This window comes from Carya illinoinensis, chromosome 7, assembly GCF_018687715.1.
Source record: "Carya illinoinensis cultivar Pawnee chromosome 7, C.illinoinensisPawnee_v1, whole genome shotgun sequence".
In the NCBI taxonomy this organism is placed as follows: domain Eukaryota; kingdom Viridiplantae; phylum Streptophyta; class Magnoliopsida; order Fagales; family Juglandaceae; genus Carya; species Carya illinoinensis.
The window spans coordinates 33,000,390-33,143,041 of NC_056758.1; the positions used below are offsets into that span (position 1 = coordinate 33,000,390).

General features: G+C 35.7%; 13 protein-coding genes across 51 annotated transcripts; 8 read left to right on the forward strand and 5 right to left on the reverse strand.

Annotated features, from left to right (window-relative positions):
- Positions 1–4,901: 4,901 nt before the first annotated feature.
- Positions 4,902–8,382, forward strand: LOC122315037 (mitotic spindle checkpoint protein BUBR1). The gene is made up of 11 exons (XM_043130729.1): positions 4,902–5,232; positions 5,319–5,378; positions 5,807–5,951; positions 6,064–6,221; positions 6,462–6,543; positions 6,628–6,694; positions 6,762–6,810; positions 7,282–7,453; positions 7,587–7,669; positions 7,885–7,962; positions 8,068–8,382. The coding sequence occupies exons 1-11, from the start codon at positions 5,027–5,029 to the stop codon at positions 8,129–8,131; spliced, it is 1,164 nt and encodes a 387-aa protein (XP_042986663.1). The 5' UTR covers positions 4,902–5,026; the 3' UTR covers positions 8,132–8,382.
- An 831-nt stretch (positions 8,383–9,213) lies between these two features.
- On the forward strand, positions 9,214–13,755 carry LOC122315852 (splicing factor U2af small subunit B-like). Of its 23 annotated transcripts, none has more exons than XR_006244164.1 (6): positions 9,214–10,215; positions 12,426–12,480; positions 12,614–12,706; positions 12,983–13,027; positions 13,114–13,192; positions 13,331–13,721. XR_006244164.1 is itself a non-coding variant. In XM_043132105.1 (2 exons), exon 1 carries the CDS (start codon positions 9,360–9,362, stop codon positions 10,191–10,193), a length of 834 nt encoding a protein of 277 aa, XP_042988039.1. In that variant the 5' UTR covers positions 9,214–9,359; the 3' UTR covers positions 10,194–10,220; positions 12,983–13,028. The 23 variants fall into 23 exon arrangements, 2 of the variants coding, with proteins under 2 accessions (XP_042988039.1, XP_042988038.1); XR_006244167.1 differs by having other exon boundaries at positions 13,337–13,721; XR_006244158.1 differs by having other exon boundaries at positions 12,426–12,486; positions 13,114–13,721.
- A 4,444-nt stretch (positions 13,756–18,199) lies between these two features.
- LOC122316635 (bZIP transcription factor 60-like) lies at positions 18,200–20,821 on the forward strand. The gene is made up of 3 exons (XM_043133316.1): positions 18,200–18,949; positions 19,065–19,288; positions 20,413–20,821. The coding sequence occupies exons 1-3, from the start codon at positions 18,510–18,512 to the stop codon at positions 20,655–20,657; spliced, it is 909 nt and encodes a 302-aa protein (XP_042989250.1). The 5' UTR covers positions 18,200–18,509; the 3' UTR covers positions 20,658–20,821.
- Positions 20,822–33,071: 12,250 nt separating this feature from the next.
- On the forward strand, positions 33,072–34,296 carry LOC122316741 (non-functional pseudokinase ZED1-like). Its single transcript, XM_043133490.1, has one exon. It carries the CDS (start codon positions 33,098–33,100, stop codon positions 34,178–34,180), a length of 1,083 nt encoding a protein of 360 aa, XP_042989424.1. The 5' UTR covers positions 33,072–33,097; the 3' UTR covers positions 34,181–34,296.
- Positions 34,297–34,847: 551 nt separating this feature from the next.
- LOC122316740 (pyrophosphate--fructose 6-phosphate 1-phosphotransferase subunit alpha) lies at positions 34,848–42,463 on the reverse strand. Its single transcript, XM_043133489.1, has 19 exons — positions 42,274–42,463; positions 41,381–41,553; positions 41,193–41,305; positions 40,295–40,369; positions 40,090–40,203; positions 39,939–40,006; positions 39,657–39,740; positions 38,899–38,952; positions 38,619–38,699; positions 38,406–38,499; positions 38,249–38,322; positions 37,904–38,014; positions 37,762–37,806; positions 37,622–37,678; positions 36,886–36,990; positions 36,677–36,793; positions 36,392–36,495; positions 36,086–36,251; positions 34,848–35,214 (listed from the first exon to the last, which is right to left on the reverse strand). Exons 1-19 carry the CDS (start codon positions 42,361–42,363, stop codon positions 35,092–35,094), a joined length of 1,848 nt encoding a protein of 615 aa, XP_042989423.1. The 5' UTR covers positions 42,364–42,463; the 3' UTR covers positions 34,848–35,091.
- Positions 42,464–52,418: 9,955 nt separating this feature from the next.
- Positions 52,419–56,851, forward strand: LOC122316742 (protein FAR1-RELATED SEQUENCE 5-like). Of its 2 annotated transcripts, none has more exons than XM_043133491.1 (3): positions 52,419–52,662; positions 52,790–54,946; positions 56,382–56,851. In XM_043133491.1, the coding sequence occupies exons 2-3, from the start codon at positions 52,811–52,813 to the stop codon at positions 56,544–56,546; spliced, it is 2,301 nt and encodes a 766-aa protein (XP_042989425.1). In that variant the 5' UTR covers positions 52,419–52,662; positions 52,790–52,810; the 3' UTR covers positions 56,547–56,851. The 2 variants fall into 2 exon arrangements, with proteins under 2 accessions (XP_042989425.1, XP_042989426.1); XM_043133492.1 differs by having other exon boundaries at positions 52,809–54,946.
- A 725-nt stretch (positions 56,852–57,576) lies between these two features.
- Positions 57,577–59,914, forward strand: LOC122316744 (cyclin-dependent kinase B2-1). The gene is made up of 8 exons (XM_043133502.1): positions 57,577–57,882; positions 58,403–58,544; positions 58,630–58,691; positions 58,807–58,918; positions 59,015–59,108; positions 59,218–59,287; positions 59,373–59,511; positions 59,626–59,914. The coding sequence occupies exons 1-8, from the start codon at positions 57,647–57,649 to the stop codon at positions 59,716–59,718; spliced, it is 948 nt and encodes a 315-aa protein (XP_042989436.1). The 5' UTR covers positions 57,577–57,646; the 3' UTR covers positions 59,719–59,914.
- Positions 59,915–59,973: 59 nt separating this feature from the next.
- Positions 59,974–66,644, reverse strand: LOC122316743 (protein PIN-LIKES 3-like). Of its 8 annotated transcripts, none has more exons than XM_043133497.1 (12): positions 66,448–66,644; positions 66,056–66,221; positions 65,135–65,300; positions 64,925–65,004; positions 64,684–64,808; positions 63,565–63,686; positions 62,860–63,120; positions 62,168–62,260; positions 61,663–61,763; positions 61,213–61,265; positions 60,923–61,108; positions 59,974–60,318 (listed from the first exon to the last, which is right to left on the reverse strand). In XM_043133497.1, the coding sequence occupies exons 3-12, from the start codon at positions 65,267–65,269 to the stop codon at positions 60,191–60,193; spliced, it is 1,284 nt and encodes a 427-aa protein (XP_042989431.1). In that variant the 5' UTR covers positions 65,270–65,300; positions 66,056–66,221; positions 66,448–66,644; the 3' UTR covers positions 59,974–60,190. The 8 variants fall into 8 exon arrangements, with proteins under 8 accessions (XP_042989431.1, XP_042989427.1, XP_042989429.1 ...); XM_043133493.1 differs by having other exon boundaries at positions 66,445–66,644; XM_043133495.1 differs by having other exon boundaries at positions 66,084–66,221; positions 66,445–66,643.
- A 1,095-nt stretch (positions 66,645–67,739) lies between these two features.
- Positions 67,740–73,423, reverse strand: LOC122314832 (DEAD-box ATP-dependent RNA helicase 42-like). 6 transcript variants are annotated; one of them, XR_006243879.1, is made up of 2 exons: positions 68,894–73,423; positions 67,740–68,229 (listed from the first exon to the last, which is right to left on the reverse strand). XR_006243879.1 is itself a non-coding variant. In XM_043130448.1 (2 exons), the coding sequence occupies exon 1, from the start codon at positions 73,049–73,051 to the stop codon at positions 69,665–69,667; it is 3,387 nt and encodes a 1,128-aa protein (XP_042986382.1). In that variant the 5' UTR covers positions 73,052–73,423; the 3' UTR covers positions 67,740–68,128; positions 69,663–69,664. The 6 variants fall into 6 exon arrangements, 3 of the variants coding, with proteins under 3 accessions (XP_042986382.1, XP_042986381.1, XP_042986380.1); XR_006243878.1 differs by having other exon boundaries at positions 67,740–68,748; XR_006243877.1 differs by having other exon boundaries at positions 67,740–68,748; positions 68,864–73,423.
- Positions 73,424–82,659: 9,236 nt separating this feature from the next.
- LOC122316340 (zinc finger BED domain-containing protein RICESLEEPER 1-like) lies at positions 82,660–84,696 on the reverse strand. Its single transcript, XM_043132869.1, has 4 exons — positions 84,120–84,696; positions 83,752–84,002; positions 83,281–83,604; positions 82,660–82,929 (listed from the first exon to the last, which is right to left on the reverse strand). Exons 1-4 carry the CDS (start codon positions 84,694–84,696, stop codon positions 82,660–82,662), a joined length of 1,422 nt encoding a protein of 473 aa, XP_042988803.1.
- A 5,620-nt stretch (positions 84,697–90,316) lies between these two features.
- Positions 90,317–91,572, forward strand: LOC122316341. Its single transcript, XM_043132870.1, has 2 exons — positions 90,317–90,326; positions 90,971–91,572. Exons 1-2 carry the CDS (start codon positions 90,317–90,319, stop codon positions 91,570–91,572), a joined length of 612 nt encoding a protein of 203 aa, XP_042988804.1.
- Positions 91,573–110,310: 18,738 nt separating this feature from the next.
- On the forward strand, positions 110,311–127,326 carry LOC122315957 (AT-rich interactive domain-containing protein 6-like). Of its 3 annotated transcripts, none has more exons than XM_043132327.1 (14): positions 110,311–110,493; positions 110,973–111,420; positions 111,536–111,669; positions 112,123–112,162; positions 121,142–121,194; positions 121,344–121,389; positions 121,630–121,719; positions 122,541–122,663; positions 122,777–122,828; positions 122,917–122,989; positions 125,170–125,236; positions 125,369–125,419; positions 126,299–126,391; positions 126,899–127,326. In XM_043132327.1, exons 2-14 carry the CDS (start codon positions 111,016–111,018, stop codon positions 126,995–126,997), a joined length of 1,326 nt encoding a protein of 441 aa, XP_042988261.1. In that variant the 5' UTR covers positions 110,311–110,493; positions 110,973–111,015; the 3' UTR covers positions 126,998–127,326. The 3 variants fall into 3 exon arrangements, with proteins under 3 accessions (XP_042988261.1, XP_042988259.1, XP_042988262.1); XM_043132325.1 differs by having other exon boundaries at positions 110,993–111,420; XM_043132328.1 differs by lacking the exon at positions 110,311–110,493 and adding an exon at positions 110,873–110,897 and having other exon boundaries at positions 110,993–111,420.
- A 6,118-nt stretch (positions 127,327–133,444) lies between these two features.
- Positions 133,445–137,509, reverse strand: LOC122315170 (AT-hook motif nuclear-localized protein 27-like). Of its 2 annotated transcripts, none has more exons than XM_043130961.1 (2): positions 136,871–137,509; positions 133,445–136,680 (listed from the first exon to the last, which is right to left on the reverse strand). In XM_043130961.1, the coding sequence occupies exon 2, from the start codon at positions 136,607–136,609 to the stop codon at positions 135,695–135,697; it is 915 nt and encodes a 304-aa protein (XP_042986895.1). In that variant the 5' UTR covers positions 136,610–136,680; positions 136,871–137,509; the 3' UTR covers positions 133,445–135,694. The 2 variants fall into 2 exon arrangements, with proteins under 2 accessions (XP_042986895.1, XP_042986894.1); XM_043130960.1 differs by having other exon boundaries at positions 136,867–137,509.
- Between the last annotated feature and the right edge of the window lie 5,143 nt (positions 137,510–142,652).

A 142,652-nucleotide genomic window follows, 5' to 3' on the forward strand; every position in this document is an offset into this window, starting at 1 on the left:
ATCACATGGTTAGAAATTAACCAAAACATAAATTTAGCCAAGAATATCCACACTTTGGCTTATCTGAATATTTCTCTGCATAAAATTTCATATCTTTGAAACTAACATCAAATATCTTCAAAATAATAATATAACATGTATATAAGATGCTTAGGATCCTCCAATAAAATTATTAAAGTCATTAGAATAGGTTTAGACCACCAAAGAGTTAAACTTTCTCAAAACAGAAACTGTTTTTCTTCTTCCAGTTTCTAAGTTTCTAAATCTAAGAAAATATTTCATCAAAACCTTTAATCATGCAAAAATCCTCAACCAATAGTCACATATACATGTTAACAATACTCCATAAAAATTTCGGACCAATATCTATCCATTAGCTTGGTCAAAAACTCCAAATTATAACATATTCTCCAGTTTATCTCCCAGAATGACCTTTCTATAGTTTATATAATATTGGATTGACCAAATGATCTTCAAATATATCAAATAATATATCCATGTAAACTACACTAAAAAAGGAACAACTTATGTGAATGATACTTTATGATAAAACACTTACAAAAGCTTCGAAATGGGCGTGCAAAAGAACTCCTAAAATCTGTCCGAGAGAAAGTATTTGATATTCTTTTAAAGGAATGTGTAAATGAAGATAAGTTTGTAGGTGATGGCTGGAGCTACTTATGGACGAGATAAGGAAGATGATAAGGCTGGAGTTGAGAGTTGAGTGTAGTTTTCTCCTAACCAAAATATCTATAAAAGATTATCTCATAATATTCTATCCAATAATATCTACAAAAAATCAACTTAAGATATTTTTATCTAATAATATCTATAAAAATCAACTCAAAATATTTTTACCCAATAATATTCACGAAAATTACCTCAAGATATTTCTTTTTATCCAATAATATCTACAGTTTTGAACAGACGTTTTGTCCGAAAATATGAAAAAATGTTATTGCACCATAAGACTTTAAATAACCCTTCGAGTCTAATGGCACAAACCATAATACATTTTGACACTTATAACTATCTCTAATAATCAAAAACACATTTCTGATACCATAGTAAATAATAATACTAACTATGTAGTTAGATAAAAACCTATACGATTAATGGATTCGTGAAAACTTATGGGGTTTTCACGAGATTCCTAAAGTTAATAGAAATTTTACAATTGAATTTCTAACGGGCTGTTACAATATATAAGCAAGAAGAGAAATCTACACATGTAAACTAAAGATTATAGACATGAATTACTCGGGTAAATATGGTAAAGCAATTCTTGACTTGGGAAAGGTAATGAAAATGAAAAATAGACCACAAATTCATGAGCTTTTCAAATAAGCTTATTTTTTGTCTATGGTTCATGACTAGGAAGCACTAATACAAATACGGAATACACAAGTATCAATTCTCTAAAATTTAAGATATGATACAATACGGGTTCTCTAATGTATTGAGATATAAGTAAATATTTTATAAATATAATATTATTAGCCTTACTTCAACAGAAAAATCAAAAGGCTAGAAGGCATAAAATGTGTCAAAATAATAAAATTAACTAAGAAGCTATTAATGAGAGAGAGAGAGAGAGAGAGAGAGAGAGAGAGAGAGAGCAAACAAGTATCCGAGAGAGAGAGAGAGAGAGAGAGAGAGAGAGAGAGAGAGAGAGAGAGCAAACAAGTATCCTGCTGTATCCAAGATTATCCTATCAGATACATGCTAGATGTGGATCCAGCAACTATTGAAGTATAAATACTTCCTATGGCGGGGAAAATTTTTCCAAGAACACAACAGAAATAGTAGCAACATCATCACCAATAGAAAAATTAGTGGTTGCAATGTCGATTACCATAAAAGCTGAACTAACAACTCTCTTTCTTTCCCCTTTCACTTTCTCTCTTGCTGTCATTTTGGGTTAACATAAAAGCTTCCTATTGGGTTTACCAAATGCTCTCTCTTTTTCTTAAATTGCAACCACAGAATGATAGGTCAGGGTTTACTTGTACATGTGATAACACTATCTTACCAAGCTATTTCATCTTGAATTCTGTTAATCCTAAGCACGTCAACTAATGTATCGTATTTTAACTAGTTTTTCAATTGAAGTAATTGATTTAAGTAGTTTTATCTATTAGAACAGTTCATAGTTGTATTAAAAACAAAAAGAAACACTGAAAACTGCTGGAAATAAAGAAGCACATATGTTAATAAGTACACTCAACAGAAAAAAATGAAAATAAAAGAAAAAGATTCTTGTATAGCCTGTTCTCTTTATCAGCATTTTGAGACAATTAGCAAGATTTCATTTTGATAACAGCATAAAAGCCAATATCTAGACTATCAAGTGTTAATCATGATAGGTACTAATTCAGTGAGTAATATGGAGGAAAGGAAACAGTGGGAATAAGAAAAATAGTCACTTCTTTTTTTTTTCAAAATAAATTGCTTTTTTTTTTTTTTCAAAACAAATTGGATTAGGAGGCGAAGGCCATCTTTTGAAATTCTTTAATTCTTATTTCAACGAACCTCTTCATTTCATCTCCTTTCACTTTGGCATTTTAATAAAAACATTCACAATATCTTGTCCTGCAAATGCTTTTTATCATTCTTTCCTCTTCTTTTTAAAAAAATAGTTTTTTTCTTTAGTTATTGTCCTGCGAATGCTTTAGAAGCAATTTTAGATGTTTTCTCTATTTCCTTTTTGGGTGTTCCATTTAGCCAATCTCACGTAATTCTTTTTGTGTGCAGTTGGATCATAAAATGTGGGAACCCAGGCCTAGCTATAAGAATTTTGTATCTCTTCAAGTTCTTTTTATTTTTTTATTTTTTTTATTTATCAAATTTTAATTATTGAAGTGAGATAATAGTGCAGATTTCAAGCTCTGATTTTTACCGACAAGAACAACAGAAAATCAGTCCAAAAGAAGAGAAAAAAAATTACTCAAACCGTCGCAATGGAAGTGAGTGAACCTTAGGGGTGTAAAAAAAAAACCAATAAACTGGTAAATCGGATTGGATCGGACCAGACTGGACCAAACCGATGGGCTCGGTCCGGTCCTGAGATTGGTTCAGTCCGTTACCGATTTTATTTTTTTTAAAACCGATAAAAATCGGTCCGATTTCGATTTTTCTTTTTCTAAAATTGGACTGGACCGATTTATTATAATATAATATAATATATCATTATATTATATATTATAATATATTATAATATATTATCACTATAGTATTATATACTATAATATATTATATTATATAATATATAATATAGTACATTATAACTAATAAAACCTTATCAAACTGGACCGGAAACCGGTAAAATCGGAATATCGGTTTAAGAGGGTAATTAGTGCATAATCAGTTTTGAAAAATATAAAACCGGTACATATCGGTTCGATATTAAATTTTGTCTAAAATCAGACCAAATTGGATCGGTTACACCCCTAATAAACCTTGGAGATCTGAAAATTTGCTTCCAACCCACATCGACGACAGAGGCTCAACTCTAGAACAGCTTTGCTACATACAGTCGCCACATGCAGTCGGCGTGTAGTCGGCTATACGGAATGAATAAAAAAAAACTATAAAAATTTTTTTTTATATTCAAGGAGACCTACATGAATTATAAAAAGTTATAAAAATAATTTTTTTTTTTCATGTAGGTCCCGTATTAATTTTTTTTTTACAGCCGACTGCACGCCGACTGCATCTCCCGACTGCAAAAAATATTTCTCACTCTAGAATGCATGATGAACGACGAGCGCAACAACCCATGGCTACTACCACAAACGGGAGAGAATCAAGCTTGCAAAAATGAATGTCAGGTAACAATGCAGCGTCGAAGCTCTTATTTCATTTCCCTCCACTTCTACATTTTATTTCAATTGGTTTTGTTTATAATAATAAAATCTTTCATGTCGGTTTCGCACCGGTTTCAAAACTACGGTTGTGCATAGAAGTGTTGATGTGAATATATAGGCCTAAGAGCATTGGCAATGATCTATGTATCTTCATATTTAAATAATGAGAAATACTTTTTACAGTCGGCGTGCAGTCGTGGAGAAAAAAGTGAATTAATACGGGACCTACATGAAAAAAAAATTATTTTTATAACTTTTTTTTATTCATATAAGTCCCCCTGAATATAAAATAATTTTTTTATAATTTTTTTTATTCATTCCGTACAGCCGACTGCATTTGTCGACTGTATCTAGCAAAGCCCTTAAATAATATCCTTTTAAATTGGTCTACATTGAATTATGTATCTTCAAAATTTTACATAATTATGAATGGTATTTATTCAAGTTTGAAGAACCACAATTCACTCTTCAAACATTATTTTACTATTTTTTCTCTCCTACCCATTAAAATCAATTTTGTGAAATTTGTATTAGTATGATTTTGATATATTAAGTTTATATTAAGTTGATGATACAAAGTATTTTTTTTAATATATATTAATATTTATTGATAAAAATAGTCATTTTGATATATAAAATTGGTAATATTTAGATATATGAAATTTGTATTTTTAAACACATCGTGTTAATTGTAAAATATATAAAAAAATAATTTTTTTAAAAAAAAATAATAATAATATTTTATTGTTATTTGGTTAAAAAATACAAAATTTAATGTGATAATTTTTCTTTATATGTAAAATCAATCTTTAAAAATTATAATTTTAAAAATGTATATAAAAAAATCAATACCAGGACTCTTAAGGGAGGGTTAAAAAATCTTGCCCCACCTTTTTGAAAAAAATTGAAGAATATTTTTTTGTTAGAATCCCATTTTTAAATAGGCTGAATGTTAGAGTCCAGTACTCTGGGCCCAGCCCAAATTGGGATTGTGGAAATTCAAACTTTGTTGATGGTGGGGGGACAGCAGAGCGCACAAACTCTCAATTTCTATATAAAATTCAAAGAGAACTCCAACGGTTAGCGGAGAGAGCCCTAATCGTTTTTCAAAAATATTCTGTGTCCGTCCAGATCAGGAAGAAGAACCACTGTAGCAGTCGATGGAGGAGGAGACCCACACGGAGATCGAGAGGTTGGATCCAGAGACGGAGTTTCTTCTCTCGAAGAGACAGACTGGGAATGAGTGGGAGCTTTTCAAGGAGAACGTGAGGCCCTTGAAGAGAGGCCGTAAAGTTGGCATCCTAAATGACGCCCTCAAATCCCACAACGACAATCATCTCAAGAAATCTCTTCTTGAAAACCGAAGGTTCGTTTTTCGTTCTTTGGTGAAGTTCTTTTATCAAGCTATGCTGACGATTAAGTTTTGGGTTAATTTCTTTATCCTGGGTTTAGGAGGTTGATCGAGGCGATCGATAAGTATAATGGAGATGATCCACTTCAGCCATGGCTCGAGTGAGCACTCTCAACTTTGGTTTGGCTGGATTTTGTTATTTCATTTCTAGAGAAATTATTCTTATATTCAGATCTTTATGTCGTTGTTTGGTAAGACTGAAATTCCAGCTGCTTAACTTTGTGGTGTTAGATAGCTCAGTAGAACCACTTAGTTTACTTCAAATTCATGTGCTATGTGAAAACAAATACCATCTTTCCTCTTGAATCTCACCATCCCAAGAGGGATAGCCCCCCCGGCGAAATCAGAACAAGCTCTTATATAAAATGGGATTTATTGCTTCTTGCATGATATTGGGTTTTTCATATATTCCAATACCCAAGTCTTTCTTCTCCTAAACTTCTGAAATTCTTTACTGCTACAAATGTCATCTTCTAAGAGGGATTTGTTATAGAGATTAACGGCATCTTCTCTATTTTCGTATTGGAAGGTGTATTAAGTGGGTTCAGGAAGCATTTCCACCGGGTGGAGACTACTCGGGGTTAGTTGTGATATATGAACAATGCGTGCGTACTTTTTGGCATTCGGACCGCTATAAGGATGATCTACGATACCTTAAAGTGTGGTTGGAATATGTGGGTCCTTTTTACCTTGTTTGCTTGTCCTCTTTTAAAATAAAGAATATACATGTCATTGCTCCTGGAGCCTATCTTGGATTGTTGTTTGACATATAAAATGCTATTGCAGGCTGAAAATTGTGTTGATGCAGAAATCATATACAATTTTCTAGATGCAAACGAAATTGGGAAGTCACATGCTGTGTTCTATATATCATATGCTTGGCACATGGAATTGAAGAATAAGTTGAAACTTGCCAACGAAATTTATGATCTTGGGATATCCAGGTAAGACTCGCTTTATTGTATCATTCTACTATCGTCGTATTTGTGCTTTATTTCATCTATTAATGTAACTTCAAAGTATTGGTCATCAGTTATTAGTTATTGACATATGCTCTGAACTGTGTTTTATGCTGATTCTATTTTCAGAATCTGTTTATGACATTTGATTCGGCTTTATTTATATTTTTTTTGATGCATTGCATATATATATATATATCTCTGATTAAATTTACCACTAAATAGGAATGCTCAACCAGTTGAAAAATTGAAGGATGCCTATAAGAAATTTTTTGCCCGCTCAATGAGAAGACCAAAAGCAACAGATGTAAGCATGCAACTTTTTGCTGAGGACTTAATTTAATATAACTTTTGTACAAACCTTTTTTGTTCCTTTTATTTCAAATTTTAGGAGGATTCAATGGACAAACGCTTACCAGCACGGAGTTTTGGAACTGTACTCACTGGGGGAGAAAATCGTGAGTTTGATTGCTCTTATCTGCCTTCTTGAATTTCTGCATTCTAAAACTCTCACTAATGTTGCAGGAATGCATACCACTGAGAACTCTGATATTGTCAGGAAAAATCCAAATAGGTGAGCTTGCGGAGTTATTTAATTACCAATACCACTGAAAAGTCTGATATTGTCAGGAAAAATCCAAATAAACATGCTGAAATTTGTGGATGAAAGTTGCTTTAGAAATGGCAGACCATTACAGGATGGCCTTTTAGACAAAGTTGATGAGATATTCTCATTAAAAAATGCAAAACGCCAACCCCTCTTTACTCAGGTTGAAGCCTACCTTGAGCTTTGATAGGGGGAGATTCAACTAGAGGTGTGTGTCAAACATATGTTCTATTGGCTATCGATCTATCTGGTTTTTTCCTTCAGTCTGATACCCTCATATACAGTGTTTTTTTTTTTTAGTTTTAGTTGGGTCGAGTGATGTCATTGATTCATTCAACATGTAATTTGTTATTCTGCAGTACTAGATATATTGATGCATCATCAAGTCCAGTGTATATATATTTGTTCAAAAGTTTTTGCTCTGATTTCCTTTTTTAGGGCTCGTGCAACTCCACTAGCTATTTACAAAGATTCAAATGCTGTTGATATCCCATTGCTTCATCAGCCAGATAAATCAAAGACAGACTTGAATTCTTGGCAGTTTCTTGGAGCTCGAGCAGAGAGAAGCAAAGAAAACAATCCAGTCACTACCAAGTGGACGTCATTCAAGGTTTACAGTTCAGCTCCTCCCCACTGTTCCCCTCCAAATCATACAGAGTCTAGCTGATGATGCCACATTAGATTTCATTTCCTTGCGTTGTTCCTCGTCAATATCTATTTGATTTAAGTCTTGTCTTTTGCAGGTGCCCCAGAAACCTGTATCTAGAACCGGAGGAGCAACTGCAAGTGCCTGCATTGAGGTGTTTGTTGATGAAGAATGTGAAGAGTGAGTATTATTATTAACTAGTGTTTCAACAAGTGACACTGTTATTGGAGTTAAAAAAAAATTGGCTTCCAAATTATATCCTGCATTGCACTTCCCAGCATACTCGCAGTCGAGCAGACTGAATGTGCTTATTAAAGCATAGAGGATCTTATTTTCAGCCATAATAATCCTATCCGATTCTTTGTAAATTGTTATTAAATATTTCTCCTTACCAGAATGCATAAGATGGATCCTGAGGGTGGCAAGTCTTCGACTTTGCAACTTAGGCGTGGGGATGGCCAAGAACTTAAAAAGTAAGCGTGCTGTACTTGGGAAAATTTGCGGTCCTGCATTCCGGTATGCTTTCTGTGTATAAAGTGATGCTTATCAGCCCCTGTACTACCCATTAATTTGTGTAGGGAAACAGAGCTACTGAGGGAGAATCCATTGCGTAATTTTCCAGCAAACAGCCTTCCAAGATGATCAAATCGAGCGTAGCGTGTACGCACGTGCTACTTGCGGCGTTGCATGAGTTCATCCGTGGTTCAGCTTTTGTCTCTAAAGCCTGGATCCATATTCATCTTTTGTCTTCCCCTTCAAGTTGTACTAGGATTTGTTTTGATTAATATTTTTGTTTTTGTTTTTTTTTTTTCCTTGATACACTTACGTATTGTTGAGCAAGGATCCTATGGTTTTGTCTTTGGTTGTTATGTGGCATGTTATTGATTCTTTCATTTTTCGTTTCTCATTTAATTCCAAAAATTCATTTCCGAGGTTCTTTCTGTTGCAGTGAAAATTTTGTGACAAAAATAAACACAAATTGAAGTCTTCATATGTTTAGTTTACTTTTAAGATATAACTAAAATAAAAAAGAGTTTGTCTCTCGAATTTTTATATGTAAAAGTTGAGTTCTCTCTTTTTATAAAGGATATTGAATCTTTGTTTAGGCTGAGAATTTTTTTTCTGGCTTTTATCTGTAAAGAATATCAACAATTATGAAAATTAGTTTAAAAAATATTATTTTGATTTATGATATTATGTTTGAAATGAGGACATTTCAAAATATATTTGATCATATTTGTAAGTTTATTAATAAATAATTTATGACAATTTTCTTGAAAAGAATATATATAATCAAATAAAAAAATATTACATACAATCGTGAAATATATAAATATTGTGTAGTTATTTTGAAAAAGATGAAATTCATGAATAAAAAAATTAATTTTTTTTTCATGAGATTTTATATTTATTATTATTTTTAAATGATTGAGAAATTCTTGTATATATTATAAATATTATTTCTTAATTAAATACTAATAAATATTATAAAAATAATCCTTATAATGTTACTCGAAGCCAAAGATTCCTCGGTGATAAGCCGAAGGTCGAACTTCCACCTTCGGGGGCGGGCTCCAAAGCTGAATTTTGTAAAGGAAAATTTAATTATAAGTATAATTATGTATTAATTTATTATAATTAATTAAAAAATAAATTTTATTAAAAAATATTAATTTAAATTTTAAATATAAAAAATCAATATTGATGCGTAAACTTTATTATACACCAAAACTCTTTTATAAAATTAAGGGCTATTTTTCCTTCAAGGAGAACGTGAATTAGGGTTTCTCCACATCTCCACTCTTATCTTTCTCCTTCGTTTCCAAGTCTATCAGGTCTCTCCAAGAACCACTAGTCAGCCTATTCTTCTATGGCGGAGCACTTGGCTTCGATCTTCGGCACCGAAAAGGACCGGGTCAACTGCCCCTTCTACTTCAAGATCGGTGCTTGTCGCCACGGCGATCGCTGTTCTCGCCTCCACAATCGCCCCACGATCTCTCCGACACTACTCCTGTCGAACATGTACCTGCGCCCGGACATGATCACCCCGGGCGTGGACGAGCAGGGCCAGCCCATCGACCCCCGCAAGATCCAGGAGCACTTCGAAGACTTTTACGAGGACATCTTCGAGGAGCTCAGCAAGTTCGGCGAGATCGAGAGCCTCAACGTCTGCGACAACCTCGCCGACCACATGATCGGCAATGTCTACGTTCAATTCAAGGAGGAGGACCAGGCCGCAGCCGCCTTGCAGGCCCTTCAGGGCCGTTTCTACTCAGGCCGCCCCATCATCGCCGATTTTTCGCCGGTCACCGATTTCCGCGAGGCCACGTGTCGGCAGTTCGAGGAGAACAGTTGCAACCGAGGCGGGTACTGCAACTTCATGCATGTGAAGCTGATTGGAAGAGAGCTAAGGAGGAAGCTTTTTGGAAGGTTCCGTGGGTATAGGATTAGCCGGAGTCGTAGCCGGAGTTCGAGCCCCCGTCATAGGCGAGAGCATAGGGACTATAGGGACCGGGATCGTGATTATGGAGGGAATGTGAAGCGATTGAGCAAGGACAGGTATGACAGGGACGGTGGTGGTGCTGGAAGGAGAAGGCATGCTACCCCGAGGCGGAGCAGGAGCCCCGTAACCGGGAGGGAAGGTAGTGAGGAGCGGCGAGCTAGAATTGAACAGTGGAATCGAGAAAGGGAGGAGAAGCAGTAATGTGTGGAATCCTTTGCATTTGGTACGGTATGGTGCTTAAAATTTGGTTCATTATCTAGACTCTGTTGGTTTTTTCGTTCCCACTTGAGAGACCTTGAAAATTAGTCTTCCTTTGAACCATAGATCCTGATTGTCGCGTCAGTTAAGATTATAGTTTAGCTGTGGTATGGTCAAGTGATCTAGACAAAAACTTATTCCTACTCTATACTGCTCTTATCTTCTTGTAGTTTTTTAAATCTTTTGATCATCGTGCTGGTATTGGGTTGTTGTTATGAGTAATACTCATCATTTCAATTCTTATTATACTACTCATCATCTCATATTATGGCATTAGATGATTAGAGACTTTATTATATTTCACTTGTAAACCTATCATATAATGTCACGTCATGAAATGTTGAGAAGATGATGAATAGATATTTTCTATTGTTAGTCATCTCTTTAAATCTCTGTGCTTCTAAGTTTTCCTTATGTCGACCTCGCGCTGTTCAAATAGCGCATTGTCTGTATGGAGAGTTTACGTTTAATTAAGAATTCATTGGTACATAAAGGAGGTTGGGCTTGTAAAGGGTGAGACTGACCGAATATCATATAATACATTATTAGTTTATATGAATTCTGCTGCTGCATTTATTATAAGTCCACTGATTCAGTTTGAGTTTCCAATACATACCACCGGGTCAGTTTGGTGAAAGTTGGTAGGTTTCATTAGCATTTGATACTTAATGCCTGATCTAATATATTATGGCATGTATTTGGAAGGTGGTGCCATGGTGAGGTACCCATGATTTGCCTGACCTTTTGATTTGCTACCCAGGAAGGTTATTTGATAATTATGTTTAATGGATACGTCTAGATACTATTTGAACCAACCTGGCTCAGTCTGGAGAATAATTCCTGGCCACCCTAGTATGTCTGAGTTGACTGCAAATTTTGATCCTTATTTCATTTTCAGCTCTCTGTGAGAATCATGGAAGTACCCTGCCATGCTCGTCTTATAACAGCTTAGCAAGTAGATATATAAATTACATAGGAGCTCCCAATTTTATGGTGAAATAGCATTTCTAAGAGTATCTGTGGACATATGAACACATTTCACTTAACAGTAATGATGCTTTAACTTTAAATTTAAATATAATTAATAGTTATTTAAGGTATGAAAAAATGCTTAGGCGGATTGATTACTTGTACAAAAAATAGTCTTTTGTTACTTGAATAGCAAGAAGCTGTACAATTGGCTTGTAGGTGTCTGGCATTCATTTCTTTAGTTTCTCACATTTGAGTTTTTTTTGTCTAATAAATTGACAATCCAAGGGACAAGCATAAGCCCCATGTTCCTTTCATGCTCTAGCTGACTTGATGAGTTTTGGATGCCAGCAAAAAACATAAACAATGAAATGTTCATATGGTGGGGGTGTATTGAGTTAATGCTCATGTGAATTTCCAGGATGGTTTATGATATCAAAACCTGCATGCCTATGGGTTCATAAGATTTCTTGCCAATGCCCTCTAGTTCAATTAACGTATCCTCTTACCATAAGGCACCGCCCGCCCCCCGCCGGGGGGGGGGGGGGGGGGGGGGTGTGTGTGTGTGTAAGGTCATGGATCCCAAAACCCTAGGTGTTTGTGTAACGTACCTTTTAAAAAGAAAAAGAAACTCAGGTTCATGAACATATTTCAGGCAAGACCTACAGTGTATTTGATATTGATATAGCTGTTTTGGGCTAATAAAGTATATGTCATGTAGAAATTGTTTCTGATGAATGCCATAGCTTATGCAGTGTGAAAGTAACACTGCTAGATGGGTACTCGGTTGGATGTATTTTTTCCTGGGTTGATTCCGTTTTTGATCATTCCAGAGTATTTGCTAAAACCTTTCAATTTGCAGCGCAAAATCTTGGATGACATAGTTATATTTTCATCCGTGATTATACAGACTTTGGGTCAATGATTACTTTGTGGTGAATGGGATTGTCTTGCGTCAGATTTTGACCGGGCCTGTGATTAAAAGTCCTCATCCGTAATAGGTTGCTTACTAGTTGTGATTGCTACTGCAATCATAGATGTCAATACAATTCGTAGGTGCTTTTCAAGGGTCTGGATATCTGTGATCAACTGTTAGAAAGTTTTTTTCCCTATATTTGTGTTCCTGGTTTTATTTTCTAGCAGAAAAACTTGATCCCCTTTCTCTATTTTTCGCTCTCTCTAATGAGTTTTCCATTTATGATTTAGGGCCAGATCTGATACCCTGAAAATCTTGCCGAGCTCAAAGTTGATCAGAAAACGGGTCCTGGTTTAATCTTCTTTCTCAAACTCCCCCCCCCCCCCCCCCCCCCCCCCCCCCCCCCTCCCCTCCTCTCCTCTTCCCCTTTACCTCTCTCACGCTCTCTCTCTAATGATTTTCCCATTAATGCTTTTAGGCCCAGATTTGGCAGGCAGCCTTGAAATTTTGGGTCGTCGAACTCAAAGTTGGGCAGAAAACGGGTTCCTGGTTTTATTTTCTGATAAGAGACGTAGGGTTTGTTTGGATTCAAAGATAAGATAAGATAATTTTAAATGAAAGTTGAAAGTTGAATAAAATATTATTAAAATATTATTTTTTAATGTCATTATTGTTTCGGGATCTGAAAATGTTGAATTGGAATTTTAAAAAATTGAATTATTTATTATATTATGTGTGGAAATTTAGAAAAGTTGTAATGATGATATGAGATGAAACACTCTAAATACACACAAGCTCTTAACCTGTTTTTTTCTCTCTCTAATGTTTTTTCCATTTATTCTTTTAGGGCCATTGAAGTCAAAGTTGTTCAGAAAACAGGGCAAGTTGTCTGGTTAGTGTATTGTTTCTCAGTTTTGATTTTTTTCTAACCAAAAGAAACGTATTTTAAGAGATAATATTACGCTTTTCTGCCTCTAGGAAAAGCAAAAAACAGGTTGCGACTACCTTCTTGATGACTCATTGGCTACATGACAGTATGGGCCAGAAACTAGTTGAGGTGTGCCTCTTAATGAACTATTTTGTGTGTTATAGGAAAACTAGTTGACAACTTGACCCCTTCTATTAGAAACACCATTTTGTCCTGTTATTCTCTCGAATTCAAAATTCACTTCCCTCCTTTGCCCTTGCGCATAAGATATAGGGTTCTTTCCATGATGATACAGCCAAGGGAAGTTTTTTCGAGATGAAAATGTACAACTTCTTGAAATGTTCTTTCATTGGTTCTGAGACGAAGCCAAGGATCAAAAGGGCCATAATTTCAGAAACCCCGATCTTAACGGGTGCTCAAGTCTTCACAAGGTTCGTCCGAGTGATTACCTGTGAGGAGTTCTGGGCTGATGTTTCAGGAAATGGTGAAGTTTGTAGGGTGTATTCTCGACGCATGGCATTAGTGACAGCCACTGTTCGTCACAAATAGCACACAGTTAGATTCGTAAAGCTGGCTTCCCATTTGCACCACAAACTCTCCCATATCTTTTTTGGATATTTCTTTAAGGAAGATACTACTGCCTGGTTTTGCTTCCTCATTTTACCGCTCATATATTTTTAATTTTTTTAATTTTTTTGAACTTAATCAGAACTAATTTTTAATGTATTGGTATATTTAAAAAAAAATTAAAAATGTTAAAAAATGTAAACAAGAAAAGAACAAAAAAATAAAAAGAGAAGTTCGTGCACGACTCTTTCCTTAATGCCTGAAGTCGCAAGAAGTTCAGCTAGTCTACGCCTATTGCGGAAAAAATCCCCGAGTGAGAATTGCACCTTGTGAATGGGGCCTGTCGCTCCAATGCTTGAACGTTTCTCTCTTCTGATCAAGTTGTATCTTTTGTTTGATTCTGTGTTTCATGGATTTATCGTAGTCTGAAAAAAATGCTATACGATTGTAAGAGGCAATTTACTTCTGTAAGTCAATAACAAAAAGAAATGGGTAATTTTGTCTGGTGAGTTCAAGGTTATCCCACTGCAGTCCCACCTGCCTTTACGTTTTTGCTGAAAGCCTATCGTTGAAATATCCTGTTAAAATTCTTAACATTGGACTATTTTAGAGATCCATGAGAAAGAAACTGAAAATAAATAAATTAATAAAACCAGCGCAGATGCATTTGATATTTCAGACTCAAAGCAAAAGCAATTCAAGCAAACGATGATCTAAATAACAGTCTAGTTATTGCTTTTGAGTCTTGACACCTGTTCAAGCCTTAAAAAAAACTTTTGATTTTGAAATGATAAATCTCTGAAATTTCAAGTCAAATTTCATTAAGAAAGTGCTTAGACGTTAAAATCCATTAAAATTAGGGTTGTAACTATCGTTCGATCGACCGGATTGACTGAATGTATATATATATATATTTTTAAATATTTTATATATAATAATGATATTATTATATATAATAGTTATTTATTTAAGTTAATTATATAATTTTTTTTCGAAAGATCACCGTGGTTTATATGTACAATAAACTTATTTAATATTTATTAATTATATATAACATGTTCAAGAGATTATTTAATTTTAATTTTATTAATTTTTTCTATTAATTTTTCTATTAAAAAAGGAAAAAAAAATGTTCATAGACTGAATTAACCATTCGTAAAAATGATGAACTGAAATCTTTGATCCATGGTCTCTTGACTAAAACATTACACCTCTAATTAAAATCAAGGCTTTTGAACTGTCCTCTCTCTTTGTCTCTGATCTCCTGTAAAATCAGAAAGCCAACAAAATTATGGAGTAGGAGGTTCAGTAGGAAATTTTCATATGCATTTTTTTAAGTCATGAAAAGTGTATATTTGAGAGCATAAACATGTGGGAATGGTTCATTATCAATGGTAGCTTGTGCTGTGCCTTTTTATATTAATGATCATCTTCAAATCTTATGATGTTCCAGGTTTTACCAAAACAAACAGACTAATTGGGGGCACTGGTCAGCCTTATCTGACTTATGTTTATCTTAGATGTGAAGTTTTTGGTCTTAATTTAAGTTTAACAAGCCACAAATTTCATTGTTTGTTTTTACAATTCATCTCATTTAATTATTATAATTTTTTTAAATTTTTATATAAAATAAAATAAATAATTTAATTTTTCTAATTCTAAAATAAAATATTATTACAATATATAATAAAAATAATATTAAAAATATATTTTTTAATAATATTTTATTCAATATTTATTGTGAAAACAAACTAGATTTAAATCATAACTCATCCCTTATGTAAGTAGAAAGAAATAACAATAAATAAATAAAAGGGAAAGTTATTGAAATGTGGTACAACCACCGAAGTAATCAAATAGAGTCTAATTAAAGTGCAATGAAATAGAGTAATGATATATATCACATCATTATTTTATTTACATTTCATTATATATAATGTGATATATTTATCATTATTTGATAATAAAAAAGTATGTAATAAATAATTATTTAATGGTGATAAATGTGTCAAATCTTATTTAGTGTAATGCAAATAGGATGGTAGTATTATATATAGAATTTTCCTTATAAAAAAAATATTATGTATGTATCTTTTTCTTTCTCAAATTATGTCTCGGACCATAATTCGAAAAATCTTTTATTTAAAAAAAGTGATAATTAATGAATAATATAAATATATAATTTTTTAAGAGCTTTTCTAGTTAGTTGTTTGTATAGTACATCATACTTGATTTTTTATTTATTATTATTTTTGTTAAACTAAAAATATTATTCTATTTATCATCTCTATGATACATATTTGCTAAGGAAAAAAAATAAAATGATAAAAAATAAATATATGTGTGATGTAGAGATGACAGTAAAATTTTTATTTTTTTAAACTTGTTTAGAGCAGTGACATTAACTTAGCCAAATGATAGTTCATCTTCAAAATTTGAAGAAATAGAGATGGAATCATTTGCTATGAAGTAGTCAGATATTAGTGGTTTCAAAAAATATAAAAATTCTATGTGCAGTCATTTTTGTGCACTCTTTTGTACACTCCAGTGATATGATTGGTTGGATATTAAAAAAAAATAATCCAGCCAATCATATCAGTGGAGTACGCAGGAAATACGCAAAAGTGACTGTATGTAGTATTGCTCTTTCAAATATGAGCTAAAATATTTCTAAGTGTTTCTTCATATTTGAAGATGTATTATTCATTTTCAAAAGTAATATTTTAGAATAAAATATCAGACCCAACTGTTCATAATTGTTTCGACATATAAGGATATACTTTTATATTATACTTAGTCTTGTATAATATACTAAAAATATTATACAGAATTTAATAATAATTTAAGTATGAAAAAAATTAATGAAAAACATATGATTAGTATAGTTATAAAATATGAAAAAATAATATTTTTAAACCGGTGCTTCTTATAAACTCTATTTATCGGAGTCACACGTAAGGGCTACAATTTAACATCCAAGAGCCAAGCTGCTGCAGGGAATCGACGAGTAGGTGGTCTCCTTTCAGAACAAACACACACACACACTCTCTCTCTCCCCCCTCCCTCTCTCATTCCCTCTATGAAAATCGTCCATAACCCATGAATGGTTCTCTACTCCTTCCGTCTCTCTCCTTCATGAAAACCTCTCTCTCTCTCTCTCTCTCTCTCTCTCTCTCTCATCTTCACGATCACCATCAAATGAGGGGTGAGTTAAACCTTTCTCCATGCTTTGTATGCCCACGGATATGCTCTGGAACACGTTTTTGTCTGGTAATACTCCACCAAACCCTCCTTTTCGTCTTATTTTTCACAAAGCAATACAAATTCACCCAAAATTTTTTGAAAATCCTTGCAAACAGTGCCCTCTGAAACTCCTTCCACCACCAGTTCCTCCCTCCAACCCTTTACTTTGGCTTTTATTTTCAGTCATCATGAGCTCAATATATTGAAACTTAAGGTAAACCACTACTATCAAAGCTAAAGCTCAATCAATTAAGCTGAATTCGATTATGTAAAACGTTTTGGTTCTTCTGAAATCACTTCAGATAAGCATTTGTTTCTGTTTTCTCGATTTTTACAAATTTCGCTTCCATTAGGGAGGTCTGATCGTAGTCTAGAGGGGACATTATTGAGGTAGTTTGAACAAATTTATCAAGTGAAAATTTTTGTTGTTGTTACGTGCTTGTGTGGATATTTACAATTTTGTTCTAGTCAAGTTGGACTTCGAAATTTTCGTTTACAACTTTTTAATGAGCCAAGTAAAATTATGTTGAATTGCGTTTTGAATCTGAAGGTGAAGCTTTGTGTCAATGGAAAGGGTGACCAGAGCTGTATTGGCTTCCTTTACATGTCTGAAGAGCAGGGACCCAAGCTTAGGTTTCATGAGAAGTATGGATTTTGTGAGAATTTCTGATATGAAAAGGGTTAAGACTGGTAGAAGAAAGGTCTTGGTGATACACAATTCAATTTAGGGTTTTTAGTTTCTTGGATGAGAGAGAGAGAAAGAGAGAAGAGAGAGATCTAGTTCGAGAGGGAGGGAGAGTTTGATCCCATGCTATGCATCCAAACCCAGCTCTTGAAGAATCAGTTACGAGGCAGCTCTCTAGTCGTCTTCAATAAAAGCAACTTATAGGAGACATCGGTCATGGAAAAAAATATGAAAATATTAAAAAAAAAAGTAAAAATTAAATTATTAATTAAATTAGTATAATAGTAAAATATGAAAACAAAATTATAAATATTATTATTAAAAAAATTATATTATATTATTATTAAAAAAATTATATTAATATATTATGGCTTAAATGGTTTGAATTTATATTATAGTTACTTTTATGTACTTTTTACCTACTCTATTAATATAATTAATTATATCAATTTTATTAATACATATTATTAAAATACATAAATATATATATATATATATATAAAAGTAACTCTAGGTAAAATTTTTGTTTTAAATTTTAGAGATGATTTGAATTAGCTAATTCTCTTACAGGTATTTAAGGCTTTCAGCTCAAAAGGATGGATGCCATCGGCAAACAAATGGATGGATCCTATTGGCCGAGTGACGGAATGGCTCCTACCTGGAATAAACAAGCCTCCAGCTTCTTCCACGCACTTTCCTATTTGCAAACCATAAATACTCGACCTCTGTTTCATCGAACATACGAAGCAGCTCTTTCTTCTTCTTCTTCTTCTTCTTCTTCTTTTTTGTTTTTTTATTTTTTTATTTTTTTGACAAGTCAACAAACGAAGCAGCCGTCTCCTTCCATGAATTCCTCTCCTTGTTCTTTATAAGGTTATTATTGCTGCAAAGTATTTCCTTTTTTCTGTTTTGGTTTTCCATCCCTTTCTATCTTGATCTTATCGGTCGGTCATGGAAGATCCGGAATTTCTTGTGGAAGACGACATAATCGGAAGAATCAATTTTGATGGTCTCTTCGATGAGTTTCCGGATGGGACGAATCTTTTCTCGGTCGAACTCCCGGTTTTCACCGAATCTTCATCGGCTGAGGCCTATTTGAACCCATCCCCAGATTCGGGTTCTTCGTGGATTGACGAAATCGAGACCTTGTTGATGAAAGAAGATGACGATAGAATTGTCGAGGTGGAGCCGACTAAGGAGTTCTGCGATAGCTTTTTGGCAGAAATAATTGTGGACAATTCGCCTGGGGAGGGATCCAGTGGGCCCGACAAGGATTCGTCGGATAGTTCCGATGACGGGAATGGTAATTGCGACAAGGCGAAGTTCAGCAACGATAACCACGGAGACGGTCAAGATGATGCTGATGATCCCCTCTCTAAGAAGCGGAAAAGGTACCAGTAGTAATTTTATTGCACCTTAATTGATTAGTCATACATGTAAGTGTTAGGGCCAGGGTTGGGGTTAGGGCTTTATGTAATTAATGGGTGCATCTGAATTTTTCCCCAGGCAGTTGAGGAATAGGGATGCGGCGGTGAAATCAAGGGAGAGGAAAAAGATGTACGTGAGGGATCTTGAGATGAAGAGTAGGTATCTTGAAGGGGAATGCTTGAGACTGGGGCGTTTGCTTCAGTGCTGTTATGCTGAGAATCAAACTTTGCGCCTTAGTTTGCAGTCGGGCAGCGCATTTGGTGCTTCCGTGACCAAGCAGGAGTCTGCTGTGCTCTTGTTGGGTATGAATCATATACCATCTTGCTGTGTTTTTTCCTCCCAATCTTTAATTTCGGTCCAATTAATGTTAGATAAGCTTCGATTGATATTTAAAAAAATTATCTTTTTGAAAATACAATTTTGTGCATCTCTTGAGAGAATTTTAATTCTTATCTGTGGCTGAGAACGGTCTTCTAACTTCAGTCTAGTTTGTAATTTTCTCCTGGGAAAAACTCAGAGTGGGCTAAATTTATTGGGCTAGCTCACAGAACTCGTTGAATTGACTGGGAACTCCACACCCTCCTCAGCTTGTTGGGGGAGAATCCCGGTTTAAATTTATGATGGTTAGGTTTGTGTCTGCAGAGACGTTGTTCCAGGACACCCGGTACCAATAAAAAAAAAAAAAATGATGGTTAGGTTTGTGAACGAAGTTGAGCAAGTTAAGTACCTGGAAAATGCTTGGGTGCACACCAAATGTGCACCTCAAATATGACCCCTCTTATATTTTAATTTATTTTTTATTTAATGGTAAGGAAGTGATTATCAGTGAATTTGTATTTTTTTTTTCCTTACTGGTTAAGGATTTTTAAAAGAAGAAAAAAAAATTACTAGTGCACTAGTGGGCATATTTGGGGTGCACATTTGGTAGTCACTCTAGTATTGTTCAAATTAGCAGTACCGAGGCGTGTTTGAGGGGGTGAGTCCATCTGACTATCTGGTTATCTGTACTAGTCTTTTTGGGAGCTTCGAATGTGTTATTTTTGCTGTCTCTGGGTATGCATCACAACTGCCATACTCGAATTTGTGTCGTGAAATTTTCCCAATTGTGGATTATCTATGTAGTAGGATTGACATCGCATGGGCGTGTCCTACTTATCATGCAATTTGTGTATGTATATTGGATTAATTAATTAGGTTCTATGTATACTTTTAAGAATTCCAACTTAAATTATTGTGACCTTTCCTTGTAAGAAATGCTGCTGTGCCTATATTTGCTAAGCTTGGTTGAATAATCTTTATGCAGGCTGGTAATTATGACAGTGGTTTATAATTTTTTATTTTTATTTTTGCTAAACCACTATTACATTCGAGTCTCTCTCTTGTTCTCTCTTTTACTTGGATAACGTTGATCATGGTTACCTTGCAGAATCCCTGCTGTTGGGTTCCCTGCTTTGGTTCCTGGGCATCACTTGCCTATTCACTCTGCCCACAATGGCCCAGTCAATTCTGAAAAGAGCTCCACTGGAAGACGTAGGAAAGAAAAATCCAGGAGTGGCTCTAAGAGGGGCAAGAAGTAAGATGTTTGGATACTGGATGGTCCAATCTTTTGTGAAGAGTAGGAGATGCAAAGCTTCCAGGATGAAGATGAAACCGAATTACCTTATTATTTGAGTTTATGTGAGAGACTTTCATCTCCCCCTTATATCTTGAAAATTTACTGTGTTTTAATGTTTAGGTACTGCTAGTACTAGTAAGTGAAGTGGTATTGAATAAAATCAACTGTGATGTTAGTGGAGAATTTAACGATGAATTTTAATTTGGGTATTGAGTCATGATTTCCACCCTTTTCTGTGATGGATTGGCTCGAGTGAAGCAATCAACCACCCTTTTCTGTGGCCCTTTGTAGGCTACATGTTGGTATTAATACGTGATAGGGATTCTGGAGACATGTTGCCATGTTCTTTGTAGTGGAGTGGCGAAACACTATTATTCTATTTCCCTGAGCAATCTCAGCAGATTCTTTAAATTTTCCAATGGCCTGAGACGTTTCACAATGATTTCATTAAGGACAAAAGAGCTCAAAGTCAAAAAAGGCTGCCATTCCCCTTTCAGAAGACTTCAGAGTTTTTTTTGCTTTTACACGCCACAGTATTTAACAAGAGATACGAAATTTATTTATTAAATTAATATATTTTAATGGTCACAAATTTTAGACATAAATATTTTAATATATTTAAATAAACATTTTAAGGACAGCGTAAATAAATTTCCAATTTTATTAACTTAATATATTTTAATAAAGATATTATCGTCTTATAATATTATTATAAAATATATTATAAAAAAGTATATTTAATAATAAATAAAATAAAATAAAATTATTACAAATACTACAAAATAATTTGTGAAATCCACATCTATCAAATATCTAAAAAATTAAAACTATCTTATCTCACTTCTTAATTCTAACAAATAAAATTTTTAAAATCATCTCATTTCATTTTAACTCAATAATTTTACTATTATTTACAAATTATCTCAACTTATCCCATCTCATTTTTTAATACAATCTCACTAATATTTTAACTTGTTATAAACTATCTTGAATTGTATGACCACATTTAGTTAGCCGTCAAACGCATAGTACTAGTCGTCAAAAGCATAGTCTCTTTTGTAACCCTATATATATGGGTAAATTGATGTTATATGATATACAGATCAATAAGAGAATCTCCTTTTTCGCTCTCTCTCAATCTCTTGAAACTCTCTTCTTTTCATTAAGTTTCATAACACGTTATCAGCACGAATTGCTCCATGGCTGCATCTTCCTTTCTCTCAGGCGGCAGATGCATCTGGGAAAACGAGAGCAAAGAGAAGAGATATCTCCGGCTTCTCCGTTGCCGAAACTGGTTGTTGAATTTACTACTGATTCCGACGAGTCCCAACCAGAACAACAACGCCGTGCTCTGGGCGATGCGGCTAAGCGCCAACCTAAGCTCGGTTGGCGTGACCTTGCCCTCCGTTGAGCTTGCCCAATACTCGTCTCCCATATTTGCTTTGCCAATCACGTGCGAGTGTGAACCAGATCTGTCTCGTTCATGACTCTGAATCTCTTCGTTTATCTGACACTTGTCCTCGTTATCACAGATTAATCTGTTCATTAGATCCAGCTGGGTGGTTCTATGGCTTAACGGCGGACCAGGTTGTTCCAGTTTCAACGGTCGGAGCAGGAACTGTAATCGGTTCCAGCCGGAGAGGATTCAGAGCTCACAGCAGTTCTGTTGGGAACGGTATCGGAGGCCCAACGGCGTTGAGAGAGCAAGACGAGTCCTTGGCGAGTTTGGATCCAAGGACTTTTTGGAAACCGACGCGAAAATCGGCGACGTTGGTGAAGCCTTGGCAAACCAAGACATGAGCTCCGATTTTCTAGATGATAATACGATTGTGCTTCGGAGCGTTGAACCCACCACTGTTATTAATATTGATGATGGAGTTCGAACTCCTGCGGGTGCAGCGGTGTCGGCTTCCGCTCCGGCCTCGAGGTCTGTCTCGATCAGAAGGAGATCTTCGAGGAAGCTACGGCAGTTCTCTCAGGAGCTGCGAGCCGAGCTGGTGAGGCGACGGAATAAGTGTGATGACCCGCTTTCACGTGTTTTTTTTTTCACTGAAGGGTTGTTTTTATTTTAATTAATATATTAGTTTATTTATTTTAAGTTACTGCGTTTTAAATTTAGTTTTATTTGTTGGATGTTGTATTTTATTTATTTATTTATTTGTTTGTTTCACGGTTTTTAATCTCTTTCTCAGCGGTTTTGTTTTGTTGTCCGGAGTGAGGATTGGACCTCATTTCTCCCTACATCTCTTTTTTTTCCTTTTTCCCTTTTTCTTTTTTCTTTTTCTTCTTTCCTTTTCTTTTGCTTTTTTTCTTTCTTTTCTTTTTCTTCTTCTTCCTTTCTTTCCTTCCCGCGTCGACTCTCTCTCTCTTCTCCCACGCCGGAAGCCAGCCCAGCTCGACCCATCACCGTCCGGCCGCCGTGCGGCACACCGCCCTCACCGGTCGAAGCCTCTCCCTCCGGCGCACCTCCCCACCGAATCCCAGCCCCATCCGGCCAGCCGTTTGGCCGAAAAAAGCCCTTGAAGCCCCACGGATTTTGCCCCGATCCGCCGCCGTCGCTCCACCTCCGGCCACCACCTCTTCATCACTTCATCACCGGTCCCTTGCCGTCCTAACCCACCCATTTTCGGCCCCTAATAGTCACCGGAACAGCTCCCACGAGCTAGCTTTCCATTTTGGAAAATCCGGCCATCAACCACCATTTCCGCCACCACCCACGGCCAACCACCACTTCCAATAGCTTCATAATCATCCTTAGACCATTCCCTATCAATCCCAAGCCCTGGTTTGTCCCCGTTCAAAAGTGAGTATTTTACAACCCATGGCCACAGTGAATTTTCACTGCTACGTTGCTTTTTCTCTGCCATTTGCAACGCCGCAAGCTTTCTAAAAATACCATATAGCGCTATAAGTATTTTCCAAACCCTATTTTCAGATTTAATTACATATTGCTCTTTCAATAATTTATCTGTTAGTTGGTTGATTCCGGACTGAGTCCGAGGAGTTCGGAGGTCGGATGGATGGAGGATGGAGTTGCTTGTTTTATTGATTTATGTTGGTTGGTTATTTTTGTGCATTGATATAGCATTTACATGGTGCATGCACATGTATTTTTATTTAATTGAGAAAAGCCTATTTTATTGGCGTAAGTGGACTTACGGGTGCGTGTGTATCACGACCCCAAGCCGGGATGAGGTATTATCTCGGTGGAGCTCCTCTGGTCACTCGGGAGCGGAATAGACTGAGTGATGTCCCCTGAGTTGTCGCTGGGCGACGACGGGAGCGGGGGCTAGGGGATGCTTGGTTACGAACGCGCCGGGCGCAGAACTGGGCATCGCTCTACGCACCGACTCCGTGGCCCTTCGCTGGCGAGGGCTAGAGGATGCTTGGCTACGAACGCGCGGGGCGCGGAACTGGGCATCACTCGTTAGGTGTCACATGCGTGGTGGTACTCTGCGGTGTGGCACTGGAGCCAGGGTGTGCGAATGACCCCTATGGAAGGTCATGGTGCGTACAGATAAACTGGATAATGGTTTGAGATGGATATGGGCCAAATGTGACTTTTGGCGTGATATTTGGAAAGGATGTGTTTTTGGGCCAAATGGAATTTTTGGCGTGTGTAGAAAAATATGTTTTTATGGGTTTGCGCATTGGCATCACTTCATACATATTGTTTGAGTTCTATATACTTTTATCTGGTGGTGTTTGGATTTTACTTACCTGCGGTACCATTTTTGATTCCGTAGATTTTGGTGCAGGATTCGAGAATGAGGAGGAGGCTGAGCCCGAGGATGCGGCTCCGCCGGGGTTTTGAGTCGAAGTTATGCTTTATAGTTTGGTTTAAAACTATATTTGTGTTTTTTGTAATATTTTATTTATGTATGTTTTAAACAGCTTGTATTATGCTAAGAAAAATTCTGGTACTTAGTTGTGACTTTCGTTATCCGCTGCGTGTTTCTTCGTGCACATATGTTGCTTTTGCACACACTTGGCACTCATCGATAGGGTGGTGACCCGGGTTGTCACCATCCGGACGTCTCGATTTCTCCGTGTCCGTGCGTGGGGATTTGGGGGCGTCACAGGTGGTATCAGAGCGGTTTGGCTCTGGGTAAAACCACATGTCCCGAGGTAGTACCAGAATGTTTTTAAAGTTGTGTTTTAAAAATTATGTTAAGTACAGTTATTTAATTTGTTTTATTTGTTTTACTTGTTTGAACTTGTTTGGTTGTTTTTATTTATTTAGTTATGTTTTTGCAAGTTGGTTTCTTTTGTTTTGTGTGATGCGGTGTTAGTCTTTGGTTTTGTTTTTGTTTGTTGTTGGTTTTATTTGTTTTTATTTTCTGAAAGGGGGTCAAAGGTTGTGGTGGCAGGAAAAAAAATGGGGAGACCAAGGAAATCTACTCAAGAGCCACGGGACAATACCTCAAGAGATGACTCCATAGCCGAAGCAATACGGCAAATGACGGAGTTTATACAGCAGAATATTAGACCACAACAGACAGGGCCTTGGCCACAACAAGAAGGACCTTGGCCACAACAAGGGGGTCCCTGGCCACAACAAGGAGGGCCTTGTCCACAGCAAGGAGGGTTTTGGCCACAACCAGGAGGTCCTTGACCACATCAGGGAGGGCCTTGGATGTACCCAGGAGGGTCCAGTAGCATGGTACAAGCCGGATGCACCTATGAGCGCTTCCTGGCGCATAGAACTCCACACTTCACTGGAGAAGAGGATCCACTTCAAGCTGGAAAATAGATCAAAGACCTGGAAAGAACATTCGAGGTGTGTGGATGCACCGAGGCGCAACAGGTACTCTACGCTAGCTATCTATTGCAAGGTACCGTGTCTGATTGGTGGGATACCAAGAGGGTGATGCTGGAATCAGAATTGGGATCTTTCGCTGCTGTGACCTGGCAGCGCTTCAAGAAAGAATTTAACGACCGCTTCTTTCCCGCATCGGTAAGGAAGCAGAAGGCAAGAGAGTTCTCAAATTTGGTCCAAGGGGGCGCGACAGTGGAACAGTACGCCCGGAGATTCATAGAACTTGGGCGATTTGCTCCCCACCTTATCGCCATAGAGGAGATGCGAGCTGATCGTTTTCAGGAGGGACTACGCCCTGATATACGCCGTATGGTGGTCAGCCATCGGATATCCACTTTTCAGGAATTAGTGGATGTGGCCACCCTTGTGGAGCGAGAAAATAATCTGAGTATGGGCTCCCCTCCAGGACATAAGAGACGGAGTTTTTCTGGTGAAGGAAGCAGCTCGGGTTCGCCTCAGAAATTTGTTCAGCGGACCGGAACTCGACCTCAAACGTCCTCAAGTGTTCGTATGGGAGGACGGGTGCCAATTTGTGGAGCATGTAATAGAGCTCATGAGGGCGAGTGTCGGCTGAGTAGTGGACTCCAGTGTTACCGGTGCGGCCAAGTGGGACATATTGCTCGGGAGTGCCCCGTCAGAGTTCAAGGAAGCCGTGGAGGTAGACACGGTGGAAGAACCAATCCGAGACAAGCTGTGCAAGCCCGGGTTTATGCTGTCACACTCGGAGAGGTGGATGATGAGGCGCCAGCGACCCATGATGCTGGAGTAATTACAGGTATGGATTAATTTAATTTTAAGTTGGATTTAATTTTTGGTATTTTTGGTTTCTCCTTTGCTTTTTTGGATTTCATGGGTTAATGTGTTTGGTTCAGGATGAGTCCGTTTGTATGAGTTTTATGCTTGCACTTTGTTTGATTCCGGTGCGTCACAGTCGTTTGTATCTTCCATTTTTGCTCGGGTGTGTAATTTGGTCACGAAACCGTTGCCGAAGTCTATGGTAGTGGCTCTACCTGATGGTGAAATGGTGTGGTGTTCCAAGGTTGCTTTGGGATGCCCGTTAAATTTTGATGGAAGGTTCTTGGATGCTGATTTGGTGGTGTTTAAGTTTTTGGGTTTTGATATCATCCTCGGGATGGATTGGCTATACCGATATTCTGCGAGTATTAATTGCAGGAGTCGGATAATTAGCTTTCAGCTTCCAGATGGTGATTGTCTGGAATTTGCGGGGAGTAAATTGAAAGAAAAGCCGGTAATTATATCGGCAATTCAAGCAAGAAGGGAGATTGCATGGGGAGCGGATGCATTCTTGGTTCAGATGGTGTCCACACCGTCTGAGAAGAAGTCTTTGGCAGACATTCCAGTTGTGGAAGAATTCCCCGATGTGTTTGTGGATGACTTGCCCAGACTACCCCCTGTGCGGGAAATGGAATTTGTTATAGACTTGGAACCTGGAGCGGCTCCTGTGCATAAAGCTCCTTATCGCATGGCACCGGCTGAATTAAAAGAGTTGAAAACTCAGTTGCAAAAGCTGGTAGAGAAGGGATTTATTCAGCCTAGTACGTCGCCGTGGGGTGCACCAGTTTTTTTTGTTAAGAAGAAAGATGGAACCCTCCGTATGTGCATTGATTATCGGGAATTGAATAAGGTGACCATCAAAAATAAATACCCTCTCCCGCGGATAGATGATTTATTTGATCAGCTTCAAGGAACAGCCGTGTTCTCTAAAATTGATCTGAGGTCGGGATACTACCAGCTGAGGATCAGAGACAAGGATGTGCCTAAAACTGCCTTCAGGTCGAGGTATGGGCATTATGAATTTAAGGTGATGCCGTTTGGGTTAGCTAATGCCTCTGCTGCTTTCATGGATTTAATGAATCGAGTATTTCGACCTTATCTAGATTCCTTTGTGGTAGTATTCATCGATAATATTCTGATTTATTCCCGAGATGTTGAAGAGCATGTGTATCATCTTCGTCTGGTACTTGGGAAATTGAGAGAACACCAATTGTACGCCAAGCTCAGCAAGTGTGAATTCTGGTTGGAAGAAGTTAAATTTCTTGGGCATGTAATTTCTCGAGACGGAGTGGATGTTGATCCTAGTAAGGTAGAAGCCATTTTGTCATGACAGCGCCCGACTACAGTGCGCGAGATCCGGAGTTTCTTGGGACTCGTCGGATACTACCGAAGATTTGTGGAGGGTTTTGCTCGCCTATCCGGACCTCTCACAGCTTTGACTAGGAAGAATACAGAATTTGTTTGGTCAGATAAGTGTGAGAGAAGTTTTCAAGAATTAAAGAACAGGTTGACGACGGCACCAGTGTTAGCGCTCCCGGAACTGCTTAAGCCATTCGTAGTCTTCAGTGATGCGTCTAAGTTTGGTTTGGGTTGTATCCTTATGCAGGAAGGATGGGTTGTTGCCTATGCATCTCGTCAGCTAAAGGTCCATGAGAAAAATTATCCGACGCACGATTTAGAATTGGCTGCGATTGTTTTTGCACTCAAGATCTGGCGGCACTTTTTGTATGGGGAAGCATGCGAGGTGTTTACTGATCACAAGAGCTTGAAGCATTTGTTTTCCCAGAAAAATCTGAACATGAGGCAGAGGGGATGGCTAGAGCTAATCAGTGACTATCAGTGTGAGATCAAGTACCATCCGAGGAAGGCTAATATAGTTTCTGAGCCCGAGGATGCGGCTCCGCCGGAGTTTTGAGTCGAAGTTATGCTTTATAGTTTGGTTTAAAACTATATTTGTGTTTTTTGTAATATTTTATTTATGTATGTTTTAAACAGTTTGTATTATGCTAAGAAAAATTATGGTACTTAGTTGTGACTTTCGTTATCCGCTGCGTGTTTTTTCGTGCACATATATTGCTTTTGCACACACTTGGCACTCGTCGATAGGGTGGTGACCCAGGTTGTCACCATTCGGACGTCTCGATTTTCCCGTATCCGTGCGTGGGGATTTGGGGGCATCACAATAAGAAACTGGGTCCACACCGTCCGTTCGATTTGTGCAGCGCTGATCTCCACAGTTCTGACCTTCCATGTCGTTTCACCCACTCCGGGTCATGGACTAGATCATCAACCACGGCTTAGATTTGCAAACTAAGTGTTGCAGACCATGCAGATCGTGAAACGCCGACACCGGGGATCTTCTCATCTTCGGTGGATGAGACGGTGCAGAGAACGGGTAGTGGACAGCCGGTCTTCCTAGAGAATAAAATTGAGTGCTCCCTAGTGGTCAGCTTTAATGGGCTGCAAGTGGGGTGACGGCTAGTTTTGTGGGCCCAACTATGCAAGTTGGAGTAGTAGTCACGATTGGAAGTCTCAGTGATTATTATGTCCTGACAACAAAGTCTCAGTAATTGACAAAATTCACAACATGACCACATATGTCAAGAAAATACGGGTTGAAACAAAAGTGGGGCAGCAGGTTTTTGGTTTCTTTTCAAAATGAAATGGAGACACATTCACGTGACTCTTGGGAAAAACGTTCGGAGCTTTTTCCAAATCAAAAAGCAAAGTTTTCTTCCCCTTTTTCATTTTGGACGGATTTACTTTTAGAAACACATGGGACCCTTACTATTTTTGTTTTTTGTTTTTATTCAAACAACTTGCGAGGAATAGAAAGCAGGTGAGAGGATTAAAGTCAACAGCTATGCGGGAAGAGATTTGAAGACCGAGATCACAGGTATCACGATAAGATTAAATGATCTTCTACTTCAAATTTCTGATGATTTTAAAAGTTAGTACTATTCAATTTCAATTTAGATACAAGTCTTATTTATACTTGTTATAAATTATTGATGATATGATTTATCTGAGAATGGAAATGGAGCATCCCTGAACGATCGCCCTAAATCAATAATAGTTTTTGAGTATCTCATAGTTTAAATGATTGATACTTGTACCAAAAGCTCATTATGATTTATGCACCTGAAGTTGCATAATTGAAATTGTGGAAAGAATATATATTTGAATGAACGTCTCGAATGTGCTCCTGAAATAGCAATATCGAGTATGCTCCTGAAGTAGCAATATGAAATACAAATGTTCACAATATATTCTAAATTTATATCTGGTTTCTCAGTGACTGAGCAAAATAATGAGTTTTTGATGAGAATCATTAGTCACGTCTTACTAGATCTACATCATTCCCTGAAGTGAATGATAATGAATTTATATCATTCTATTCCCTGAAGTGAAAAGAATGATGCGTTTCATTCAAAGAAACTAAGAGATTGGACGTGATAATGAATATCTTTTCGGGCCAGAAGCTTGTATTGGAAAAACTGTAAGCTTTCTCTTTGAGATGATATTATACAAATTATTGAATCAAATATTATGATGCATCAAAAGGTGATATGATTCAAAATATTTGTATCTTTTAATGGTTATCTTGATCATCCAAAATCAATTATGATAAGTCGAATGATTTTCATATGGACGTCCATAAAAGAACCAGAAGATTCTTTTACTATAAAGTCTTACCACCAGAAGTGGAAAGAAAAATTTGCCAGAAGCAAATAAGATGAAATAATTCGACGTTATCTTGATTATCATATGTGAACCAGAAGTTCAGATGATAATTAAATTTTGAATGCAATAAGATAAAAATGTCTCATATTCTAGATGCTAAAATCCCAGCGAGGATTAAAGTCCCTGTAAGACAATTAAGAAATTCAGCAGTCTAAAGACATGTCTAAAGGCATGTGAGACGTATTAATATAAAAGATAGAGCATTTCAAAAGAGAAATGCACAAATAATTTGGTGCTCCTGAAGAGACCATACCCACAAAATAAGCAATAAAGTCTATCCAAATTCTCTGTATAAAATTCTCCTATATAAACTCTTGAAGAGTGTCTCCTGAAGAGGTTTTTCATGAAAATGTCTTCCCTTGAAGAGGGATAAGTACCTGAAAATAACGAGATCTCGATACATTTGATGAATATTGGAGAAATTATGGATAGAAATAAAATTGTTGTCGACAACGTATTTCCATATGAGATGACAATTGACATTACTAGAAGTAATGATGAAAGTGAATCAAGAACCGTCAAAGAATACGACGTAAAATATTGGCCAAATTTGAAAGAAACAATTTCTGCAGAATTGATTCACTAGTAAAATATGATGCATCAGGACTTATAGTCCAAACACTTAAAGAGGTGATGCTTGTTGAATGTCAGTGGGTATTTATAGAAAGAAAATAAAAATGTGATATATAAATCACGAGTCAATTTATCAATTCCTGAAAAATTGATATCACTAGTTAAATGTGACAAATATGGACCTGAAGTCCAAACACCTAAAGATGTGATTTTTGTTAAATATCAGTGGATATTTATATACATGATATAAAAAGTCTAAAGCTTTTAATATGAAAATGTGATATAGAAATCACAAATTAGTTTCTTGAAGAAACAATATTGATACGCTTTTAAAGTAGTTGAAATCATATTGAGATTTTTATTAGCTTGAAAGTTACCGAGAGTTTGGATATGCATAATTAACTGCATATTTATATGGATCATTGGATCATGATATATATATATATATGAAAATCCTTGAAGGATAGAAAATGCTTGAAACTTCTAATCTGAATACATCTAGAAATATGTATTCTATCAAATTTCAAAGATCCTTATATGATCTAAAGCAATCCAAACGTAAATGGAAACAAGCTATTATTGCAGTTTATATATATGATTTAAATGTCATTGAGGCTCCAGAAGAACTCATGAAAACTGCACATATTTGAAATATAAATCTGAAACCCTTGTGGCTTCAAGGGGAAGATGGATGATGTTATTAGTCATGAAATACCATCTTTTAATAGAATTAGTATTTCAGATTCAAATTATGGGTTTGATATGAAGTGTGCATTATTAAAGAAGAAATAAAAAGAAACACATAAAACATTTACCAGAAGATAGAAACACAAATATGAATATTTGTGAAATATTATTTTATTATCTTGAAACAAGAATTACAGAAATTTGAGGCACTTTGCCTCATTCTTCAAGCGCTCTTGTTCTTCAAGAATTTGCATGGCATCCCTATCTAAAGGGGTGGGTAATCGAAAAGAAGATTTAATCAAGGATTTTAAATTCTTATTCTCTTGCTTTATTGCTCATATCTTCATGTTGGACTCCAGAAGAAGTCGTTGAAGGATAGCAATATTCTCGTGGAGTTTGTCAACTCCACAAGTTCTAGATTGCAGTTGCTGAGAAAATGCGACAATGGATGATGAGTATCGGGTACCGAGACTCATAAGCTCATAAATAGCTTCATTATCTGACTTATGAGTCAGATCATTATATTGCATGATAGCACCTGTGATAGAAGCAGGAACAGCTGATGAAAGAGGTGCAGAATACCTCATATATTGACCCTGAGAAGATTGATGAGCCATTGCAGAAAAATATTGCAGGATAAGAATGCAGAAAGAGATTGTAGAGTAAAAATGCAGTATGATTACAGAAAAGTGAAGAAAATGAGATACGAATGAAGATGAGCTGAATATCTCTTTTATAGAGAAAATTATGATACAGCATCTCTCGTGAAGCAAGAGAAAAGAAACGAAATATAACTTCATAGCTCTGCGGCGCCTGACAGCTGCAGCGCCTGACAGCTGCAGCGCCTGACAACACGCCTGACACCTACAGAAGAGTTGAAAATCAGCGGTGCTTGTCTGGTCTAAAAGCTGGCCACCGTTTTTATTGAAAAAGGAGATTAGCGGTTTAATGTTGATGAATTCTTCACTAACTGTGTTATTTACAAGAACTCCAGAAGAGCACAACTCCAGAAGAGTAGTGATGAGCAGAAAGATCCAGTTGTGATTATTTTATCAACATGGATCAAGTCCACATTTAGTTGGATGTACAGATGCAAGTTATCTTTCAGATCCACACAAGAAAATCATTGCAATTTATGAGAAGAAAAGTGAAATTGATGTTAAGAAGATACGGTCAAGTAATAATCTGGCAGATTTATTCATTAAAGCATTACCAACTGCAACATTTAAGAAAATTGTGCAGAACATTGGAATGCGGAGGTTTGAAGACCTGTTATCATACATTTTTCAGGAGAAGTAATGTCTTGAAGACTTGTGCTGATTGTACTATTTTTCCTTCGCTAAGGTTTTATCCCACTGGGTTTTCCTTTGCAAGGTTTTAATGAGGCAATCCTAAAGCACTTGGCGGTTCACATGAATACTGTACTCTTTTTCCTTCGCCATTGATTTTTTCCCACAGGGTTTTTCCTTGACAAGGTTTTAACGAGACATATTCTTTAAATATGGTCATCCAAAGGGGAAGTGTTATAAACTATCTTGAATTGTATGACCACATTTAGTTAGCCGTCAAACGCATAATACTAGTCGTTAAAAGCATAATCTCTTTTGTAACCCTATATATATGGGTAAATTGATGTTATATAATATACAAATTAATAAGAGAATCTCCTCTCTCGCACTCTCTCAATCTCTTGAAACTCTCTTCTTTTCATTAAGTTTCATAACATAACTTATATTTTATACATAAATAATGGCAAGACCCTTCTTGACTTTTTTTGTTGACTTTTTTGTAATCTTTTTATTTATCTATAAAATATGCTTGATTAAAAAAAAAAAGAAAAAAATGAGGAGGAGGTAGATTCATACCTCACCGTCAAATATGCTGCCATGTTTCAGGGTGCCGAGAGAGAGACAAAGCCGAGCTGTGGAATTTCGGTTCCCCAGAGCCGAAACGGAGGAGGGTTTCTACTTGGAAAATGGAGGTCTGGTTTTGGAGCATCTCATTACTTCTTTTGATGGCAAATACAGTCCCTTTCGGATCTTCTCCAAACGAGAGCTCTACAAGGCCACCAACGAGTATTGTGTGAATGGAATCTTACACGAGGATTTCAAGCATAGCCTCTACAGAGGAACCCTTGATGGTCGTGAAATATGTGTCAAGAAATTTCTGGCAACCTCATCTCGGATTCATAAAACATGGTGCATAAACGAGGTGGCGGTCGTGTCTCAGTTGAGCAAGCACAAGAATGTCCTGAAGCTCTTGGGTTGTTGCTTGGAGACTGAAATCCCAACGTTAGTGTACGAGTTTGCAAGAAATGGAAGCCTCTCCGATCATATACTGGACGGCCGTCGGCGGCTATCATGGAAGAGCAGGCTTAGTGTAGCGAGCGAAGCAGCACATGCAGTTGCGTATCTTCACAACGTCACGCCCGATCTGATCGTCCATCGAGATATAAACTCGAGAAATATCCTCTTAGACGGAAACTTTGTTCCTAAACTGTTCGAGTTCGGGTTCTCGGTGCCCATTCCCATGGGTGAAAAACATGTAGATGCCGAAGTTGTGGGGGACGTTGGGTTTATTGCTCCGGAATCGCTAAATTCCGGCAGGTATACAGAGAAGAGCGATGTTTATAGCTTCGGATCCGTCTTGCTTGAGATTTTAACTGGAAAGAGTGCGAGGAACATGGTGCCTGAATGGAATTGCAGAGGGGAAAGTTCAATCTCAAATGCCAAAAGTGGCAATTGGACAGAGAGAGAGAGAAATACTGAATCCTATTTGAAGGGTGATCTAGCGGGTGAAGGAGACAAGAAACAACAAATGGAATGTGCAGAGATCGCAGTTCGATGTCTTAAGATGAATGCCGATGAGAGGCCTACCATGATAGAAGTTTCCCGATCGCTGAGAGAGATCAGAAGGCTCGGCTCCAAAGCACCCCAACATAACGTGAAGCATCTCTCATGAATAAACAAAGAATGTGTGATAGGAAGGGTTGGAGATTTGTGAAATGTTTGGGCATAATCAATTTGACCAACTACAGTTCTTTACTATACATAAGCAACATCCTCGTTGTTTCATGACAATCACACTGAACAATATTGATTATCATCCTTTCATTATTTCTTCATGTAATATCAAATAATTGAAAAACTATATAACTTTTACTTATATATAATTTCATTTCATATCATGAAACGATGAAATGATGAAAATCATTTTTTATAGCATGCAGTACATGCTGCCTAACATGCTGGTGCTTGTCATCTCTAAGATCCTGATAAAATGCTGCGGACGGAACGATGCAGGAGTCTGCAAGTCTGACTTGCAATTCCAGTATGAGACAGGCACAGTTTCAATCACAAGTATGCCAAATTAATCACGCCAAAACTCTTATGAATACCATCGTTACATGCGCGAGAAAAATTGGGGGGGGGGAAGTGTTTAAATTTACATCATATATTTTATGAAACACTGATGCACCAACGAAATGCAGCATAACAAGATAGGCAGCTACTTCCATGGCAGGCACATAACACTGCTGTATCAGTCATCAAACTATGACATGCAGTCGTATGAAACTGTGACCATCAACCTGTGCAAAACGCCTTAACGCTATTGATGACATGGAAGCTTCAAACCACATAAAACTTAGTCACTATGATAAAAAACAAAATTTATCTCTTTCAAAACTTAAAATACAATCCTCGATTATTTTTCTCAAAAAGGAAAGAAAAAAAAAAAACTAAATCAAAGATCAAATTCAGTGCCCGGCCTACAATTTAAGGATGTAAGTATTTGAAAAAAGCGGGTGATATCACAATTATTTAGGTATTCAAGTTACGTGCACATCAGATTTAAATGAGAACAAACTATATTTAAAGAGATGGGTTGGATGAAGGGGAAGCCATCACTGAGAGAACGTCTGTCACAGAAGCCATGACACTCAAAGCTGCTTTCAGAACATCCTGTGAACACCCTGGCTTTACAATAGTTCGTACCTGGAGAGAAAAAAAGCAGTTCGATGAGAGAGAATTTACAAATGGAGGGACGTACAAGCCAAATGGGCAATGCATAGGTGATGCAGACTGAAGGAAGCACAAGGAAACAATCTCTAATTCCAAAATATCTTGCAAATTAGGTTCATATTTTTTTTTAAAAAAAGGTATATATCTCAAGTATGACAATTCCCACTCAAGGGTAATGCTGTAGGAGATGAGGCAGGCATGAGGCTTAAACTTGATTCTCCAAAGGCTACTCCAGTTGGCAATCAGGTATTGTATCGTTCCAATGTATTATAGTAGGAGCTAGGTTATATATATATATATATATATATATTTGATAAGTAAATACAAAGATAAAATAATTTTTTACAAAAAACCAGTTTTGTTTTATATATGTTTCCACAACTTCAACTTGTTAGGGGTGTCGATGTAATTTCATCATTTCTGTTGTGGCCCAAAGTTCAACTTGTGAAACTTCCGATTAACGGTTGGGGTTCTTGCAGTTCAATGGAGAGAACAAAGCCTTGAGAAAAATTTTTCAGCAATTACTATCTCCTAGGTTTGTGCGACGAAATTCTAATAGGTGTAACAAGTTTGTGTGATGGGACGATGGATTTATAAAATTAGTAAATGTGATATAGTTTAGATACCATAAAAAAATTTCATATCACATAAGGAAGTGTAAGCTTGCAATGAAATAAATAATAAAAAAAACAAAACAATAAGTATCATCTTTTAAAATCTCACAGAATTAAATCCATCAACAGAAAGCGATGGATTACAAAACCTTGCAAACTAAATGGTTGTAGCAATGTAAATATTGTGCATGAATAAAACTAAAAAATTGAGACCATAGTATCATAAGCACCTTATCAAGATATTCTTGCAATTTCTTGATGCGGCCCATGTAATCCTGGTCTTCTACACATAGAGTTACAGCCTTAGAATCAGAACCAGGACCATCAAACTGAAGAGGTCCTGGATTTCTGTATATGTCGTCCATCAAAAATTTTGCTGCATTTTGCCTCAACAGACTGCAACCAAAGTTATTCACCACATTAAAACCAGAGTAACAATCAAACCACATGAAGCAAAAATCAATGCTTAATCAAACAATTACCCCATCCAAAAATTTAAAAAAAAAAAAAAAAAATCAAATCACTAGGAGACTTACTCGTATCCTTTGCCTCTCAAGTCCACAGTTGCTGGATGAATGGCAGGTTTTCCTATTGACAAGGCCCCCGGTTTTTGAGACCAATGCTTCACAGTCATCATTGCCTAATGTTCATCAAGTACATCAATGAAGTCAACGGCCACGACAATTGCAAGAATTATCAAAGAACCAAAAAACACTGGACTGCACTTAACTTGGAAAATAATAAATTAAGAAAAATTTTAAAATTCGTATTTGTTATGAAGGAAAAGCTCTAAAAAAACATATTGAGAAAGAAAACCCTACTGTCATTGGAGCAGCACCACAACGCCAATTCTTCACTGGATTCTTCAGGTTAGTTATAGTTGCCAGGTAGCCATTCAAACCAGCAGCTAAAATATGATAGCAGATATGCCCAAGAACCTGCAAGAATATCATCTCAATGTTAACGTAAAAAGAGGATATTAATAGCTAAAAATGCTCAGGAGACAAAGAAATGCCTAACGTTTACATACAAAGGCATAGTCACAATCAAATTTTGATGGTAATGATCCCCGAGCCTGATAACCGAAGAAGTGGCAGATAGCATTAAATTTCTTCCCTTTGTATGTGCCTTCTTTCTGTTCAAAATGCAAAAGGCATCAGCAACCATGAGTCTTGTTGCGTTAAATATAACTCAGCATAAACAGTTCTGGAAACAATTCTAGTCTGTTATAATTTATTATCCCAAAAAGCAATCAAATGCTAATCTATAATCATGATTCAAATTAATTAAGCATCAGACAAAATAAAAGTACAGGATAGAATACAAGTCAAACAATAACTACAATTCTAAGGAATATTTAATGACTACACAACATAAACTTCAGTAAGGACTAACAGTCTTAGGAAAGGAAGCAAAATTCCATGCTAAAGCAAAAGAAGAGAGGCAAGATTAGCAGCAAAGAACTAATGCACTAGATGGATTTTGCATTCTGTGGGGGAGTAACAAGGCCCATTGGATGCCAAATCATTCCCCTAAGGAAATAAAAATAACTTTCTCAGGCACCATAACACAGAAAAATCCCCTTGTTAAAAATAGACATTCAAGTAACAAGAGGAAATAATATTTGAGATATCCCAACCAGAAAAAGATGTCACGAAAAGAGAGAAAAATCCCAGTGCAGTCAATATTAGAAGTTTAGAACAAAGCATGAAAAAGCTATACATGTATAAGAGCAAACAATAAAAAAAGAAACAAGAATTGTGTACCAGACGCTTGTTCATTTCAGTCTCCACAAGATGTGCAAAAAGTTTCTCTGTTTCGATCTGCACAATAAAGTAAAAAGGATATTAGAGATCTTAAAGTTTAATGTGTTCTTTCCATAATGAAAGTATCTGAAGCCCATTACCTGGGATAATTGTGCGGAATCATCTGATTCAGGGTAAAGGAGCAGCTGTAACATTCAAAATCTCAATCTTAGACGGGCATAACTCATTAAAATTAAATTAAGTGGAATGTCTTTCAATGGGAGAAGCACGGGAAATTGGAACCTGTTTCCTAATAAAAGGAGGCAAAAATTCAAACAAAGCAGATGCCCAGGGTGAAAGTTGGGAAAAAATGTTATCCGTAGAAACACCTTGCTTGAGGAAACCATGGATTTCCTGAGGCACAAAATATCAATGTTAAATCACAAACACATTATTTAGCTCATTAATGTCACATGAAAATACAAAAAGAAATATAAATTTGTAACCGCATAGTTTTGGATGGAAAAAGAAGCCGTTACTTAAAGAAGATACTTCAGGATTATTCATCTATGGGGGCAGAGATAGTGAGAGATGGAAAGAGAGACACGGGTGCTTCAAAAGGAATTATTATTTAACTACCAAAGTTACCTTCAAAAGAGCATAAACTTCAGGAATGCTTTCTATAAGCCCTTCTGGTAGTAAGATAACCCCATGGTTCTTGTCTGGTCCAAATAAAAAAGATCAGATAACGAAAATTGAAAGTAGCACCAACTGTAGCATTAAAAAACCACAAACTATTTGAAACCTTGTCCTGCCCTGGCTTGAACTGCATCACAAATTTGTTTTGTGATATCAAAAATAGTAAGTTTTGATGCAGCCACCTCCTCCCCAAGAATAACCTGCAAAGAGTGTATCAAGTTACAAGTAGAACAGTGATCAAGAAAAATGTATAATTTTAATTGATAAGTTCATAATGGTGACATCAAGTCCAATGGCATTAGAAAAAATTAATACTAACCATGTTCGGATGGGACTGGAGGGTGCACTCTAGAGCAACGTGTGATGCCTTCCGACCCATGAGTCGGATGAAATAATAATACTGGAATGGAAAACAAGTTAGGTAGATTTTTCAATTGAACAACATAAAAAAGGAAGAGAATGGATACCCAAGAATTGATAAACCATGAAAAAGATTGCACAGAAAGATCAATAATCATACACTAATCAACTACCACTGAAATTAGACTGAAAAGATCAGAGATTTCACAAGAACTGAATCAAGGACATTAATCCATTACCTTCTCTGCAGAGAGTGCATCAGTGCAAACATTACTGATGAGCTGGGAATTGACCTGAAAAATTAATTAACTAATTAATTCTCATGGCCAAGACTCATGGATTACAAATGGTCTCATCACATAATTTTGGAACTCTTCTAACAAAAAATGATGAGATTTATGCCTCGTTTGGAAAATGAGATGAGATGAGAAATCTGTAAATAGTAGTAAACTGATTTGAGTTAAAATGTTTTAATGGAATTTGGGAAATGAGAGAGAAAAAAGTTGAATAAAAATATTATAAAATTAAAATATCATTAGAATATTATTTTTATTTTAGAATTTGAAAAGGTTGAATTGTCTTTTGTGTTTTGTTTGGAGGTTAGGGAAAGTTATTATGATTAGATGAAAAAAAGTTGAAGATTTGAAACTGAAAAGTGTTTGTGTTTGACTGATGTTTGGGAAGAAAATTATGAGAAATTTTGAGACTATATGAGATTTGTTCGCAATTGAGGCCTTAGGAGACAAGCATACTACATATGTTTCCAGGATCCAAACAGCTATATGAATAATCTAATCTTATTAACATGCAAGTGCACCTCAACACAATAAGAAGCAGAAAACATATACATAAAGGGAGTAGGGTTTGTTACCTTCAGCGAGAATCAGATTTTCAAGCATGATACCCCTAGACTACTGATGCAATAGGATTTTCTTTGGGTGATTAGGAGTAATTTCTTAAACATGCAAGTACACCATCAACATAACTTAATTAATACCTTACATATCGTGTCAAAACCAACATTAGTTTCCACAAATTGGTTCCTGAGATCTCCATTCAGAGTGACAGGTACACCAACCACCTGAGAAATGCACAGAAGTTAAAATGATAAGACTATAGTAGGGCAAAATAATATTCAAATAAATTTATGCAAAATGCAAGGTACAGAACCGCAATAGAAAAACTAAAAAAATCCACTAAGGGAGAAAACCACCTATAATATGACTGTTCACTGGAGTATTTCATAAATTCCATCATATAAAATTCACATGCTAAATACCTTTGTGGCACACTTTGCCTCGGCAAATGTTTCAGCGAGCTGAGCAGCATCAGTGTTTGATGTCACCCCTTCAAAAACATCAAATTCATATTCAATAACTTCAAACTAAAAATATATATGCCAACGTTAAAAATAGCCACATCCATAGTACCTCCAATAATGACAAGGCCATCCAATTTCAAATCTTTACATGCAGTTAAGGCAGCATTAACTTGCTCGGTTGTTCTAATTTGATCTTGTGTCCGTCCCAGCAAATCATAACCACCTAGTGAAAGACAACCAAAATAAAGATCATACACTTCAATGCATGGTGATTTAATATTGCAACAAGAAGATTTCCTTATACAACCACCTACCTTGATTTTTGTAGGTTGAAAGAATGTCATCTGTTATCTCAAGAGTTTTCTTTGCAAATAAACCTTCTGAACCACCTGTTTGCAATTACAAGGGCATTGTATTAAGTAATTACTATAGCTTACTGCAAAAATGCACACACCATGCTGTCATATGCCAGCTTTTTCTCACCATCTTCTCATATGCCAACCAAATTGGCAATGAAATATGTTACAAAAATGCAACCTAACTGCAGCATTCTGAAACAATATTTTAATGTGAAGCATATTGCACAACGAAACATGTCAAAAAATTCATAGAGAGAGAATAAAAACAAAGTATATAGGACCTGACTATTAACGTGTAATGCCTCAATAAAAGGCCCAAACCACAAGGCTTATACTCCAAAAGGACTAGTCAATGATACAATTGGAGTCCCATTGGAACCTTATAAAGAGTAAGAACTTTTCCTTCCCAAGCAATGTGGGATCTTATACACCGTCTGCCCTTATCATATAAGGTATCACAATCTTTCCCTCTTAAATTCCCGACGTCCTCGTCGGGCCCATCTATCGTAGGTGGCACAACTCAAGTCCCACATTTCTGATTGGAATAGGCTTTGATACCATTTATAACGCCTCAATATAAAGCCCAAACCATATGGTCTATACTCCAAAAGAACTGATCAACAATACAATTGAAGCCCTATTGGAACCTTATAAATAGTAAGAACTTCTTATTCCTAAGCAATGTGGGATCCTGTACACCACCTACACTTATCCTTATCAAATGGGATATCACATAACCAGAGGGTTTGGTTAATATATACACACATAAAACACATGTACAGACAAAGGACAAATACACATACCAACTAGTATGAAATAAACAGATAGTAGAACAATAGAAAAGGCAGTTTACCTAGAAATCCAAGTAAAGTATTACTAGGGTTGTGGATTTTAAGAGCATCATGAAGACCCCATATAACATTATGTCCTCCAGGAGACTGTCTCCCACAAAAGACTATTCCCACCCTGTTAGAAGACAATCCATTGGATACATAAGATTGATTGTCAAATAAAAAACTGAAATGGTAATCAGATGGGTACCTAATTGCTGGATGCTCAGTTATAATCTGAGCATCTGGGACTTTTGCTGTTGCCCTGAGAAAGTGAGCCAAGGGCTGACCATAAGTATGGGGAAAATATCGGCATATGCTGTGGGCATCATTGGGGTCTATCACAGTAGTTGCATCACCCAATTCAACCCTGACAGCAGTTCCCTGTATCATGACCATGTATGATTACGTTAGAAATTATTCCAATCCCGTCAAACTTTTAACAACCAGGAAACACCCTTCTAAACTTTCATAAATGCTATTTACATTGGAAATATTTTTGAGTTCAAATACTTCCAACAACCCGTTATAAGTCATACTTAGTCTCTAGTGTGCGTGCTCAAATAATAAGATGTCTATTTTTCATTTATCAAAAAACCCTCTGTTTGAATCTCACAGCCAGATTGTAATCTGCAAAATAGGCATTTGATAAAAAAAAATCCAAATACATCCCAGCAACACTACGGTTGCTTACTGCGAGGCGATGGCAGTGAACAGTTACAAAAATAGTAGCAACCAAAGAATACTGAGCCAAACCGAGCGGCACTAAACAACAATAGATCTAATCGAGCAGTTCCATCAATTCTCTGAGATGATAACCGAACTAGACATCAATCAGATCACAAATTTTTTCGAACACATAGAGAGCGACCCATGGAACAAAACAACAATTTAAGTTCATTCACCATTATTTGCGGGAAAAAAAAAAAAAAAAAAAAACGATCTTAGACTACACACGAAACAAAAAAGTAAAAGAAAAAAGAATCGAAACGAAACAAGCGGAAGCTCCGATGATTTAGCGACTCTAAAAATAGGAGTCAAAATGGAGAGTGCAAAAATCAAACTTGTATCGAGAGTGAGGGAGAGAGAGACAGTAGTGGGGACCTGAAGACAAGGAGGGAGTACAGGTTTGTAGAGAGATCGGAGTTTTTGAAGATCGGAGAGTTCCCTGGGAATGCCGTAGTCTGAATCCATCGAGAAAATCTCCCTTTGCTCTCTGTGTTGTTGTTGCTGGTATTGTTGCCTTGTTGGTGCTGCGGGCTCGGAGGGGCTTCTAAAGACAGTTTATGAGGTAGAAAGCGACCGGGCGATACAACCAACTAACACGCAGGTTTGGTCGACTCGCCCGCGGTCTCTGTTTTTATAAAACTAACCTTCGTTTCTTATTTTATTACGAAAAATGCCACTGATACCCTTTTGGAACCCTCTCTGATATCTTATCCCACATTTTTCAAGCATATCCCGCATCCATCGTCATCGTTAGTATTTAATTCTTTGCCATCTCACCCGCATTATTTTACTTTATCCTACGTCTTTACCATACCCCAAAAGAAATAATTCCTTTTTATATTTCATTCTCTAACTTTTTGGAAAATGTCACTTTTATTTTTCTAATCAGGAAAATATCACTTAATTCAAGTGGTTTGGAACTGTTATTGTCCATACACTATTTTGTAGGCATATGTTTGTATGACCAAATATATAAATGAATTGTTATGCTTTGTGACTACGTGGGTCTTATATTTATTTTTAAATATTTATATTTTTATTACGTCACAAAACAAAGATCGTGAAGTTTGCAATCTGATTGGACCAAAATTAAGCGTCGTGATGGTGACAAAAGAAAGACTTATTTAGTACATGATTGAGATTATGGTGAAAAATATAATTTATAATTTTAAAATTTATAGTTTATAATTTAAATAATAAATTTTAATATTTAAAAATTATTTACTATTTAGTAACTATATATTTAAAACACTTTCAAATACGTTATGTTTGTTTATAAACAAATTAGAAAAGTGGTTTTTAATGTAGAAATGACAATTATTTGAAATTTTAAAAATTATTACCATATTTTTTAAAGTTTGAAAGTTATAATTATCTTGTATGGGTATTTTCTTTTATTAATAATTTCTTTAAAATTCAAATGTTCCGTATTATCTAGAAAATTATCTTTAAAGAAAAACATCAAAATGATTTTTTTTTCTCAAATGTACTTTTTGACTTATTTGAAATTAAAAATATTTTAATATTTAATACCCAAAAAGCTTAATTTTTATATTAAAGAGCTTTTAAAATTATTTAAATATTTTTTAAAATACTTATCGAAACACCAAACACAACCTAATATCACATCATTAATTATATTCTTCGTTGAAATCAAACAACGTCGCTACATGATTACAACGGTAAAATTCTAAATACATCGCAGTTATTTAAAATTTCTAGTATGAAATAAAATAAATTAATTTTTATTCGAATTATGATTAAATCTCTATGTATTAATTTTAACATATGATTGTTTGAAATCTAAGAACAATATTATTTGTGAAGAATTACACTCTGATCAATGACATGAAAATTTGTAATACGTATAAAGAAAATCTATCAATAGAGTGGAAAAAAATTATGATGATTTTAATTTATCTAAAAATTCGTTTTGTGTGAGATTTAAGGTGAAATTGAAAATTTGAGAGTGGTTGGAGGAAGATTTTGAAGGGAGCACATTATTCGGTAGGAATATACTGAAAAGGGCATTTTTGTAAGTTCAAACTGAGCCCACTGACTTACCAAACAACGACAATATTAACATTTGAAGAAGAAGATTGGAGAAAGAAAAGAAGGCGTCACCTAACAACGATCTACCCGTTTAGCTTCTGAACCTTTTGGGCAGCAAATCAAATGGGATAGCGGCGTATATGCATCCGTATTTTCTCCTTATTTAAGGCGCAGCCAAAATTTTTTATTTTAAATAAAATTCTATTCATTATATTATTATTTTATTTTTATTTTATTATATAAGATTAGATATATTTATTATCATTTGATAATATTTTATTGAATAATTTTTTATTATTTAATAATAATAAATATATGATATCTTATATAATGAAATGAAAATAAAATAAGAATACGAAATATAACATTATTTTTTAATTCGGGAGGGAAGGAAAACTGAAATACCAATGTCTATTAAGTCCTTTTTTTTTTTGTTTTTTTGGTGGAGAGGGGGTGGGGGTTGGAAAATTCAACAAGATTTCAATAAGACAAGGGAGTGGACCTCTTACCTAACCTGGAAGGAATGAAGGAAGGGAGTAGGCGTATTCCATTTCCGACCCACTCTGAAGAAAACGAAATTACAACCTGTCTCCCAAATTAATAAAGTGTTTAGATTAAAAACTTGTAAAAAAGAAAAAAAATCTAAATTTGTATACATTTGCCGCAGTAATCTCCATTCACTTCCCTAAGTTAGGGGAAATTAATTTAAAGTCACTCTCTAACAAATTCTACATTTCCTATAATTGGATATCATCATATTGCTAAGGTGGTTCATCACATTTTAAAAGGCAGCAATCTAGCACATCCAATGAATTTTATATTAAAAATTAGTTTTTTAAGAAAAATGTCATCATTTATTCATTTATTAAAAGAAACTTAAATCCATAACTGGATACATGCGGGTATATCATCTTATCAACTATTTGGAATTCCACCAGTACACTATTATACTGGTCTAGACTTCATCGATACTGATACTCTTTACAGACAAATGTTCAAGAGATAATACTCTACCTAAAGGAAGACTCAATCTCATAATTCATATAAAGAAATGACTCAACTTTTAAGGACAAACCATCTAAGAGACGAACTATTTTTTTTTTTTACTATACAATAAGGAAAAAAGAATGAAAAAATAATGAATTACAGTTTAGACCAACTATGATAAATTTTATTAGCATGTGAAAGCAACAAACTCATCTCTTTTCAACTACAAAAGTCAAATCTGAAAAGATCTGGTGGTGGCGATTCCAATTATCTAGCCAGTGTTGCGAGAAGAGCTATCAGAAGGGATGGCACGTGAAGACCACATGTAGTTGTGAGCAATGCATGAGGACCACACGCATAGATAAATAAAGTTGTTTAGATATACTTTTTTAAGATTAATTTTATTTTAAAGTTTATAAAAATTGTATTAATTTTTTAGTTTGAGTAATGTTTCAATGAAAAGTTGAAAATTATAAATATATATTTGTGTTTGACTAATTTTATAAGAAATGTTGAAATTTTTTAAAAGAATAGTATTATATGTATTTATATTTTTACTTACAAGACTTAATTGATTAGTTTTATTTTAAACTTCAAATTTTATAATTTTCAACATATCAATAATTTACATGAGAAGAAATAATTTTTTTGTAAATTTTTCTTAAATATATTTAGTATTTTTCTTTTAAAAACACCTTCGTTGCCAAACAAGCCCGAAACAGCTGTTTGGATTCGGAATTGTTTTACCGTATAAGCACATTTAAGGCCCCGCTTGCTTACACAGATAAAATGAGATGAGATGTTTTAAATAATAATAAATAAAATATTATTATAATATAATTTTTGAATATTAATTTTATATTAGAATTTGAAAAAGTTAGATTATTTATTATATTTTATATTAGGATTTGAAAAAAATACAATGATGAGTTGAGATGAGATGAGATGAAATTTTTAGTTTTGGTTAACCAAACAAGGCTCTAATCTCTTTTCCGAATCCAAACCACGTCTAAGAAGGGGTCTACGGTCGTAGACGGGTAGTGATAGAGTTACCACTCTATTACAACCCATTTATCACTCATATGCATTTTAAATTTTTTTATTTTTATTTCATTTTCTTTTAAGTATTTTTTTAACATCCTTAATCGTTAAGAAAAAATTTTAAAAAAATATAATTTTATTAATACTCACTTTCTTAATTATTAAATAAAATAAAAAATTAAAAAAAATCAAATATAAAAAGAGTTGTAAATAAGTTGTAGTTAAGTAGTAATAATATCATTTTCCACGGTCAAATATCAAGTTAGTCGCTACCTATTGGGCTACTAAATGTGTACATTGATTCTACTAACGATGGATTTTAATTACTTTTCAATCTTTGCTTGGTTGAAGGTTCTAACGAATATCTTCGATGATTGGAGTCAGTTTCTTGTGGGGTAGATTCATTAACGATAGTGTTTATAACCAGCTGCGCATCTCTCTCTAGAGTTGATGGGCATTGTTACAAACTTTTAGCCATCTGAGAAGTTAAAAAAGTTGTTGTTGCCTCTACTATAATAGGATTTATAGTTGGAATTTTTGAGGTCCAAATTTCCATACAAACACCTTCCAAATCCTGACAAATAATCAAGGAGGTGGAGAATGAGTCTCTTATAACTACATCAAAGGAGCTGTTGGGCTTTAGATTTCGTTTCCCAAGCTAACTTGTAGACTTGATAGACTTTCTCCTAACTGAGTGATTGCTTCTCTGATTGAAATCACAATGTGGTTATGAACCAGCTCATTTCGCTTCCTCCATATAAAGTCAATTACAATTACTGCAAACAGCTAAAAAGAGTTTTTCATGGAAGCATTTAGACCCAATGTTGCTAGGTTGATTATAAGTTGGATCCATTCTGAAATTGAATTTAACTACATGAGATCTAGATTCAAAGGCCAACAGCTTTGTTGCCATAGTATTTGAGTGAAGAGGCATTCAATAAAAATATGAAATTGAGTTTCTTCCTCTTTTTTGCACAGGGGGCATAGTTCAAGTAGAAGATTTTGGATAAATCATTTGTAGCCGATTCCATGGTGGTAGCAGCTTATGGTGATCATGAATTTGTAAGCTCCAGATTTTTTTGAACTTGGCGGTTGGAAAATTCAACAAAGGTGCAATCTCTTGATTTTTCACCTCTAAATGATAAGCTGTTTTCATTAAAATTTACTTGAGTCATTGGGAGTCTAGATTATTGAATCCTATCACTGCCTATGGAAGGGGATCAATATTTTTTGAATTTCTGTAATTGTTTCTAGCATGAACAGGGTTCTCAACTTCTCCATTTCCCATTGATGATTGATAATGTCAATGATATCAGAGACTTTCAGGTGAGGATGGACCTCATTCATCTGGTTGCCTGGTTTTGGTTTAAAATTATCCACTGTGGGTATCCAAGGTTCAAACCAAACATTAACTGATAGCCCATTGAAAATTTGATAGCACGTCCCTTTCGAAAGCAATTCCCTAGTCTTAAGGAGGTCCTTCCATATCCATGAGTTCGACGTTTTTGCTTTAACGTTAAGAAATTATTCGAATTAGAGATATTTTTTGGAGAGGATCCTATGCCATAATCCCATGCTTGGTTTGCTCATTTTCCATCTAATTTTTGCTAGCAGGGATAAGTTCATATCCTCCATTAATCTTAGTCCTAGGCCTCCCTCTTTTTTTGGTTGACAGATGGATTTTCATGACTTCAGAGTGAGGTTGTGAGATTGATTGTTAGAAAAACCCACTAGAAATTTTTGAAGCTTTTGTTCAAAGACTTGCATATCAATATTGGTAGCATGGAAAATTGCATCTGGTATGATGGGATTGTGCTTGCCACTGTTCTGATTAGCATAGTTATGCTTGCTTGTGAAAGTAATTTTGACTTCCAACCTTCTAATTTATTTTGAATTATGTCCATCAAATCTTTAAAAAAAATTTCTTGACTCGATTGAAGGATGTTGGTATTCCTAAGTATTTCATTCTCGAATGAAGATGATTTGTAGGGCAAAATCTGAGTGATTGCTTCTTTGACTAAGGAGTTGGTATTCCTAGTGATGAAGATGGATGTTTTGTTGAGATTAATTTTTTGCCCCAACCAAGCCTGATACTTTTCCAAATTTTGAGATATTTCTTGAGCACTCCTTTCCGTAGCCTTATCGAATATGATTAAATCGTCCGCAAACAGCATATGGGAGATTGAGGGGCAATCTTTGTTAAGTCAAATACCTTCAAAATTGCCTTGAGTCTCTGACCGAGCTATTAATCATGATAGCACCTCTATGCCTAATATGAAGAGAAAATGTGATAAGGGATCACCTATCTTAGCCCCCTTTGTGCCTTGAAAGAGCCTCCGAAGATCCATTGATAAGAATGGAGAAGGATGCTGTTGTCATGCATTCTTTTTTTGGGCTAATCTAATTGTTGTTATAACCCACCACTTTCAATACTGTAAACAAAAAATCCCACTCTCCCACTCTATATAGTCGAACATTGTTTCCATATAAATTTTTATGGCTATTTGTGCTTCTTTTTCTGTTTTTTCCTTCAGGTGATGAAATAGCTCGTGAGCTATTAATGTGTTTTCTTTGATGTTACGACTAGGTTCAAAGGCTGTTTGAAAATGAGATATAACTCGATAAAGAGTGGTTTTGAGTCTATTGGCCAGAATTTTAGTAATAATTTTGTATAGAACATTTGTCAAACTAATAGGTCGATAGTGGTGAGGAGAGATTGGGTTAGAAATTTTTGCAATAAGGGCAATAGTTGTGTGGTTCATTTGTTTCAACAGTTTCCCCTTTTGAATGAAAAAAAAAAAACTTTGGATTGCTATGATCACATCAATTTTTTTATAATGACCCAATAATGTCTATTGAAAAGGGCTTTCATTCCATCAGGGCAAGAGTGTTCTAGTTTGAAATTTGCTTTAGGGTCTCAAAAATTTCAATTTCATTTGGTATTGCACTAAGGAAAACATTGTCCTCATATGTAATCTATTTTTCAAAAAGATTCTCAAGCTGGCTTGGGACAATTGGATCTAAAGATACATATATGGATTGAAAAAGATTAATAAATGAAGATTCAATAATAGAAGGGGCCATCGACCAATTACCTGGGCACAAATCAATGGAATTAATTGCATTGAAGCGCATGTAGATACTTGTTGATAGATGGTAAAATTTTTGTTGAGGTCTGAAGATATTAACCATGAAATGCTGGATTTTTGATACCATAGACTTTCTTCATTCTTCAATTATTTTTGAAGGTAATGTTGAAGCTCTTTTTCTCTTTCTGATTCTAAAGGACGGGATCGCTGCATTGTATTTGAAGAAGCTTGTCTTCTATTTTTTGAATATTAGATCGGATCTTCCCGACATGGACTCTATTCTAGTGTTTGAGAGCTTCTTTTATGGTTTTAATTTTTCTGCAAAGCATGTATGCTGGAGTGCCCCTTAAAGATTTTTCTCGTGCTTCTTGTATAATAATCTGATTGAGTGGCTCATGGATCCAGAATCCTTCAAATTTGAAAGAGAAAGCACGACTTTGGTTTACTATAGTATTTAAAACCAAGGAGTGGTGGTCCAACGCCAAAGAGGATAGATGTTGCTAATTTGCGTAAGGGAATAATAACCTCTACTGTTGATTCGTTTCGCCCCTATCTAGTCTCTCCCTTATCAATGCTCTGCCTTGCCTGTTGTTGGTCCAAGTGAAAGATGGGCCAATGAGGCCTAGATAAATTAGGTCATTTTTTTCCATTAAATATTTTAGACCTCCCACAACTGAAGATGTAAATGGGTGACCCCCCACTTTTTCAAATTGATATAACAAGTCATTAAAATCACCTATATAACACCAGGGTCCCAGGAAAGCATTTTATATTGAGTCCAACGTGTTCTAGAAACTTGCCTTAAAATGCCATTGAGCAAGGGCTATACAAAGGTTACGAGCCAGGGTTGATATACAGGTTCATAGTAGATGAAAATAGATATTGCATTCATATTAATATTGACCAGTTCGATACCTACACCTGATCGCTATAATAACAAAATGTCTCATTTGTTTCATGAGGATGGAAAACTTATAAAATAGTGGAAACCCAAACTAGTTACAATATATAACGTACGCTCAATTAGTATTCTAGTTTCTTGCAAAAAGATAATATTGAGTTATATTTTTTAATATTAGCTCTTAGAGATCTAAGGCCCTTAGAGATCCAAGTGCTATGGGATGGTGTCTTGCAATTCCATATCATGGTCTTCATTCGGCCTTTGGAGACATGTTTAAGCTTACCTCTTCAGCTTCTTAGGCCTTGAGGTAAGGGAGGGACCTCTTGTGTTCCTTCTGTTTTTTGGTTTTACCCATGGTGCCTGCTTGCATTTCCAGCAACAAGATGGCCGCGGTTGAATCATCCGGAAAAGGCTGAATTTTGTCTATTGGAGGTATATCGGGCACTGTCCCAGGAGGAAAATCATGCATTGGTTTCTCCGAGGGCTGAGGCTTTTTAATTGAAGGGGGGAGCAAGGCCTTTTCGTGTGTTGATCCGCATTAGTGGAGGAAGAGGAAAATTCAGTGATTTTGGGCTGGGCGAGTTTAAAGGCTTGGGCCCTTTGTGGTTCAATCGGGCTTGCTAAGTCTTTGCCCCTTCAAAATTAGACCAGACTGAATAGAGAGAAGCTCACGCTGGGGGCCCGATATATGGGTTTATACATGTTGACTTATGGGCCCAGACTTTGCATTTTTGAAATTATAGTGGGTTGAAGTGGGCTCACATTGATGGGTCGTAACCGCTGCTTGCAGATTCCTCCATTGTGAATATCAGAGAGTCGTTGTGGTGTCAGATGAAGGGGAAATAGGTTCAATGCGAGGCGCCATTTGATTCAAATTGCCGAAACAGTGATGGATTTGCATTGACAGCTGATGGGAGTTGGTTCGTAGTTATGAGGGTTAAACCCTCTTTCCCTTGAAAAATTGTTGAGGTTGGTGGTGGCTGGTGGAGGGAGATTAGTGGAGTAAATATGGTGTAGACCACTGTTCTGTAAATATGGTATGGATATACTTGATTGTTCTTTATTAGAGAAGACTTCGGTGGTGGATCACCCCCATAAAATCTATGTGAAAAATTATATTTACAGTCGTGAAATATATAAATATCGTGTAATCACTTTTGAAAAAAAATAAATAAAGAAGATCCATATGATAAAAAATTAATTTTTTAATAATAAAATTCACTCTTTTTCAAAAATGATTATACAATACTTATATACTCTATAACTTTACGTATCATTACTAAAAAATATATTACCATTTTCATTATTTATTTAAAAGATAAACGTTTGGTTTACAAGGAGGTCTCGTGAAAATAAAGCTATATATTAATGTGTTTGTTGTTCTACATTATGCTGCAAAGTTATTTATTTATTTATTTTGATACCATAAACTAGAAATAACATGTTACATTTAACAAAATCAATGTTGTGAACTGAGATATTTTTGTGAATCCAACTCTTTTCAAATAGAAAAATAATATAAATTAGAAAATATGTTTAGTTCACATAAAGATCTTAAAAAAATCTCAAATATTATCATGACTCGTTGTGTAGTATTAGATTATAAGACTATATTTATTATAAAGTAAATATAATCTATCACATATAAATATATTAATTTATAAATTTATTTTTATGAAATTTATATCTGAATTTAGAGTAGAATCTTTTTCTAAACTGGATTAGACGGAGTTCATCCATCTATAAAAATTATAAGTACCCATTCAACATGAAATAGCACATGTTTGTTTAGGGCCTAACTTAAAAATTATTATATGTCTCTTAAATATATATATAAAAAAAAAATGGTGAGAAATTGATAGTCGGTGAAATCTAATTTTAAGAAATACTGTCCATTGGGATATCTCCGTCATTGGCTCAATTTAATCCACGTGGACTCGAAGTGTGGGGTGACCCAAATCTGGCCATCCATTTTTTCTTTTCAATTTTTTGAGTTTACTTTCTTTTTTTTCGAAGTTTTTAGTTAATTGTATGTTTTTTTTAGAAATTATCCATTTAATATATATATAATTATTAAAAAAATAAATAATGTTTATAATCATTAAATGTATAAATATTTTATATTTATTTAAAAAAATAAATATATATAACATTTATATAAAAATTAATTAATCTTTTAATAATATATCTCACTTATTTTTTGAAAAGAATACTAACGTTTATACAATTAAACGAGCATAATTAAACAATGGTTTTATTTTGATCTTACACACACACTCACTCTCTCTCTCAAACTTTTGTACCGGACGGAGAACCTCAAGGGTCGAGTTTAGACTCAAGACCCACCTCCCAAAAATTAATTAATCTTTTAATAATATATCTCACTTATTTTTTGAAAAGAATACTAACGTTTATACAATTAAACGAGCATAATTAAACAATGGTTTTATTTTGATCTTACACACACACTCACTCTCTCTCTCAAACTTTTGTACCGGACGGAGAACCTCAAGGGTCGAGTTTAGACTCAAGACCCACCTCCCAAAAATTCCCTTTCCCTCCTCCCCCAACTGAAAGCTGAGCCAGAGCCTCTCTCACAGTACTGACAATCTCTGTGCATGATCCTCTGCAACTCGTCTACTCAAAGATCCTTCATTTTCTCCTCTGAGCTTCCTCTACGCTCCTGATCTCCTGGTCAGTCAGCTCCTCTCTTTTTCACCATTAATTGCTGTAATTTCGATGCAAAATAAACCCTTAGCCACTCTTTTTTGCCAAAAAAAATTATCAATTCATAAATTCTGGAAGCTAATGGACAAATTAGGCATTTTATTGTCAGCCAGTCATGGATATTGAACCTCTGAGCATTGAAAATGAGGTTATGGAGTTCGACATGGGTGGTTCTGTGGAAGATGAAACGACCACCCTCGACTTAGAACACCCTGATGACGACTATGAAAGGGATTACAATGATGAATTAGTCGAAGGTTCTAATCCGTCTACTTCTCATGGGTTTCTAACCTCAGATGGAGACCCAAATCTTGAACCTTACGAGGGCATGGAATTCGATTCTGAACAGGCTGCGCGTATCTTCTATAATTCGTATGCCCGCCGCATTGGTTTTAGCACCCGGGTCAGTGTGTACCAGCGGTCCCGACGTGATGGGTCCATCATATGCCGTCAAATTGTGTGTTCTCGTGAAGGGTTTCGTCGTGAGGGGGCTGAAAATAGGTCTAAGAGACAGCGGACGATCACTAGAGTTGGGTGTAAGGCGCAGATGACTGTAAAGAAGCAGAGTTCTGGAAAATGGGCGGTGTCAAAACTCGTGAAGGAACATAATCATGAGCTTGTGCCGCCGGATAAGGTGCATTGCCTCCGGTCACATAGGCATGTATCAGGTCCTGCTCGAAGCCTGATTGATACCCTCCAAGCGGCTGGCATGGGTCCTAGTGGAGTAATGTCTGTGTTGATCAAGGAATCGGGTGGTATTAACAATGTTGGATTTACTAAAGTTGATTGCCAGAATTATATGAGTAGTAGTAGGCAGAGGACTTTAGGAAGTGGGGGCCAGATTGTTTTTGATTATTTGAAGCAAATGCAGGTTGAGGATCCTGATTTCTTTTATGCAGTCCAGGGTGATTTTGAGAATTCAACAGGAAACATTTTCTGGGCTGATGCAAATTCAAGAATGAATTATAACTACTTTGGAGAAACTGTTACATTTGATACGACATATAGAATGAATCGTTACCGTGTCCCCTTTGCTCCATTTACAGGGTGGAACCATCATGGACAACCAGTATTGTTTGGATGTGCGTTACTCCTCAACGAGTCAGAGTCCTCGTTTGTTTGGCTATTCCAGACTTGGCTAACAGCAATGTCTGGACGCCATCCTATCTCAATCACAACAGATCAGGATAGAATCATACGAGCAGCTGTTATACAAGTGCTTCCAGGAACCCGTCACCGATTTTGTAAATGGAATGTGTTCAGGGAAGCTCAAGAGAAGCTTTCTGATGTATATCGCTCAAACCCTACTTTCGAAGCGGAATTTCAGAAGTGCATCAATTTGACAGAGACAATGGATGAGTTCGAGTCATGTTGGGAGTCCCTTCTTCAAAGATATGATCTTGGGGATAATGAGTGGCTTCAGTCAATGTACAATGCTCGCCAACAATGGGTACCAGTTTATCTACGGGATGCATTCTTCGGGGAGATGTCCATAACCCAAGGAAGTGATAATGTTAATTCATACTTTGATGGCTATATAAACGCATCAACTAATATTCAGGTGCTGATTAAGCAGTATGAAAAAGCAATTGCTAGCCGATATGAAAAGGAAATAAAAGCAGATTATGATACAATTAATATTTCACCTGTTCTGAAAACACCATCTCCCATGGAAAAACAAGCAGCAAATCTCTATACAAGGAAAATATTTATGAAATTCCAAGAAGAATTGGTTGAGACTCTTGCTTATCCTGCAACTATAGTTGATGACACTGGATCAGAAACTATGTATCGGGTGGCAAAATTTGGGGAAGACCACAAAGTAAATTTTGTTAGGTTCAATGTTTTTGAAAAGAGAGCCAGTTGTAGCTGTCAATTATTTGAATTTTCAGGTATTATATGTAGACACATATTAGCAGTATTTAGAGTAATGAATGTACTTACACTTCCATCTCATTATATCTTGAAACGGTGGACAAGAAATGCCAAAAGTGGGGTCTTGTTGGATGAGCGCACTCTTGGACTGCCAAGTGATTCTCAAGAGTCATCTACTGCCCGGTATGACAGTCTGCAACGGGAGGCTATCAAATATGTTGAAGAAGGGGCCGAATCCATGCATATTTATAATGTTGCGATGAATGCTCTTCATGAGGCTGCAAAGAAGGTTGCTGCAGCCAAGAAGCAAGGTTCTGGGGTCACTACTCAAAGTATCCTGTCTAATACCCGTCAACAGCTTCAGTCTTGCTCCATGGTATGTTCTTTTCTCATAAAAGATATTCCCCCACTACGGCCTCTGCATCATATCTTTTTGAATTTATTTTCCCTGTAAATATTCTCTACTTGCCGATCCAAGTCTTTTCCTCATATTAACAATGCTGCTCTATCAGCTTGAAACCATGGGTATATCCTAATAATGACTTGTGTTATGAATTGTACAGGGCCTTTTTCCTCTGATTCCGCATTAATGTCTGTTTAAGGGTTATGTAGATGATTTCGTGCTGTTTGATTAAACCAAGAAGAGTACCGACTAAAACTGTGGGGGCATAGGATGGATCTTGGGGGGTTTAAAGATGAGACACACTAAAAGTCTAAAACTCTATTAAGAACACTAAGTTCACATATTCCACCGAATATTTGGATGCAATGGTCTGACTTACAATGTTGGATTTCAAGCATCAGCCAATCAAGATTTTTTTTGTTCATGGAAATCTAGATACTGCCTTTAGAAATAATCACCAGATAAAGAAATGGTTTGTTTTCTCCCTTTACGAGTGATACAAGAAACCTTATGCCCACAAATCCCACCTAGAATGGGTTGAACCCCTGGTGTCCACCTATACTACGAGGATATGTGCCATTAAGCTACAAGGCCATGGCCATTAGTACCATGAGAAACATACTCTGGCGATGCTTTGTAGGAAATATAATCTCTGAAAATACTACCTTCGCTGATTCTAATCATGTCTACAAGTCAAGTAGAAAAATCTTATACTTTGACATACAAGCATCTTCTATGCCGTTTCCATAATTTTTTTCTCCTTAGTCAAGAATACAGTTTAAGTTTTGTGGCTTGGAAGATTTCAAGAGCTTGAAATCAGGGATGAAGTCAGGATTTTTTTTTTTTTTTTTCTTGGAGGGACATGACCATACCCTATTGTAAGATAATAATAATGCCTTTTCTCATTCCAACTTTCAGATCCCTACAACCAATATTAAAAAACAAGGTGACAGAGTGAGAATAATAAAAAATGAATTCCCAAAATTCTGTCATTAAAAAAAAAAAAAAAATTTCCAAAATGATTTGATCATATATATAAATTAAATTCGTATACCTTAAAAACGTAACATAAAAAGCCTAGTGAATTTTTGGGGCCAAACTTTTAGGTTTAAAAAAAAAAAAACCTCTGATATTTTCTTTTTAACCTTTAGGCCACTTCTAATTTTTGGGGGGCTTGAGGTCTCTTTAGATTTTTTGGGTGCCATTTTTCAGGTCTTGGAGGGGGCTAGTAGTTTTTTTGGATTTTTTTGGGAGTGAGGCAAGGGAAGTAGATTTTTGGAGTGGTCAATTGTGATATATATATATTTAAAAGAGAAATGCTTTCTTAGATGTGTGAGTTGTGTTTCTTATATGTACACCTGCATGTTAATTTCAATTAATATGCAGTATTTTCTTTCCACTTTTGTAGGATCTGGATGAGAAAATTCTGGAATTAACTGCTGAATTGGAGAATGCAAGTCAGCGATGTGAAGCATACCGAGCAAAACTGTTCAGTGTCTTGAAGAATATGGAGGAACAGAAGTTGCAGATATCCGTTAAGGTTCAGAATGTGAGGCTGAATCTGAGAAGTTAAATTTCAAGGGGTTGGTGGTGGTGATGATGTTTTCATCGGCTTACTAGTTACAGCATCTACAAATGAGAGTTGAGTGCTTAAGAGTATCTCCACTGTACTTTCCATTGTAATATATGTGCTTTTAGTAGTTACTGGAAGAGGACAAAAACTTTCATAGTTTAGGACAGTTGTAGACCGTGTCCACTTCTAATTGGTTGTAATAGTAGAATAGATTCTCTTAAGTGGGTGCAGAGGTTGAGAGAAAAAAGCAAAAATAAACTACGGATGTGGTGTTATTTTTGTCTTTGCAGCTCCTTCCTTGTTCATATATGTTGTCTTTATATTTACAGTTTTAGAACGTCTAAATTTCATATATTCTCTTTGAAAAAAATATTTGAATTTGAGACTCACATAAAAGAATTGAATATGCAGAGCTTTGTACTCCTAGTATTGTATTTAACATTATTCTTATAAATAACTATAAAATAATTAGGCATTGTGGATATTGAGATGAGATGAAAGATTTGTCAATGGTAGTAAAATAATTTATAAATAATAATGAAATGATTTAAGTTAAAATGTTTGGATTTTGAGAAATGAGAGAAAAAAATTGAAGAAAAATATTACAAAATTCAAATATTATTATAATATAATTTTTGTTTTAGCATTTGAAAAAATTGAATTATTTTTTGTATTTTATATAAAAGTTTCGAAAAATTATAATGATTAAGTAATAATTAGATAAAAAAATTAAATATTTGAATTAAAATATGTGTATTTATAATTTTAAATATGGAGATGAGATAAAACTATTTTGCAATTCGGGGACTTAGGATACTATTATGCCCGGGAAAAAATGATATTGAATATAGATTAGGACCAGAGTGTAAAGATGCATGCCATCTCCTCAAATGTAAATGTTATATAAAAGGAAAGCAATAGAAGGATACGAGAGCGGACAAATTTAAATTTCAAAAATTGTAGCCGTTGCCTCAACGGATCAATAGAACAGAAGAGATCCCACGCGCCTCCCCAAGTCCCAACTGTTTATATTAGGTCCATACCTACGCACACAACAAGCCATTTGAAAAGAGGGAGTGCGCGAGAGAGAGGGAAGAAAAATGGAGAAAGCAGGAGGCGTTAGGGCTGTCGTGTCTGCAATGGATGCTTACGAGAAGCTGGAGAAGGTAGGAGAAGGGACGTACGGGAAGGTGTACAAGGCGAAAGAGAAGGCGACGGGGAAGATCGTGGCCCTCAAGAAGACTCGCCTCCACGAGGACGAGGAAGGCGTACCTCCCACCACTCTCCGCGAGGTCTCCATCCTCCGCATGCTCTCCCGCGATCCCCACGTCGTCAGGTATACTCCATTCTCCCTCCCTCCTCCGTGTGGATCCTTCTTCTTGTTTTTCGTTCCATTTCTTGAAACCCCACTTGATCCTTTTCAATCACTTCTTAAGAGATGTTTCATTATAGGACTTGGGAGTTTCTTTTTAAATCTTGGGTTTTATCCTATCGTTCTGAACATTGTTTCTTGTGATGGGGTTTAATTGATATTCGGATGTTCATTTCTATGGGGATTTGGGTTTTTTAAATTTTTATTTCTAGAGGGTTTGTTTTCCTATTTAATTCACCGGGTCACAATTTCGTTCTTGCTGTGATTTGATCTGCTCTTCATTTGGTTTCATGTGGTATTCTTGACCGGTTTCTCGGGGGGTTTTCAGAGTCGATCTTTTTTCATGCTTTTGATTCATCGACGTAGTCATATTTCAATATTTTTTTTTAATCCTGAGAACTTTTTTTTCTGGGTTAAATTCCCTTCCGTCTCTTTCTATTGCTATAGAGGTTTTAAGTTTGTCATTAAACAATACTCCCAACAGGTTGATCGATGTCAAACAAGGTCAGAATAAAGAAGGGAAGACAGTACTCTACTTGGTCTTTGAGTACATGGAAACTGATCTCAAAAAGTTCATACGGAGCTTCCGTCAAACAGGAGAGAACATTCCTGCCAGAATCGTTAAGGTATAGAGTCTATAGACGAATAAGCTTTTCGATCGTTTGTCCCCCCACATATAGTTACAAATGTGTTGGTGATTCTCTTTGGCAGAGTTTGATGTTCCAACTTTGCAAAGGTGTTGCTTTTTGCCACGGTCACGGAATCTTACACAGGTAAAGTTCCAAAATTTTTTCCTCACAAATGACTCGTTCTTGTAGGTGTAGATTTTGAAGTATTATGTTTTACGATCAATTGTTTATCGTCTTCTTTTTCGCTCTTTATGCTCAGGGATCTAAAACCTCACAATCTCTTGATGGACCCAAAGACATTGGTGCTTAAAATAGCAGATCTGGGACTTGCTCGATCATTTACCGTACCAATTAAGAAGTACACTCATGAGGTAAAATCATGTTTTCTCATGTATGTTCTTCAAGCTTGATAACAAGTTCTCTTAACAGTACGAACAGTATAAGACTCGCTGTTATTGCTATTTCAGATATTGACTCTGTGGTATAGAGCTCCTGAAGTCCTTCTAGGATCTACCCATTACTCAACTGCCGTAGATATGTGGTCTGTTGGCTGTATATTTGGTAAATGTTCTCCCTACTCCATGGCATTGGTTTGACCACTGTTTGATTTTTTTCGTTACCGTATTCGATATTTGCTTCGAGGGTTTAATGTATTTCATCTGAATTGTAGCCGAGCTCGTCACAAAGCAAGCACTCTTCCAAGGGGATTCTGAACTGCAGCAACTCCTCCACATATTCAAGTTTAGTGTCGCCGAATTCATTTTTAATGTATCTGGTTTCTGTTGTCATGGACCCTTACAATTTCTTTTCTGGATTTTTGAGCAGGTTATTAGGTACTCCAAATGAAGAAATGTGGCCTGGTGTAAGCAGCCTGATGCATTGGCATGAGTACCCCCAATGGAGGCCAAAACCCGTGTCAACCGCTGTTCCTAATTTGGATAAAGATGGGCTGGATCTGCTATCTGTAAGCTGGACCCCTACTCGCCACTTCAATTGGCTATTGGTTGCTTTAGAGAGAAGGCATTTCAAATTCTTATTTTATATGATGATTGACACTTCAAAAATGTTTGTGTTGTAGCAAATGTTGCAGTATGAGCCCTCAAAGCGTATTTCAGCTAAGAAAGCTATGGAACATCCCTACTTCGATGATCTGAACAAGGACTCTCTCTGAACAGAAAAGCCATCCGGATGGGAAATTTTCTGCTGTAGGAAATTTTATCTGCTTGCCTTAAGCAAACCTTCCAAGTCATGTTAAATTTTGTTTTAGGATGAAGAATTTGTTCTAGATTTGATTGCTGTGAACACTGCTTTTAAGATTTTAATGACAATATATGGTTGCTTAGGTGCCTCCATAATTTCAAATTGCAGTTACCCTGTGTTAATTCAAATGAATTAGAATGTCAATTCAGAATAGGTACAGAAGGAATGCAAAACTGATTGCTGTGAACACTGCTTTTAAGATTTTAACGACAATATATGGTTGCTTAGGTGCCTCCATAATTTCAAATTGCAGTTACCCTGTGTTAATTCAAATGAATTAGAATGTTAATTCAGAAAAATTTATAAGGTATTGCAGGGGCTAATAAATCAGAAAAATTGCCAAAACTTCTTGGAGGGTATGTGTGGATTTTTTTTATCAGAAGCTAAGAAACCACGAGCCACATGAAGAAGGTTGACCAGAGAGTAAGTGAAATTGAAGCCAAGGCATAAGTCCACAACATGATTACAGAGCACTCACTCTCTCCTGCTCCAAACAGCTGTGTGATGGTTCCTGCCATATGATTTTTGAAGGGAAAAAAGAGTACAGAGGGATGTCAACAATTTAACAATATATTGAAATAGAACATTTTAGACATATATCCAATTACAACAAGACAGGCACTTACGAAAATAGTGGGGGACCAAAAAAAAATGTCCTAGCCTCAAATAAAATATACTCAATGATTCATAGCAACCCATGGTCCTCCAGTTCAGATTTGGGAATTAAATAAGGGATAAGATAATAGCACAATTTTCTATTATTTAAAAACACTTTGAAAAATAGGATCCCATCCTGAGAACCACAGCCCTCCTCCCCTCATGGCCAGAAATTCAGAATCTTTCTTTCTTTTCTTTTCTTTTTTTGAAGGCAATCATGTTACTTTATATAATAAACATCATATATGCAATTTTGTCATTCTTAGACTCTCACTTAAATGAGCAAGTCCGACAACTTGCAACAAAAAGGTTGATTAGAGGTTAAATGGTCAAGATTCGTAGTTTGGGGTTGGGGTGTGTTAGATTCACAGGTGGTAATTTGTGAAAGATTTTTGTACACGAGAAAGCATTGTGGTAAAATGTTGAAGTTACTTAATATATGAATATAGAGATTTTACCTATATTCATAGCAGGGGGAACTGCATATTGGAGCAAAAGAATAAACTGGTACAATGGATCAGAGTGCACCAAACCAATTTGATGTGCACCTTTAATGATGAAAATCCCTGTCAGAGGCAGAGCAATATAACGAACAACTATGATGCCAATGATGAGTGATTTCTGAATTCCTGGCCCTTTCAAACCTAGAAGACAAATATCAGTTGAAACTTTGCTGTTGCCAATGTGGAGGAAGTCCAATGGAAAGTTAAGCTTAAATGTAAAAAGAAGACTTTATATCAGTTATTACCTTTGAGAAGGTTTCCACCGACTATTAGAGTGACAGCTGGGATGGCTCCATCTCTGCAGTTGTGAAGAGTTTTGGGAAACTTAGCAGCAAGGAGATGTAAACAGAAATGAGCAAATCATAAATCTATGTTTAATAATATATTGTATAATGTAATAGTCTGTATAGGCTGTAGAATTGGCGTAGCAATTACATTGCACAGCAATGTGTAATTTACGCTCATCCCCCCCCCCCCCCCCCCCCCCCCCCCCCCCCCCCCCCCCCCCCTCCCTCTCAAAATGAGCTCTAACAACATCATATATTGAGGACTGAAAGTGCATATTCTGATATAAAGTGCTATATGATGAGTTCTTTCATCCAACAGAGGTGGTATATCTTTTTATCCTAGATCCTGCAACAAAATTATGACCAACTCATCTACAGCTGAACAGATTTAGTGCATAAGTTTTATACCCCAACAAGGAAGCAGAGTCTTGGATTACTCGAAGAAGAGCACCGTCACCAATCAATAACTTTCGGATATCAGGAATGAGTCCAATTGTGAACCCAACAATCTATAGAAGAAAAAGAGCATGAGGTTAGTCAATGTGTCCGTATAAGCACCCACACTAGCAAAGATATAAGTCAGAAAGAAGTCATGGCCCACATGGACATGCTCAGTTTGGAGGCACATTGGCTCCACACATGATGAATATGTTTTCACATATTAGGTTAGAATCTAATCAATAGTCAGCTAGAGCTAATTTGAAAATTTTATAGCCTAGTCTCTCCCATAGATCCGAAAGTTTATTCCATAAAGAAGCTGAAAACAATGTCTGTCTCCTTCATCTAGTTTTACAACGCATTCTTGTGCAAAATGCAAAGAACATCCACCAAGGAGGACTAGATCTACTTAATGACACAATGCAGAAGCACATGAAAAGGGATTAGATAAAAACAATAAGCTGAAGGGTCATACCGCTCCAATAGTTGAAGGGGCAAATATTGTCTTTAGATTAATCCTTCTCAACAGCACTGATATATGTTGCTTTACTTTATCTGAAACTGCAACCTGTGATGGAATTCAACAGATAATAAAACCTCAGAATATTGCTTTTGGTGAAGAGATGTGAGTACAATAATAAATCATATGGCTGTGCTAAGAATCTCTAGATCTACAATAAAGAATCATATAAACACAATAAATATCTAAATTACTCGGGGACAAAAATTGTAAAAGAAAGTCATTCTAAGGCGACACTTCTCTTCAAAGGTAGATTTTATTTTATTCTTTTTATCTATATCACTGGCAACCACCATGGCTCCAAGACTCTGTCAGATGATCTAATATCCCAGAATAGATATGTTATCACATAATGTAACTAATTAGAAGTAAAGCTCTCCAGTTACTACAAGTCAACTCGAAAAAATAGTCTTGTCATGGACATTTAGCATGATACCAGATGAATCTGTATTTACAATTATTTTGGTGAGAGAAAAATGGCTCCAAATCAAATTTTAAAATGGTGAAAATATAGTGGAAAATTGAAGGCCTCTTTCAATTGTAGTTCTGCTACAAGAATTCCTCAAATTTATGGAGTGGGTCAGTTTATGGTCAGGGCAACAATGAGAATGAAACAATAGCAAAGTATTAATAGGGTGCCCCAGTACCAGAAGATAATAAGAAGAAATAACCTCGGATCTCGCTACTGCTCTAGTGCAGGGCAGTGCATATTGATCTTTATTGTTCTCAGGTATCAAGAATTCCTTGGGGGATGAAAGTAGTGGCTCTCTGACCCCAAGGTCTGATGTGGAGGATTCTCTGGCAGGCTTACTGATAGAGAATTCATTCGCTTCTGATTCTCTGGTGCCACTCCTTGAAGATATCCGCACAATATTATACACGTAAGACCACAGATAAATGGCTCCTATCTGAAGTGTCACAAACAGTAAGCAATTACAAAAGCGGAATAGTCTATCCTAGTCAAACTTTCACAGTGCACATACATTAATGCAAGCTAAGTTTAAAGCAGAGGATAAAATGCATACATTTACATTGAATTTCAGGCCTGCAAAGCAAAAGTTAGTCTCTCATGAGATACCAACCGCAGCCCAAACACATAAGTACAAAAGAGTTTCTCAATATATCAGGCCAGTATTCTTACTGAGACAATTTCTTGATTACAACTCATCCAAGAACTGGCATATGTATATTGGATTTAGTTTGTTTATGATACAGTAAAAGTACCAACAAACAGATGGGATTACATACTGAGCTGCTTAAGAACATCAGATGTCTTTAATCCTTGAATTCCAAGATATTATAAAAGGACATCAGTTTTGAAAAAGAAACGAAATAAAAGAAAATGGGCATACCGCCATTGAAAGTGAAACATAAGCCAATCCATATGTTTGACAGACATCAGGAGCTCCAAATGGCCCTCCTTTTTCTTTACAAACAGATGGGATGATAATGAGAAGAATGTTTCCCAGATTTCCTGTTCGCATAGGGGTAAAAAGTTTTTTGTCAATGATTTACCAAGCAGTACATATTTATTCAGACAAAGGGAACATTCTTTGAAATTGAAATTATACAGAAAAGTTTTTGGACGAAACTGATTTAGCTTAGTTATGCACCAAAGAAAATTAACAAGTGATTTATTGGAAACATTGAGAAGATAGTATCCTGTTTTCTGCTTCTTGTCAAGGTAATAAGCTTTTAGGCCCTTTACAACCCCCTATGGCTCTGATATGCATGATCAAACCTATCCATCATTGATGCAATGAGCCAATGGCAAGTCAAGCTGATAAGCCTTCAAGGATAATCCACCTTTTGACAGCCAAGGCTGGAGTCCCCTCTGACACTCAATTGTCCTGGAGCGCCTGCAATTCTCCGAATTCATCCTACTTTTGTGGGCTCTTAATAGGCTCATTTAAGCTACTCTGGTCTTCCCAGTGGGTAAGCGTGTTACTAGTAGAAAATACCAACCTCAGGCCTCCTCAACTTCCTCTTGTTTGCTTGAAAACAAAATTAAAACAGAAAAGGCTAGCTAAACTTCTACAGGAAGAATGAGCAAGCAATGTGGATAAGTAGGAGTAAGACATCCAGCTTTTGTTGTGACAAATAGCTTCCAAAGATTCGCTCCAAGTGAAATTCAAACTTCCTCTTAATAAGATTATTCTTTTGATAATAAAAATCAAAACTTCCTTAAGAAGTACATGTCGTTTCCATGATCAATTAATTTCTAAGAAATTACACTAGTCATGTTTCTCATGCTGACTGTTTAGGTGAATGGAAAACTTGTCATGAATGATCTATGAATGAAGGCATGACCAACTTATTAATACTGAAGCTTCGTTTTTATTTTATTTGGGCCCACATATAAGGACGCTTTAATTTATGAACACCGCCCGGTTACAATGTACAAAAGAGTTGAAGCTATGTTTTTAACACAAGTAAAAGAAGGATCTATACATAAATGAAAAATATGTTACCTGCAGCGCAGCAACCCACAATGAGGCCTCTCAGGCGTGGAGGAGCTCCTGTAACTAGGACAACTATCCATCCAAGAACTGAGCCAATTATAAATGTGAAGAGGATATTGATTGGCATAAACCACCTGCACATTCAATCAAATTCACTTCAAATACTAAAAATCAACTGAATTTTTGCCAATGAACTTCAGCGTAGGTTGAACAGAGTAGTGGTGCAGTGAGCAAATTATATATAACTTACAACTTGACCATGCTCTCGAATGTTATCGTTTGAGCAAGTTTGGTGGCCACAAGGGCTGGATTAAATACATAAAATACAACCTGTAACAAACAAAGAATACTAAGAGACTGGCAACAATGCATTGGATATATATAAATTTGTATGTCTCTCCATTTTTATAGTTTGATCACAAATGCTTGTGAAACGACATAAAAATAATAAAAAACTCACGGTATTCAAATGCTTCCTAGCATCTTCCCCCAATATATCGACACTATCCAGTGCAAGATAAGACCCAAGTGCTGTAATCAAGAGCACTTTCAAGACTGGAACTGATGCGGTGATGAAGAGCTGCAAAAGCTCCATTTTGAGATCCCTTCACAACTTTGAAAATGACCTTCAAGACATAAAAAACGCAATATTATGAAAAATTCCTTGAGAAAGATAGCTCATACTATTTGAAATGCTGTCAGAAACACAACTGAATTTCGTTTAATAGCACAATTAAGTACTTAGGATTGTCACTTTCAAAAAACAACGTTACAACAGAACAGAACAGATCAAATAAACGAAAAAGGTCATTTCACATGTACAAATATTGCCAAAAAGCCAGAACTTACAGCACGTTCAAAAGAATACAAATAAGATCCATCGAGATGTCATATATATTAACAAACATTTCAGGTTCGAGTGAATCACAAGGAATCACCCGATATGGACTATTTCAAAAACTTCTGATCAACGTAAAATTTCGCACAAGGTTTCTATGTCGGCGAGTTTTATCCAACAGCTCGATCCATATCTGGTTCACGTATCGCAGGAACACTTATTTTGTAATAGCTGTCAAAAGAATTTCCACCCAAAAGTTTGCAGACATCGAGAAATAGTTGTATATTCATCATTGTACCAGAACCCATGTTCAGCTTCGATCGGAATCTTAAATTAAATATTTGACAAAACAAACCAAAAGCTGGCACGCCACCTCCTCTATCAAAAACTTTTATGGTTTTTCGCGAACAAGAAAAAACTTACAAAGGTTTCCTATAATAAAACGAAAAAGAGAGAACGTGAAACGTCTTCAAGTACTGATTCTACTGAACCAACCAGCTAGCTAACACGAAACATTCAGATAGAGAGAGAGAGAGAGAGAACTCTAAAAAGGATCCTCCGTTTTCCTCACCGCCAAACGATACGCTTGTCAGCTCCCATGCAACGATCCCACGGTGCGAAGAAAACGCAATATTGATCTAACTTTGTCTTACTGTCATCAAGAGTGCCCCCTGCACGTATTAATTCGCCAGGTTTTGAAAAAGAGTACCTAGAGATAACATAAACAAAAACGTCGTTTGTATATGAAAATAGAGCAGAAGAAAGGAAGTCGTAGAATCCAAAACCAACAAGTAAACCCGAAAAAAAGGTTAAGATGAATGAACCTCGTGCGTTTTATTAATTGCAATGTATATTAAGGGCATGAGATTGTTACCCAAAAGATCAAAAAAGAAAAGACGAGTATTAACATGAAAGACGCGTTGGAAACTAACCACCTGTTTTAGCGGCCATTAGCGAAGGACAAGTCAAAAAACAGCGGACCGAGACCTCCTACAATTATATCTCAGCTTGGACTGCGCAGCCAGCATGCATCACAAACCTCTCGTCCATTTCTTTGGAATGATAAAGTTGTAAATACAAGGAATAATATTACCTCCCATTCTCATCTCTTTTAAATGGAATCAAAAGCCATTAACAATACCACATTTGTAAAAGGGTGATGCTACACAGCAGATCGAGGATTCTCACTAATCCTCACCGAACAGCAAAACCTTTTTCTTTTCTTTCTTTTTTTTACTTTTTTTTTAAAACATTTTTTTAACACTTTAAATATTTTAAAAAATACAAAAAAATCATAAATTTATTTTTAAAAAAAACTTTCTTTAACTATTAAATAAAACAAAAAATAAAAAACTATCCGATCGATAAGTTTTGTCTATAAATTTTATGGGTGAGAGCAGTGTTTTCCTCTATAAAATGGCACAAATTAATTAAGCTTCAACGTGACCATGGCGCAACTCGATCCATAACCATTAAATTTCATTGTTTAATGCAAAGCATTAACAACTAGGCTGTCTAAATAAGGTAATAGCTTCAATGTGATGTGGGTGGCATTCCATATATAATTACCTATTTAATTCCAACGTTTAATGCAACGTAGCTGCAACCATGATGTCGCCCTGTACCAACCTAATTAATTAATTTTTAAGATAAAAAACGAGATGAGTTCTTAACAAAACGACAAGAGGTTAGCCGCCAGCCCGGATTGACCGCAGAAGCATGCTGCATGCATCGTCGTGATAATCATTTTAATTCTTATCGATACTTTAAAAACGTAGTAGAATCATCATCTTCGATGAGTTTGCAATCTCAAAAACCTCCACCAATGGCAAAGCTTCATAGCTAATTCGCACAGCTACGACTTTGAAAGAAGTGCGCTTGCCTCCAAAGTATTTAATGATGATTACATGGTACAAAACATGACTATAAAGGGGCCCGAGAAAGAAGAATACAAATTGTTTTTTGCAAGAGAAACGTGTACCGGCGTCGGCTATCCTTGTCTTCATTTCAAGGAGGAAAAGACTATTACGTATTGTTGCATTACGTTTGATAAATTTACATGAATATTAATTTTTAATTCATGGCACAACATTGATTTAGAGATAATTTATTTTTCATATATATATATATAAACTTATGATCTCCTAATACTTTGTATTTAATTCTATATTATTTGCAGGGGACGTATCCTGCAAGAAGTCAAAAAACACAGCCTCCTCATAGTTGATTTGCTCCAAACAAACAAATTCAAATCTTTTTTATTTTTAATTCTTTTCGCATGAAACAAAGTCAAATTCTAATCAGTAATCATGTTCAGCCTCCTGATACAAGTTGCTGATTGGTCTATTGATTATAGAAGTCCAGCACCAAGTGAAGTGAAACGAAGCGAAGGAATTCCTTAATTCCCCGCATAAAGGTTCCACTTCCGAATACAAATAACCTGCCTACTAAAATCCTATGCAAAAAGCATTCAATATATAGTGTCAATAAGCCATCCATACACCGCCTGATCTACTTCTTCCGGGATCTCCTTTGCATAGCTTCTGATATGGAAAGGGTAGTTTTCCAGATCCAGATTGACTGACAGTCCTGTCCCTGGAAAAAAATACTTGGTACCTGTGGCCGAACGAATTTCAAGTGTGCTTAAATCAAAAGTACTTCAATGCACAAAAATTAATATAGCCATTAATTAGGAATCATTTTGTTGATGGCTCCGGCTGAAACAGAGAAACAAAGCATTAGCAAAAATTTAATTTACACTACCATACATGACAGACATTTTCCTAAACAGAAAGAAACAGAAACCATTAACGCTATTACAACAATATTGATCTTAACTAGAAGAATTCCCATTATCAATCATATAAGAATATCCAGGAAGGAAAAAAGAACCAAACCAAAAATGCATCCTCAACAATAGGGGTCATTTGTTATATCCTGGAAGTTCACAAATACATTGAAGACACTGATCTGGGCATGAGGTGATGATTACTGTAAAGATATCAAACAACTTGTCATAAGTATGTATGATATAGACATCCGTCTAATTAGTAATTAGGTCAGCCAAGCCAGTTGAATCTTAAGATCGCTTATAATATGGAACCCCATAAAAACCAACAAGTGAAGATCCTCTTACTAGCAGGAATCCTAATTAGGTTTAATACTCTTGTAGATATGTAATCATAACAAAGTTTGCAAATACAGCAACAGTCGGCTCCAGGATCCCAACTGTGAACCTGAAAACACACAAGAATATAACTAAATACATAGCATAATATCAGAGATCCCAAAACTCATGCTCAGACAATAAATGATAGAAAACATATATTAATCCACATAATTCTATACTACCAGCAGGAACATGAGAAACAAGTGCCGCACCATAACCTCCATTGCTTTCACAGCCACGATAGCAAAGGCAATGAGCAGAGACAATATTTGGACATGCGAGCATAGGCTTAAAACATCCCTCGCGCCATGAGAAAAGAAAAAATTAAAAGGGTTGAAAAAAAATTTGGAAATCGAAAAACAAAGTCATAATATTTTGCAGCAAATCAATACAAGATGCGACTATGGTGAGGTAGGGAAAGTGGGAGAAAATTATATGCTTTTGACTCAAAATCCACAAGTTCTACTTGGAGTGAAAAAGAGGAAAAAAAGCATAATAGCAGATTTCATTCAGTGTTAATCCTGTCACTACAGGTAACTCTCAAGTGCTTGATGACTTGGGCACATTCCCAAGTCATATAGCACCTACTCTCCGTCTCTCTCATAGATGATTAATGGTAAGATCTCAAGATGAACATTTTTTGGGGAGAGAGATGTTTCTAGAAACCAAAAAGCTTGCATTATCATGAACAGAACAAAAATGTTTCCTAATTGTATCCTAAGCTTGATCCACATACTTCAACAAAGGTACACGTAAGCATCTTGTGCTACTTCCAAAACTGATCAACAGTGTAATAAAAGCCAACTCCAAACCAATTTGTTCAGAAAAACTCATTCAACATATTAACTGGTGAAAGAATAATAACTAGACGTAAGAACTCATCCAAAATCCTACAGAAGCTGGTAAAGAAATGCCTACAAGACCTATAAAAAAAAGGACGTATGCCTACGATGGCTATATGAAATGGAATCAAGTTCTTACACTTATAAAACTTGGTATCTGCCTGGTTGGGCTCCACCAGGCAGTTGTAATGCCTGGTTCGTGATGTCCTCCAAAACGCGCTTTAATTCTGATTTAGCTCTCTTTACAGACTGTTCGGTAGGACCCTCAATGAACAAGTAAAGCTTGCGTTCTCCAGGTCCTGGCACCCTACCTGTTGGGAAATACTGCCCCCTGGTGGTAATAGCAGCTCCAGTCCAGTCTGAAATTGGCCCCAAAGTTTCCTTGTGGGTAACCTTCCATCGAGCATTCTGGGGAAAATCATTTATCTCCAGCTCTGCCTCATAGTGCTCAGACATTGCATCAGCTTGAATCTTTGCCAAATTTTGCTGCAAGTTAAGAGCAGCTGCAATGGCAGCTGCTCGAGCTGCCCCAGCCGTGTCATTGGCAATAGCAGGCAGGCCAGTCCCAGTCACAACTGCTGCTGTTCCAGGTATTGTTAGACCAACACCTGGCAGCGTAATAGGAAGTCCACCATTGGGCAGCAGTTGAGCAGCTGAGCCTGGCATTGTCATGGGTGTACTGACTTTGGAGGCAGCAGCAATTATCTGAGCTAAGGCAGCCTGCTGTGATATGTCACCACCTGCCTTCCTTATACCTTCATCTTCATCTTCGGAATCTGACTTATCCTCCTCGAAACCATATTCTTTGGCCTGTGCTTTCTTTGCTGCTCTTCTCATTTCATCTTCCTCTTCATTAAATTTAAAACCACTTCCACCATAACCAGTCCCATGGGCTTGCTCAAGTCCCTGATTCACTTTTGCCATAAAACTATCAGCAAGAGCTTTCAGGTCATCAGGAACAACTTGCTCAGAGAGTTCCAATGCCTTTACAAGATCTGGGGCATATCTTGCATCTTCCTCTGAGATAAATGTAATGGCAGAGCCTTTTCGACCAGCTCGGCCTGTACGACCAACACGGTGGACATAGTCTTCATAGTGGTTTGTAACGTCAAAGTTGATCACCAATTCAAGCTCCTTCACGTCTAACCCCCTGGCAGCAATACTTGTTGCAATCAGCAAATTGCAGACATTGCTTTTAAAATCAAAAATGGTTGACTCACGATCTGTCTGATCCTTAGCCCCATGTAATGAGAGGCAAGGATAACCATGCTTGAGGAGATCCCTGAACAAAGCATCACACTTCTCCTGTGAGTGGACAAATATCAAAATTTTTCCTTTCTCATACCATTCACCAAGTATTTCCAACAGTCTAAAGAACCTTTCATTTTCTGGCCTCACCTCAACCAACTGTGTTATGTCCTTGTTCACAACACTTCTACCACCAACTTGTATCTCTACGGGCTTACTTAACACTTTACGTGCCAAAACTTCAACTTGGCGCGGGAAAGTGGCAGAGAAGAGTACTGTTTGGCGATCTGGACGAATATTTTGCACAATTCGAGTAATTTGAGGTTCAAAACCCATGTCAAACATTCGATCAGCTTCATCCATGACCAAATAAGTGACCCTACGCAGATTTGTAATTTTCCCGGCACTGGTGCAAAGTATGTCAATCATCCTGCCTGGAGTACAGACAACAATCTCAGTGCCCCGCTTCAAATCACTAATTTGTTGGGCAACACCAGAACCTCCATACACAGGCACACACCTGATACCAAGTACCTTTGCAAACTTCTTTATGTCACTGTGGATCTGCTGTACAAGCTCCCTTGTAGGTGCCATTATTAGTCCAATAGGTCCATCCCCAGCTTCAACGGGTGGCTGGTCCTTTATATGCCTCAACATTGGCAGCACAAACGCAACAGTTTTGCCTGAGCCAGTTTTGGCAACGCCGATGCAGTCTCGACCACTCATAATTATAGGCAGTGCCTGAGCTTGAATTGTCATTGGCTTTTCATAGTTAAGCTTCTTTATTGTCTCCAAGATTTTACTTGTAAGTCCAGTTTGGTACCAGGTTTTGACCGGCTTCGGCACATCCTTACCATGTAACTTCAACTCCAATTGCTTCCGGTAGGCAGCAACCTCTTCAAAAGTCATCTTTGAGATCTCTTTTGCTTCAATGTAAAAATTTTTCCGAAACGGTTTATATTCTATCTTGGAGTGGTCAACTAAAGAAAGCTTCTCCACTTTTGTCTTCTTCACCCTTTTCATGAACTCGTCGTCATCTTCCTCATCTAACCGTTCCTCGTCATTCTCAGGGTTATCATAATCTGACTCCGAATCCTCGCCCTGCATTATTCTCCCCATAGAATATTTTTTACCCTTCCGTGGCGGTTGACTGTTGCTTCCTTCGTGCTTCTTATCTTTGTTCTTCAAGTCCACATTCTTATCATCAATAGTTGAGGGAGCCAGATCACTTTTTAGCTTCTCAACTTCAGGCATCACCATAGAATTCATGAAGGCATCCAATGGATCAATTTCATCATCCTCAGCATCAACATCCCCCCCATTCAGCAAAGTGGGTGCATCGGTTTCATTGCCCAAATCGACCAGCACTGATGCTTCAGCTTGCTCGTTTGTGGGTCTGGCATCTTCATCCACGTCCATGTCAGTCTCCAATTCTCCCGGTACTTCTTCATCGTCAGATTCCCCTTCAAGAGTCCAGGTCTTGCTAGACATAGGTTCATCAGCATTTGCTTCCCCTCCTTTTTCTCTCTCAGCTTCTTCCTTTGCTCTCCTCAACTCTTGCCACTCCTGCACTCTCCTCCGCCGCTTCTCAATTTCGTCATCTAATCTCCGCTGCTCATCCTCCAACTCCTCTTCCCGAGTCAGCTTTTTCTCCATCATATCTGAGCGATCACCGCCACTGTTTCTTCTTGGGCTCTCTTCATTGTCATCCCTGTGCTTGCGAGGCCTATTGCTGCTCCATTCACGATCTCTCTCCCTGTGATCATCGTCATCTCTCCTACGCCGCTTCCTATCATGCTCCCTAACCTCATCGTCATCATTGCCATCATCGCTATCAGCTGCCCGTCGCTTCTCCCTATCTTGCATTCTCCTTTCCTCTCTTTCCTTCTCCTTCTCTCTTTCACGCTCCCTTCTTTCTCTATCCTTCTCCCTCTCCCTCTCCCTCTCCCTCCCCTCTCTCTCACGTTCCCTCTTCTCTCGCTCCCTTTCCCTTTCTCTTTCTTTCTCCTTCGCCCTCTCCCTCTTCTCTTTCTCCCTCTCCCTCTCTCTTTCCCTCTTCTTCTCTCTGGCTCTTTCCCTCTCATCATCCCGTGTCCGCGTTCTATGCTTCTCCCTCTCCCTATCATATTTATCATCAGAATCACTACTCTCTTTCTCGGATCTCCGACTATCGCCTTTCTTCTTGTTCCTAGGTCTCTCCCCGTTCCTCGCCTTATCTCTTTCTCTATCTCGACTCCTTTCCGAATCCTCTGTCCTAGACTTATGTTTCCCCTCATCCATTGCTTCTTCCAAATTGAATTTACAGATCAAAACTCAAATAAGCAAAAAGTTACACAAGACACTGATGACTTCTGTAAATCTTGAGAAATTGCAATTACGAGCGGTCGAGTTTATAAGAGAAGTGAATCAAATATAACAAAGTGAACACACATCAATGATGGATAAACGATATTTGAAAACTGAATCTTGAACAGAGGTAGAAATAGAAATACCGCGAAAGTAAGCTCGCAAGAAGCGAGTCCACGATGGATCCAGATAGAAAATTTCTGAAAACCCTGAAACCCCCTCTTTTTAGGTCGAATAAATAAGAGGGCAGCGTAACGATTGAGAACCCCACGTCACGAAGCTACCACGGTTGCATTGGCCATGGATGGTTCTGAATTTATTGTTTGTCTTTTTATTGCATTGCCCGCTAATCTTTTAATTATTTTTTTCTAAGAAAATTAAAATATAATCTCCTTTTAGATAATAAAAATATTTTATCTCATTTTTTTATTTTATTATTATATTTAAAAAAAATCACATAAAATATAATAAATAATTTAATTTTTTTAAATTTTAAAATAATAATAATATTAAAAAATAATATTTTATAAATATTTTATTCAACTTTCATGTAAAACCATCTCATCTCATCTCACTATCAAAACCACACCTTAAAAGCGATTACGAACTCTTAAGAAAAAATGCTGGTCACTTTTGGATTATGACTTGTGACAACAAACATGGTAAATGTTGATCAAGTATCAATATGAAAAATATTATTCATTGTCTTTTTCTATTTTCTATCATTTTCTAAAATGGAATCAAGTAATTAATAGATAATTGAAAAACTTATTCATTATCTTTTTAATTTTCATATTTTTATCATCTATTGATGTAACGTTGTGATGGCATATTGATTTTTCATTTTCCAAAAAACATGTTCATACACGTGTGTAGAGGAAAATAAGATGCTTCTTGAGGAGTGTGCTAAGTATGCTTTATTGAGTTCAAGTATTACAAATAAACAATTATATAAGCATATAACTTCTTAGCCTGTGGGAAAATTATAAATATTAAAATGGTGCAACCAACGGAACATCTTTGGATGATGAATTTTCCCCTTGGGTGGAAGGTCCAAAAGACAATCTCAAACATGGGGAGCTTGCCCTGGCTAGACGGCTTAGCTCATTAAAGGTCCTTTGTTGGATTATTTTAAATATTTCAAATAAATATTATCTTTTAAAGTTGTCATCCAATGTGATATTTTGTTAGTCTCACATTTGAAAGAAAAGTAAATTTTTAGTAATTTATAAATGAATGAGTTTCATGATATATAATATAGAATATAAGGGTAGATACACAATAACAGTGCCAACCGCAAACGTGCAATGCTTTGACTCATAGACGCTTTAGACGCACTTAGCATATGCGCATCGTTGCAAGTGACAGATTTATTTTATTCAAACCAAGTTATGCATTTCTTCGATTTTTTTACAGTTATTAATAACTGTCAATGATAGTTACTTTTCTGACCGTTTTGTTTAAATTCAAACGAAACATTGAATCTACTACTATTTACATCTATTCGTTTTAAGATTGATGTTCAAAATTTGTAATATGCACACTATATAAATAATGTTGTATCCTGATAACATAATTATCAGATTCTCTTTTGCATTACTCAATTTGTGAGTGAGACAATATTTGTCTAAGAGACAAATTAACAATCGTTTCACTGTTTTGCAATTCCAATCTTTGTTTGATATTCTTTTTCTAACATCCTCAACCTTGAAGCTGAGGTCAGTCCATAGTCACAATCACGTAGGAAGTCCCAAAATGTAAGGAAAGAGGGGACATATCACCCCAACATTCCCCTACGACTGATGCCTAGTCTCAGAGAGTTTGTGCAGGCATGTAGAATAAAAACGCAGATAGGCCTTGATATTTTAACAGCAAATAAGGAGGAGTTTTACAAAGTACACATGTAGGATAGAAAGGACAGGAAAACATGCTGCATTTATTGCACCACCTCATGAGCCACGTCGCATTAAAGGATTCTGACCAAATAAATAGTTGAGAGGACATATCTCACACCGGGTATGGGAGGCCCATCTCCAAAAACCTAGCATAAAAGCCGATCCCTAGGTCCTCGATTCCCTAACCCCCACCAAGGCTGTGACGCCCCCAAATTTCGTTTGGGATCGGACGGACATTTGAAGCGTCGAGACATGCAACATAAGATTACCTGCCCCCGTTCATGACATATAAGATGCAATATTCCTAACATGTATCTAACAATATGCAATATTCGCAACGGATAAATTTTTTCTTTAGCAATACTATGCACCAAATTGAAAATATCCCAAATGCTTAAAACATACTTCATACATAAAAATCCATTGAACAACTAAGATCACAATACTAGTCCAAAATGGTTATGATCCAAAAAGTACTAGAGATGCAACTCAATCGTACAAGTAGTAATTTACGTTAATTACTATATTAACATTTATGTCGCACCGTCGCTTAGTCAACTGTGTCTAGTTGATCAGCTCCTGATTCTCCTTCAGGTCCTGTAACAAGATCTACCATTCGGGGGGAATGATAGTTGGGACTACCAAAATGAGATTTGATTACAAATCTTAGTAAGTTAACAAAAAAGTTCCACACAAGCTAATAATGTATGGATGACAGTAAAAGCATAAATGCGTAATCAAATTCATAAGTAATTAAAGCATAACTTGGCGCACAACATAGCATAATTGACATAACTTAAATTGAAACATGAACTGAACTTGATTTGACATGAACTTGATCTGAAACTTGACTAAACATGAACTTGCTTTGAAACTTGAATTAACATGAAAAATACATATTCCACAGTTGTTGTGGCCCTATGTATTCTACGTGTAAATACATACTCCACAGTTGTTGTGACCCCATGTATTCTACACAAACTTGACTTAACATGAAAAATACATAATCTACAGTTGTTGTGGCCCCATATATTCTACGTGTAAATACATACTCCACAGTTGTTGTGGCCCCATGTATTCTACGGAAACTTATTCTTTAACTGCTTAAATACATACTCCACAGTTGTTGTGGCCCCATGTATTCTACGTGTCATAATTGTTGTGTCTCACGTAGTGTATGCGCCACAATTGCTGTGACCCCATACATAAGTAATCAAAATGAAACGTGACTGGAATACGAAATGACTGAAGCCCTGACGTAACATAACGTGACTTGAACATAACTTGAAATACATGACCAACTTGAGATAGAAACATTTTGTAACATGGCATAACATGTGATGACCCGCTTTTGAGTGTATTTTCGCTGAAATGGTTGTTTTTATTTTAATTAATATATTAGTTTATTATTTTAATTTATTTGCATTTTAAAATTATTTTTTTTAATTTAATTGATGTTGTGTTTTAATTTCTTTTAGTTGTTTTGTGGTTTTTAATCTCGTTTCGGCGGTTTAGTTTAGTTTTCCGGAATGAGGATTAGACCTCATCTTTTTCCCTACACTTCTTTTCCTTTTTCCTTTTCTTTTTCCTTTTTCTCTTTTTTCTTCTTTCTTTTTCCTTCTTTTTCTCTTTTTTCTTTCTTTTCTTATTTTTCTTCCCTTTCCCGCTCGACTCGTCTCTCTCTCACTCTCTCCTCCCTCTCTCACGCCGGAAAGCCTCAACCCCCCGATCTGCCGCCGTCCGGCCACCGTGCGGCTCACCGCCGGCACCGGTCGACTCGTCCCCCTCCAGCGCACCTTCCCACCAAAACCCACCCCCATCCGGCCGGCCGTTTGGCCAGAAAAGTCCTTCAAAGCCCGCACGGGTTTTGCTCCGATCCGCCGCCGTCGCTCCACCTCCGGCCACCATTTCTTCACCACTTCATCACCGGTCTCTTGCCGTCCTAACCCACCTATTTTCGGCCTCCAACGACCACCGGAACAGCTCCTACGAGCTAGCTTTCCTTTTTGGTAAATCCGGCCTCCCACCGCCGTTTCTGCCGCCACCCACGGCCAACCACCACTTCCAATAACTTCACAATCATCCCTAGACCATTCCCTATCAATCCCAAGCCCTAGTTTGTCCCCGTTCAAAAGTGGGTTTTTCACAACCCACGGCCACAGTGAATTTTCACTGTGATGTTGCTTTTTCTCCGTCGTTTGCAACGCCGCGTGTTTTCTAAAATTGCCATATAGCGCTGTAAGTATTTTCCAAACCCTATTTTCAGATTTAAATATATATTGCTCATTCAATTTATTTTATCTGCTGGTTGGTTGATTCCGGACTGAGTCCGAGGAGTTCGGGGGTCGGATGGATGGAGGACGGAGTTACTTGTTTTATTGATTTATGTTGGTTGGTTATTTTTTATGCATTGTTATGGCATTGCATGGTGCATGCACGTGTGTTTGTGAAATAGGGTGAAAAGCCTGTGTATTGGCGTAAGTGGTCTTACGGGTGTGTGTATCACGACCCCAAGTCGGGATGGAGTATTATACTGGTGGAGCTCCTCTGGTCACTCGGAAGCGGAATAAACTGAGTGATGTCCCTGGGTTGTCGCTAGACGACTGGAGCAAGGGCTAGGGGTTGCTTGGCTACGAACGCGCCGGGCGCGGAACCGGGCATCGCTCTACGCATCGACTCCGTGGCCCTTCGCTGGTGAGGGCTAGAGGATGCTTGGCTACGAACATGCGGGGCGTGGAACTGGGCATCGCTCGTTAGGTGTCACATGTGTAGTGGTACTCTGCGGTGTGGCACTGGAGCCAGGGTGTGCGGATGACCCCTAGGGGAGGTCATGGTGCATACGGATAAAATGGATTCTGGTTTGAGTCAGATAAAGGCCAAATGTGACTTTTGGTGTGTTTTTCGAAAAGGATGTGTTTTTGGGCCAAATGGGTTTTTTTGGCGTGTGTGGAAAAATTATGTTTTATGGGATTTGTGCATTGGGCATGTTTCATGCATATTGTTTGAGTTCTATGTGTTTTTATTTGGTAGTGTTTGAGTTTACTTACCTGCGGTACCATTTTTGGTTCCGTAGCTTTTGGTGCAGAGTTTGAAGATGAAGAGGAGGAGGCTGAGCCCGAGGATGCGGCTCCGCCGGGTTGCTGATGCTATGCTTTATATTTGGTTTAAAAACTGTATTTGTGTTTTTGTAATATTTTATTTAGGTATGTTTTAAACAGCTTGTATTACTTTAAGAAAAAATTCTGGTACTTAGTTATGACTTTCGTTATCCACTGCGTATTTCTTTGTGCACATATATTGCTTTTGCAGACACTTGGCACCCGACGATAGGATGGTGACCCGAGTTGTCACCATCCGGACGTCTCGATTTCCCCGTGTTCGGGCGTGGGGATTTGGGGGCGTCACATAACATATAATAGGCAACATATTTAACATGACATACTTGCAACAGTGAATATTACATGACTTGACATACATGTAATAGATGGCATACTTAGCATGACGTACTTGTAAGGTACAGTAATACATGACAGAATATATTATGTAACAGATAAAAATTTGATGACAGAATAAATTCTGTATAATAGACAATTACGTGATAATTTGGCATGACATGACATATATGATAACATACATACATACACTGTAATTCCTTTACTTAGCACACATACACAGTAGACTGCTAGTAAGTTAAAAGCTAACTTACCTCGATCTCCACGTTTCTTATAAAACTTCAAGTGTGATCACGAAGAACTGTAATTAGTGATTCTAAAAGTTAGAACTAAATTACTAATAATTTGAAATATGGAAAATACTAACTTAAAGAGTAAAATTTTCATTTTACTCTCGACATGTGGGAAAATGACCGTTTTACCTATAACTTAAGGATTTTGCATACTAACTCCAAAAGTTTCCAAAATTTACATTCCTCATGTAAATTTTGTCCTAAACTTAAATATCAACTCAGAAAAATTTAAAACAAAACACAACTATAAAGAACACACTATGGCCGAAACATCCATAGGTCATTTCCCTTGATTTTTGTTGCAATTCCTTCCAACTTCAAAACTCATGCTTAAACCAAAATTTTGCAACAAACATCTTCCAATCCTAAGTTCAAAACCATACTTAAAACATCCATTTAGAAAAAACTAATAATTAACATCAAACTTTTTTGTAAAAAGATCCAAGCATTTGAATCACAAGTTTTGACCTTAAATCAAAACATCTCCAAGAATTTCAAAAATCAAATCTTACTTCTAACATATTCATAATATCATCCTAACATCAACCATGCTTTAAATCATCAAACTAAAGTCACCAAAATCACAAAATAACATTTGGAGTTTTTGATTTTACACTTAGTCCAAAAACAGAAACTTTTTCCTCAACTAGTTTTGATAAATCTCTTGATCTATGACTTATAAATATATGATCTTCAAACCAAACCATCACATGGTTTAAAAATATGTCCTAAAACATATATAAGCTTCTAATTCAAGATCACATGGTTAGAAATTAACTAAAACATAAATTTAGCCAAGAATATCCACACTTTGGCTTATCTGAATATCTCTTTGCATAAAATTTCATATCTTTGAAACTAACATTAAATATCTTCAAAATAATAATATAACATGTATATAAGATGCTTAGGATCCTCCAATAAAATTATTAAAGTCATTAGAATATGTTTAGACCACCAAAGAGTTAAACTTTCTCAAAACAGAAACTGTTTTTCTTCTTCCAGTTTCTAAGTTTCTAAATCTAAAAAAATCTTTCATCAAACCTTTAATCATGCAAAAACCCTCAACTAATAGTCACATATACATGTTAAAAATACTCCATAAAAATTTCAGACCAATATCTATCCATTAGCTTGGTCAAAAATTGCAAACTATAACATATTCTCCAGTTTATCTCCCAGAATGACCTTTCTATAGTTTATATAATATTTGACTGACCTTTCTCTATGTTTTCTCAAGTGTATAGGTACAAAACTAAAAACCCAAGTCGCTAGAATCAGGCTCAAAGATATACGAAATACGATATTAACAATCTTATTTATAAGTTAAGTTTGGACTATAATATATTAATTATTGAGGGACTTATTATATCCATAAAAATAATTAAAGTATCGGAACTTTTTTTAACCCAAGTTAAAGTGGCAAATTTCTATATCAGCATCATGCTTGATGTGTTAATGAAGATACTCGTGGCTAAATATATTCCTTTGTATTACTTACAAGTCTATTAAGTAATACCAATTCTGATGAGATCTATTATATTCATAAATAAAAAAAATTAAAATATCAATACTTTTTTTTATCTATTCATTTAGTTACAAAAAAAGTTCATTCAAAACAAGCTAAATTCCGAAAGAAGGTTGGCAAACAAATAAAATATTAAAAAATGGTAGTTGTAATTATAGAGTGTGTAAGTACTGTATATTCATTTTAAAAAAAGGTAAATAAATATAAAATTTATTTGAAAAAATGAATTTTTTATTAATAAATTTCATTCTTAAATAAATACACAACACTCATACAATCTATAATTATATCGAGTATTACTCTAAAATATTTATGGTTTCACTTTTGAATGTCACCCACCCACGGACCTCAAAGTCCCTACTTTCTTTTCTTTAATTCTCTAGTTTCATTTTCATTTTATTTTTCCTTAAAAACAGAAAAATACATTAATTTGACAATCTTTTAGGGGATTAAAATCTTTAAAATGAAATAAAATAATTAGTATATGTATAAAAATAAAAATATATCGTTAAATTAATATTGTTATCAAGAACTGCTAAGTAGGGCTGTATACGAGCCGAGTTCGAGCGAGTTTGGGTTGTGCGAACTCGACTCGTTCACAACTCGAGTCGAGCCCAAGCTCAGCTCGTTTATTGGACGAGCCGAAGTTGACGCTCGAGCTTGGCTCGAGCTCGGTTTGTTAACGAGCCGAGCCCAAGCTCGACTCGAGATCGACTCGAGTACATATATGTTATTTGCAAAATATACAATATACAAAAAATATTCTGCATCAGAATAATAACAAATTATTTTTTTTTAATGGAGAATAATAGCAATAGCAACTTAAATTTAAATTTACATCATGAAGCCTTCTAGAGACTATTTATTGACATTTACTTTCTAAATAGAACTAGTGAATGAAAACAGAGTTTATTTACAAATTACAACAGTAAGAAATGAAACTTAGTATATTAAACTCCAAAACAAAGAATGAGATCTAAAATTGAAATCAGTGAAGTCCTCAATCTTCACGAATGCAGCCCAGAAGTCAGAACCATATACATTATTGCGCTGCTGTCTGCATACACTAACTAATACACAAAAAAATTTGTTAACAGATTTTTAATCCCTTGCTCAGGTACTGTTAACTTAGTATACTGTCAAGGGATTTGTAACAGGAATGCAAAACTTAATTTGCACGAAATAAATGGCATATTTGAAACAGGTTGAAGCAGGTAGTAGCATTAGAAATTAGAATTAGCAAACTGGAATAAAATGAAATCAAATGGCAAACTCGCACAACAACTGACAAACCCAATAAAGTATACAAAACATGAATTTCACGAGCAGTAGAAGAAAATGGCAAGCTCACTGATTTTACAAAGCACATCAGCATTTTAAATTACATATAGAGTGAAATGGCAAGCTAGATTGTCCAAATTACACAGCAATTATACAAAACAGAAATCAAACAAGCAATACAATCAACATGGCAAGGTAACTAACAGTGAAACAAAATACATTAGAGTTGCACGTGAAATTCTTCATAGAAACAAGTTCTCAAGAAACAAAAGGCATACACTAATCAATTAATCAAAGTCCTCATGCAGTTACCAAAACAAAGTCAACATGATAGAACATATATAAAGCAGCAGGCTGCAGTAGCAATAGGCATACAAAAACAAAAGTTCATACTTTAAGTTAAAGCAAATATGCCAACTAGTTACCAACAAAATCACAATGACTAGAAGGGCCCAAACTTATACAATATTTGAGTTCACCATGACATAAGTAAACAATTTTCCAAACTTGAACAGAATCACCACAGGACAACCTGCACACACTAATAAACCAAAAAAAACATTAATATAATATTTATTCCCTTACAAAATTATTCAAGTACTTTTAACTTAGTAATATTGTCAAGGGATGTTTGCAATGCAAAATTTAATTTGCCATTTAAAGAAATTTAGAAAATCTAGATGGTGAAGAGTTAGAACTTAGAAATTACCTGAACTGTCATGTGATCATATTAGATAGAAAAGCCAAACTGTCCAAATATTACAAAGTAAACTGTCCAAATATCAGATAGTAAATCATATAGATTAACCAAAACAGACTAGATAAAACTAGAAAACTGCCCAAAAGCTCCATAGATTAAACATGCTTAATTTAAACAGAATCTGAGTCTGTATGGGCCTATGGCTATGGCAAGAGAATCTGAGTTTCTGATGGAACATCCTTCTATTGACAAGAAAAAAAAGTAGTTAGTATTGTTGTAAATAAATTAATAATAGTAAGTATAAAATAATAAAATAGCAATAGACAGTGTAAATTAAATAGATTACACTTACAGAATTGCTTGATGATCTTTTAAGCCCATATATGCTCTAACTCAATCAGACCCACATAACAACATCTGGACAGTTTCAGTTGACAATGACGCTCGATGAGGATCAATGACTCTGCCTCCTGCGCTGAATGTTGATTTTGAGCTAACTGTGGTAATTGGGGTAGCTAATATATCTCGGGCCAATTTGGACAAAGTCCGAAATTTGAGACTATTTGTTTTCCACCAATCCAAGGCATCGAAACTTGCATCTGAACCCTCTTCACAGATATATATACTCTCCTCTAAATAATTGTCCAGTTCTGATTTACTAGGCTGCACGGTATCAACACTCCTAACAAAAGATTTAAATAATGACTGGCCACTCTGCATGCTTCTCCCAGTCCCGACACTTGAGGAAGAACCAGATACATTCATTCGAGCATTATCCTACTCTCTTTGTGCCTCAAGAGTTGAATTGTATTCATGAATATACTCATCATATAACTCATGCAACACTTGAGAGACATGATCAATATTCGTAGCAGCATCCGGCATGTGATAAATTAAAGGAAAACAAAACTAGATCAGGACCATTTTGAATCTAGGGTCTAAGACTGCAGCAATTGACATCAATAGATTACACTCCCCCCAATATTTGTCAAACTTAGCACTCATTTTCCTTACCATTGATTTCATGTACTCATTCTCATCTCTACTCTTCTTACCTAAGATGTCCTTCATTCTCCAAACTTCAGAAAGAAATAAGTTTGCTGTTGGGTAATCACTTCCGGATACAATATTGGTGACTTCATTGAAAATAGCTAGTAGTTGACAAACATTTTCAACTTGCCCCCACTCTTCAACAGTTGGAACCCATTCAAAACATCTATCTCTATCACCATATCTAGGGAAAACTTCTTTGAACTGAATTGCAGCATCTAACATTAAATAAGTGCTGTTCCATCTTGTAGGCACATCTAAAATCAGTTTCTTTGAAGGCAATTGCAACTGTTTTGCAATTTCACTAAACTATTTTAGCCTATTCTCTGATGCTACCAAATATTTTATACCATCTCTTACACAATCAACAATATCCCTAATCTCCCCCAATCCATATTGTACAAGTAAATTTGTTATATGTGCACAACAACGTACATGAAATAGTTTCCCACCTACAGTCAATGTTCTCTTCAACCTAAAATCATCTTTCAAGATCCGAATGGCAACATCATTAGAACTAGCATTGTCAACAGTAATTGAACTAATTTTATTCTCAATCCCCCAAGTTTGGAAACACTTTTCTAAAGCATCAGCAATAAGAAGGCTAGTATGTGGAGGTGGCACATTACAAAAGTTCAACACACGCCGCTGAAGATGCCAATCAACATCTATAAAATGAACTGTCACTACCATATATGAAAGTTTTTGACAGGAAGTTCACATGTCAGTTGTGATATGAACTTTATTCACATGTTTAAGCAAAGTCCTTAACTTAGCCTTTTCATTCTCATAAGTTCTCATACATTCTTTCTTTGCAAGAGCCTGTGACATTTTTTCCCAATATGGAGTGTTTGCACTCATGAATTTATTAAATACCACATGCTCCATCATAGAGAATGGATATTCATGGTAAAGTATCATATGAGCAGCAAGCTCTCGAACCCTACCACGATCATAGGTAAAGTTTGAGACAGTGAAGTTTCCATCTGCCTCCTTAGACTCAACTGCTAAGACTTTTTGTTTTTTCTTAGACCCCATGTATGGCAAACAGGTTAGTAAGTGCCTACGTAGAGTAGTCGTAGAACTTGATCGAGAAGCTTTAAACAAGGTTTTACACCATTTACATTGAGGTTGTTTAACCCCATCCTTATCAACCTCAACAAAATCATTCCATACATCAGAAGTCCTCTTTCTTTTTTTTCTTTCATAGGCTACTGTTTGCAATTCTATGGAAGCATTCTCAGTAGACACAGTATTAGGAGCCTGAGTATTTGCAGTATCTCCATCATTATCAGATATGGCCTCTACTAAACTAATCCCAATCGAGTTTTCATTTTCATACTCTTCTACCGGATGAACTTCATTCACTGGATCACCCATTTGCTAGGGTCTATTCATGGTAAACACAAAACCAGAAACATACAATAAGCATAAAGACATTGGCCAAAAATCAATGTCTCCTTGTCTTGGTGGCTCAAGGTGCCTCCAGAAGCAAGGATACTAAAAGATGTTAAAGTCAAAATAATATGACTCCAACAGTTTTGTTATACAGCCTTGCATTGATGGCTCAATGTGCCTCCAAAAGGAAAGGCTGATATAGTTGATTAATATCAACTATAACAGATGTTAAAGTCAAATTAATTTGACTCGAACAGTTTTAGTATACAATCTTGCCTTAGTGGCTCGATGTGCCTCCAGAAGTAAGGCACCTCAACAACATAAACATAGAACTAATTGGATAAAATTAATCAACCAAAACATATTAAACACTAGTACATTTCATAATTGAAGCAAGAACATAAACACAAGACAGATTGGATAAGATTAAGCAAGCAAGACATGATAAAGATGACATAATTAAATAGTTGCAGAAAGGCCAATATATGATCATTTAAAATAAACAGAGGACAGATTCAAGCAAAAATACTTTAAGTCTTGAAGCAAGAACATAAACAGAGGACAGGTTGAATATGATTAATCAATCATATCATATTAAAAAAGCATAATTAAATCTTGCCTTAGTGGCTCGATGTGCCTCCAGAAGCAAGGCACCTCAACAATTTAAACATAGAAGAAACTAGATAAAAGTTGAAGCAATCACCATGAAAAACACAAATGCCATTTCATACTTGTAATTAGAACAGAAACACAAAACAGATTGGAACAGATTAATCAAGCAACACAATTTTATGGCATAATTCAATACTTGAAGCAAGAACAATGTATAAACATTTATAATCAAGTAAAACAGATTCTACATATGCATATTTAAGTACTTGAAATTAGAACAGAAATACAAAATAGATTGGAACAGATTAATCAAGCAACACAATTTTATGGCATAATTCAATACTTGAAGCAAGAACAATGTATAAACATTTATAATCAAGTAAAACAGATTCTACATATGCATATTTAAGTACTAGAAATTAGAACATAAACACAAAATAGATTGGAACAGATTAATCAAGCAACACAATTTTATGGCATAATTCAATACTTGAAGCAAGAACAATGTATAAACATTTATAATCAAGTAAAACAGATTCTACATATGCATATTTAAGTACTTGAAATTAGAACATAAACAAAAAACAGATTGGATAAGAATTAAGATAAATCAAGTAACACATGGTAAAGTTAACAACATTAAATACTTGAAGCAATAACCATATATGATCCTTTATAATCAACCAAAACAGATTCAAAAAAGTATATTGAAATACTTGAAATTAGAACATCAACACAGTTACACAACTACAAGACAGATTGTAAATTTAATACAACCAAAACATGCAACATTAAAACATGCACCACTACTTAAGGCCAAAATCACCATAGGATCAGATTAATCAACCCAAACATGAACAATAAAGCATTATTAAATAGTTCAAGCAAGAACATAAAGCATCATTAAATAACAATTAACTTGAGAGGCTGAGGGAACTCACAAGGCTGATATGAATTTTTCTTTTAGCACAACTCAGTAGGCAAGATGATTAGCCAAGCAACAAAGACAGATATAAAAGCAGAAAGCTCAAGTTAGACGCCAAGTTCTAAAATTGTAAGCAATAACAAAATAACCAAATATTGGGCATATTCAACTATTACAAATCAAAAGAAAAAATTAAAATTAAAACATAAACTTAACAATCAAAGTGATGGACAACCAAAACAGTCATAGTCTCAGTGTCTCACAGTTACCAAAATTAGCATATACGACTGCTTCATGATCACGATTCATGAATGATAGTGTACTATAATGATTTCATGTAGATCTATTATGCCCACAATACCACAAATCACAATATGAAAAAGAGTTAGGATAGAACCAGAAATGGGCATTGAAAATAGCTACATAAAACTATAACTAGATAAATCAATCAAATCTGCAAATATTCCCAACCAAATGCGTAGAAAAAGGAAACTAAATTGGGTAATCGACTCGTAGATGGACGAATCGACGAACCAGAGAACCACAAGCCACAAAATCAGGGAAGCAGTGGTTGGGAGTCATAAATGCATGCATTTAATGACCCATTTGTCGAGGACCGGCTGCTTTCTCAGAGGCTGAGATTACAGCCAGGGTTCCCCTCTAAAACGGCCGCCGACTGCATCTACTAGGGTTTCTAGCAGACTGCAGAAGCAGCCATTTTCACTCGACGGCCCGAGGCCCCTCGAGAACAAATGCTGCCCAAATGCACCACACAAATCGAATGATAGATTAAGATGGCATATAGGAGGTAACTAGTAAATAGTAATCGGTGTAACCGTGTAAGCATAAGAGATTCAGAGAATGGATAACAGGAGAAGAAGCTAGGGTTTCTCGATGGGAACAGACTGTGAGAGGAGAGAAAGTGAAGCGGCAAGGCCGAGAGAGTGAAAGGTGACTTGGTGAAAGTGAAACGTGAAACGGCGCAGCAGTAGAACTAGATGAAGACTCGGGAAGCATTGAAAGTTGTAACCTAGGGTAAATTTGCCTCCATTAAAATCCAACGGCTCCAAAGTCCCTAGAAAAAGTAACCACATATCCAACGGTTCAAATCAATTTAGGGTTTAATTGGATTCGGCTCTTTAATTAAATTTATACTAGCATAAAAAAGCATATTTAAATATTATTCTATTAAAAAAAATACTATAGTCTATGCATTATAAATTATAATACATGTTAATTTTTTTATATTATAATTTTTATAATTAGCAAGTAGTGACTGTAGTGTTGTAAAAAAAATTATATTTATTTATAATAATTAATTATACTATAAAATTGTCTAACATTATATTTTATCAAACATTCTCCTAATTGGTACTCATAATATAAATTTATAGTTATATTAATTAGTATAATATAATAATACTATAGGCTAATACCGTATATTAACCAAAAAGAGTATTCTATTTTAGAAAATATTATAAGTTATAAATTATAATGCATGTTAATTGTTATATAAATTAATTTTTAAAACTACCAAGTAGTGTTGCAAATTCATAGAATATATAATGATATAATCTAAGAATCATAGGTGATAAGTATTTAATAATTATGTTATGATAGATTAATAAAAATATTGTAAATAGAATGATATAATTATGATTTATGAGTGATATGTTATAGGGCAATAAGTTATGACTATAGCTTATAGACTATAGCCTAGAGCCTTATTATCCTATAAGCATAACTTCTTATATGACATTTCACTATTTGATAAGAATAAGATAAATATATCAATATCGATCATATATTAATATTATAAATTAAATATATAAACTTATAGTATATGTAGAAGAAAATATTTAACTATAAGTCACTATAATTCTATATACATAATTAATAATACATATATAATTATTGATTATTATATATATATATTTTATATTTTACTATATATGTATAAATATATACGAGTCGAGCTCACGAGTCGAGTCGAGCTTTATACGAGTATATTCACGAACATTAATTGAGTCGGTCGAGTTTTATACGAGTTTATATCGTTTAATAATCGAGATTATTTCTGTGTTTACGAACGGCCCATTTAATATTCGATTCGAGCCGATTTCTAGTTTATTCGAATCGAATTCGAGCTGCCTGTCGAGTAGCTTATTTATTTTACAGCCCTACTGCTAAGAGGATTGGCTTTCATACATTCGTTGGTACTTGAGTGTCGCAAATTGATTGGATATTTTCTCTAGTGACTTATTTTCTAAGTCAGTCTATGATAAACTATAGAGGATTGTGACACATTTTAAGATGAGTTTTTCATTTTTCATCATATTTTATAAATACAACACTTTCATCATTTTGTAATAATCTAGGATTGTTAAAAATATATTCATAACTTAATAGATAATATCATCTCATATGGTAGAGACATTGATATAATACGCAAAATTTTATATTTTATAAATGAGAAGTGTTATAATCACAACAAATTTTATAAAAATAAATTCACAAATTGACGTGACTTCCTATAATACGTTAGATATACTTTATAATAAAAGTAAGTTTACAATCTAACGTATCATATATCAATTTGTCAATTTATTTTTATGGAATATCTCTATGGTTAAAATATTTATTTTTATAAATGCTAATGCGATTGACACGTGCAAATGTTCTTTTGGATATATCACTAATAAATGTTTTTTCAAGTTGAGAGTCAAGAAGAGGAATAATGCTAATTAGAGTGATTAAGCGCTACGTGTTTATTTTGAAAAAGAATAAAATTTATTAAAAATGAATTTTTTTAATGTAAATATCATATTTATTTTTAAATAATATCTAATTCTTACGTATTTTATAATTGTAAATATTGCTTTTCGCTATGACAACCTAAAATGGTATAGAGCAAAAATGGCCGGACAAAGAAGGACAACTAAAAAATTCAAAAATCAATGGCAAATTCAATATTCTTTTTTAAAGCAAAATATGTAATATTAACAAAATGATGACCATTTTCGTCCATCAAAATTTTAAGAAACCCTCTATTTTTTGATAGAGAATAGAATTAACATACAAATATATATATATATATATATATGTACTTATATATATTGTCTCGCGATGCACGTTTGCCCAAGTGCAAGAATTGGCAAATTCTTCCTAAGCATAAAACTTTCCTGTTAAAGCAAATAATAGTATAAAAGAAAAACACCGCAATTGTATTAAAAGAATTTTTGAAAATTGGAACATAACAAATTGTCTCATACAACAATATTAGATTGTGACACTCCAAAGACATGGACCGTGGTCGAAAGCCTGGCGTATTGCCTTTACTGCTAAATCAACACAAAATGACAAAAATAAAAATAAGTATTCATTACAATACAACATAAAGGTTTTGGTATTAAAATTGTAATAACTTAAAATATTGGAAATTACTTCATTTTAAGCATATCTTCATGCATACTATGCAAACAATTATCAATTCATATTCAATTATGTTTTTACTTATTACTTTAAAAATACAATCATGGGAATCTAAACTTTAAAAAATCTTACATGCTAGACTAATAAGAATTTTTGGCAAATACAATTCTGACAAATAATGGTCAGTTTTATGGTGACGCAATCTCGACAATAACAATGTGCAAGAAAATAATGGTTATAAACATAAAACTTGGGCTTCTTCATGTACTCGCCATCTAGGCTAAATTTGCTCAATGTTCCTCCTGTTAGACTTTTGGTTTTTCTAAAAAACTTTTATCTTCTCTAAAGTAGTTCACTTCATCTAAGATGATACACTTCATCTATCAAGTATAGATAATTGCCCTTCATAAATAAAATGGTGACCCTTGCTATTTTTTTATGGATGAAATAATGAGGGTAGTTTAAAAGTTGTAGGAGTAATAAATGAGGGTCCTTAGTCTTACCTATATAAATGGGCTTATGTTTTCCATTAGAACTATCCATAAAGTTCTAAGGCAAAAGGCTAGAAGTCCCTTCCCTACAAAATCTCTAATCTCTTTTGTAGATTTGAAGTTTTCCAGTTATCAAGCACAAATGGCTGGAGGTAAAAGATCCTATGGATCTTTTTATTCATTAAAGTCATTTTCTTATATTTGGTATCAGAGCGGTTGTCTTTCAGCTTTGTATTTGAATTATTAGTATTTCATTTTGTTCATATAATGGGCTTTTGAAATCTAGTTTTGTTCTTTGCTTGATCAATGAATTTTGTCATAATCTATGTTGTGAGAGAAAAGCCGGGTCATGATTTCAAACTTTTGTAGGCTCAATTTCAAGTTCAATTCATATTGTTGAGCCTTTGGGCTAATTTACAGTTTTTTTTTTTAAAGAGATATCCAGTTGTATTTCTTTTAATAATGAAGGTAATGTCATAGCATCCTTATTATTTAAAAGAATACATATAAACAAAAATTGGAATCTCATTGTAATTAAATCATAGGTTTTAAGGATTTATCCCTACGGGGAAATATTTAATTTTTGTGATTTAATTAGTATAAGAAAATGATTTTCGGTATTAACAGTTAAATTTATCTTATGCCTACAGGTGTGGATAGTTTTACTTGTTAATATTTGGAATAATTTATCTTATAAATAAAGATGAGTAAATTTATGCTGTTATGTAACCTTTTCCCACAAGAAGGTTAAAATTTACTTGAATTCATAACATTAAAGTTTTTCTTGATTTTGCAGTTGTTGTACCACAATCCTTAGCTGATGGTGTTTATTTTATTCCAATGCTTGATGGCACAAATTTTTCTGACTGGAAAGATTCGGTTCAATTTACCTTGGCGTATATGGACCTTGACTATGCACTCTGTGTGGAGCAACCACCTGCTACCATAGATACGGATGTACAGGAAGTTATTGAAAATCGCCAATGGTGGGAGCGATCTAATCGCCTAAGTCTAATGCTCATAAAGTCTCGCATGAGTAAGAGCGTTAGAGGTTCTATTGGTGATTGCGCTACAATTAAGGAATTAATGCAGGCAATTGAGAAACAGTTTGTTCGCTCTGACAAAGTTTTAGCTAGCACTCTTATCAGGCAATTTACTACTAAAGCCTTTGACAGTTCTAAGGGTATGCATGCATATATTACAGAAATGAGAGACATTGTTTCTCAACTTAAGGGCTTAAAGATAGAGATATCTGAGCTATTATTGGTCCATTTCATCCTTGACTTACTGCCATCTGAGTATGGACCTTTCAAGATCTTTTATAACACACATAAGGAAAACTGGTCAGTTACGGATCTTCTGACCATGTGTGCAAGAAGAGGAAATGATGAAGTATGATCGACTTGAAAGTGCAAATATGGTCGTGAATGATAAAGCTAAGACTGAGAAGGGCCAAAGTGGACCTCAAAAGAAAAGAAAGCATAATGTGCCATCAAAATTCAATGGATCTAATGGCAAAAAGGTGACCTGTTTCTTTTGCAAGAAAGAGAGACATGTAAAGAAGAGTTGCATCAAGTATAAAGAGTGGCTTGAAAAGAAAGGTAGCTCTATATCTCTTGTGTGTCATGAATCTTTTTTCATTGATGCTCCTAAAAATTCATGGGGGATTGACTCCGGTTCTTCAATTCATATTGTGAATACATTGCAAGGTTTTCTCACCAGAAAGAAACCAACAACAAGTGAACTTTGGGTTTTCACCGGAAATAAAAGGCGTTCACAAGTTGTTGCAGTTGGAGTTTTTAGAGTGATTCTCAAATCAATACATGTTTTGGATTTAAATAATGTTTTTTATATTCCAGAATTTTGTAGAAATTTAATTTCTGTTTCCAAACTTGTTATCAAAAGATACAGTTTCCTTTTTGAAAATGTTATGACTGTTTTTAAGAATAAAATTCCTGTTGGTTCTGGAACTTTAGTTGATAACTTTTTTAAATTAGATATTCATCCCGATTTTGTCTTTTTTTGGAGAAAGAATGGTTGTCTTAAGGCAAAATAGATCGCAAGATCATGTGATGACACTAATTCAAGTACAGCATGTTCCCGTAAATGAGGTTCAATCTGAATTTATTCCGCATTTACAGTCTGAGCCAATTGAGTCATCTCCAAATGATGAAGTAATGACTCTAAGAAGATCCTCAAGAATACGTAGGCCTGCTATTCCAGATGATTACATTGTATACCTAACTGAGTCTGATTTTGACATTGGACTTCCGGAAGACCCAATTACGTTTTCACAAGCTATAAGTGGAGATAAATCTACATTTTGGTTGGATGCCATGGAAAATGAGTTATAATCCATTTATAAGAATCAAGTCTGGGATCTCGTCGAATTACCAGAAGGGGCGACAACAGTTGGATGCAAATGGGTTTATAAAACCAAACGAGATTCTTATGGTAATGTCGAACGATATAAGGCTAGACTTGTCGTTAAAGGATTCACTCAGAAGGAAGGCATTGATTATCATGAAACCTTCTCTCCGGTCTCTAAGAAGGATTCGTTGAGGATAATCATGGTTTTAGTAGTTCATTTTGATTTAGAGTTACATCAAATGGATGTGAAAATGGCTTTTCTTAATGAGGATCTTGATGAAGTGGTATATATGAAACAACCTGAGGGTTTCAGTAACGACAGTCAGAAAGTATGTAAATTGAAGAAGTCTCTTTATGGACTAAAACAAGCTTCCCGTCAATGGTATTTAAAATTTTACAAGATTATTATCTCATACGGTTTTATCGAGAATCTTATTGATCAATGTATATACTTTAAAGTCAGTGGGAGCAAATACATTTTCTTAATCCTATATGTAGACGATATTCTTCTTGCAAGCAGTGATTTGGGATTGTTACATGAGACTAAATAATTTCTCTCCCAAAACTTTGAAATGAAGGATATGGGTGAAGCCTCTTATGTCATTGGCATAGAGATTCACAGAGACAGGAAACAAAGAGTCTTAAGACTGTCTCAAAAGGCCTATATTGAAAAAGTTTTACAGAAATTCGGTATGAAAGATTGTAAAGCCTCTGTAGCTCCCATAATCAAAGGTGATAAATTTCCATAAAGGACAATCACCTAAAAATGCATTGGAACAAGAGCAGATGAAAAATGTACCTTATGCATTTGTAGTGGGTAGCTTGACGTATGCTCAAGTTTGTAATATGTCTAGCAGTTGGATTATTGGGTTGCTATCAAAGTAACCCAGGACTTCAACATTGGATAGCTACAAAAAAGGTGATGCGGCATTTGCAATGAACCAAGAATTACATGCTAACCTACATGCATACAGAAAATTTACAAGTGGTTGGCTATTCAGATTTGGATTTTGCCGGTTGTGTAGACACTAGAAAGTCTACTTCTGGATATATCTTTCTTCTTATTGAATGAGCTATATCTTGGAAGAGTACGAAACAATCTATAGTTGCTACGTCTACTATGGAGGCAGAATTTATTGCGTGCTATGCAGCAACGACACAAGCCATATGGTTGAAGAATTTTATTTCTGGTCTTAAAATTGTCGATTTCATTCAAAGACCAATAAAGATTCTTTGTGATAATACCGCTGCAGTGTTTTTCTCAAAGAACAATAAGAGTGGAATCAGAAGCAAGCATATCGACATAAAGTATTTAAGTGTGAGAGAGAGCATCAAATATAATGTGGTGTATATTGAGCACACCAGTACAGATTTGATGTTAGCTGATCCAATGATCAAAGGTTTACCGGTAAAACAGTTTCAGGGTCATGTGAATCGTATGGGCCTAACTAAAGTGTAATATCTCATGTTACTATATACTTCACAAAGTTTTAGTTTTGCGCATAAAGTAACGAATTCGTCATATCTATTGGGTGATTAAGTTGGACCCGAATGACTTTTAATAGTTGTTCATAAAGTATTTTTAAGGGATACTATGTGTAACAGCCTGCTAGAAATTTAACGGTGAAATTTCTATTGGCTTTAGGAATCTCGTGAAGACCTGATAAGTTTTCACTAATCTATTAATCGTATAGTTGATGTTATTACTTACTATGGTATCAAAAGTATGTTTTAATTATTGGAGATAGTTAGAAAGTTTTAATAGGACACATGGAAAGATTTTAGCCACCTTACTCTTCCAAGTATACTCTCCATTTTTGAAAAATAGCCTAAGCTGATTTTGTGGATATAATTAGATAAAAATAAAAATAAAAAGAAATATCTTGAGGTAATTTTCGTGAATATTATTGGGTAAACATATTTTGAGTTGATTTTTATAGATATTATTAGATAAAAATATCTTAAGTTGATTTTTGTAGATATTATTGGATAGATTATTATGAGATAATCTTTTATAGATATTTTGGGTAGGAGAAAACTACACTTAACTCTCAACTCCAGCCTTATCATCTTCCTTATCTCGTCCATAAGTATCTCCAGCCATCACCTGCAAACTTATCTTCATTTAGACGTTCCTTTAAAAGAATATCAAATACTTTCTCTCAGGCAGCTTTTAGAAGTTCTTTTGCACACCCATTTCGAAGCTTTTTTAAGTGTTTTATCATAAATTCTTATTCATATAAGTTGTTCCTTTTTTAGTCTAATTTACATGAATATCTTATTTGTCCTATTTGAAAATTATTTGGTCAGTCAAATATTATATAAACTATAGAAAGGTCATTCTGGAAGATAAACTGAAGAATATGTTATAGTTTGGAATTTTTGACCAAGCTAATGGATAGATATTGGTCCGAAATTTTTATGGAGTATTGTTGACATGTATATATGACTATTGGTTGAGGATTTTTGCATGATTAAATGTTTTGATGAAAGATTTTCTTAGATTTAGAAACTTAGAAACTGGAAGAAGAAAAACAGTTTCTATTTTGAGAAAGTTTGACTCTTTGGTGGTCTAAACCTATTCTAATGACTTTGATAATTTTATTGGATGATCCTAAGCATCTTATATACATGTTATATTATTAAGATATTTGATGTTAGTTTCAAAGATATGAAATTTTATGCAAAGAGATATTCAGATAAGCCAAAGTGTGGATATTCTTGGTTAAATTTATGTTTTGGTTAATTTCTAACCATGTGATCTTGAATTAGAAGCTTATATATGTTTTAGGACATCTTTTTAAACCATGTGATGGTTTGGTTTGAAGATCATATATTTATAAGTCATAGATCAAGAGATTTATCAAAACTAGTTGAGGAAAAAGTTTATATTTTTGGACTAAGTGTAAAACCAAAAACTCCAAATGTATTTTGTGATTTTGGTGACTTTAGTTTGATGATTTAAAGCATGGTTGATGTTAGGATGATATTATGAATATGTTAGAAGTAAGATTTGATTTTTTGAAATTCTTGGAGATGTTTTGATTTAAGGTCAAAACTTGTGATTCAAGTGCTTGGATCTTTTTACAAAAAAGTTTGGTGTTGATTATTAGCTTTTTCTAAATGGATGTTTTAAGTATGGTTTTGAACTTAGGATTGGAAGATGTTTGTTGTAAAATTTTGGTGTAAGCATGAGTTTTGAAGTTGGAAGGAATTGCAACAAAAATCAAGGGAAATGGCCTATGGAGGTTTCGGCCATAGTGTGTTTTCCATAGTTGTGTTTTATTTTAAATTTTTCTGAGTTGATATTTAAGTTTAGGACAAAATTTACATGAGGAATGTAAATTTTGGAAACTTTTAGAATTAGTATGAAAAATCCTTAAGTTATGGGTAAAACGGTCATTTTTTCACATGTAGAGAGTAAAATGAAAATTTTACTCTTTAAGTTAGTATTTTCCATATTTCAAATTATTAGTGATTTAGTTCTAACTTTTAGAATCACTAATTACAATTCCTCGTGATCGCACTTGAAGTTTTATAAGAAACGCGGAGATCGAGGTAAGTTAACTTTTAACTTACTAGCAGTCTATTGTGTATGTGTGTTAAGTAAAGGAACTACAGTGTATGTATGTATGTTATCATATATGTCATGCCATGCCAAGTTATCACGTAATTGTCTATTATACATAATTTATTCTGTCATCAATTTTTATCTGTAACATAATATATTCTGTCATGTATTACTGTACATTACAAGTATGTCATGTTAAATATGTTGTCTATTATATGTTATGCCATGTTAAGAAATGTTTCTATCTCAAGTTGGTCATGTATTTCAAGTTATGTTTAAATCACGTTATGTTACGTCAGGGCTCCAGTCATTTCGTATTCCAGTCACGTTTCATCTTGAATACATTCAGTTTGTGTAGAATACATGGGACCACAACAACTGTGGAGTATGTATTTAACTGCATTGTGATGTGTAGAATACATGAGGCCACAACAACTGTGGAGTATGTATTTACACGTTGAATACATGGGGCCACAACAACTGTGAAGTATGTATTTTTCATGTTAAGTCAAGTTTGCGTAGAATACATGGGGCCACAACAACTGTGGAGTATGTATTTACACGTAGAATACATGGGGCCACAACAACTGTGGAGTATGTATTTTTCATGTTAATTTAAGTTTCAGAGCAAGTTCATGCTAAGTCAACTTTTAGATCAAGTTCATGTCAAGTCAAGTTTAGTTCATGTTTCAATTTAAGTTATGTCAATTATGCTATGTTGTACGCTAAGTTATGCTTTAATTACTTATGAATTTGATTGTGCATTTATGTTTTTACTGTCATCCATGCATCATTAGCCTGTGTGGAAGTTTTTTGTTAACTTGCTGAGATTTGTAATCAAATCTCACTGTGGTAGTCCCAACTACCATTCCCTTTGAATGGTAGATCTTGTTACAGGACCTGAAGAAGGATCAGGAGCTGACCAACTAGACACAGTCGACTGAACGACGGTGCGTCATTAATGTTAATATAGTAGTTAAATTACTACTTGTACGATGGAGTTGCATCTCCAGTACTTTTGGATCATAACTATTTTGGACTAGTGCTGTGATCTTAGTTATTCAATGGATCTTTATATATGAAGTATGTTTTAAGTATTTGGGATATTTTCAGTTTGGTGCATAGTATTGCTAAAAGAAAAAAATTATCCGTTGCGAATATTGCATAATGTTAGATGCATGTTAGGAATATTGCATCTTATATGTCATGAACGGGAGCAGGTAACCTTGTGTTGCATGTTTCGACATTTCAAATGTCCGTCCGATCCCAAACGAAATTTGGGGGCGTCACAGGGTGGTATCAGAGCAATACGTCTCTGGGCAGTAAATCCACATGTCCTTAGGAAATGCATCAAATATTAGGTTTGAAATTTAGTCGTCATTGGGCTTGAATTTCTTAAAGGTATGAGAGGTATTATGTGGTTGTAATACGTATACTCGTGTGTTACAGGAAGGGACAAATGACTCGTGGTAGAATACCTCAAAACTCTGAAGATGGTATCAATCAGGAGAACATAATTCCCCGATAGATGAAGGATTAGCTGAAGCTGTGCGTATGCTGACTAACGTGCTTAGACATCAGCAACAACAACAAGTGAACGTACCTAGACCCGAAGTTAGGGGTTGTCCATATGAGAAGTTTATGATTTACCGTTACCCAAATTTTTTTGGTAATGAATGGCCACTGAGAGCCGAGAAATGGATTATAGATCTCGATAGAACGTACGGGATTTGTGGATGTCTTGAGGACCAAAAGGTTCTATATGCTGGATACCTATTCCAAGGAGAAGCTAGAATATGATGGGATACACGTAGGCAACTTCTAGTTAGGGAACTAGGTAGTATGGCTGCATTGTCTTGGGAGAGGTTCAAGGAAGAGTTTGACAACAGATTCTTCCCAGACTCTGTCAAACAATTGAAAGCCCTAGATTTTGCATCCTTAACACAAGGTAGTTTGACTGTAGAGCAGTATGCCGCTAAATTCATGGCATTGGGAAGGTTTGCACCACACTTGATTTCAACTCAAAAGATGCAGACACAAAAGTTTCAAGCAGGACTTCTGCCTAGAATCCGAAGTCAAGTAGCTTGCTTTAGAATAGAGAATTACCAAGAGTTGGTAAATGTAGCGGCAATAGCAGAGGCTGAGCAGAAGGAATTGGCGATCCAGAACATGACCGATCGAAAGAGGGCCATGCCATTTACTACAAGCAGTAGTGCTGAGAAAAAGATGCATTTTTCTAGTCTGGAGAAAGGCAAGGGAATAATGATAGGAGGACAGAAGCCGCCCTTTTATTCACCATGCCCTAAGTGTGGTAAGTTTCATCCTGGAGAATGTTACAGGGGATATGGAGTCTGTTACCGATGCATAAAACCAGGACATATGATTAGAGATTGTCCTAACGCCAAACAAGGTAGTGGAGCTGGTGATCGCAAGCCAAGGCCCCACATCCCGGCACGCGTGTATGCGGTAACACCCGGTGATTTTGATGTTGACGCACCTGAAACTGATGAAGCTGGCGTCATGACTGGTATTTTTTATTTTATATTTTTTTCTTTCCTTTTAGTATTTATGATGTTGCAGGTATTATGAACGTGTTAGAATTAGTATTAATATTGGTGTATATATATTTTTTTAGAAAGGGTTAATTTGTTTAGGTTCTCGGCTTGTGTACTATTCGATTCAGGTGCGTCGCAGTCCTTTGTGTCTGCAGCATTTGCACGAATTTGTAGTTTGCAGACTCAACTCTTACCACGACGGGTTGTAGTATTAATTCTCGATGGGAATACAGTATCTTGTACCCATTTAGTTAAGGATTGTCCGTTAGAGTTAGAAGGAAGGACACTGAAGGCTAACTTATTAGTATTCGGTCAGATGGAATTCGACCTGATTTTGGGGATGGACGGGCTTTTCAAGCACTACGCTAAGATAGACTGTCAGAAACGAGAGGTTGTGTTTGAACCTCCAACTGAAGACATGATGAGTTACGCAGGAACATCAGTTAAGGCCACCCCACCTTTGATCTCGACATTGCAAGCTAGGAAGTGTATCGATGATGGAGCCTCAGCGTTTCTATTGATAATTGTAGAGGAGACAACCAAAATTATAGGAATCTAAGGGATACCTGTGGTTGAAGACTTTCCTTAAGTTTTCGTTGATGAGTTACCTGGTTTACCACCGGATAGAGAAGTAGAATCCAAATAGAGTTGGAGCCGGCAACAACTCCGACTCACAAGGCGCCATATCGTATGGCCCCTACCGAATTGAAGGAGCTCAAGCTACAATTGGAGGAACTTTTGGAGAAGGGTTTTATCCGCCCCAGTTCTTCGTCGTGGGGAGCACCAGTGTTATTCGTGAAAAAAAAGATGGATCTATGAGGATGTGTATAGACTATAGAGAGTTGAATAAGGTGACAATTAAGAATAGATACCCATTACCTAGAATCGATGATTTGTTGGATCAATTGCAAGGAGCAGCAATGTTTTCAAAGATTGATCTGAGATCCGGATATCATCAGCTAAAAGTCAAGGATCAAGATGTGCTGAAAACTGCCTTTAGGACAAGGTATGGCCACTTCGAGTTTTTGGTGATGCCTTTTGGGTTAACCAATGCTCCAGCCGCATTCATGGACATGATGAACAAAATATTCAGACCTTATTTGGATAATTTTGTTGTCGTATTTATTGATGACATCTTAATCTACTCTAAGAACAAGGAGGAACACAGACATCATCTAAGCATGGCTTTAACTATACTTAAGGATCAGAAACTTTATGCCAAACTTAGTAAGTGTGAGTTCTGGCTGGAAGAAGTAAAATTTCTAGATCATGTGATCTCTAGTAGAGGAGTAGCAGTAGACCCGAGCAAGATTGAAGCTGTAACAAACTGGCAGAGACCGACCAGTGTGCATGAGATCCGAAATTTCTTAGGACTGGCTGGTTACTATAGGAGATTTGTGGAAGGATTCTCCTGTTTGTCTGAACCACTCACCGCCCTGACTAAGAAAAATGTGAAATTTACTTGGAATGATAAGTGCGAAACAAGTTTTCTTGAGTTGAAGAAAAGACTTACCACCGCACCGGTACTTACACTGCCGGAACCTCTTAAATCTTTTGTGGTATATAGCGATGCATCTAAGGCAGGACTCGGATGTGTGCTAATGCAAGAAGGGAAAGTGGTTGCTTATGCTTCACGACAACTGAAGAATCACGAGTAGAATTATCCTACTCATGATTTGGAATTAGCTGCAGTAGTTTTTACTCTTAAGATTTGGAGACATTATTTGTATGGCGAGAAGTGTGAAGTCTTCACGGATCACAAAAGCCTAAAGTACCTGTTTGAGCAGAAGAATCTTAATATGAGGCAAAGAAGATGGCTGGAATTAATCAGCGACTATCAGTGCGACATCAAGTATCATCCTGGAAAGGCCAACGTGGTAGCTGATGCTTTAAGCCGCAAGAGCAGACAAGAAGCTTCATCAGTTCCTTCATCAGAAGTAAATTCCCTCTTATGTAGTATGAGAAAACTGTTGATTAGAAACCGTAATCAGGAAACCATGTTTACTACAATCCAAGAATTCATTCCATTGGACTAGGAATAACTGAAAGACCATCAAAAGAAGGACAGTAAACTTGCGGAAGTTGTAAAAAAGATCGAAAAGTCAAAAGGACCAGTAGACTTTAGCCTCAGAGAGGATGAGACTCTATATTACAAGGACCGAAGAGTCATTCCAGCAGACGAAGAGTTAAAGGAAAAAGTACTAAAGGAAGCTCATAACACACCTTACACTGCTCATCCTGGTAGTACAAAAATGTATCAGGATTTGAAACAGTCTTTTTGGTGGGAAGGAATGAAGAAGGACGAGCAGAGTTTGTGAACAAGTGTTCTGTCTGTAGATTAGTAAAAGCAGAGCACCAAAAGCCAGCCGGTAAATTGCAGTCATTGCCCATCCCAGAATGGAAATGGGAGGATATTTCCATGGATTTTATAGTAGGCTTTCCAAGGACCTCAGCCGGAAATAATACTATCTGGGTAATAGTTGATTGTCTGACAAAAAGTGCTCACTTCATACCCATCAAGAATACAGATTCTCTAGAAAGATTGACGAGAATTTATATAGCAGAGATTGTCAGATTGCATGGAGTGCCTAAGACGATCGTATCAGATAGAGACCCTCGTTTTATGTCACGCTTCTGGAAAAGTTTATAAGAATCGATGGGCTCTAGTATGAGGTTTAGTAGTGCATACCACCCACAAACAGATGGACAGACAGAAAGGACGATTCAAACTTTGGAAGATATGCTAAGGGCCTGTGTTTTGGATTACGAAGGGAGTTGGGAGAAACAATTACCTTTGGTAGAATTTGCTTATAACAATAGTTTCCAGACCACTATTCAAATGGCACCATTTGAAGCCTTGTATGGTAGAAATTGTAGATCACCTCTGTATTGGAATGAAGTAGGGGAAAGTAAAGTAGTTGGATCAGAAGTCTTACAAGAGATAAATGACCAAGTATACTTGATTAAAGAAAGGATGAAAACAGCACAGAGTCGACAGAAGAACTACGTTGATAATCGAAAGATGAGCAGAGATTTTAAAGTTGAAGATTGGGTCTATGTGAAGGTATCTCCTATGAGAGGAGTAAGTTGTTTCGGAATGAAAAACAAGTTAAGTCCAAGATATGTGGGACCCTATGAGATAGTGGAGAAAGTGGGAGTAGTTGCATATCGTTTGGAATTGCCAACTGAATTCCATGGAATTCATAATGTTTTCCACGTGTCTTCGTTAAAGAAGAGTTTTGGAAATCAGACACCAATGATAGTGGATCCTGATAGCATACCTTTACAATCCAACTTGACCTATGAAGAGAAGCCAATGCAAATTCTTGACTGGAAAGATAAAGAGTTGCGGAACCGTAAGATCCCATTGGTCAAAGTACTTTGGCAAAATCATAATGTTCAATAGGCGACTTTGGAGAATGAAGTTGATATGCTAGCCAAGTACCCCCAGTTATTTGATATCTAAATTCAATCTTGTAGAGTTATGTTGGGCTTTTGCTTAATTGATACTTTGTGGTTCACTTGTACGAGACTGACAATATCAGATGTTGTACTTCTTTGTTCGGATATCAATAAAATATATGTATTTCCTTAACTCTTGAATTGTTACATATGTCGATTTCGAGGACGAAAATTGTTTTTTGGGGGTGAGGTTGTAACAGCCCGCTAGAAATTTAACGGTGAAATTTCTATTGGTTTTAGGAATCTCTTGAAGACCCGATAAGTTTTCACTAATCTATTAATCGTATAGTTGATGTTATTACTCACTATGGTATCAGAAGTATGTTTTGATTATTGGAGATAGTTAGAAAGTTTTAATAGGACACATGGAAAGATTTTAGCCACCTTACTCTTCCAAGTATACTCTCCACTTTTGAAAAATAGCTTAAGCTGATTTTGTGGATATTATTGGATAAAAATAAAAATAAAAAGAAATATCTTGAGGTAATTTTCGTGAATATTATTGGGTAAAAATATTTTAAGTTGATTTTTATAGATATTATTAGATAAAAATATCTTAAGTTGATTTTTGTAGATATTATTGGATAAATTATTATGAGATAATCTTTTATAGATATTTTGGGTAAGAGAAAACTACACTCAACTCTCAACTCCAGCCTTATCATCTTCCTTATCTCATCCATAAGTATCTCCAGCCATCACCTGTAAACTTATCTTCATTTACATGTTCCTTTAAAAGAATATCAAATACTTTCTCTCGGACAGCTTTTAGGAGTTCTTTTGCACGCCCATTTCGAAGCTTTTGTAAGTGTTTTATCATAAAGTCTCATGCATATAAGTTGTTCCTTTTTTAGTCTAGTTTATATGGATATCTTATTTGTCCCATTTGAAGATCATTTGGTCAGTCAAATATTATATAAACTATAGAAAGGTCATTCTGGGAGATAAACTGAAGAATATGTTATAGTTTGGAGTTTTTGACCAAGCTAATGGATAGATATTGGTCCGAAATTTTTATGGAATATTGTTGACATGTATATATGACTATTGGTTGAGGATTTTTGCATGATTAAATGTTTTGATGAAAGATTTTCTTAAATTTAGAAACTTAGAAACTGGAAGAAGAAAAACAGTTTCTGTTTTGAGAAAGTTTGACTCTTTGGTGGTCTAAACCTATTCTAATGACTTTGATAATTTTATTAGAGGATCTTAAACATCTTATATACATGTTATTTTATTATTTTGAAGATATTTGATGTTAGTTTCAAAGATATGAAATTTTATGCAAAGAGATATTCAGATAAGCCAAAGTGTGGATATTCTTGGTTAAATTTATGTTTTGGTTAATTTCTAACCATGTGATCTTGAATTAGAAGCTTATATATGTTTTAGGACATCTTTTTAAACCATGTGATGGTTTGGTTTGAAGATCATATATTTATAAGTCATAGATCAAGAGATTTATCAAAACTAGTTGAGGAAAAAGTTTATATTTTTGGACTAAGTGTAAAACCAAAAACTCCAAATGTATTTTGTGATTTTGGTGACTTTAGTTTGATGATTTAAAGCATGGTTGATGTTAGGATGATATTATGAATATGTTAGAAGTAAGATTTGATTTTTTGAAATTCTTGGAGATGTTTTGATTTAAGGTCAAAACTTGTGATTCAAGTGCTTGGATCTTTTTACAAAAAAGTTTGGTGTTGATTATTAGCTTTTTCTAAATGGATGTTTTAAGTATGGTTTTGAATTTAGGATTGGAAACTGTTTGTTGCAAAATTTTAGTTTAAGCATAAGTTTTGAAGTTGGAAGGAATTGCAACAAAAATCAAGGGAAATGGCCTATTGAGGTTTCGGCCATAGTGTGTTTTTCATGGTTATGTTTTGTTTTAAATTTTTCTGAGTTGATATTTAAGTTTAGGACAAAATTTACATGAGGAATGTAAATTTTGAAAACTTTTGGAGTTAGTATGAAAAATCCTTAAGTTATGGGTAAAACGGTCATTTTCCCACATGTAGATAGTAAAATGAAAATTTTACTCTTTAAGTTAGTATTTTCCATATTTCAAATTATTAGTAATTTAGTTCTAACTTTTAGAATAACTAATTACAGTACCTCGTGATCGCACTTGAAGTTTTATAAGAAACGCGGAAATCGATGTAAGTTAGCTTTTAACTTACTAGCAGTCTACTGTGTATGTGTGCTAAGTAAAGGAACTACAGTGTATGTATGTATGTTATCATATATGTCATGCCATGCCAAGTTATCACGTAATTGTTTATTATATAGAATTTATTCTGTCATCAATTTTTATCTGTTACATAATATATTCTGTCATGTATTACTGTACATTACAAGTATGTCATGTTAAATATGTTGTCTATTATATGTTATGCCATGTTACGAAATGTTTCTATCTCAAGTTGGTCATGTATTTCAAGTTATGTTCAAATCACGTTATGTTACGTCAGGGCTCCAGTCATTTCGTATTCCAGTCACGTTTCATCTTGAGTACATTCAGTTTGTGTAGAATACATGGGGCCACAACAACTATGGAGTATGTATTTAACTGCATTGTGATGTGTAGAATACATAGGGTCACAACAACTGTGGAGTATGTATTTACACGTAGAATACATGGGACCATAACAACTGTGGAGTATGTATTTACACGTAGAATACATGGGGCCACAACAACTGTGGAGTACGTATTTTTCATGTTAATTCAAGTTTCAGAACAAGTTCATGCTAAGTCAAGTTTCAGATCAAGTTCATATCAAGTCAAGTTCAGTTCATGTTTCAATTTAAGTTAGGTCAATTATGCTATGTTGTACGCTAAGTTATGCTTTAATTACTTATGAATTTGATTGTGCATTTATGCTTTCACTGTCATCCATGCATCATTAGCCTGTGTGGAAGTTTTTTGTTAACTTGCTGAGATTTGTAATCAAATCTCACTGTGGTAGTCTCAACTACCATTCCCTTTGAATGGTAGATCTTGTTACAGGACCTGAAGGAGGATCAGGAGCTGACCAACTAGACACAGTCGACTGAACGACGGTGCGTCGTTAATGTTAATATAGTAGTTAAATTACTACTTGTACGATGGAGTTGTATCTCCAGTACTTTTGGATCATAACTATTTTGGACTAGTGCTGTGATTTTAGTTATTCAATGGATCTTTATATATGAAATATGTTTTAAGTATTTGAGATATTTTCAGTTTAGTGCATAGTATTGCTAAAAGAAAAAAATTATCCGCTGCGAATATTGCATAATGTTAAATGCATGTTAGGAATATTGCATCTTATATGTCATGAACGGGGGCAGGTAACCTTGTGTTGCATGTCTCGACATTTCAAATGTCCGTCCGATTCCAAACGGAATTTGGGGGCGTCACACTATGTATTGTGACACATGGAAGAGAAATGTTCACTATAAAGAGCAATACCACCATGGTTCGTATATAGGATACCTTAACAGAATTAAGGGCATTATTTTGGCCATTTCGGTTTTACCTATTAAGTGAACCAAGTGGGAGAATGTTAGACTTTTGGTTTTCCTAGAAAACTTTTGTCTTCTCTAAAGTGGTTCACTTCATCTAAGATGGTACACTTCATCTATAAAGTATAAGTAATTGCCTTTCATAAATAAAGTAGTGACGCTTACTTTTTTTTTTATGGATGAAATAATGAGGGTAGCCTAAAAGTTGTAAGAGTAATAAACAAGGGTCCCTAGTCTTGCCTATATAAAGGGGCTTGTGTTTTCCATTAGAACCACCCATAAAGTTCTAAGGTAAAAGGCTAGAAGTCCATTCCCTACAAAATCTAGTCTCTTTTGTAGATTTGAAACTTTCCAGTTATCAAGCACAAATGACCGGAGGTAAAAAATCCTATAAATCTTTTTATTCATTAAAGTCATTTTCTTACACCTCCATGATCCTTTGCAATTGATTAGGCGTTTAACAATGCCAAATGTGTTAAGCCTAATGCTGTCAAATGGAATGATACATTCTTTTGATAAGATAATAGCAAGCTTAGTTTGCCCCATGCATTGACCCTCTGTTTTCTGTACACAAGATACAGCTAATTGCCATTTTAAATAATTCATGCATAGAGTTCTATTGAAAATTAGGCAATATTTCTATAGAATAAAGAACATGTGAAAATGGTAAGAACAAGAGGAACTTTAGAATAGATATATATATATATATATATGAAAATAAACATTAATCTTATAATAATGACCACAAAAGTAAATTTGGGGTTCCTCTCATTTCCCAATCCCATTTTGCATAGACTTGCTGCAGAATTTGAATCTCTCATTCCTACCCAGCACATCCTTGAGGAGTTTCAGCTTGCATGAAGTAGTGGGCAAGCCAGTTTCTGACTTTCTGGCAAACAAGATTATACAGTTCATAGCTGTTCAGAATATTAGATCCTAAGAAGCCTTCTTTCCCGCGCCCTTTATCACTTGTTATTATTCGCTATTTCTTTTGTTCACCATAAAGTTGTGAAAGCCGCTCCAAATTATCATATTCAGTATTCACAAAATGTTTAAAATTCAAGAGCTCATTTTCAAATGGTTGAACTCACCAGCAACTTAAGAATCTGTTGGTACCTTCTTGAACAAATATCCACCATTGTTCATCAATCGATCAAGAACGTTGAAAACAATATCGGCGTCATGATCACATTTGAATTTAATAAGAGGCTGAAACTCCCTACAAAGTTTGCACATGAACATATATGTAAGAGAAGCTAAGACTCTAAAAAGATTAATTAAAAAAGAAAAAATTATGCATATTACTCAATTTCACTTTCTCAATTGAGTTAACATGCTTCCATGTTGTCCACTGCTAAAGTTCTTAGCTCCTATAATATTGTCAATTAAAAACATAAATTGCTACAAATCAATACTAGAAAGATATGCATTAATGACTATCTTGCATATAGAAGTTATAATTTTTACTCCACTCAAAAAGAAAAAGGATCACAAAAAAAAAAAAAAAGTATGAAAGGTCCAAGCCGAAAAAAGAAAGTCAAATTATTTGAAATCTCCAAGAATTATGATTCCTCATTTCCAAGACACCAAAGAAATGGACTTAATGAATTCTATCATTAATAGGATTTAAATTAAGCATCAATTTAACCCAAAAGAAAAAAGCAAGATATATGTATATATCACCACCTTGAAATAGTTTCCAACAGGGAAAACATAGATGATGAATATGTCTTCAGGTGCTGCACCCAAACCCAATAATTGATCACTTTCCATGAGCAGAGGCCTCAAATACAGAGACCCTTTCCCCGTAAGAGGAACCTGTGTTCGTATTCAATGCCACAAATTCATGTATATTAAAAATATGTTTAAACTTCCAGTGACATAAGTAACTCATAAAATAATAGAAGTGTCAATGCAGCATAAGACTTGGGGCATTTTCTTCAATATAGAGAGAGATTACCCAATGCTCATTGGCTATGGCAGTTTGCTTCACAACATCTACAAATTGATCAATGGAGGGTGATGGCATGCACATTGTTTCATCCCCCATTTTCATGCGAATAACATTTTGTTCTGGACAGAAGAGAAGAAGGTGTCCATCTTCACTCACGTATGATATTGTGCCTTCAAATAGTCCCTGTTCGGATTTTTCATTTGATTATAAGTTTCCTTTAGGCTACACAAGTGAAGGGTAAAATAAAGTTGCCCTCAAAGTACCTAAATTCAACTAAATAAAACCATTAAAAAAAAAAAAAAAACTTCAATCAAACAAGACATTCTTTGTCTCCATACAGTTAAATTATGAAGCAAACATCAACTGCAACATACCTGCCCATAATTTAAAACTCCAACAGCAGGGCTTAGCTCAATGTTTTGATATTGACTAGGGTGTGTTTGGGTACCAAGAGTACCTCAACTCTTCTCAACACTTCTAACTCCTATTCATTATTTTATTATTATTTTTTACCTACTTTTATTACTATTCATTACTTTATTATTATTTTTTACTTACTTTTTATTACTATTCACAACTCTCCACAACTCTTCTTGTTCAAAATACTCTCCTTTAGTGCATTTCGTCATGTACATCCTATCATGAATGAAAACTTTTTTTAGCCTACTTTATGACTTAAGATTCCCAATACATGAACATAATTACTAAAAACTGTATAATATATCCATTAGAGAGATCATATATGATGAATGAAAACAATCATATTATCACAAATTATTTGAGTACTATTTTTAGTCTATAGATGATAGATTCTTTAGCCATGAATTTCTTTAAAACATATGGGAAATAGTACTCAAATAATCGAAAACTAAATTGTGACCATCTGAAAATAAAAAACTAAATTGTTATATAAGATTGAAACAGGAAAAAAAAAATCAATTTTTTACTAAAAACAAAGAAAGCATATTTTTTGGTTTCAAATATCTATAGATATCTATATCACATCATTCAAGTCCTACGAAATTCTCCATTATACTTTCCAACACCATGCTGCAAAACACTACAAAATTTGGAAGCCACAAAGACACGTATGTTTTTAGAGATATGGCCTGTTTGGTTGATTAGGAATCATGGGAATAGAAGCGCAACCAAAAAGAAAATAAAAAATAGGTTTTGAGTTTGAAAAGTTGAGCTAAGGAACACAGTCTCCGATTTAGAAAGCTCGTTCATTTTTCATCTTCCATAACTTTCTTACCCTTTTTTATTTTCTCGATAGCCAAACATAATTAATAACTCAAAAATGAATATGTATGAGTGCGCCACCTTATCCTATCCTTTAGCCAAAAATATAAGACTATGATACCCAAAAACACAGCTAACCAACAGAAATGGTTTAATTGAAGCTTTACTAACTAATTAAGCTAGACAATATAGTTAATAAGCACTCGAAAACCAAAAGGAAAAAAAGAAAACTTTAGTAGACTATGATAGAAGCATGCACCACAATATCGAGGTCTCGAAGGTCAAAACCAAAAGCAAATCCCAAAAATTGTAAATTTTTTAATATTTAATAAAAATCACAATTCAAAATATGCAAATAGAGAAAAAAGCTTCATAGAGAATCAGAGAGAAACACATGCCCTAAGCAATTGGTATTGTAATAGGGGCCGCCTTGCCCTTCCTAAGGTTGATGGTGTCACCAGTGGTCGGAGCATTTTCCAATGTCGCAGGCCCACAAGATTCCTTAGAATTTTCAACTACAGTTGTAGTCAGTTTCTCCAAGGCATTGCTATTATCAACCTAAAATTAAAGAAATCAATTGTTCAGAAAGCCCAGAGACTTCGATGCTCTCACAGATTGAACAAATCAAAAGCTAAGCAACCCTAGCTATAATTCCACAGTGGCTGAGCTAGGCTTCTCTAGCCATGGACTTTGGAGAGAGAGAGAGAACTACCAAAACCACCATTTTTAATGTGTGGTGGAGGAGATTGAGAAGAGAAACAGCATATCTTGTACGTTGGAGTCGTTACTACAACATAGAGGCAGCTTGGTGGGTGGTAATGCTGGAAATCGTAAGCATTGGGGCTGGGTCTCACAACTTCGGTGGTTTGGGTTTCAATAACATGAAAAAAAATCAACGGTCGCGAGGTAGAGTGACAAAAGAAAATGGGTCTAAGTTGAGAGAGAAAACTCGGGAGGTATGCAAAGCCGAGAATGAAAGATGGATTTATGTGGCCTAAAATTCTTCTGAAAAATATCACTGATACAATCTCACTAAATATTAAAATATCCTTATATAAATGAACTTAAAGGAAGAAAACAAAAGGCTAAAAACGTAAGTACGCGATAAACATAGATAAAAAATGAGGCACAAGAAAAATTACTATAGATTATGTATTTTTTTGATCAAATAGTAATAAAATAATAAAGAGAGATAAGAGAAAAAAGAAAAAAGAGAAAAAGAAAGAAAATAGAGAGTTGTGAGGAGAGAAAAAATAATAAAATATAGTTTAAAAAAAAAAGAGATCTTCATCTTTAAATAAGAATTATATATAATTATTTATAATTATAGATATGAATAAATTAATATAGATAATTTTAAATGCATATTTTTTAAATTTAAAAATAAAGATAAGATAAATAACTAATTACCAATTTCAGACACCGTACCGGCGTTTAACAAAATCCACCTGTACATGCCATGAACGGTACTTCCCATTTATTACGGATAAGAATTCGTCCCCCCCGCCCCCCTTTCTCTCGTACATTTGTTCCCTCCACACTCTCTTCGACTGCATTCACTAACGGAAAGCCCTAAGACGCCGCCGCCTCCGCCGCTTCCTCCGGAGTCTCCTTTTTTCCAAGGCCCTTTTAGTTACGTCCTCTGATTCACTTCCTCACAGGCAAGCTTCGTGCACGCTCCCCCACCGTTTCTCTTAACAACCGTTTTCTCCTGTTTTTATTTTTAGCCACTATTCTTTGGTGCTTAAATTTATCTTCTCGCTTTTAACACTTTCTGAGTGAAACTTCAGCAGCTCCTGTTTATTTCTCGAGAAAATTACAAGGGAAACGAGGCTGAAATGCTTAAAATGGCAAAGCTTTTTGGTTTGAAGCGCTGTCTTTTTTATTTCCTTTGTTCTGTTCGCTCAGAGTCGAAACGGGGGGAGTTACCGAGTTAGGGTTTCAAAAAGAAGGCGAAACTGTTGAAGTATTAAAGTTTTCTTTTGGGAGGGGGGGGGGGGTCGATCACTGGGACTGTCATTTGCTACTTTTCTTGATTTATGAGCTTATTATATTAATGTGCTCGGTACGGTTAACTAATTATGCTATACTCTCTCTCTCTCTCTCTCTCTCTCTATATATATATATATATATAATGTAGTATATAATATTCCATTTCAGGCTGTGGAATCAATATAAGCAATATGGAGGATACAGAAGAAAAGTTGGGACAAGATTCGTCCAAAGGTTCCGATACCGACCTTGTTGATGCGAGCGTTCAAGCACAGGAAGATCCTGCAACTATGTCAAAGGGGGATGATCAAAGCCAAAACCCTGGTGAGAACGGGAAGTCACAGATCAACGAGGATAATAACAGCGTTCTATTGGCCGGTGATGATCAGGTTATGCTTGATGCTCATCATGATAAGGCCGCAACTGATGATGGAAAAAGTGAAGTTGCCGATGGGAGGGAAAAACCACAAGAAAATAAAAGCAATGGTACTGATGGGCGCATTGAAATTCATCTTGAAGCTCCTACTCCGCAGCCAGTTAACGATTTCTCGACTCCAGTAGCTCAAAATAAGAATGTATGGTTGAGTGACGTTGAGGTACTTCCAAGTGAAAACCGGGCACAAGATTTTATTTTAAATTTTTGGTGTTTTAACGAATCGGGGAAGAAGCAAAAATATTCTGTCGTTCAGAAATTTCATGCCTAATGTGTAGATGTCCGAGGCTGATGAATGGGGGACGCCTCAGGAGCAAGCTGCATTCATGAAGGAGCTGGAGTGTTTCTATAAGGAAAAAGCTCTAGAATTTAAACCCCCAAAATTTTATGGGGAACCACTAAATTGCCTTAAGTAAGTTTCTGATGATTATAATGGTTTCGAGTGTGGAATTTGACATTTGTCTAGTTTTATAATGGGGCTAATATAGTGCCAAACGGAGGCTTGGGTGACTACGTAGGAAGATCAAGGGTTTCTTGAACTTAGAAATGAATTTAGGCTAGTTAGTATACATTGTATTGTCTTTAAAGCCGGTTGTATCTTGAAGGCATTGGAACCACCTAGTAAGGTGTACCGGGTATTGGAAGTTGTAATAAATTTAATGAAAGAACTAGTGTTTATGTGAGGAGGGTAAGGCATAGTTCAATCATTAGAAACCATTGTTCATTTTGATAATAGAAATTTGGTTGTGCACTGCACCTTTTTCCCTCCCCTTCTCTTGTTGTGAATTGTTGTTTACATTTTCCCTTTCCTCCTCATCACTAAACTTCACGTCACTAACTTATGCAAGCGTTGTGTGGGGTGCAGGTTATGGAGAGCTGTTATCAGATTGGGCGGTTACGACCTGGTATGCATTCATCATCCTATGTCACTAAATATCTATATTTCAAGTTCTGTTGCAGTTGTTCTTAAGTTCCTTTTTTATTAGCGTGGGCAATTAAAATGTTGCAAGATTATCTTTTTAAACTGTGAAACCACTTTAGAAAATGAGACTTCTATTTAATAATCTATATATATATAAATCTCTGTTTTAGTTTTAATTTTCTTTCATTTTAGAGTGTAGTAGGTATTTCCTTTGTATACCTCCTGTGTACTTGGGCTATGCCTATTCGTGATAATAAAATTTTTATTACTTATAAAAGAAAAAAAAAAACTCTGTTCACAAAGGCTGTACCCTGTGATCAATGTCAATATTGACTGGAACAATGAGTAATATATTATATGATAAATGAAATGGATGACAATTTTTCTTCCTAATTAATCTGGAGTGCTGTGCTTTTCTGCATTTATTCAATTGGTTTCATGTTTGGTATGTGTCTAGCTTATTTGATATGGTAATTGCTTTTAAATCTATGTCCTACTTGACTCATAAACTTATGTCTGAGTGAACATAATTGACCAAGCTTATACAGTAAATATGGTAACTTTGAGAGGACTATCCAAAGTTGTGTAATATGACCGTAATAGATAGAGAAGCCAAGGAGGACTGATCAAAAGATAGAAGCAAAGGAGGAACGAGAGTAATTATTGGGAAGTGTTAATTTGACTGAAATGGTATTTTACATTCGAGCTTTTAGTTGTATTTTAGGAATGAAATCTTGATAGGAGTTATAGCATTAAGTGAATGTTGATTCTCCCATTGAGATAAAAATTAATGGATGTTGATTCAATTGAAATTGTTAAATTGATTTGCTTTTCAGTTTCATTCCTTGTAGAGAAAATTTAATTCAATACAACTCTCTCAATGGGGATTGAATTGTCTGGAAGTCAGGAGGAAAAGATCCAATTCAGTCTATTACCATATCTCCTCATCTTCCACAAATTTTCAGCAATCACAATTCTCAATTTTATTCCACTGGTTTAATTGCTTGTCACGGTACAAAATCCAGTCTAAGATCAAAGCCAAAGCAGCCACAATCAAGAGCTTGTTGCTCTGGCTATTTATATTCATTTGTGGAGTTGGCTATGCAGATTTTGTGGGTGCATGGTCGAAGAACTATTTGAGGGGTTTTCTTATTTTATGTGGATGTCAATAAGCAAGAGGAGCAACATGGGATTATTGAGCGAAAGTGTTTAGGGGCTTTAATGGCAGGTGATAGGCACTTGCAAACTGGGAGCCACGAAATGTGATAAGAACTACCATCAGTTCAGTGCCCGTAGACAAAAATTGCAGCTATTGTGTACTTCATGAAATCTACAATTTTAGATCCCAACGGCCTGATTCAATTCTGTTTCATGCTTTACCACAAGTAGAGACAAAAATAGGGAAAGTAAACTTTTGCGACAAGATTGTTTGAAACAAAAAGCAGAATGTGAGGATGTCTTCGTTAGCATTATTGATTCTCATATTTATTTGGGTATTAGTTTTTTGTGGTATCTGGTAATGTTTCCAGAGTACATGAAACAATTGGTGCTGCTCATTTTGGAATACAAAATGTTCGAACTGAGATTATCATTGTTTAAGAAATCGTCATTTAAGAAATTAAGGTGTTGTGAACTATTTGTGAGGTGGCTTAATTTAATTACTGCAGCATTTATTGCTTATAAGCTTGAACTGGAGAATTTTATGCACAAGATATTAGATTTTCAAAAGAGATTGGTATTTAATTGTGCCATCAAAAGTTAAAAACTAAACTGAAATAAGTGTTTCTGTTGGGTTTTATTTATTTATTTATTTATTTTTATTTCAAACCACATTTAGATCTTTCCTATCATATCCCTTTTTCTTACTGTAATTACTAGTTTTATAATTTATGGTTCAGAATTTAGGAGCCAAAACCAAATTCTTGTAGGGAGTGTATCACGTGTTTTGTTGAGTTGGATGGTATAAATTCAGTGTGGAATTTTATTTAAGTTTCAGTTTCTTCCACTTTAGATCCTATTTTAGCTTTTATTTTCCCTTGGGACTTTTGTAGCTGAACCCACTGACTAATTTAACCATAAATAGTTAGCTAAAAGAATTTGTTATAATGATTTTGTAATCATTTTGGTTATGTTAGATGGAAATTGATAAATACGCAATTCTTTACACAACCATGGTTTAAATTAAGGGCATTTTTGTAAAAGAACTTATAACATAACAGTATCATCATGTTACTAAAATACCCTCATTTAAAAACATGGTTGTGAAAATGGTTGTGTAAATGATTGTGTTTATCATTACCTACTAAATATTCATCAAAGATCTTGCGTTAAAGTAATTTCATTAAGGGAAAATTTGGACACGTTGCTCGGGTGACTCTTGTAAAGACGGTATTTGAATAGCGCATCTTTGCTCTCATTCCACATATGTTAATAAGCAAATGTTAGATAATCGGAGGAGTGTGTATGCAATCTACCTCATAAAAGACATTCGCGGCTACTAGCCTACTATTATAGCAATTTAGGCCTCATTTGGATAGTCAAATGAGATGAGAAATCTGTAAATAGTAGTGAGATGGTTTGTGAATAGTAGTGAAATAATTTAAGTTAAGATTTTTAGTGGGTTTTGACAAAGGATAGAGAAAAAGTTGAATAAAAATATTATGAAGTTAAAAAGTCAGGTTCAAGTTTATCTTTGTTAAAAAAAAAATATGGGGTTTTTCTCTCCGTACAAGTGCGATTTTCATCCGTACAAGTGCGATTTCTCTTTTGTTTGATGATGGTGGAACGATATAGTTAGCACTTTGTTGGTGTTAAGATGGTTTATTCTAAGGAGATTGTGATCGAAATGAAACTATTTACGCTTGTAGAGGAAGGTAACTTGTTATGGATTATTGAGAGGTTGGAAGTTTAGAAATGAGCTATTGTTGGGACATGACACTGCCCGATGGCTGGGGAGAGCTTTGGGCGACTGACTGTCTGAAAGGAGATAGGAAGGACTTTTACACGTCAACGAGGGATGGATGCCGCTGTTTCATTGCTCAGAGGTGCTCGAATAGGAGGGGCAGCTACATGGAGGTGGCTGAATAAGGGGAAGGAGGCAGAAGAAATTTCATTTTAATACCAAAAGATGAGAGGGAGGGGGGGGGGGGTGGTGGGGGATGGAGAAGATTAAGGGAGGCGATGGGGAAGCTCTCTCAGGAGGGTAGAAATACAGAAGGGCCTTATGGAGGTCACCAGCGACGGTAGCATGCAACCATGACCAACGATCATACAGGGAGGTGCTCATGATGACAAGAGAACAACGTGAATCGAGACCTGGAGCTGGGGGGTGCTTTGCCCAACGGACACAAAGAAGGGTTGCATCGAGCCCATCGTACTGTTCAGATAGGGGAGGTTGGTAGGGAAGTTGTTGGGAGGGAGGATGAGGATGTTCGCAGTTTGCTGAGGGAGTTGCAGGTGCAACTATGGAAGTTGCAGGGAGAAGTGTCTCAAATTCTGAAATGTGTTGGGACTAATATGGAAAAAGGCAAAACGGGGAGTTTTGAGGTCCCTAACACTCAGAAGCTGGGTTGTTTAGAAGTTTATGGGCAACGGGCTGGGCCAAGTAAAGCCCACTCGAAAGCAGGTGAAGTGGAACCCAAACATTCCATTTTGGGTTGGAATGGAATAGGCCTCAGCCCATGGGGACGAAAGTAGCCCAGAAGGAATGGAAAGAGCGTTCAGCCCGGCAAGAAAAAAACTCGGAGCTAATTGGGGTAGGGGACAAAGTTGCCATGCAGTCGGGAAGGCAACAGACAGGGAAGGACTTGTCGGTTGGTGAACAGAATGCGCTGGTGAAGGATGTGGGGCTGTCGGAGGTGGGACAATACCTTATGGAGTAGATCTCTTGCACGCCTGGTACTCAGCTAGTCTTGGTGGAATGTCCAGTGGGTTCAACCCTATCAACACCGTTGGGGGGAGAGCAGAACAGACCGATGGGTGGGAGAAGTGGTTTTTGCTCAGGCGAACCTCCATTGAAGACAAATGATGTCTCTTTGTTGGAAGGTAGTGACGGGATGGAGGCAGATGACTCAGACAATGATGATTTGTTCTTATCAGATGAGGAAAACGCCCAGAGAATGATCAAGGTGATTAGTGAACCACTTGGGGAGGGTGGCCTCGTGCAAAGGGATTACTCGGATCAGTCTGAATTGGGTGATCTTGTACCTCTGAATTTCATGTTTCCAGAGCTCTGTGTTTCAGACTGGGTGTTCAACATGGTGAAGGACATCCAACATTTGGTGGGACTAAGATGTGAGGGTTATGAGGAACAGCTTATGGCACTACTTACTGTTATTGAAGTAGGCAGCCAACAACATAGGAAAACAAATTCAAAAAAGCATAGAGAGTTGAGAAGGCTAGATTGGTCTATGAACATGGAGGGAAGCTCCAGTAGGGACAAGTCTAAAGGGAAGGGGCTGGCCTTTTCTAAATGAAGCCAAAAATTGTATCGTGAAATGTCAGTGGGCTGAATGAGGTCAGTAAGCGTCTCCAAATAAGACGTTGCGTGAGTGGAAAGCGGATATAGTTTGCTTGCAGGAGATAAAGCTGAAACTTATTAATAGGAAAATGGTGAGAAGTATTTGGAGCTGTTCGTATGTAGATTGGGTATATTTGGCAACTCAAGGGACTTCAGGGGGTATTCTGGTATTGTGGGATAGACGGGGTGGTGTAGAAAGTGGAGGATTTTATAGGAGTGTACTTGGTGGCTTGCTCCTTTAGAAGCGTGGCAGATGATTTTATGTGGGCTTTCCCAGGTGTATATGGCCCCAACGTAGACCATGAGAGAAGATTATTGTGGGATGAACTGGCAGGCTTACATAGTTGGTGGGATCTACCTTGGTGTATTGGTGGAGATTTTAACGTTACAAGATTTCCAACTGAGTGCTTTGGAAATAGGAGAATAAGGCTAGCTATGTCAGAATTTTCAAAGTGCATTTTTTATTTGAATCTAGTGGATTCACCATTAGCAGGGGGTTTGTACATGGTCTAATAACCAAACGTGGTCTCGGATAGATAGATTCTTAATTTCTCCAGAGTGCGAATGCCATTTTTCGGATGTTTGGCAAAGGAGATTGACTCATTTGTGTTTGGACCATTGGCCAATTATGTTGGATTGTGGAGGGCTCCAAAGGCGGTGTAGGCATTCCAAATTTGAAAACATGTGGTTGAAAGTGGAAGGATTCGAGGATAGAGTTAGGCCGTGGTGGACCTCATATCAGATACAGGGAACTCCTAGTTTTATCTTTGCAAGCAAATTGAAGGCTTTAAAGATAGATTTAAAGCTTTGGAATATGTAGTCTTTTGGTGACATAGGGGAACGAAAGAAAAACAAGGTAATGGAGACTTAGGGGTTAGTAAGTACTCAAGAAGCCCAGGCCTTAACTCAGGAAGAGATAGCCCTAAGTTCTTCCACAGGGTAGCTAACTAACACAGGAGATTCAACAACATAGAGATGATGAAAATTGAGGGTGTGGAGTGTAGGGAAGAGCAAGTGATAAACAATAATGTAGTAGACTTCTTTGAGCAATTACTTCCTGAGTAGGTGAGTTGGAGGCCTAAACTTGAAGGGCTCGGTTTTGATTCCATTGAGCCTAGTGATGTATGCCGAATGGAGAGGCCTTTTGAGGAAATGGAGGTTTATGATGTTGTGAGGAAAATGGTTAAAGACAAGGCCTTGGGTCCTGATGGTTTTTTGATGGGTTTTTTCCAAACTTTTTGGATTGTTGTAAAAGATGATCTTATGAAGGTGTTTCAGGAATTCTACTCGGCTGGGAAGTTTGAAAAAAGTCTTAATGCTACTTTTCTTGCACTAATACCGAAGAAGGTGGGGGCTGAGGAGATCAAGGAGTTTTGACCTATTATCTTGGTTAATGGGGTATACAAGATTATTTCCAAGGTGTTAACAAACCGCTTGAGTGAGGTAGTGGGAAAGATAATTTCAAAACCACAAAATGCATTTGTAAAGGATAGACAGATTCTAGATGCGATTCTTATCGCAAACGAATGCATAGGTAGTTGTTTGAAAACTGGCAATGCTGGGATTATTTGCAAGTTAGACATAGAGAAGGCGTATGACCATGTTAACTGGGACTTTCTTTTTGATCTTATGGGGAAATGTGGTTTTGGGGAGAAATGGTGCTCATGGATTCGATGCATAACAACGGTGAAATTTTCTGTTTTGATAAACAGAAGCTCTACTAGTTTTTTTCGTAGCACACGAGGTTTAAGGCAAGGAGATCTGCTGTCCCCACTACTTTTTGTTATTGTGATGGAGGCATTGTGCAGAATGTCCGCGGGACTGGTTGAGAATGGTTTGGTGACTGGTTTTGCTATAGGTTCCCCTGATAGGGGACTTGTTAACATTTCTCATTTGTTATTTGTAGATAATATTCTTTTCTTCTATGAAGCAGATCATAACCAGGTCCGAGTTTAGAAGGCCCTACTCCTTTGTTTCGAAGCAATATTGGGTTTGAAAGTAAACTTGGAAAAATCAGAGATGGTGCCTATTGGAGGTGTTCGGCGCATCAGACACTTGGCTAGTATTTTGGGTTGTGAGATTGCATCTTTACTGATGACTTACCTTGGTCTTCCACTGGGAGATGCCTCGAGAGTGGCTCCAATTTGGGATTCAGTGATAGAGAAAGTGGAGCGGCGTCTAGCAAGATGGAAGAGAATGTACCTGTCAAAAGGTGGTAGGATTATCCTGATTAAGAGTACTCTTTCTAATCCACCTACCTATTTTTGTCATTATTTCCTATACTAGCAAAGGTGGCGCTTCGTTTGGAAAAACTTCAAAGGGACTTCTTGTGGAGAGGAATGGGGAGGGAATTCAAGTTTCAGCTTGTTAGGTGGGAGAAGGTTTGTAGCCCTCTCTCGAGTGGCGGCTTGGGCATTAGAAATATGAGATCTTTTAATCGGGCGCTACTTGGCAAATGGTTGTCGAGGTATCACAAGGAACCTAAAGCCCTGTGGAAGATGGTGATTGAGAACAAATATGGGGGTCTTTATGGGGATTGGTGCACAAAAGAAGTGAGGGGCATATGGTGTGGGGCTGTGGAAAAATATAAGACGTGGGTGGGAAGTCTTCTCTCGCCACACTAGACTTTGTCTAGGAGAGGAAACCTGAATTAAATTCTGGCATGACATTTGGTGTGATAATGTAGCTTTAAAGGATTCCTTTCCTTCACTGTTCCGGTTTGCAAGTGACATCGATGTTTCAGTGGCAGAAGTATTGGTGAGATTGGGGGAGCAAATCCAGTGGAATATCAATTTCAGTAGAGTTGCACAAGATTGGCAAATGAGTAGCTTTGAAGCTTTTTTCAGACTTTTGTATTCCAGTACTTCGAGTACTCATAGGATAGGTTGTGGTGGATACTTGCAGGCAAAGGTAATTTCTCGGTTCGCTCTTTTTATAAGTCCTTAACTCAAGATTCACATATCTACTTTCCTTGGAAAAAGCTGTGGAGACATAAGGCGCCACCAAAAGTGGCGTTTTTTGTGTGGACTGCATCCCTGGGTAAGATCCTCACAACATATAATTTGAGGAAACGTAGGGTGATTATCGCAGATTGGTGTTGTATGTATATGAAGGGGGGTGAATCTGTAGACCATCTATTATTACATTGTGAGATAGCGAGAGGGTTGTGGAATGAAGTTCTTGGTAGAGTTGATTTGGCTTGGGTTATGCCTGAGACTGTGGTAGCGGTTTTGGTCAGCTGGATAGAGTTGAGAGGTATCCAACAGATTAAAGCGATGTGACGGATGATTCCTATATGCATCATGTGGTGTTTGTGGCAAGAGTGTAATGACCGGACGTTCGAGGACAAAGAGAGATCGATGGAGGAATTGAAAGCTTACTTTATTAGAACTCTTTGTACTTGGGCCATAGCGGTGGACTTTAATAGCGTAGATTTTCATGATTTTCTTGTATCTATTGCTCCTACTTAACTAGGAGCAATAAAACATTGTATCGGGTTTTGCCTATTCTTTGATTAATATATATATTTACCTATCAAAAAAATAAAGTTAAAATATTGTTAGAATATTATTTTTGTTTTGGGATTTGAAAAAGTTAATTTTTTTTTTGTGTTTTATATGAAAGTTTAGAAAAATTGTAATGATTGGATGAAAAAGTATGAAAGAGAAATTAAAAAGTGTTTGTGTTTATGTTGGAGTAGTGTTTGGATGTAGAGATGAGATGGGATAAAATGAGACCAGCTGTGTCTTCAAACGAGGCCTTAGAAATCAATCGTTGTTTGCTTACGAGCAAGCCTATAGAGCTTATGCATATTTAAAATGCATTGATAGAGTTAGGTTACATGTGGTCGTGCATATTCTTGTGTTTAATGTCTTGAGCTAGACCACATAACAGGTTGACTGATTTGGGATTTGGAATTCCAAGCATATTCATGAGGCTAACTTGGGCATGATTGTTTACCGTGGCTTTTGGATGAGCTAGACACATAAGGTTTTTTTCTTTTTGAACTGTCGCACCCATAGACAAAAAATGCTCTTGTTATATAATGTTTGCCTCAAATGTGTGAACCAACAAGTATGATGTGGTTTTCAATATCTATTCCATCCAATTGTATGAAAGTTGTACAAGAGTTTACATTTAAATTTGCCATGTGAATCTCATTAACATCTATCACTAATGGAACTGAGTTGCCTATTTGACTAAATTTGCTCGGGCATTGCATAATGACCAAATTTGTTAGTTTATTGGGCAAACAATATAATACATCCAATATGTACAGTGTTTCATATAATTAACAAATGATATACCCCCACCCTCATTTGGATTAATTCTCCTTTTTTCTTTTCTTTTTTCTTTTTAAATGTCTTTACTGAGGCCTCTATGAATTTTCAAGACTTGGTTGATTCGAATTGCTAGATAAATAAGCTGTATGGGTGCCTGCAGGTGACTTCATCTAAGTTGTGGCGGCAAGTAGGAGAGTCTTTCCATCCACCCAAGTAAGGAATGGCTCGGATCATTGTTTGCTAATACTCATTTAAAACGTTTATGGCATTGACATTTTGGGGTTTGTGAGCTTCACGGATGATGGTATCTTGCTATAATTTATGCACTGACCCAACCTTTCTCTCCCTTCTCTTTCTCACAGGACCTGTACTACAGTTTCTTGGACATTTCGCATTTTCTATGAGAAGGTAATGTGCATACCCATGGAGTGCTTATGTGTGTGGATTTGAATTGAATCATAATTAATAGTACATCTTTCCTTTGCTATATATTCTATCAAGTGTCTTCATAATTTTTTTTTGATCCTTATAAAAAAAAATATTCTATGAAGTGAGTCTTAGTCATTGTTTCAAATTGCTACCTTCTGACAATAATTTGTGTGATTTTGTTATCTTTTTTTTCCCTATAATTATTTTCAGTTTGTGCAGGCACTTTTGGAATATGAAAAGCATAAGAGGGAAACTGGTGAACTTCAACTCTCTGGATCCGTCCCTCTGTCTACAAGAGTTGAAAAGGAGGTAGGACATAGTTTCTTTATTTTAGTTTTGATCGAATCTGCTTTTTTCCTGGTCCCTGATTATGGATTATCTGTATTCACATCGATCGTATGTGATGTACAATAAGTTCGACAACCCTAGCTTATGAAAATAGTTCTTCCCTATTCTATGATTAAAAGTACACACTTATGTTATATGATTTGACTTACAAATAAGTGTAGATGCAAATTTAGGTTTATTTAGGTTGAAATTTTACCCAGGATTGAATGGTTTGAATGGGATTTCAATGATTATGGTACAAAAGTTATGCTGGAGGTGATTTAAGCATAATTTGTGACAGCACGGGCTGGTTTTTTATTCAAAATGAGGATCTACTGCATAAAGCAAGAGCTCAATGAAATCATATTGTTGTGTCCAAGAGGAAAATGAATACAGAATCTTGAAGTCTAGGTTAGGTATTTAGTACAAGGGCATGTAGCACTGATCTTTTTGTTTTTGTTACCCATCAGTAAGCACGATGATGTTTGCTTACGCTGGTAGTGAATGCATGATCTGAAGAAAGTCATGTTATTCCTTGAAGAACTTATCCCCATAAGACATCAAGAATCCTTGTAGTCCTTGACAAGAAGTGGAGTTTGAATTCCACTACCTAACTTATATTTTGGGGAATGAATCTGGTTGAATGTTTGATTGCTTATATCCTTTTCTCGTTATCTTTTTCTTTTGATAAATTTATATCCTTTCTTCTTTGTCCCATATATGTCTATATGTATGTGTTTGTTGTTTTTCACTACTTAAGCCATCCTCTCCTTCCATGGATTGAACTCCGAGTTTCTTTGCAGGGAAGTGGCTACCAAGCTCCAGGATCAGGTAGGGCACGACGGGATGCTGCAGCTCGTGCGATGCAGGGTTGGCACTCCCAGCGTCTTCTTGGATATGGTGAGGTTGGTGAGCCTATTATCAAGGTCTGTTAAATCTTTAAGCCTAAGTATTGGCACTGTTGTTAAATTTCTACTTTTTATGCATGCAAATTCCTGTGTCATCCAATTCAGTACAACTATTTTTTTCCCCTGGACAGGACAAGAACTTAAGTTCTACACTAAAGCGTGAAAAGAATCTCAGAAGTATTGGTATGCTCCCTACTAACAAGGATCTTTCTTGTCAACCTTTTATTTTATGCCGAAATGTGTTCTCAATTTGTATGGTCTCCCGAGTCAGGTTCGCTCAAACACAAGACACCAACTAGTCTGGATCATGCTGAAAGAGCTGCAATTGCTGAAGCTGATAAGCAGTTAAGTCTCAAGATTTTGTTTTCCACTTGTCCTTTTCCTTTGTTTCATTTGAATTTTCTTCATGTGTCACATGAATCCCTTTATATCTTCTCATTCCATACTTATAAAAAATCGTCTCATTCCATAAAAATCATGAATACATTGCATAAGTTTTTCCTGGTTACACGTGAAGTTAGAGGAACCTTATGATGGAAAATATTCCCTTCTGGAATGTGGATTTCAAGCACCAAAGCGTTTTATTGCATAAAAAGTGTGTTTTGTTCATCAAGCATGTTTAAGTCCTTCAAAAATAAAGTTTTTTTTATAGGTAAGAAGTCCTTCAAAAATAAACTAGAACAGTCTTCTGTGTTTGAGAGTCTGAAAATGAAGTCTGGGAGTTTGAATATATTTCTTTCCCCTAACATAAATGGAAAAGCACCTTTTATGTGTTGGGCACCTTTTATGAAGCAAAGATTTTGGAGTTTTCGGCAGTTGATAGGCTAACTGGGCTGCGCATAGTTGAAAGAAGCCGTGGCTAGGTCTGGTTTGTTACATTGGGTTGAATCAACATGGACTGGTTGGTGGGGGTGGCAGAATTTTTGGTTAAGTCAGGAGGTTCGAGGTTGAGGTTCTCCAGGGTTGGAAATATCACAGTCCAGTGATGTTCCAATGGCCATGGCAGGCTTTTGGTGCTGGAGGAGTATAGAGAAGGTGGCCAGAGAGGCTTTGTTATCATACTCGAGGGATGTGATGGTCTGGGTTGGGGAAGGTTTTCGGCTGAACTTGGATGGGGGATGGTCATCTTCCAGACATGGACTGCTGGTAGAAATCAAGTTGGGTTCCTGCGAAAGATCCATGATGGGTGAGGATGGTGTGGCAAGATTGGTCCATCGACTAAGCTAGTGGTGAGCAGGATGGCAAACCAACATATGCTGTGGTGCTGGCAGTGTTGATCAAGACATCTATTGCTTAGTCCACTCGAGATGTGATGATGTCTAACTGGTAAATGCCTATTTTAATGCACTCAGTCATCCAATTGGCTTCATTTCCTTGGAGAAACAAGCTGCCTTCAGAGGTTGCTTTTTTTTGGTTTGTTTGGCATCTTTTAAGAAAGATCCTGGTCACAGATATCTCAAAAAGAGCCATATTTTAGTATTGGATTGACGTCCTATGTGCAAGAAAAATGGGGAGAGCATTGATCACCTTTTGCTACTTGTGAGTTGGCTAGGGACTAATGGGCTATCTGCACATTTCAACACTTATGGGATTGAGTGGGTAATACCTCAGCGAGTTGTAGAGTTATTGGCATGTTGGCAGAATCCCTATGGAGGTCGTAGAAATTTTGAAGTTTGGAAGATGGCTACCCGTTGCTTAATGTGGTGTATTTGGCAAAAAAAAAAAAAAAAAAAAAAACTCAAACTTTTAAGGACTAAGAGAGGATGGTGCCAAAACTAAAAGCTATTATATTCAGCACCCTCTATTTTTTTATGGTGGCTCACTACAACTTCCAATTTTCTAGATTTCAAGGACTTTTGTTCATTTTCTTTTGCTTACCAGTTGGGCATTTCCTCATGTATTTTCTGTTTATTTGGATTGTGCCTCTCTATGCTTTTGATGAAGTTACATTAATGAAAAAAGAAATCTTAAGAAGGTCATAATTTGTCAAATTCATCAGGCTCACTGCCATCCTCCTGCTAAAAGGCCGGTATTCAAATATGCACACCACTGAACCCCCCCCCCCCAAAAAAAAAATTCCAACCACGCTAAGCATGCACAATGAGGTTTTAGAGGATTTTTTTTTTTTTGTTTTTGTTTTCCCTTCTTGATTAGGGCATGTTTGGGTAATGAGGTGAAATGAGAATTCTGTGAATAGTAGTGAACGGTTTGAGTTAAGATGTTTATTGGGTTTTGGGAAATGAGAGAGAAAAAGTTGAATAAAAATATTATAAAGTTAAAAAATTGTTTGAATATAATTTTTGTTTTGAAATTTGAAAAAGTTGTATTGTCTTGTGTTTTGTTTGGAAGTTTGGAAAAATTATAATGATTAGATGACAAAATTGAAAATTTGAAATTGAAGTGTTTTGTGTTTGAGTGATGTTTGGGGAAGAAAATTATAAGAAGTTTTGAGATGAGATAAGATGTTCTCATCTCACTTCCTAAACACGGCCTAAGTTAAGGCTAACTGGTTTTCATTTGGTAGATTGGTCACAACAGTTGCTGATGTTGGGCCCCCAGCTGATTGGGTGAAGATTAATGTACGGGAAACTGTAAGTGTCTTTTGTTTATCTTCTATTATATTTTTTTATTCCCAATAACTATACTGCTTGATTTGATGAAATTGCTGAGGGAATTTTTTGGAGGGATTCTGACAATTTTCACTGTTTCGTTTCTGTGCTCAGAAGGATTGCTTTGAGGTATATGCACTAGTCCCTGGACTACTGCGAGAGGAGGTAGGCACTTTTGATATACTCTTTTTCTCCCTTCTGTGTGTTTGCTTGTTTTGTTTTGTTTTGTTTGTTTTTTTATTTTATTTTTTATTTTTTTAATCTCAATACAAACTCTGTTGTTGCCAATGATAATCACATAGAAAGCAGATGTAAATTTTGGTGGTGTTATGAAATTTTGGATGGCCCCACTGCTGACACATACTCAACAGTATATAATATGACCATTGACATCATTATGGCGATCCAATTTCTATTTGTAGTTTCTTATGGGCGGGGGCTATAGTTTGTAACGGACCAAGTGTCCATGACCTTCTTTCCATTGTAACCACTAGCTAGGCATTTTTCATGTATATTTCGTGTGTACCTAGGCTTTGCCTATTCTATGAATATAATATCCTTGATTACCTATCAAAAAAAATTTTCTATTTGTAGTTATTATAATAGTAATTGCATCCTACTCCCTCATTTTCAAATGGGTCTAAACTTTAAAAATCTATTTAATTCGTCCCCTAATTCGAAGTTTCGGTTTCAATTTGCCCCCCCCATCCAAGTCAGCTATTAAGTTTGACAAAAGACCATGTAAATTGATCAAAATATCCTTAATTAAAAAAAAAAAAAAACTAATGAAGAGAGAAGTTCTGGATTAAATATCTGCCCATTTATATCAAGTGGTCTATATTGTGAGTGGTTTGCGGATTCAAGGACATGTTTGAATAAATTATGACTGTTGACAGACATGGTTTGCAGATTATCTGCAGAATTTTAGAACTGCGTTCCTTTCAGAATTTGGAATTCTATGTTGTCTTTTTTATGGTATTGTGTGATGACATACTACTCAATCTCTGGTACTTATAGCTAGGCTTTTTTCTTTGGCGCACTCAGGTACGAGTTCAATCAGATCCAGCTGGACGTTTGGTCATAACGGGTCAACCAGAGCACCTTGACAATCCTTGGGGCATCACACCATTTAAAAAGGTATTTCCTTTGATATTACCGAACTCCATTTTTGCGTCTCCAAATCTCCCCTCTACCCATTCTAGCTCTTCCTCTCCATTCTTTTGTATTCCTCTTTGTTAACATACTCCTCTTCCACACTCATGTCTTTTATTCTTTCGTTTTTTATTTTTCGTTGGTTCTCAAAACTTCGTGGATAGAGGAGATCCGACTATCTGAAGGGGAACTTCTAAACCACCAAAGCCACATTCTTTCCCAACCACTTTTAAAGCATGGCCACCACGCCACTCTCTCTAGTGCCCCTGGTCTCCTCCTCTTCCAGTACCCACCTCATTTCTCAAGCTTCTTTTCTTGCTTTCTTCAGTTTCTTTCTCGCCCATATATGGCAAGGATTGTACATTGTACAGCAATATTCGATACTGTTATATTTTTGTTTCTAATATTTATTACCTTTGGTATCGATCATATAAAATCGGCACAAATGAAAAACTGTTTCCTTAAATTACTTTATTGTGGTGTGGTTTCCAGGTCGTTAGCTTACCTGCGAGAATAGATCCACTTCAGACATCTGCCGTGGTTAGCCTGCATGGCCGACTCTTTGTACGCGTCCCATTTGAGCAGGCGTGATTTTGAATTGATCCATTTGTGTCAGTTAGTCAATTTTCTGAGAAGGAATTAATTATTATTTTTTTTAGGACATGGAGGCATGAAGGTCTAGTTTAGAGCTAATTTTGGCCCTGTTAGACCAGTTCAAAATACTAAGTTATATTAATGCAAGCATTGTCTAATTAGATTTCTATGTAAATCTTATTTGATTAGTTTTAGAGAACTCATGAATTGATGAAATTGAAGTATGTTCAGTGGTGGGCTGCAGCTGTTCGAGTAATGCTATCCACCATTCCTTCACTATCATTCTCGTATCATATTATAACGTGTCATTTAATGATTGGAGATTATTTATTATGTTTTACTTTGAGTTAATGATTTAATGCTTCGATAATGGATGTTGAGATGATGATATTACAAATGATGATAAATAAAATTTTTCATTTCTTTTAGCCGCATGCACTTAGGATGCTCATGGGCAATGTTCCCCTGCAATTATACCTGGAGGCCAGAATCGGCTGGTCTAGATTGTTTGTGTTTTGGATTATTCGGTTGAGTGCAGGATTGTTGGTTTCTATCTAACTGATGATGAGATGTTAGCTGGCATATATTATCTATTGGAAACTTGATTTCGGGCTGGAAAGCAAGGATTAGAAACTTGAAGAGGGATCGAGATGGTTCCTTACAAGTTTATGAAACTCCATGCTGATGAAATTAGGCAAAGGTTCCACCATTCTCATTTCCTATAGCTTTTTTCAGTGTCATAATGGTGGGGTGGACATGATATTCCACTTAAAAATTAGGCAGATGGGTGTCATAATGTTTGTTTGGACACAGCAATTCTCCTTACAAAAGAAATAATAAAAAAGTACAAAAAACAAGCAAAATAAAATAAAAAAATCGGGGTTGGTGGATGGCCACTTGGGAGCAGGATATTTACAAAGATGGTTTCAGTAAGATCCCATCATGACCTCAAGATGTCAGTTAAGTCTTAAGTGCATTGTGCATGGTATAATAAATAATTTGTTATAATTTTTAGGATCATAGTGCCATTGTTGATAAAGCTTTATTCACTATATTTCAACTCTTTAATATTATGGGCCGAATTTGGTCTTCATACCTTTGAAAGAGGACATTTGAAACCAATAACAACTTTGTGTGTATGTCTTTTTCAAAAGACAAGTTGGAATAATGAATCCCTGCCGCCTTAGTTTTGTTAGATTTTGACTCCGGCCATTATTGGATTAATATACAAAGTTTTCCTGATCTTTACAAGCTGGTGCATGCTAGTTTCATCAACTCGCATTACCATCTGAATTGGATGAATATTGAAACCTAGACTTGTTAATATATTCATAAAACAGGTTGGCTTTGGGCGACTCTATCACAGAGCAATAAATTAACTAAAATAGAATGATACCCACTTTTAGTGCGTCCCACGAGTTGAAGGAAATGAAGTGCTTCCTTCCCTTATAATAATAGTGGTGTGTGAGATCTTTCATTGAGATTTGATAGCTTTCAAGGAAACTTCCTGCATCCATCCTCAATTTGAAAACTCAAAAGTGTTTTCGAATGGCTACGTACTACCTTTCACTTCTGATCTCAGTTTAATTTCTTCCTCTTATAAATCATGCCATCAATGTCCGTGATCCCAAATGGGTCATATGAGTTATGATAGGATATTCTGTGATCGGAGAAGGCGTCTGTCGAGAGGTTTCCGGCTACAAAGAAGGCGGTTTTCAGTTCTGCGTGTGAGGTTTATTTCTTACTTCATCAGGTTCTTTTGTAAGTGGAAGTTCCCATATTTGAAAGCTTTAAAAATATTGCCGAAAAAAGGTACTGTAGCCAAGAGAAGGATCATCACGAGCAATATCATCAAAAATCCTAATTCCCAACAAAGAACGGTAACTACTTGCAGCTCGAGATCATATAATCAAATAAATTCATTTCACTCAGAAGCCATTTCCGATTGCTTGGAATTCATCAAAATGTCTGCAATTTCAGCGGATGGCAACTCTGTGGCCAATAGCCTAGATGGGAATTGAGGTGCACGATCAGGGACGCATATTAATTGTTCGCAAGATCAGATCTGCATGCGTGGACTCTTCTTTCATATATGCAAATCATGCATACGCTTGAGATGTCTGTCGACATTTAAGGTGAGGATGCATGCGCAGATTTCTAATTTCGTCGTCTTGATTTATCGTGGTGGCCAGGGTAACATGCATGATCAAATATTGTTTATGTCGACGCTCCGATTGCCATGCATGCATGTTTTCGTGTCATACAAACGTTGCCCGAAAATTTTGATCATTCCAAAGTAACGACTGCATCATGTTACGCCATTATTTCATGTTTTTACAAGAAAGAATTAGCAGAGACATGCATGCGTGGTTGATGTTGTCCCCGTTTTCTCGTTAGCACAGAACTGTACTACTCATTTCGAGATCTGTGCGTTGTGTTAGAATTAGCTGTAGACGGCGTGGCTTTCACGTCTCATAAATTTTGCAATGAAGGAATTATAAAAACGATTCCCGAATCCCGAGGGATTTTGTTGTCATGATCATATGTATCCAGATAAAAGTTATACTTAATTATTAGCTAGTAATTTGAATTTCTTGATCTCTAATATCGTTGTAAATAATCAATTATGGAACTCATGCTGCTGTTCCTAACATATATAATATATAGTATATTTTCTTCTTCTTCCGTTTTCCCAAAGGTTCTTTTCAACATATGAATTAGGAACTGGTCCCGGTCCTGATGATCAGCTAGCTCTGTAATTAGGCATGAAATTAAAGAATATATTTGTAAGGCTACATTTGGATGTCAAGATCATCACCTTAATCCATTTCAAATCAATCATTTAATGGGATTTACCACCTTTTCAACTCTTCCTAAAAAGTTAAACCGGGTTATCGCAACCTACTTTATACATTTAAATACATATCAATAGAAATAACAAAACACTACTATAATTTACAGATGAATTTAGATTATCTAAAATCATTTCAACATTCAAATACAGCTTAAATCTACTTAATGATATACCATACATGTAGAGATCAATAGCGTATAAATTAATGATCTACCTATCAACTAGCATAAAAGTATTGATCTTTTATTTTTAATAATAATTATAATCATGAATCTATAATAAGTGGTACTCTGCCACGTGCCCCACAGGCTAAATGTAACTTTAATTTTAATTTTTTTTCTTTTTTCTTTTCACATTTTTTAAACATATTTAAATATTTTTAAAAAATAAAAAAAATACATCAATACATTAATATTCATTTTCTTAATCATCAAATAAAAAAGAATAAAAAATCAAAATACATGAGCAGTCAAAATAAGTGGACAAATTCACGGGGGCACACTAATATTATTCCAAAACTTATTAGTTGGAAGAATAAAATAGAGTACCAATCAGCTGCTAAAAAATGGGTATCTTTATATATTAACCATCGAGCCATACATATATAATACTGATTAAACATGAAAATTAATTAAACAAATCCTCATAAAACACAAGATCAATCCGGCTGCTAGCTGTTTGATATATATATATATTATATTTTGTCATATATTGATTCAGCACATATATATAAATACTGAAATAAAAACTGCATATGATATATATATATATATATATTTATATATGTAAGTTAAAAATATTCAAATAGTACTGTCATGAGCTATTATGTCATAGCAAGTTAGCATGCATTGATATGAAAACCATAATGTAGAAATACATAGTCAGGAGTATTTAATTATACAAAGTGCATGTGTGACTTATTAATAATATTAAAAATATTATACTTATTAAAGGCCTCTTTTTTTTTTTTTTAAATAAAGCGAGTAGAAGTTTTCTTGGAAAGATGAAAATTACAATTTAATATAAACCTACCAACTAATCAAGTAATGAGTTCAGTTTGGAGATCCGTCAAGCCCTGTTTGGTTACTAATAACATATCATCTCATTTTATCATTACAATTTTCACAAATTTTCACATAAAATATAGTAAATAATTCAAAATTTTCAAATCTTAAAACAAAACTACCATTAAAAAAAATTAGATTATAACAATATTTTATTCAACTTTTAACAAAACATCTTATCTCATCTTATCTGTGTAACCAAATAGAGCCAAATGTTGGACATGTAAACATGAGTACTTCTCCCACATTGATCAACTGCTTACTTATCAAGTCACATTCAACTTATCAAGTTTCACCAAGGAATGTTGAAATTGAACCCAACTTGGTAACTTAAGGTGCCTTGATATCCAAACACTATTTAAATATAAATATTTTTTTATTTCAAATTTTTTATCTAATCATTACTTAGTCATTATAACTTTTCCAAACTTCTAAACAAAATACAAAAAATAATTTAAATTTTTTAATAAAAAGTATTAAAAAATTTATATTATAACAATATTTTTACTCAAGCTTTTCTCTTCCATTTCTCAAAATCTCAAAAAATATGTTAACTCAAACCATTTTACTACCACTCACAAACTATTTAACTATTATTCACAAATTTCTCATCTCTTCTCATCACATCTCAACATCCAAATGAGGCCTAGCTAAGTATAATTTCCTTTGTTTTGCTGGATAAGAAAATTTTTTTCTAGGTATTTTTATTTTTACTGAATTAATTGAGTTCTTTTACTCATCATCTCTACACCACATACTTTCTAAGAGAAAAATAATAATAAATAAATAAAAGAAGTGTAATGTATAGTGTATGGACATACTTATATTTTTCATCCTTATATATCAAGTTACAGTTTGTTTTTGAGATATATATATATATATATATATAAATGATAAATACATTTTTCATAAGTACATTTTTACTATTATTTTTTATTTGGGTTAGAAAAATCAATAACTAGCTAGAAAAAAGCTCAAAACCAAATTAGACTTGTAAAATCGAACCGAAGTGCACAAAAAAAAAAAAAATAGTAATTTTTAATTTTCTAAATGAATCGGTCTGTATCAATTTTCAAAATTTCAAAATCGACCTATAGGTTGATTCGATTCTAAAATATTAAAAAAAAAAGTAAAAAAAAAAAAGTTTGTTTAAAGGACAGGATGAGTCCACGATGACCGCACTAATTTAATTAAGTTTTGGGACACCAAAAGGTTTGGTTTTTGTTTTTGTTTTTCCCAAAAAGGTTCATTTGCCTGCAGAGATGTAATGATCATCAATACGTATATGATCTAATTCGTATTTATCATCACGATGCAGTACTACGTACTATCTGATCATCATCGGAAAAGATTTGGTAATGTATCACTGACTATCGTTTAAGTTTCCATTGAATTTCCAATTTCGGAATTTAAGTTGTTGTGAAAGTTACAATATGTCGGCTTCACTTTTCTCCCCGGCCAGCCACCACCTCGCCCTTTAAATATATCTATATATATATTATAAGAGAAAAGTACTATTAATGCTTAATTACCCAAGAAAATGAGAAACAAATTAGAAGGACGAATTTAAGGAGGAATTTTCCTGCTTATTATGAGAAATTAACGCCTACATGATATATATGGTTGGAGAAGTCATGAGGCTGTAAGCCATATGCTCTCTCTCTCTCTCTCTCTCTCTCTCTCTCTCTCTCTCTCTCTCTCATGTTTGCTAGTAGTAGACATGCATGATCAGTACGTACTACACGACAGCTCGGTGCACGCAGTACAAAACTGGTCTCTCATGTTTCCTCCTGCATGCATGCTTCTTGGTATATACTACCCAGCCATCGGATCGCTAGTACGTGAGTAAAATAGAGATGCATGCATGAGAGAGAGAGGAAAAATAGATGATTGAAATGTATAGGAATATATAGATGGCCGGGTACGGTTCGGACTACATGATCGGGACACAATTTACTTGAATTCTGAAATCTGATGGCAATAATTAATATAAGAATTAAGAGTACGTATGCATGCATTTTTTAGGTCTAAATTAATATAAATGTAGAAAACCGAAGAAGAGAGGAAACTTGTATATATATTAGTTTAGACTTGAGCATTTCCCTAATATTAAACTTGAAGGGTTTTGTCTTCCCCGGCCCTTTTCTTTCTCCATCTCATCTAATCGAATCCATACATACGGCTCGATAGATAAATTCATACATGGAAGAGTTGTAATGCTCATGTTATTGATAATATTACCTGACTAGTTACAACAATAATTTGGGAAAGGTCCAATCAGATCGCTAGGAAAATTGCTACAAGCCTGTATATAGATATAAATCAAGCTAAATTTTCAAGGATTTGTTTGGCTGCTATTGATAATATGACCCATATATCTAGTTGCATCGTTTGGAAAGATGATCTCAAACCTAATGCATGTCGACTAATCTTACATGGAGCTAATTTAGGGACCATATACACTACATACTCTACCTTTTCCTTCTATCTAATTGAGCTTTCTGAGATAGAAAGTTAAGAACATGATTTCCCAGAAAAGAATGAATATCAGTCCTAGAAAGCTTCTGCATTAATATCTCAACAAACTCCAAAAGTTTTAATAATTAAGATGCAAAGCAACAGATCACACAAGTATTCCCTATATTGAGAAGGAGAAGCTAGGAGAAGGAGCAGAAGAAGGAGAAGCACAAGAAGCACATGAAGGAGGAGAAGAAAAAGAAGCAGAAGCAGCAGCAGCAGCAGCAGCAGGAGGAGGAGGAGAATGCTTCATTGGCATGCAACATGAAAGAAACATGTTTCAGGCATTCAATATCAAGCCAATTGCGAAATAAATAAAAAATAGCATCGATCATTTAAAAAGAAAATGTTTGTATATGCTCTACTAACATTAAATGAAGCACGGGAAAATTATCAGTTATCCCTTGATGATTCATCTCTGATCCCTCAATCTACAAGATTTAAGAAAAAGAAAGCTTCTCTCCCTTAAGGGATAAGGCGAATTATTATTAATACTGGTCTTCTATAGATCACATATCATTTCCTCCCTTTGCGTGCATGTGTAGCTACTATAGCAGATAATTGGTACATTGCCCACTAAAACTAACACAACAGTGCAACATAATCCATGATTAACTATGGAAAAGGGAAAAGCTAGACAGGACGTCTTAGGTTTTGGCATTGCATGATATTATACCAAAGTTTTTAAAAATCAATTTGAGAAGTTTAGGACATAAAATCTAGCCTTTCAAGGTCCATACAAAAAGAACAGAGAGATCAAATCCAAAGTTTCAAGAACATTATTTCCCCTCTGTCAAAGTTTCGAAGTCGCTAAGTTAATTAATTACATGAATAAATATTTCCTGAGTTTTTTTTACCCCTTTTCTCGGGAATTATCATTTGGGCAAAAGTTGTCTGGAGCTTGATTCTTGTTTTTCTTTTCTTTTCTGGGTCTTGGGAGAAGAAGCTGCTTCCATTTTTTTTCAAAATACAAAAGTGCGAGACAAGTGTTCGAATGTCGTAGGCAAGCATGTTTTAATTATGCTTAATAATTCTAATTCACAATCTCTGCAACCCATGCAGTAAACGTATGTTTTACTACTGACAAAAAGAACGTTCAATTCTTTGTCTAGTTTCTACTGCTGTAACGTTTGGTCAGCCAACTGCAAGTTGGCTGGAGAGAGAGAGAGATGCTTGGTCTTGCATTGTTCCTAGAAGTTCAGAACTAGCTAGCTAGGGTTTTATGCTGTTAGGGAGACAAGCTTTTGGGGTTCTTCAGGGTGCTTTTCCTATGTTGGGTAAGCAGAAAATGGACTGAAGACAGTGGCACAAAAAAGATGGATAAAACAGCACGGGTTCATTCATGTGACAAAAGCAAAGACTTTTTGCAGCATGGGGCACACGGAGTTTTGGCAAGACAAAAACAAAGGATATATATAATATTATACTATTCAGCTAAATAAATATGGATATATATATGTATCTAAAATTATATCTAAAATTCATATGTACATGATATATCTACCATGCATGTATATATCTCGATCTACATATATACACAGGTAATTAATTAAGAGGACCCACATATATATATAGCTTCCCAATACTTGTGTAAATTTCATGTTAGAAATTCACAAACTGAAACTCGTTTTGATCAAATTCTTATATTCAAACATCAACACAGAAAAGAATACGGCATGTATATGATGAAGTACTGCTGCCCAAGAGATGCATGGAATTAAACACAAAAATAAAGCCCCAGATATGTCTATTATATATAGCAGTTTTTTCCGCAATACAAGTCTCCACCCCTTATGTATAAAGCTAGCTAGCTGAAATAAGTGAAGAAATTAAGAGAGGAAAAGTTAAAAAAAACAAAAGAAGATCTAGGAAAGAACCAAATGGTTTATCGATCACTGACCTCCGAATTAAAAAGCCTGCAGATTCCTTAAATATTTGCTCCAAACTCATGCATGATGGCTTCCTTCGTGAAGATATCAAGCCTTCATAATTTCTTGTTTTGATCTTCTCAGTGCAAAGATGATGAAAGGACCAATTTGCTAAATATATTAGGAACATTTTGATCAAACAAACCGAAAAAAAAAAAGGATAGCTTTACATGTACGTTCTCCTGATCTCATCACCTCCTCCATCTCCAACAGTTATTTAAAGCTGAGAAAAATTGAGCTCATTCATGAGCCAGTCGCAGAACCAACATCGATCTAGTATCACTCGAAGTCTAACATACATTTCCATCTCAAATATTGAAATCTCCACTAATTAAAATGGAGGCCTTGGAGCACTCCCACCCCATCCAAACAGATCGCCCGAAAATGGAAAATTCCCCATATTCCCAGCTCCCATACTAAAAAGAGAAACACCACCAGCACCAGCACCACTTCCACTTCCACCACTGCCCTCCCCAAGGTGTCCTCCGCCGCCGCCGCCGCCTCCTCCAGTCACACCGGAAGACTGTGACGCTGAGGGTTGGACTTGAACGGCACCAGCTTCCTCCTGATCCTCTAACGGTAAACGTTCAAAAACAGCATTCGCAAACGAAGCAGCCATCAAAACCACCGGACCAGATGCCACCAACGGCCCCACCACACTTCCCCCAACAACCTGTCCCTGTCCACCAGACAAAAATATTGACAACCCCCCCGCTCCAGGCGGAGCCGGAGGTGGGAGCACCGTTCCAGAGAGAGACAGAATCTCGAACCTCCCGTGCAGCGTTACCACACTCCCCGCCGGAACCCCAGGTTGCCGCAGCGTAACATTCATTACTGTCCCGCTTCCGCTCAGCACACAAACCCCTCTCCCTCTCCTCCTCGCATAATTGGTCACGCTCTCCACGATGTCGGCGGCGTTGGCTACCTCGAGCACATGGGATCGAAGGGCATTGGGGCTGTCTCGTGTCACGATAATCGGTGGCTTCGGTTTGTTCTTTGATCCGGGGGGACGACCACGGGGGCGGCGGCTGGAGTTGGTGGCTGCACCGGAGCTACTAGTGGCTTGGGCATCGGTGTCGGGCTTGTTGTCTGGGTCTGACGAGTCATTGGAATCGGAGTTTTGTTGGGAGTGATGGTGCTGTAGATTAATGGTAGAAGTAGGAGGTGGCTGGAGGTGCAGTTCGGGCCTGAGGAGGTGGTGAAAATAGCGAGAACCAGCTTGGTTGTCTTCATTGTACCCCGCCATCGCCACATCTACTCTCTCCCACCACTTATTATTTGCCAGCTTCCTTTTCTCTGTACCGATCTCTCTCTGATCTAGTACTCAGATAAAAAAAAAAAAAAAAAAAAAAAAAGAAGAAGCAAAACAACCGGCTCGATCAAGAGCACAAGAAAAAGAGTTATTGTTTTTTTACGCAAGACTATAAAATTTAAAAAATTTACGCAAAAAAAAAAAAAAAAAAAAGAAAAAGAGGAAAAGAAGGAGCAAATTCTTGAACTCACATACTGAGAGAACCGAAAGAGTTTCCTTTCCAGAAATTTGGATCCTAGGTCAGTATATTGAGTCTTCGAAGGGGCTAATATGGGAACAATCCGTCACAAAATTCTGAAACAACTTTACTTGAAGGATCTTAGTGCAGAGTCTTCCGTACTATGCATAAGAAACTGAAACTTGCAGTTACATAAAGCTCCCCCCAACGAAAGGCTGTAATTCCAAGTAGTACTGCTTCGTTCGGAGTTTCTGTATATACTTGCTACCGCCAATCAAACCCTGAACTTCTCTCTCCTTTTCGTTAAGTAGTAATCAGAACCAAAACCATCCGGGAGATAGCCCACGACAATTCTTGTGCAGCTGTTTCTACAATAGATGTTGCCCTATCCGGAATCAGATCGTACGGAGAAAGAAAGAAAGAAATGGGTAGTGATTAATAATAGGTTATAAAGAAACTAATTTCCAGCGAAGTATCTGTAGTAGAAAGCAGAAAGGAACACTCGTCAATGAAAATTCTGAGAGAAGTTTCCACTGTCGAACGAGCAGCGAAGAGATAATTAATGGGAAAAAGAACAGCAAAGAAAATGGAGCAGCAAATGAAATTCTTGTAAGAAATCCACGCGCTCTAGCGAGGCTGAAGCTAGGGAGCTATATATGAATGGGAAGAAGGAAAATAAATTGTGAGAATTTTGAGGAGAAAATGGTGGAAAAGCGTGCGGTAAAAGCAGAAACCAAGCAATTACCAAGACATAAAAAGACTTTGTCACGTGAGATTCATGTGAAAGCCACTCCTCTTTGTCGAATATAATTCTTAATATTTAAATAAATATTATTCACGTATTTATAATTTCTTCTTCAATCATTAGGTTATATATTAATATATATATGTAGAGATAGTTATTATATGGATAAGAGTGTGAGATATTATAGATTTATTTTTCTTAACATGATTTCACTTTTCAATTTAATTTAAAAAATAAAAATATTTATATGTTTTATATTAAATGCTGATACCATTATCAATCTCAATAAAAGTTTAGGGAAGCAAATTCAGCATAAATGTTTGTGTAATACTACTCCTATATATATAGAAAGTTGTAAAGAAGCTTACATGCATCATAAGGCTCTAATGACTCCTCCAAAACCTGTAGTACTATATATATATATATATATATATATATATTTAAATGAGTAATATTATATATAGTCATAGAGTTCATAAGTACTGCATTCATTTTGAAAAAGAGTGAGATCTATTATTAAAAAATTTATTTATTCTCGTATAGATTTAGTATTTGTTCACTTTTTTCAAAATAATTACATGACGTTAACTTGTACACTCACGACTAACTATCATTTATCCATCCAGATTTATCATAGAAGCAGTATATACCTTAATTTTACCAACTGGGGGATCGAAGATCTAGATGATCCACTAATTCACCAAAACAATCTTTCATAACCTCAGTACATCATGAATGCTCATCATGAGTTAATGTAATTGAAATTCGAAGAAATTAACAGTACTATAGAAAGTTGAGATTCCAGCTCACCAATTTAGAAATGTTGAAAATATACAACGTTGAACGTACAAAATTATCAGCAGTACTGCTGTTCGTGTCCATGATCATTACTTACAAGTCAAAAACCTTGCAAGTATATCGAGCACACCAATTAAGATATATACTGGCGGGCCTGCTGACTCGATCTCCAAAGACTATTAAAACCAAAGAGAGTTGGAGAAATAAGACCAAGTTTTTGTAGACATGTATGGCTATATATTAACAGTAGTACCTCACAATCATGACTTTAATTCCTTGCAAAAACATGACTTTGAACAGCCAGCATGCATGCGCAGCCAGATCTAGGCCAGGGCGGACACTGATCCCTAGCTAATACCAGATTTCCAACAATAAACTAGCTAGTATCTTAATTAATGGAAGACTAGAAGGATTAATTCCGGCCAGAAAACGAAATGGATTAGAGGAAACCAATTATAAAAAATCCCAACCATAAGGAATGAATTGGCCGAACGTCTAGATTAAACATATATAAATGTTTCCATACCTCTACAATATCAATACTAATGTCTCTGTTAAAATAATTAATACAAAAATATTAGTCAAAACTTGCTGCAACGAAGCACTCCTCTCCCTATTGATCAGTCAATTATAAAGATTGGTATCAATATATACCAGTGCCCATTTGAAGTAGGTAAATACTTTAATCATTAAAAGATTATAAAAAAGTAAATTCACAATTTGATATAACTTGATGCAGTACATTATAATATTATAATATATTCTTTTTATGTATGTAACACTTCTCACATCGGAATATTAAATATTGATTTAGATCATTGACATGCCGCGAGGCTATGAAAATTTTAGTTTACATCCACTTCCAAGCTGAGTGCATATATTTATGTCAAATCTATAATTTGGAATATGAAAAATGAGCATTTGACTTCCATAAAGCAGTCATGATAAACTATAGTAACTTATCTACATGAAAATGAGTCAAATTAGTCAAGTATTCTTGGAGCATAAAATCCGCACAAATTAAGGGACAAGCCATCCAGGCTTTAGATTGTAAAGCTTTGCAAACACTAGGTAAACTATGCAACCCTAAAGGCCTTTCATCAAATGGCCTAAAAATTGTACCTCAAGCAACCAAATTGTTAATAACTTTTGAAAAATCCGAAAAGACTTGATGTATTTGATGCAATATGTTCTATGAGAGACACGTAACAACCAGCAAATGATCGAACGAGAATAGATGATATAACATGTTCCGTGAAAATTACACGATAATATTTAATATATAAGAGATGACTTTTCCACTCAGTCACTTTCTTTTTTAACTTTATTCTTCGTAAGAGAAGAAACAGACACGAGTAATTTTACCATAACGTAAAGACATGAAAATAAAAGCATCTTCTTTAAAGCTAGTAACAGTAACAACACGATCCTTTGGAGATCTAGCTAGCCACTTGTGATGGAGAAAAAAATGCTAAAAACATTATTAGGGCTACCAATTTAGATAGATAGCTTAAATTAATAAAGAAAAACGCCATTTGCTCGTTCCCTATTTCACAAGTTTGTGTCCACGCGTATTAGAGCCGCGTGATATAATATTTAGATTAAAGTGGACCATACGCCTGGGAAAATCAAATAATTAGGCTTTAATTAGGTTAGCTAATGAGAATTTATATAATTAGGGAAATGCATAAGATGCAATATAACCTATTAGAGAAAGGCATATGTACCCTTTAACCATGGTTAATAACTCACCTTCCATTCGAGTTAAAAAGAGAAGGTTCCATTTTAACTACTGATCATGCATGCCTCTGCCCTCTAAAATTTAGGTTGTGTTTGGTTACCTAATTTGTCTTAACTCATCTAATCATTACAATTTTTTTAATTTCTAATACAAAATATAATAAACAATTCACTTATTTCAAATCTCAAAATAATAATAGCATTAAAAAATAATATTATAATAATATTTTATTCAACTTTCATCTCAACTCAACTCACTATTTAACTTTAGACTTCTCGATGGAGAAACAGATCGATGTGATAATTTGTTTGATTCTGTTTATGTATTTTTATTATGCCAAAACAAAGTGATATTATATGCAATACATAACCAAAATTAATATGCTAATTATGGTGTCACTATAAGAAAAATGAGTATTTATGACGAAATATATGCGACAAGAATAAATATTTACAATTAAAATAAACTCATTTTGACAAAAAATAATCATTTTCACAGAAAATAACTGGTCACAATTGAACAATTTCTTTTAATATATTGTAAAAAAAATATATATTGTGAATATTATTAGTCTCAATTAACATTCTCAAATATGATTTGCTTTTTAGCATTTGAATGTATGCGGTGACGTCAAACATACCCTTTTTTTTTTTTATATATTTCTTTCACTATTATTAACAAATAAAAACAAAGCAAAATAAAGATATCATGATCTTTATATGAAAAACTTAATCTATTTAAATTTATTAACAAGATAGTAATGTATGTAGTGAATTATTATCGTCATTTTTCAGTGAAAAATTAAATTATATCATATAAATGATGTGGGGTGTAAATACTTTTAAATAAAATTACTCTAAAAAATTATCAATATGAAAAATTACTTATCATCCTCACATGACCACACACCACACATAATTTTTTTTTTCTTATCAAATGTATGATATATGCATGAGTAGAAGAACTCAATTTATTTAAAAATAATAAAACTAATAAAATAATAAAATAAAAATAAGTGTAGTGTGCGGTGTTTATGGATGATGAGTAACAAAACTTTACGAGTATTGGCCTAACGATATTCTATATATATACATAATGTACTTCCTACTGCGATCCCGTTAAATCTTTATAATTAATAATTAGTATATTCTTTATTTTAAAGGTCATATATATATATTTCATATCATACCATTATTTATGAAAGGAATATATATGTAATTAATTAAGAATAATACTTTAACCACAAATAGATTATATAAAAATAAACTTACAAACTGATATATCTTGATGTGGTAAATCAGATTGTAAAGTTATTTTAATTATAAAGTAGATATAATAAATTTCATAAAATCACATCAGTTTGTAAATTTATTTAATATAATCTCTTTATATCTCTAGTAATTATCTAATAATAAATATTTTAACAATCCTGAAAACTAATATTAATCATTCTTGCAATACTTATTGAGCTCGTGATTTATTGGCAACACCCACAATTGAATTTCATTGGTAAAGACTTAAATTGCATTTGTGGTGTATGTACATGTATAGGCCGGCGGACTAATGTTCATGGTAGGATAGATTAGCGCCCTATATAATATATATATATATAAATATAAACTTGCGTAAACTTTTTATAAAAAAAAAAAATTCGATTTTATTAATAAAAAAATATTAAAAAAAACTTAATTTTTCTTATCATTCTTGATAGAGCTTACTCCTTTTTGAAAAAACTTATATATTTACGGCTAGTCTCTAACGTAACGTTACCCTTCTATATAATTTCAGAATTTATCCAAATGGAAATAATAGAAATTTCGGGAACCTGCATGCATGGAGATGCGCACGTGCGAAATAAACAAACGCAGTGGTACTCCACTGACACGAGCATAGAAGCAGAAGTCACGTGCGGTCTAAAGTGTCAGGAGGGAGCAGCGAGGTGGTCAGATCAGCAGACCACGTGGAAGTTGTCGGTTCATCGGCATTGGGTCAACAACCTTATCTCTATGATCATTTAGCATCCATGTCCATATCCATCCATCCATCCTTGTCAAAGTCGAGATCAAGAGATGGCTAATAATCCGCCACATTGGCGGCCATACCTCTCTCTCTCTCTCTCTCTCTCTCTCTCTCTCTGAGCACAGAAGAAAAGGCATACATCCTCGATCATGTGTCCCCAGCTACTCCCCAACCACACGTACACGCTCTCTCCCAACCACAAGTGACATGTACACACGCGGACACATGAGAGTGCTAAAGCTCCACGACTCTAATGACTTGGCATGACATATATATAAATGGGACCCCAAATCCCATAGAAACGATGACATGTCAGCATGGGTTTACTAATTCTGTGGTTCACAACTGGCTGAATGATTGGGGTACGTTTCTTTTGCCACAACTACTTCTCTCTATAATTTTGACAAACCATCAGCTAACTTTGCTTAGCCCTACCTACCACACGTACTGAATATGCGCAAAATCAATCCCCCAAAAGAGACCGCATTCTGGGAAT

Excerpts from the sequence above, each read along its gene's own strand:
- LOC122316742 (XM_043133491.1), top strand. The coding sequence starts at position 52,811 with ATGGATATTGAACCTCTGAGCATTGAAAATGAGGTTATGGAGTTCGAC. Across the intron at positions 54,947-56,381 it reads AGCTTCAGTCTTGCTCCATG|GATCTGGATGAGAAAATTCT; the intron begins GTATGTTCTTTT and ends CCACTTTTGTAG.
- LOC122316744 (XM_043133502.1), top strand. The coding sequence starts at position 57,647 with ATGGAGAAAGCAGGAGGCGTTAGGGCTGTCGTGTCTGCAATGGATGCT. Across the intron at positions 58,692-58,806 it reads GGTCACGGAATCTTACACAG|GGATCTAAAACCTCACAATC; the intron begins GTAAAGTTCCAA and ends CTTTATGCTCAG. Across the intron at positions 59,109-59,217 it reads GTCTGTTGGCTGTATATTTG|CCGAGCTCGTCACAAAGCAA; the intron begins GTAAATGTTCTC and ends TCTGAATTGTAG.
- LOC122316340 (XM_043132869.1), bottom strand. The coding sequence starts at position 84,696 with ATGGGTGATCCAGTGAATGAAGTTCATCCGGTAGAAGAGTATGAAAAT. Across the intron at positions 84,003-84,119 it reads GGCTCTTGCAAAGAAAGAAT|TGACAGTTCATTTTATAGAT; the intron begins GTATGAGAACTT and ends CATATATGGTAG. Across the intron at positions 82,930-83,280 it reads ATGAGTACATGAAATCAATG|CCTAGTAAATCAGAACTGGA; the intron begins GTAAGGAAAATG and ends GATACCGTGCAG.
- LOC122315957 (XM_043132327.1), top strand. The coding sequence starts at position 111,016 with ATGGAGGATACAGAAGAAAAGTTGGGACAAGATTCGTCCAAAGGTTCC. Across the intron at positions 121,720-122,540 it reads CTACAAGAGTTGAAAAGGAG|GGAAGTGGCTACCAAGCTCC; the intron begins GTAGGACATAGT and ends GTTTCTTTGCAG. Across the intron at positions 122,990-125,169 it reads ATTGCTGAAGCTGATAAGCA|ATTGGTCACAACAGTTGCTG; the intron begins GTTAAGTCTCAA and ends TTCATTTGGTAG.
- LOC122315037 (XM_043130729.1), top strand. The coding sequence starts at position 5,027 with ATGGAGGAGGAGACCCACACGGAGATCGAGAGGTTGGATCCAGAGACG. Across the intron at positions 6,544-6,627 it reads GAAGACCAAAAGCAACAGAT|GAGGATTCAATGGACAAACG; the intron begins GTAAGCATGCAA and ends TTCAAATTTTAG. Across the intron at positions 7,963-8,067 it reads GATGGCCAAGAACTTAAAAA|GGAAACAGAGCTACTGAGGG; the intron begins GTAAGCGTGCTG and ends TAATTTGTGTAG.
- LOC122316740 (XM_043133489.1), bottom strand. The coding sequence starts at position 42,363 with ATGGATTCAGACTACGGCATTCCCAGGGAACTCTCCGATCTTCAAAAA. Across the intron at positions 40,370-41,192 it reads TACTTTACTTGGATTTCTAG|GTGGTTCAGAAGGTTTATTT; the intron begins GTAAACTGCCTT and ends AATTGCAAACAG. Across the intron at positions 38,323-38,405 it reads TCAAGCCAGGGCAGGACAAG|ACAAGAACCATGGGGTTATC; the intron begins GTTTCAAATAGT and ends TATTTGGACCAG.
- LOC122316741 (XM_043133490.1), top strand. The coding sequence starts at position 33,098 with ATGCTGCCATGTTTCAGGGTGCCGAGAGAGAGACAAAGCCGAGCTGTG.
- LOC122315170 (XM_043130961.1), bottom strand. The coding sequence starts at position 136,609 with ATGGCGGGGTACAATGAAGACAACCAAGCTGGTTCTCGCTATTTTCAC.
- LOC122316743 (XM_043133497.1), bottom strand. The coding sequence starts at position 65,269 with ATGGAGCTTTTGCAGCTCTTCATCACCGCATCAGTTCCAGTCTTGAAA. Across the intron at positions 62,261-62,859 it reads TTTCTTCTTATTATCTTCTG|GTTGCAGTTTCAGATAAAGT; the intron begins GTACTGGGGCAC and ends ATTCCATCACAG. Across the intron at positions 61,266-61,662 it reads GACTCTGCTTCCTTGTTGGG|AGATGGAGCCATCCCAGCTG; the intron begins GTATAAAACTTA and ends TCACAACTGCAG.
- LOC122314832 (XM_043130448.1), bottom strand. The coding sequence starts at position 73,051 with ATGGATGAGGGGAAACATAAGTCTAGGACAGAGGATTCGGAAAGGAGT.
- LOC122316635 (XM_043133316.1), top strand. The coding sequence starts at position 18,510 with ATGGAAGATCCGGAATTTCTTGTGGAAGACGACATAATCGGAAGAATC. Across the intron at positions 18,950-19,064 it reads CTCTCTAAGAAGCGGAAAAG|GCAGTTGAGGAATAGGGATG; the intron begins GTACCAGTAGTA and ends ATTTTTCCCCAG. Across the intron at positions 19,289-20,412 it reads GTCTGCTGTGCTCTTGTTGG|AATCCCTGCTGTTGGGTTCC; the intron begins GTATGAATCATA and ends GTTACCTTGCAG.
- LOC122315852 (XM_043132105.1), top strand. The coding sequence starts at position 9,360 with ATGGCGGAGCACTTGGCTTCGATCTTCGGCACCGAAAAGGACCGGGTC.